This window comes from Podarcis muralis, chromosome 7 (assembly GCF_964188315.1).
Source record: "Podarcis muralis chromosome 7, rPodMur119.hap1.1, whole genome shotgun sequence".
NCBI lineage: Eukaryota > Metazoa > Chordata > Lepidosauria > Squamata > Lacertidae > Podarcis > Podarcis muralis.
Window position 1 is genome coordinate 87,932,241 of NC_135661.1, and position 133,298 is coordinate 88,065,538.

At 49.0% G+C, this 133,298-nt stretch overlaps 7 protein-coding genes across 14 annotated transcripts in view; 2 read left to right on the forward strand and 5 right to left on the reverse strand.

Annotated features, from left to right (window-relative positions):
- Positions 1-12,824, reverse strand: part of LOC114603161 (cytochrome P450 2B1-like) — a 21,684-nt gene extending 8,860 nt beyond the window's left edge. The window contains exons 1-5 of one of the 3 annotated variants that reach the window (XM_077932367.1): positions 12,391-12,817; positions 5,906-6,068; positions 3,727-3,876; positions 721-881; positions 337-513 (exon numbers count right to left, since the gene is read on the reverse strand). In XM_077932367.1, the coding sequence (XP_077788493.1) occupies positions 337-513; positions 721-881; positions 3,727-3,876; positions 5,906-6,068; positions 12,391-12,567 (828 nt within the window). In that variant the 5' untranslated portion in view covers positions 12,568-12,817. Of the gene's footprint in view, positions 1-336; positions 514-720; positions 882-3,726; positions 3,877-5,905; positions 6,069-10,680; positions 10,930-12,390 lie in introns of those variants that run through there. The other 2 variants (XM_077932369.1, XM_077932368.1) reach the window with 2 other exon arrangements.
- Positions 12,825-23,964: 11,140 nt separating this feature from the next.
- On the reverse strand, positions 23,965-48,205 carry LOC114603152 (CLOCK-interacting pacemaker). Of its 4 annotated transcripts, XM_077932374.1 has the most exons (5): positions 48,113-48,201; positions 45,131-45,308; positions 28,004-28,214; positions 25,825-26,006; positions 23,965-25,641 (listed from the first exon to the last, which is right to left on the reverse strand). In XM_077932374.1, exons 3-5 carry the CDS (start codon positions 28,191-28,193, stop codon positions 24,763-24,765), a joined length of 1,251 nt encoding a protein of 416 aa, XP_077788500.1. In that variant the 5' UTR covers positions 28,194-28,214; positions 45,131-45,308; positions 48,113-48,201; the 3' UTR covers positions 23,965-24,762. The 4 variants fall into 4 exon arrangements, with proteins under 4 accessions (XP_077788500.1, XP_077788502.1, XP_077788503.1 ...); XM_077932376.1 differs by lacking the exon at positions 45,131-45,308 and having other exon boundaries at positions 48,113-48,205; XM_077932377.1 differs by lacking the exons at positions 45,131-45,308; positions 48,113-48,201 and adding an exon at positions 36,242-36,636.
- A 1,336-nt stretch (positions 48,206-49,541) lies between these two features.
- Positions 49,542-66,457, forward strand: LOC114603629 (uncharacterized). 2 transcript variants are annotated; one of them, XM_077932378.1, is made up of 5 exons: positions 49,542-50,048; positions 56,825-57,096; positions 60,486-60,519; positions 62,268-62,388; positions 65,189-66,457. In XM_077932378.1, the coding sequence occupies exons 1-5, from the start codon at positions 50,046-50,048 to the stop codon at positions 65,494-65,496; spliced, it is 738 nt and encodes a 245-aa protein (XP_077788504.1). In that variant the 5' UTR covers positions 49,542-50,045; the 3' UTR covers positions 65,497-66,457. The 2 variants fall into 2 exon arrangements, with proteins under 2 accessions (XP_077788504.1, XP_028598642.2); XM_028742809.2 differs by having other exon boundaries at positions 56,838-57,096.
- Positions 66,458-70,183: 3,726 nt separating this feature from the next.
- LOC114601979 (uncharacterized) lies at positions 70,184-84,255 on the reverse strand. The gene is made up of 7 exons (XM_077932380.1): positions 84,083-84,255; positions 83,902-83,991; positions 81,204-81,293; positions 78,644-78,916; positions 75,530-75,699; positions 73,699-73,775; positions 70,184-70,586 (listed from the first exon to the last, which is right to left on the reverse strand). The coding sequence occupies exons 1-7, from the start codon at positions 84,150-84,152 to the stop codon at positions 70,460-70,462; spliced, it is 897 nt and encodes a 298-aa protein (XP_077788506.1). The 5' UTR covers positions 84,153-84,255; the 3' UTR covers positions 70,184-70,459.
- Positions 84,256-84,265: 10 nt separating this feature from the next.
- LOC114603151 (uncharacterized) lies at positions 84,266-90,334 on the reverse strand. The gene is made up of 2 exons (XM_077932379.1): positions 88,859-90,334; positions 84,266-84,531 (listed from the first exon to the last, which is right to left on the reverse strand). Exons 1-2 carry the CDS (start codon positions 90,251-90,253, stop codon positions 84,373-84,375), a joined length of 1,554 nt encoding a protein of 517 aa, XP_077788505.1. The 5' UTR covers positions 90,254-90,334; the 3' UTR covers positions 84,266-84,372.
- Positions 90,335-90,432: 98 nt separating this feature from the next.
- ERCC1 (ERCC excision repair 1, endonuclease non-catalytic subunit) lies at positions 90,433-104,780 on the forward strand. Of its 2 annotated transcripts, none has more exons than XM_028741943.2 (10): positions 90,433-90,797; positions 92,641-92,751; positions 94,037-94,339; positions 95,048-95,151; positions 95,410-95,509; positions 98,164-98,240; positions 100,339-100,438; positions 101,929-102,000; positions 102,647-102,715; positions 104,476-104,780. In XM_028741943.2, exons 2-10 carry the CDS (start codon positions 92,716-92,718, stop codon positions 104,527-104,529), a joined length of 915 nt encoding a protein of 304 aa, XP_028597776.2. In that variant the 5' UTR covers positions 90,433-90,797; positions 92,641-92,715; the 3' UTR covers positions 104,530-104,780. The 2 variants fall into 2 exon arrangements, with proteins under 2 accessions (XP_028597776.2, XP_028597775.2); XM_028741942.2 differs by having other exon boundaries at positions 92,641-92,732.
- Positions 104,684-109,951, reverse strand: POLR1G (RNA polymerase I subunit G). Its single transcript, XM_028741939.2, has 3 exons — positions 109,843-109,951; positions 107,568-107,706; positions 104,684-106,145 (listed from the first exon to the last, which is right to left on the reverse strand). Exons 1-3 carry the CDS (start codon positions 109,883-109,885, stop codon positions 105,077-105,079), a joined length of 1,251 nt encoding a protein of 416 aa, XP_028597772.2. The 5' UTR covers positions 109,886-109,951; the 3' UTR covers positions 104,684-105,076.
- Positions 109,952-133,298: the final 23,347 nt, after the last annotated feature.

Sequence of the window (133,298 nt, forward strand, 5' to 3'; positions counted from 1 at the left end):
AGCATTTTCTCACCCCCCCCCCCTCAGTGGTGACACCCAAGGCGGTCCACACCCACCGCACACCCCTGATGCTGGACCGGAACAAATGGCAGTTTGGGTTTTTCCATGGATTGCTGTTTGCTCCGATTCATTGGCAAAGAGTAGATTGTAATGGAAAATCATGGGACCAAAAAGAAAAAGGGGGGAGCATTTAGACATGGTGCTTTCAAGTGTGGACCTGTGCCTAGAAATGCAGCACAAAAGGAAGTCTGGATGAGGCCTTTATGTCAGAACAAAGACTGGTGAGAAGGTCAACGTCCAATAACTGGGAGACACGTGGTTCCCCCCAACAAGTACCTGCTCCATTTTGGCCAGGAAACAGTCAATGAAGTCCCGGGGGCAATTTGGATCGAAGGATTCCCGGTGGATCTGGACCCTCTGAGAGATGAAGTTTATTAACTCCTTCATGTACTTGGGACCTTCTTGATGAGGCCCAGGCAGGATCCGCATCAGGCCCGGGAAAAAATTCTTCATCTTTGAAGAAAAATAACAGACATAACTGTCTAAGCTTCCTCATTGTCTTGCACCCCATGCTCTGGACCCCTTAATACCCAGGCACTATACTATGCCCACCCAAAAAAAAACGAGCCATTTTTTTTAAAGTGGAGGGCATGAAATAACCAGGTTACGGGAGGCTATGGATGCATTCTCTTGTCCCAGGTGAGCAGGTGCCTCCATTACCTGCGATGGTGCGGAAGTCACGAGCCGGAAGGATTTGTTGATCACATCAAGTAAAAAGACAAACTGTTTGTCTTCATATTCGAACCGCTGGCCAAACACCACAAAGCAGATAACATTGGAGACGGCATGGCTGAGGTAGAAGGTCGGATCAAATGGGTGCCCTGCGGAGGCGGAAAATGGGGACAACATCACCTAAGATGCCAGGATGCATCTGTGGTCAAAGGAGTTATAATTAATTATTATTATTATTATTATTATTATTATTATTATTATTAATTGTTAAGTTGTGGGTGAACATATCAGATGACACAGTGATTCTTCAAACAGCTCTTGTTTATCCACAGGCCAGGACAGAACTGAACTGAAGGGTTCAGTCACCCTGCTTATATAGAGCTCCAGTACAACGTAACTGTAACAATTTTCTAAAACTATCCAATCCCTGAACGTCACTTTCAATCCCTTATTTGCATAACTATCAACAGTATCCCCCTGCTGGCCCAGGGTGAAAACTTCAGTACATAACAATAATAATTTATTTATACCCTGCCCATCTGGCTGGGTTTCTCCAGCCACTCTGGGCAGCTCCCAACAAAATATTAAAAACACAATAAAACATCCAACATTAAAAACTTCCCTAAACAGGGCTGCCTTCCTCAGGAGAAAGAATATGCCTAATGGACACTGGTGCATTTAGCTAAAAATGGCTCCTGAATGTTTTAACAGCATCCAGAAATATGCAAACAATGCCTCTCCAGCTAGATGAAGCCAAATAAACCTCTGCACATGGGCAGGATCTTGCCATGCCATGGAATACTAGAAAGCTTGGGGGCTGTCCTTCCTCTTAATTAGGCAAGATATAGAAAGTCCCCTCAATTCTATTAAAAACTTTCCAGAGGGACAGAGAAAGGAAAGAAGAAAAAATATTTTACATTTAAATAATAGACTCTTATTTAATATTAAACTGTCAAGACGTAGGCAGAAAACACAGAGGGTTATATCCACCCTCATGTGCAAACTGTGCAAAAAAATTAAACTCTATATAGTGAATTTCAAGAGTTCCTTAAGACAATGACTTGGAAAGCTGTGGTAAAAGAGAGGCAACTTTAACTTTTCAATAGCAGAGAGGAAACGAGGAAAAGGGACAAGGCCATCTTGCAGTTTCACCCAGCAATGCAATTCCAAGCCATCCTCTGGGGAACCTTCCAAATTCCTCAGGGACTCGTGAGGCGTGTTTGGTGATTAATATATTTCAGAACAAGGCATGTGTAGTCATTAATTTTTTCCGGACGGTAGCTGTTCAGAAGGGCCATTGAGAACGGCTTACTCCAGGGGGAAGAAAGAGGGCAGGAGGACCTTTTGAATCCTCCTTAAAAAACAAAATCCTGAGGCAACTCCTGTGGCCCTCTAAAGGCCCATGGCCTTGGAAAGGCTCCCCTCACCCTCCAGGCCTTCAGGAGAGAGACAAAGGGAGAAAGGAAGAGGCAGCTCCTGGCATAAAGGCGGCCATTTTGAGCCTGGCGTTCATCTAGCCTCTTCATGGCAAGGGAGCGGAAAAGGCGGGAAAAGGCCTCCACTAGAGGATGGCTCCCTGGTCTCTGCTCAGTTTGCTCACATCCCTTGTCTGGTCTGAGGAGAGAGAAAAATGGGTCTTATTTCTCCACAGAAACAATCCTGGTTCCTCACCTGATGTCTCACCCCTTGAGTCTCTGAGGGAAGAGGGAACAGAGGCAGACAACCCCAAGGTTTATACAGGGCTCAGGAAATTTTTTCAGCAGGGGGCCGGTCCACTGTCCCTCAGACCTTGTGGGGGGCCGGTCTACATTTTATGAGGGAGAAATGAACGAATTCCTATGCCCCTAGGCCCCTAGGCACATCCTACTCATGTAAAAACACGCTGATTCCTGGACCGTCCGTGGGCCAGATTGAGAAGGCGATTGGGCCGGATCCAGCCCCCAGGCCTTAGTTTGCCCACCCATGGTTTATAATAATGATGATAATGTATTATTTATACCCCACTCATCTGGCTGAGTTTCTGAGGGAAGGCGCCAGGTGCTCAGAAAACCACAGAATCTGGCACCACAATGGACCCCTCTGTGGTGATTAAACCCTTTTTTGCACATCTGGGCTGGAACACAAGGAGGAAGGAGATCCTTTACAGTGGTACCTCGGGTTAAATACTTAATTCGTTCCGGAGGTCCGTTCTTAACCTGAAACTGTTCTTAACCTGAAGCACCACTTTAGCTAATGGGGCCTCCTGCTGCTGCCGCACTGCCGGAGCACGATTTCTGTTCTTATCCTGAAGCAAAGTTCTTAACCTGAAGCACCACTTTAGCTAATGGGGCCTCCTGCTGCTACTGTGCCGCCAGAGCACGATTTCTGTTCTTATCCTGAAGCAAAGTTCTTAACCTGAAGCACCACTTTAGCTAATGGGGCCTCCTGCTGCTGCTGTGCCGCCAGAGCACAATTTCTGTTCTTATCCTGAAGCAAAGTTCTTAACCTGAAGCACCACTTTAGCTAATGGGGCCTCCTGCTGCTGCTGTGCCGCCAGAGCACGATTTCTGTTCTTATCCTGAAGCAAAGTTCTTAACCTGAAGCACCACTTTAGCTAATGGGGCCTCTCACTGCCACTGTGCGCTTTCTGTTCTCATCCTGAAGGAAAGTTCTTAACCCGAGGTACTATTTCTGGGTTAGCGGAGTCTGTAACCTGAAGCGTATGTAACCTGAAGCGTATGTAACCCGAGGTACCACTGTATATGCCACAATCTTCCTAAGGGACTAACGCCATCTCCTGAAACCAGATGACAAACTCTGTGGGCAAAGCGGCAGGTGCAAAGGAGGAAAGCCAGACCCACTTATTTGACAGGGGACTGAACGGTTGTGAGGAAAGCACGGCGGGTGTTTTGGCAGGATGCGCGGCCGTTCCTCAGTTACAACATCGTTTTCCTTGCCTCCCGCTGCGACAATGTCCAAAAGCGCACGGCGCCCCTTCCGAGGGGAAACGTTCACCTTCCGTTTTCCTCAGGGCTTCCACCAGGAACTGGGCCTCCTCCTGGATTCGCTCCTCGATGGATCTCTTCCCCATCCCAAAGTTCCTCAGGGTGGTGAGGGAGAAGCGACGCAGCTGCCTCCACCGTTCCCCGTTGGTGGAAACCACGCCTGGAAATGGAGAAAAACGCCACAGAAAAGGCAGAAGACTGGGGGAGAAAAGATGGAGGTGCTACATGGGAAACAATGGCACACAGAACCTCCCTCTAGTGGAACAATCCCGGTCTCACAGGGGCAGCCATATGTCAGGGGGGACATTTTCTTCACTACAAGACGGAAGGGCCACACACACAAAAATGGAAAGAGCAATGTTTTTTCTGGTTTCTCTGAGATGAAGAGGGATAGAATCATAGTATTGTAGAGGTGAAAGGGACCCCAGGGGTCCTCTAGTCCAACCCCCTGCATTGCAGTAGTTATAGAGGAAACCCTGGCATGGAAGTAACTGCACAGAAAGATGGAGGGACAGTTGGCATGAGCAGCGGGGAAGCAGACTTGTGGTATAATTTCATTGCCTTGAATCAGCTCAGGGGTGGCAGGCCTCTGGACTGCAGGAACCAACCACCAGGTCTATGGCTCTCCTTCTTGGGACCTCCTAACCATCCCAACAAGAGTTTGGCTTTCCAGTGGCAACAAGAAAGAAATGGAAGATAGAGAGAAGGTGAGAATGAGGGCAGGGAGGAAGAGGCAGCTGTGAAGGGAGAGAGAAGAAGCAGCTTACCTACATGAAATAGGACGGCATAAAATTAGATTTGGTTCACATTTAATTCACACTCATGTATACTTTGCAAAACAATAGGAGAACTAAAACACAGCCACACTTGTCCAAATTTTGCAGTGCGGTTCTCCAGTCAATATTTATAAGAACAGTGGAAAGGAGACATTAAAATATATTTGTGAAAAATATAAAATATATTTGCATTGTATTGGGGGAATTTGCTTGCAAAGATAAAATGTGTACATTAGTCAGAACGGCACACAAAAATGTGCTTACTAGGAGAAATCGGAACTAAAACACTAAAGAATTTTGGAAAAGTTTGTTGCTGTTTTTAAAGAAAAGTGGTGTGAAAATGTGGAGAAGTGGAAAAATGAGAAGTCTAGAAAAGCCAAATTGGTTGACCGTGCCATTCCTAGGAGTGAAACGGGGGAAAGTGAGAATATTTGAAAGTGAGAAAATTGAGTCAAATTTTTCCCACATCCCTAGTAAAGGAAGATAGGAAAGCTGCCTTAGATTGATAGAGTTGGAAGGGATCCCCATGAACTTCTAGTCCAACCCCCTGCCATGCAGAAATGCCTTCTACTGAGTCAGACCACTTAGTCCATCTAGCTCAGATAATACTGATAACAGATGGAAGGATGAAGTGTGTGTGGCAGAAAGAAGGCGAAAGGGGGGAAGGAAGGAAGGAAGGAAGGAAGGAAGGAAGGAAGGAAGGAAGGAAGGAAGGAAGGGGGAAAGGCCATGCAAACCTTTTCCTCTTCTTTCCCCCCACACCTTGGCTCCAGCACCACTTACCACAGTCATGCACATCACTGAAAAGTTTCCTACAGTGGAATGCAATTTTCAGGCTAAAAGTAGTCCTGAGCTATATTAAATTATAGAATCACAGTGCTCCTTCTCCCTCTGGTGGCTTCAGTTATAGGTTCATGTTTTGGTATATCTTGTAAATCAGGTGCACCACACCCTCTTGTTTTCTCATTTATTATGATGGTACTCTCCACTTGTATGTTATCTCATCGCAAATATCCAGATAAATTGCTTTATTATTGCTTCTTGTGAATGTAGCATCCCAGGCTGGGCTTGGTTTGATTTACTTTTTATATGTTTGACTCATGAAGTCCTATTTTATTATTGGGTTTATATGGATAATGTTCAAAAAAAAGAAAAAGACAGGGATCATAGAAATCTGCCTTCTATCAAGTCAGGCATGTGGTCCATCCAGCTCAGTATACTGACTGGCGCCTGCTCTCCATTGTTTCAAGTAAATGCCAGAGACTGTAGCTGGGACATTCTGCATTCAGGGCAGGTACTCTTGACATTGAGCTATGGCCCTTCCTCTAATATTGCAAGATAAATTTATCCCATCCCAGCTTTCGGTTGCATTCATTTCTGCTACAAACACTCTATTTTCAAGCTGCCACTTACCATAATCCCTGATGCTTTCATCCACACCCATCATCAGTCCTCTCCCTCCAAATGCTTCTGCATTATCTATGAGTGCTTCCTTTATGGTTCCATAACCGCACAGCACCACAATTGGCCGGGAGCCCATGTAGACAGTGAAGACTGAGCCATACTGCTCCTGGAACTGCCAAGAGACAAAGAACACACCTGATACTTGGATGGAAAGCAACAGCGTGAGGAGTCCCCACCTCCAGGGCCGGCTGAGCTGGGGCAGGGGCTTGAATCTGAAGGGCCCGCACCTGTGCCGGATCCTCAGGAGCAGACACCAGATGAATCCACTCTGGCTTTGGAGGTGATTGAGGACCCATTGCCTGCAGGTGCTCCTCTCCCAGCCCTGTCAGGGGAAGGTGAGGTTGCCTCTAGGTCCAGTAACCCTCCAGCCTCTCCTGAGCTGCAGAGGCTCAGGGCAGAGAGGTGGAGGGAACGAAGTTCTCACAGGGGGAGTGCTCGCCTCCAGGCCAGGAGAGGCGAGTCACCCGTGGGCCGGGACAGCCCTAGGCCCCAGAGGAGATAAAGGCCAGTCATCCCAGTCCCAGGTTGCGGGAAACCTGTTCCTGCCAGCACCCTGACCTGCTCTTACGGAGTTCCTGACCACGCCCGGCTCCTTGCCTTGGACCCCGCTTCGCCCTTGACAGACAGCCTCCAGACCCTCGACCCAGGACCGGACTCAGACCACGCCGCACGGTAACCCCCCTGGGACCAGCACAGTGTGATTCAGTGGAAGACCACATGCTCTGCATGCAGAAGGACCCAGGTCCAGTCCCTGCCATCTAAAGCCCTGGAGAGCTACTGCCGGACAGTGCAGAGCAGAAGAAAACATGACTAGATGGATCAATAGTCTGAATCTGTAGCTGCATGAGATTATGCTGGACTATCTGGACTATCCCAACATCATTATGATGGGAGATATGAATGGGGTGGTATCTACAAACATGGACAAGTCACAAAATCAAAACCTAACGACTGATGGAAGACTGCCTAAAACTTTTTTTGAATTAACTGACAATATGGACTTGATTGACATATGGAGGACAAAAAACCCCTTAGGTAAAGAAGGAACTTTCTTTTCTGAGGCTCATTTGTCATGGACACGAATCGACCAAATATGGACAACTAGAGGTCTGGCACCTAAAACCAGAAAAGTGGAAATCTGCCCAAAAACCTGCTCCGACCATAATGCCTTGAAAGTGGAATTGAGACTTACACCAACCGGCTCCTTTAGATGGAAAATGAATGACACCTTACTAAGAGATCAGGAGATTGTGAAGAAGGCCCAAAAAACTTTAAGAGACTATTTTGAAATAAACTTGAATACTACGGTAGAAAAAAGAACAATCTGGGACGCAAGCAAAGCAGTTATGAGAGGGTTTCTGATACAACAAAATACAATCAAGAAAAGACTCTGGAATGAAAAAAAGGAGAAGATCTTGGAGAAAATAAGGGAAGGAGAGAAAAAATTGAGAACCAAACCAAAGTCGAAGGAGGTGCTGAGAGAAATTAAATTCCATCAAGCACAATATTCGAAACTGATAAACCAAGAGGTGGAATGGAAAATTAAACAAATGAAGCAAAGATCGTTTGAATCAGCAAATAAATGTGGAAAACTGCTCGCTTGGCAGTTGAAAAAGAGACAAAAATTGAATACAGTTACAAATCTAGAGATTGAAGGGAGAGTTGTCCAGAAACCAGAAGAAATTAGAAAGTGTTTCCAGAGATATTTTAAAGAACTTTATACACAGGGGCCACAGAGAGAGTTTGAAATAGATCAATTCTTAAAAACCAACGGATTATCAAAAATAACCCAGGAAAAGAGAACATGCCTGAACTGTAAAATAACGCAACAGGAAATTGAAGGTGCCATTCAGAATATGCAATTAGGCAAATCTCCAGGCCCTGATGGGCTTACCTCCAAATACTATAAGACTTTGAAAGACTATCTGATACAACCTTTGATGGAGGTTTGCAACCAGATCATGGAGGGGAAGAAGGCCCCGGAGACGTGGAAAGAAGCTTTCATCACATTGATTCCTAAAGGGGAAACTGAAAAGACTCAACTTAAAAACTACCGTCCCATCTCACTCCTAAATGTGGATTACAAAATTTTTGCAGACATCCTGGCAAGTAGACTTAAAAAAGTTTTGAATGAAGTAATTCATAAGGACCAAGCTGGCTTTCTCCCTGGTAGGCATTTGTTTGATAACACTAGGAACATTATTGATATTTTGGAACTTTTACAAACAAATATCAATACGAGAGCAGTGTTAATCTTTATTGATGCGGAGAAGGCCTTTGACAACATTTCTTGGATGTTCATGAAGAAAAATTTGGAAGGGATGGGAGTGGGGCGGGGGTTTGAAAATGGAATAGAAGCAATCTATTCAGAGCAGAAAGCTAATGTGGTGACAGAGGAGTTTAAAATTGAAAAAGGGACACGACAGGGGTGCCCCTTATCCCCTCTTTTATTTATTTCAGTCCTGGAGGTGCTTTTGAATATGATTAGGGGGGACCGGACGGTACAAGGAATACAGGTCGGAGTGAAACAATATAAACTGAAAGCATTCGCAGATGACCTGGTCCTAACATTACAGGAGCCAGAATCTAGTACAAAAAGAGTGTTAGAACTGATTCAGGAATTTGGTCGGGTGGCGGGATTTAAGTTGAACAAGCAAAAAACTAAGGTTTTGGCTAAAAATTTGACATCTACAGAAACGGATGGGTTTCAGAGAGAGACAGGATTAAGTGTGGTTAAAAAAGTGAAATACCTGGGGGTTTATTTGTCCTCTAAAAATCTGAATTTATTCAAAGATAATTATGAAAAATGTTGGGTAGAAATCAAAAAAGATCTGGAAATTTGGTCAAGACTGAAACTTTCCTTGTTGGGTCGAATTGCAGCTATAAAAATGAATGTATTGCCGAAAATGTTATTTTTGTTCCAGGCCCTACAGATTGTGGACAGAGCGGAATGTTTTGGAAAGTGGCAGAAGGATATCTCCAAATTTGTCTGGCAGGGCAAAAAGCCCCGAATAAAGTTTAAAATACTAACTGACTCGAAAGAAAGAGGGGGGTTTGCCCTGCCAGATTTGAGGTTGTATTATGAATCTGCAGCCTTCTGCTGGTTGAAGGATTGGTTTTTGTTGGAGAATACTGATGTCCTAGATCTGGAAGGGTTTGACAATGTCTTTGGTTGGCATGCATATTTGTGGTACGACAAGGTTAAAGCTCACAAATTGTTTAAAAACCATATTGTCAGAAAAGCATTATTCATGGTCTGGTTGAAATACAAAGACTTGTTAGAGGGCAAGACCCCGAGGTGGCTATCACCGATGGAGGCCAAGGCTCGAAAAAGACCCAACATGGAGGCCTATTGGCCGAAATATTGGGAAATAATTGAAAAAATTGGAGACAATTGGAGGCTGCAGAGCCAGGAGAAACTTAAAAATAAGGTGCGAGACTGGTTACATTATGCTCAAATTCAAGAGGTGTTTAAAATAGATAAAAAAGTTGGTTTCCAGGTGGAAAAATCGAAATTAGAGACGGAACTGTTAGAACCAAAGACTAAGATACTCTCTAGAATGTACAACTTGCTGCTTAAATGGAATACACAGGATGAGACAGTTAAATCTGCCATGATAAAGTGGGCGCAGGACATTGGGCATAACATTATGTTTGAGGACTGGGAAAGGTTATGGAACACCGGAATGAAGTTCACGGCATGTAATGCCTTGAAGGAAAACATTATGAAAATGATATACCGGTGGTACATGACCCCAGTCAAGCTTGCTAAAATATACCATTTGTCTGACAATAAATGTTGGAAATGTAAGGAGGCTGAAGGGACATTCTTTCACCTCTGGTGGACCTGCCCAAAGGTGAAGGCCTTCTGGGAAATGATACACAATGAGCTAAAAAAGGTATTTAGGTATACCTTTCCGAAGAAACCAGAGGCCTTCCTTCTGGGCATGGTGGACCAGAAAGTGTTAAAGAAGGATAGAACTTTGTTTATGTATGCAACTACAGCAGCAAGAATCCTCATTGCAAAGCACTGGAAGACACCAGATTTACCCACGCTGGAAGAATGGCAGACGCAGTTGATGGACTACATGGAACTGGCTGAAATGACTGGCAGAATCCGTGATTTGGGAGAAGAAATACTGTAATGGAGGAGGACTGGAAAAAAATTAAGGACTATTTGCAAAAACATTATAAGTTGTATGAATGTTAAGAATGTGTACGATTAGGAAACGTTTGCTTCAGCAACTTGAATAGGTGAATTTGAAATTAAGTTATAAGAAAGATGAGGTAGACAATATGAAGTAACCATACTATGTTTATTTACAGGGTACAAATAACTGAGATACAGTATTTTAAATTTGGAAACATAGTATTTGAAAGATACAGTAAGACATGAAATAAGGTAACAAATTGCTGATGTTACAATTGCAAAGAACACAGAATTTGGAAGATGTGGGGAAGTCCGATTGGAATTGTTAAAGTACTTTGGAAAGTTGGAATTTATGTATACTTTCTTTTTTTTACTTTTACTTTCTACTTTTTATTATGTAAATTTCTGAATATTGGAAAGAAAACTTAATAAAATATCTTTAAAAAAAAAATAGTCTGAATCTGTATAAGACAGATTCCTCTTTTTTCTGCAGTAACAAATCCTGCCTAGGGGTAGCTCCTCCTCTTCCACTCTGAAAGGCACTGGGACACCTCCTTCACATAGCAGCCCCCACACTGACCTTCTGAAAAGACGCGATGATGTCCCAAATATTCAACTGGAGCAAGTTGCCCACCAAAGGCAATGGGGTGGGGCCCGGGGGCAGCTTGCCCTTTGTGGCATCTCTCCTCCGGATTAGGATAAGCAAGAAGGTGATGCAGGAGACCAGCAAGAAGGGCAACACTCCAAAGAGGCCCATTTGGGAGCTGACGGCCCTCTTGACTTTGCTGCTCCTGGTACTTTGGTTCTGCAAAGAAGTGGATGGGCATCCCAAGCACTGCCTATAAATCCAAGGAGCCTCCCCCTCACAGAGATGGACAATTTTTTTTTGGTAAAAGTGCAAGCAGAAAGAATAAAAACCTGTAATTCAGGGGAGTTTCAACTTGCACAAGCATTTCTCTGGGCAATGCTGCTAGAAAGTTACATGCCCCTATGGGACTCTCCCTACCTGTCCATGAATGAGGAAGGGAGATTAGAAAGATTAGAAACTCAAGATGCCTGCAGCATCTCAGTATTATGGAGGACGGAGTCAGAACTTTAGGTCGGTGCAAATGAAGTGGATTAAAGCAACAAATCCACTTTAAAAAGAGAGGGTGGTCCTTTTTGCAGTTTGGAAAGCAACAGGGGAATGCACTGCAAAGTGTGGAATGAACAAATCATTGTCAGGAAGGTGTGTGAAGGCCTTGCAATCAAATCAGGGTGCATGCTCATTGACATATAGCCACCCCCTAAGCAAAGCAGACGCGGGTGGCGCTATGGTCTAAGCCACTGAGCCTAGGGCTTGCCGACTGGAAGGTCGGCGGTTCAAAGCCCCGTGACGGGGTGAGCTACCGTTGCTCGGTCCCTGCTCCTACCAACCTAGCAGTTCGAAAGCACGTCAAAGTGCAAGTAGATAAATAGGTACTGCTCTGGCGGGAAGGTAAATGGCGTTTCTGTGCGCTGCTCTGGTTCTCCAGAAGCGGCTTAGTCATGCTGGCTACATGACCCGGAAGCTGTACGCCGGCTCCCTCGGCCAATAAAGCGAGATGAGTGCCGTAACCCCAGAGTCGGCCATGACTGGACCTAATGGTCAGGGGTCCCTTTACCTTTTGCATGCAGAAGGACCCAGGTCCAGTCCCTGCCATCTTAAACCCTGGAGAGCTACTGCCGGACAGTGCAGAGCAGAAAAAAACATGATTAGATGGATCAATAGTCTGAATCTGTATAAGGCAGTTTCCTCTTTTTCTGCAGTAATAAATCAAGAGACCAATCAATCAATCAATCACACCTCAGGACGGGGATCCCTGTATGGGGGCATCTGCTTCGCACCCCCTCAAAATTGTGAGCCTTGGGCCATGGCCCCCTTGTCTCCCCCCAACACTACGCAGCAGAGACCCACACTCACCTTCTGAAAAGACGCGATGATTCAGTGTGAAAAGACGCGATGATTCACTGAATCACAGTGTGATTCAGTGGAAGACCACATGCTTTGCATGCAGAAGGCCCCAGGTCCAGTCCCTGCCATCTAAAACCCTGGAGAGCTACTGCCGGACAGTGCAGAGCAGAAGAAAACATGACTAGATGGATCAATAGTCTGAATCTGTACAAGACAAATTCCTCTTTTTCTGCAGTAACAAATCCTGCCTAGGGGTAGCTCCTCCTCTTCCACTTCCACTCCGAAAGGCACTGCGACACCTCCTTCACATAGCAGCCCCCAGCCCTGCTGGCAGCAGAGACCCACACTGACCTTCTGAAAAGATGTTACGATGTTCCGAACATCCAACTGTAGCAAATTGCCCAGCAAAGGCAATGGGGTGGGGCCTGGGGGCAGCTTGCCCTTTGTGGCATCTCTCCTCCGGATTAGGATAAGCAAGAAGGTGATGCAGGAGACCAGCAAGAAGGGCAACACTCCAAAGAGGCCCATTTGGGAGCTGACGGCCGTCGTTGACTTTGCTGCTCCTGGTACTTTGGCTCTGCAAAGAAGTGGATGTTCATCCCGAGCGCTGCCTATAAATCCAAAGTGCCTGAACTCATTTAAAGATTAACTATTTTCCACGAATGAGCCTGTGTTAAGAATAACAGGGAGAAAGGTCAGTTTGCATAACTTATCTATTATGAGTTTTGCCAGCACACTTTGGTGTCCTCTCCACATTGGTATCAGCAAGGAAGGCAACAGAGGACACTCCTCATGACTAGAGAGGTTAATTCCCCCCCCCCCCCCGATTGCCCCAGGGCAATGATCTGAGTGAAGAAAAGTTCATTCAGTGACATTATTTTGGGGAGAAAGTCTACATAGTTTCATGTATTTGGGCTGCTCATTGGCCAGACCTTTGCTGCATAGGGGAGGCTGAGTCTGTTCCCAGCAATAGCAGCGCCTCTGGGTTCAGCCGGCAGAGGCGACTCTAGAGGAGTGCATCCAGTGGGGTCATACCAGGCACAGAGCTTCTGGGCCTTACTGAAATTCAAGGCCAGCCTTTTCTCCCCGAGGCCCAGGATCTCCAGGATGTTGTTATTTGCAAACCGCAATGTCCTTCGTGGGGCATACCAGGAGAGACGGTCCCGTAGGTACGAGGTTCCTAGGCTGTATTGGGCTTTAAAGGGTAGAGCATCATTCCCAGGAGTCTTCTAACTCAGGAAATGTGGCCAGGAAGGTACAGAGACACTTGCTGTTGGTTCAATCAGCCATGCGGCTTTATTTCTTTATTTTCTCTTTCTTTAAGTGTAAGAACCAAAACTAAACCGCTTTGCACAAGGATTTATCTTCAGGCGCTGCAAAACCCCTTTCAGCCCAGGCGCATCTCTACCTGCCCCACACCTGACATCATCCATGATGCCAAAGGTAGGGTGCGATGTGTGGCTTGGCCAAAAGGGCTTCAGGGGCCAAAAGGTACAGTCTGATAGGCCTAATTGGAGATGCCCCACTGCTGGTCTGGACATAGCTGAGCCAACCCTACACTCTGAAATTTTTGAGAAATTCAACTTCCCCCAGTATCCAGAGGATCTGTCTACCGCCTCTTACCTCCTTCCAAAAAATAAAAAAGTGAGCTCTGACATTTAAGACAACTCTTAAAACTAATGCTTTTTTCCTAGAAAAATAGGTGCTGGTACTCCCCATGAAATTGTTACACTAAGTACCACACTTTTTAAGCAAGAGAGAGAGGGGGGTACGGGTACTGCGTGCCCTTCAGTACCCCTAGGGAAAAAGCCCTCTTAAAACAATTCCACTCATTGATTTTTTCCCTGCTGTCATCCCACAGAGAAATGCTCCCTGCCCTGGAAAAGGTTAGTTTCATTTCAATTGCACTGACTTCCATTTTGGAAACCGACTGCTTTTAACAAATGAGCTGCTGCCGTTCTGCTTTTGCTGTGATTGTATGTGATGTGAGTGGGGTGGGTGTGGTTTTAATTTTATTAATGTTTAATTGTTTTATTTTATCCAAAAGCTGCCTTGAGTCCCTGTCAGGGGGGAAAGCTGAGGTATAAGTATAAGGTATAATTGTTGTTGTTGTTTGTTGTTAATAATAATGTTATGTACTGAGTTGAATAGGATCCAAACTGCAGCAGTCTGATTGGTCCTAGAACAATAGGATCCAAAAGGCAGCAGTCTGATTGGTTCTAGAACAATAGGATTCAGAATGCAGCAGTCTGATTGGTCCTAGAACAATGCAGCAGTATGATTGGTTGGCAGGAACTACCCAATCATGCTCCAGATAGAAGTGAATCCACAACCTGATTGGCTTACAGTAGAATTCCGGAATTAGCCAATCATGTGCAGCCCATTGTGTAAATAATGTATATAAAGCAAATACTTGGAGGGGACATTCATTCATTCCTCCTCACCACTATGAGCTGAATAAAGAACATGAAATCACTTTGCGACTCTGAGTATATTTCAAATAATAATAACTTTCTCCAGTCCTACAATTTCCTTTTGGAGGTCAGGCAAACAGAATTGCACATAGTATTCCAAGGGCAATTGTACCATTGATTCATATATTTATCGAATCATATTAATCAAGGGAGACGGGTCACGTTCACACTTCTTGTGTTCCTGCTTCGTATTCTTTTTCTCACAGCTAGCAATGATTGCTCCACTTTCATTTTCTCGTGTTCTTTAGTGGCAGGGAACAAAAAAAGATACTGAAATTTCTATCATCCATTTAAATCTTTATTTCCACCATCAATCAAGCTTTCTGCTTTGCTTTAAACAATTTAATAATTACTTTCTTTTGTTTTTCCAGCAACAGAAGGCGGTACTCCCAAATCTTTAGTCTTTGGATTACTTTTCTTTAACATGATGGCAATGAACCTTTGTTGTATGGAAGTCAAGATTGTTCTCGGAACTGGTTTTTGGTCATTGTCACTGATATGGTGTCTCCCTCTCCAGCTACTGATGAAGTGGGGCAGCACCTGCCATTTCTGAACTATGCTTTGTTGTCTGGAATTTAAGATTGCTCCCCAGATTGGTGCTTTTTTGTGGGTGTATTCTGCAAAATGCCATTTATGCAATAATAATGCATTCTCAAGGGATTTATACTGGACTACCAGCAGGTGGCGCTGTGGTCTAAACCACAGAGCCTAGGGCTTGCTGATCAGAAGGTCAACGGTTCAAATCCCCGCGATGGGGTGAGCTCCCGTTGCTCGGTCCCTGCTCCTGCCAACCTAGCAGTTCGAAAGCACGTCAAAGTGCAAGTAGATAAATAGGCAGGAAGGTAAACGACGTTTCCGTGCGCTGCTCTGGTTCACCAGAAGCGGCTTAGTCAGCCACATGACCCGGAAGCTGTACGCCGGCTCCCTCGGCCAGTAAAGTGAGATGAGCACCGCAAACCCAGAGTGGGCCATGATTGGACCTAAAGGTCAGGGGTCCCTTTTCCTTTTTACCCATGCAACATTCCACTTTATTAGTAATTCTCCAACGTTTTCCCAATGCAACTACATGATTGCTGCCAAGAGGGGCACACTTGTGCTATAGCACAACGAAAGCAAGATATAAAGCAATGCTCCACAACAAAGCTTACAAAGACTGTTCTTGCGATTGGTATATGCCAGGAAGCGCGGGCTCAAGAAAAGCGGGAGATAAGGGGGGAACGTTTCCATGGCAACCGCCAATGGAAATTGATGGAGCGCGCGCATGCGCAAAGTTTCAAATGCCAGTGAGGTCAGGAAAAAGGAGGGGAAGGAGTGGAAAACTACGAAGAAGTGTTTCCTCTGTCAGCGGCCAGGACATTTTGCGAAGGTCTGTCACCAACAAAAGGCCTGGCAAGGCATGATGAGGACAGCAGGCCACGACGAGGAGGGGGAGAAGGGGCCGGTGCAGGGAAACGAAAAAGCCTGGCTGCCGACCAGCAGGGGCAGCAGCCAGGCCAGCGACCAGTAGAAGTGCCCCAGCCTGACCCTCCCAAGGCAGCTATAGCCATTGAAGTGGTGCTAGAACTCCCAAATGGGCACCCAGTCAAGGTGAATGGTCTGCTGGATTCTGGGTCATCATGTAACTTCTTCAGTAGAGACTTCGTCCTGGAGAACTAGCTCCACCTGTTGCCACTAGATTTCTGGGGGGATCTTTCAGTGGATGGAGCATGTGATCTTTCTGAGGCTCTAGTTCTGTTTTGCTTAAAAGGCAAAGGAACCCCTGACAGTTAAGTCCAGTCGTGACCGACTCTGGGGTTGCGGCGCTCATCTCGCTTTATTGGCCGAGGGAGCCGGCGTACAGCTTCCGGGTCATGGGGCCAGCATGACTAAGCCGCTTCTGGTGAACCAGAGCAGCACATGGAAACGCCGTTTACCTTCCTGCCAGAGCGGTACCTATTTATCTACTTGCACTTTGACGTGCTTTCGAACTGCTAGGTTGGCAGGAGCTGCGACCGAGCAACGGGAGCTCACCCCGTCGCGGGGATTCAAACCTCTGACCTTCCAGTCGGCAAGCCCTAGGCTCAGTGGTTTGGACCATAGCGCCACCCGTGTCTGCTTTGCTTAGGGGGTGGCTATATGGCAATGAGCATGCACCCTGATTTGATTGCAAGGCTTTCACACACCTTCCTGACAATGATTTGTTCATTCCACACTTTGCAATGCACTTCCCTGTTGCTTTCCAAACAGCAAAATGGACCTCCCCCTCTATTTAAAGTGGATTTGTTGCTTCAATCCACTTAATTTGCACAGACTTAAAAGTTTTGAATCCCTCTATAAACTGAGATAATAATAATAAAATTATTATTAATAATAATATAAAATAATAATAGCTGGACCATAAAGAAGGCTGATCTCCGAAGAATTGATGCTTTTAAACTATGGTGCTGGAGGAGACTCTTGAGAGTCCCATGGACTGCAAGAAGATTAAACCTATCCATTCTTAAGGAAATCAGCCCTGAGTGCTCACTGGAAGGACAGATCCTGAAGCTGAGGCTCCAATACTTTGGCCACCTCATGAGAAGAGGAAAGATGGAGGGCACAAGGAGAAGGGGACGACAGAGGACGAGATGGTTGGACAGTGTTCTCGAAGCTACCAGCATGTTTGACCAAACTGCGGGAGGCAGTGGAAGACAGAAGTGCCTGGCGTGCTCTGGTCCAGGGGGTCACGAAGAGTTGGACATGACTAAACGACTAAACAACAACAACAACAACAACAATAATAATTTATTATTTGTACCCCGCCCATCTGGCTGGGCTTCCCCAGCCACTCTGCGTGGCTTCCACAAAGACCAAAAATACACTATGTCATATATTAAAAACTTCCCTGAACAGGGCTGCCTTAAGATGTCTTCTGAATGTCAGGTAGTTGTTTATCTCTTTGACATCTGATGGGAGGGTGTTCCACAGGGCGGGCGCCACTACCAAGAAGGCCCTCTGCCTGGTTCCCTGTAGCTTTGCTTCTCATAGTGAGGGAACCGCCAGAAGGCCCTTGGAGCTGGACCTCAGCGTCTGGGCTGAACAATGGGGATGGAGACGCTCCTTCAGGTATACTGGACCGAGGCCGTTTAGGGCTTTAAAGGTCAGCACCGACACTTTGAATTGTGCTCGGAAACATCCTGGGAGCCAATGTAGGTCTTTCAAGACCGGTGTTATGTGGTCTCGGCGGCCACCCCCAGTCACCAGAGAAATGTCCCTATTTTCTCCTGAAGAACATAGGAGGGTACCTGCACCTTCAGCTTCCAGAGGATGCTGAAGATTGCCCCCCCCCCCCTTTACCCTGTCCTTTTGTCACTTGATGTCTCTGTTTTTAGGACCCACCTTGCTTTTATAACTGCAGGTTGTTTTGGACAAGTTTCCAATGTTGTGACCTGCTCTGGGACCTCAAGGTGAAGGGATGGGAGCAAATAACAAAATCATTTATTGTTTTTATTTAGTTACCTTCTGCGTTGCTTTTGATGCTTCCTGGCCGTGGAAATTGCTTGTGGAATCTGTTGCATCAGTTTCAGTCGTCGCAGATAGCAAGGCCGACTAATGCTTTAGCTGAACTGCAGCAGGGTGGAAACAGCAGAGGCTGCAACCAACTCAGGATGGGACCGAAATCACTGCTTCCGTAACATCCCTACTGCCTAGTAGCTGACTCAGAAGCTGCCAGCAGGGGGCTTCCTGCCCCAGCCTGACCCTCCCAAGGCAGCTATAGCCATTGAAGTGGTGCTAGAACTCCCAAATGGGCACCCAGTCAAGGTGAATGGTCTGCTGGATTCTGGGTCATCATGTAACTTCTTCAGTAGAGACTTCGTCCTGGAGAACTAGCTCCACCTGTTGCCACTAGATTTCTGGGGGGATCTTTCAGTGGATAGAGCATGTGATCTTTCTGAGGCTCTAGTTCTCTTTTGCTTAAAAGGCAAAGGGACCCCTGACAGTTAAGTCCAGTCGTGACCGACTCTGGGGTTGCGGTGCTCATCTCGCTTTATTGGCCGAGGGAGCCGGTGTACAGCTTCCGGGTCATGGGGCCAGCATGACTAAGCCGCTTCTGGAGAACCAGAGCAGCGCATGGAAACGCCGTTTACCTTCCTGCCAGAGCGGTACCTATTTATCTACTTGCACTTTGATGTGCTTTTGAACTGCTAGGTTGGCAGGAGCTGTGACCGAGCAACGGGAGCTCACCCCGTCGCGGGGATTCAAACCGCTGACCTTCCAGTCGGCAAGCCCTAGGCTCAGTGGTTTGGACCATAGCGCCACCCGTGTCTGCTTTGCTTAGGGGGTGGCTATATGGCAATGAGCATGCACCCTGATTTGATTGCAAGGCTTTCACACACCTTCCTGACAATGATTTGTTCATTCCACACTTTGCAATGCACTTCCCTGTTGCTTTCCAAACAGCAAAATGGACCTCCCCCTCTAGTTAAAGTGGATTTGTTGCTTCAATCCACTTCATTTGCACAGACTTAAAAGTTTTGAATCCCTCTATAAACTGAGATAATAATAATAAAATTATTATTAATAATAATATAAAATAATAATAGCTGGACCATAAAGAAGGCTGATCTCCGAAGAATTGATGCTTTTGAACTATGGTGCTGGAGGAGACTCTTGAGAGTCCCATGGACTGCAAGAAGATTAAACCTATCCATTCTTAAGGAAATCAGCCCTGAGTGCTCACTGGAAGGACAGATCCTGAAGCTGAGGCTCCAATACTTTGGCCACCTCATGAGAAGAGAAGACTCCCTGGAAAAGACCCTGATGTTGGGAAAGATGGAGGGCACAAGGAGAAGGGGATGACAGAGGACGAGATGGTTGGACAGTGTTCTCGACGCTACCAGCATGTTTGACCAAACTGCGGGAGGCAGTGGAAGACAGAAGTGCCTGGCGTGCTCTGGTCCAGGGGGTCATGAAGAGTTGGACACGACTAAACGACTAAACAACAACAACAACAATAATAATAATTTATTATTTGTACCCCGCCCATCTGGCTGGGTTTCCCCAGCCACTCTGGGTGGCTTCCACAAAGACCAAAAATACACTATGTCATATATTAAAAACTTCCCTGAACAGGGCTGCCTTAAGATGTCTTCTGAATGTCAGGTAGTTGTTTATCTCTTTGACATCTGATGGGAGGGTGTTCCACAGGGTGGGCGCCACTACCAAGAAGGCCCTCTGCCTGGTTCCCTGTAGCTTTGCTTCTCATAGTGAGGGAACCGCCAGAAGGCCCTTGGAGCTGGACCTCAGCGTCTGGGCTGAACAATGGGGATGGAGACGCTCCTTCAGGTATACTGGACCGAGGCCGTTTAGGGCTTTAAAGGTCAGCACCGACACTTTGAATTGTGCTCGGAAACATCCTGGGAGCCAATGTAGGTCTTTCAAGACCGGTGTTATGTGGTCTCGGCGGCCACCCCCCGTCACCAGAGAAATGTCCCTATTTTCTCCTGAAGAACATAGGAGGGTACCTGCACCTTCAGCTTCCAGAGGATGCTGAAGATTGCCCCCCCCCCTTTACCCTGTCCTTTTGTCACTTGATGTCTCTGTTTTTAGGACCCACCTTGCTTTTATAACTGCAGGTTGTTTTGGACAAGTCTCCAATGTTGTGACCTGCTCTGGGACCTCAAGGTGAAGGGATGGGAGCAAATAACAAAATCATTTATTGTTTTTATTTAGTTACCTTCTGCGTTGCTTTTGATGCTTCCTGGCCGTGGAAATTGCTTGTGGAATCTGTTGCATCAGTTTCAGTCGTCGCAGATAGCAAGGCCGACTAATGCTTTAGCTGAACTGCAGCAGGGTGGAAACAGCAGAGGCTGCAACCAACTCAGGATGGGACCGAAATCACTGCCTCCGTAACATCCCTACTGCTTAGTAGCTGACTCAGAAGCTGCCAGCAGGGGGCTTCCTAAGCTTTTTGAAAGTCTAAGTGCACCATGCTGACTAGATTTGCCACTATGCTTATTTAACTTATATGCAGAATTCATCTTGCGAAAGGCTGGCCTGGATGAATCCCTAGCCGGAATTAAGATCACCGGAAGAAATATCAGCAACCTCAGATATGCAGATGACACAACCTTGATGGCAGAAAGTGAGGAGGAATTAAAGAACCTTTTATTGAGGGTGAAAGAGGAGAGCACAAAATATGGTCTGAAGCTCAACATCAAAAAAACGAAGATCATGGCCACTGGTCCCATCACCTCCTGGCAAATAGAAGGGGAAGAAATGGAGGCAGTGAGAGATTTGACTTTCTTGGGCTCCGTGATCACTGCAGATGGTGACAGTAGTCACGAAATTTAAAGACGCCTGCTTCTTGGGAGAAAAGCAATGACAAACCTAGACAGCATCTTAAAAAGCAGAGACATCACCTTGCCGACAAAGGTCCGTATAGTTAAAGCTATGGTTTTCCCAGTAGTGATGTATGGAAGTGAGAGCTGGACCATAAAGAAGGCTGATTGCCAAAGAATGGATGCTTTCAAATGATGGTGCTGGAGGAGACTCTTGAGAGTCCCATGGACTGCAAGATCATCAAACCTCTCCATTCTGAAGGAAATCAGCCCTGAGTGCACACTGGAAGGACAGATCCTGAAGCTGAAGCTCCAAGACTTTGGCCACCTCATGAGAAGAGAAGACTCCCTGGAAAAGACCCTGATGCTGGGAAAGATGGAGGGCACAAGGAGAAGGGGACGACAGAGGACGAGATGGTGGGACAGTGTTCTCGAAGCTACCAGCACGAGTTTGACCAAACTGCGGGAGGCACTGGAAGACAGAAATGCCTGGCATGCTCTGGTCCAGGGGGTCACGAAGAGGCGGACATGACTAAACGACTGGACAACAACAACAACAACCACCACCACCCACTTGTGGACACTTGGAAAACTCAAATAGGCGAGACAGCATTTCCCTGCGCCTGATGGTTCTGCTCCAGCAAAGTTGTTTTTCTCATGCGTGGTAGTTCTTGCCTTTATCCATGCTTTCCGCCAGTTTTCCTGTAATCCACTCCCTATCCGTTGCATCCTGCACTTCCTTTAATCTTGCTGTTGTGTCAGTCGTTAGGCTAGTGGGTTGTTTGCATTAGGTACAAGCCTAATGCCAGCAGCCATCCAGCCTCCATTCTGGTCCTTGTAGTGGAAACAATAGTATAGATGCTTTGATAGGTAAAGGACCCCTGGACGCAGCGGTGTAGCTAGCCACTCAGGTGCCTGGTGCAGGGGGGAGGTGTCCTGCAGCCTGGGGTGGGGTGACCCACGCCCATGGGGGTAGGGTGAGCTTCTCCAATGCTTGGAGCCTCTCCGCTGCCTCTCCCTCAGTTGTATTTTATTCCCCCCCCCAAAAAAAATTTATTCATTTTATAACACAAATAAAAAACACAGACAGAAAAGACAAACAATACGAACAAATTCTTGTCATATCCTTATTTTTCTAAACATCGTTAAGTGGGCTTCCCCAAGTCCCACCTATCTGATTTTCATTTTACATATATCATCATTTCTAACCGTCTTTTTTTAAAATCATACTTAAAATAACTTCACTTACACATAATACTATTTTAAAATACCCTATCTTCTACTTCGAACCCTACAGCCTATATCCACTTCCAAAGCTATTCTAAGGTTTAAATATTAACTTATTTTTTCAAATATTCCTTAAACTTCTTCCAGTCTTCTTCCACTGTCTCTTCTCTTTGGTCTTGGGAGTCTCCGTCAGTTCGGCAAGTTCCATATAGTCCATCATCGCCTCCCCCTCAGTTGTAGGGCAGCTGAGGGAGAGGCAGTAGACAGACACAAGCTCCACACTGCCATTTCAGGCAGCACAGAACCTGCAGGTGCCTAAACCGCCACGTCACCCCTAAAAACTTTCGCGAGCCCAATTTTTAAAAAATGTAACTCATTTTGTCACACACATCCCTCAGTGATGACACCCGGGACAGGCTGCACCCACCCACACCTCTTCCTCTACCACTGCATTGATGGTTAAGTCCATTCAAAGGAGAATCTGGGGTTGCGGCGCTCATTTCACTTTCTGGTCGAGGGAGCCGGGGTTTGTCCACAGACAGCTTTCCGGGTCATGTGGCCAGCAGGACTAAACCACTTCTGGCACAACGGGACTCTGACGGAAACCAAAGCGTACGGAAACGCCGTTTACCTTCCCACTGCAGTGGTACCTATTTATCTACTTGCACTGGCGTGCTTTCAAACTGCTAGGTTGGCAGGAGCTGGGACAGAGCTTTATATTTGACTTTCTTCAGAAATGTTTGAGTCTGGATTGTTTTATTGATTTAATATGCTGTAAACTGCTTTGAGATTTTTCTTCAAAATATAAAGCGGTACAGAAATGAAATGATTAATAATAATCCTTTTCTCCACCTGCGTTACATTTGGCGGCCTGGAGGCAAACTGGACTCAAAAGGCCTCGGGACTAGCAAAAGCCTATGAGTAAAAAGAGTGAGGTGAGCAAAATTAAAATCAAAGATACAGAAGCAAATTCTAACACTGAGCATAATTTTTGGTTTGCTTAGTGTAGGAGCTCTTGGTGTGACTGAAGATCTTTTCCCACTCCAACCCCTTCTAAGATGTTTCCCTATGAGTTCTTTGATGCTTAGTCAGGGAGCTACTGTGACGAAAGCTCTTGTCAGACTACAGTCATACCTCATGTTGCGTCCAATTCAGGTTACGTGTTTTCGTGTTGCGTCCCGTGGCAACCCAGAAGTACCGGAACGGGTTACTTCCAGGTTTCGCTGCTTGCGCTTGCGCAGAAGCACTGAATTGCACCATGCGCATGCACAGACGCAGCAGTTCGGCTTGCGTCAGTTCCATGTTACGGACGGGCCTCCAGAACAGATCCCGTCCATAACACGAGGTTCCACTGTACACCAAACATTTGTAAGGTTTGTTCTTTGTGTGAGTTAACTTTATGTCTAGAGAGGTGACTACTCCGAATGAAGCTCTTTCCACACTGCAAACATTTAAAAGGTTTTATGATGCCATAAAATCGTAGTTTCCACATGTTGTTTTGGAAATTGTGAATTGTGTAGGTTCGCCTTTAAATGCAAAGTGGATCCGGTATCTTCTTGCTAAATCAGGCATCCAGCACTGATAACGCAGGCATGCTTTTCCTCAGACCAAAATAAAGCTGACTGGTGCAGTGGCTGAAGAAATCCACAACACACTATTTGCATTCAATTTCAATCACATTAGGCATCAAACAAATGAAGGTGAAGACAGAAATGGAAATAGTCCCCATTTGCAACATCCACTGGCAAAGGGAGAGGGAAGAAATCCAGCGTCTTACCCTCCCGCCATCCCATTTCACTAGAGAGACTGCCAGGCTTCCAAGGGTCCTGACCTAGAGGAAAGCCCCCAAAGGGGCAAACTCTTTCTCACCACAAACAGCAATGGAAAGAGGCGGGGTGACCTTTTACAGTTAATAACACACCAGATTATCATCATCACCACCATCATTTCTTTATTATTATTGGACCATCTTCTGTCGGCAGAGGAGCAAAACAAGCTTTAGAGTGAGGCAGAACTCCTAACGGGGCAAAATGTCGCTCGCTAGACCCCTTCAGTCTGAGCATCATTGAATCGCTTCCCCCAAAACCAGAAAATGGGTGAGCGGAGGCTATTCTGTCAAGATGGAAACAGACTCCTTTTGTAGCAAAGGAGCAACTTAGTGGGCAGGAGAGAGCGCTCCTTACCAGGGAGACATGAGTTAAAATACAACACTTCCTTAGACGGGCCTTGGCCACATTGCTCTCTCCATCTTCCTCTCAGGGCTGGCTGTTTCAAATATTAAAACATTTGCTGCTCCGAAATCCCAGCTGAGAGCAAATGGGATGAATCGATACAAAAGCAGCTGCACCTTTCTGTGCCGGCTGCCCAAGGCCTCGCCCTGTCGGCCTCTAGGAACACAATCCCTCTGCTATTTCAATCCTAAACTGGGCCAGCAGAGCCCGGCCCAACCCAATTCCCCATGCTGAGATTATTTTATCGGAGCCCAAAGATTATCTCAGGAACCCTCCGCAAGCGCACAGCAGGCTTCAACAGCCAACAAACCCACTGAAAGGTCAGCAGTCCAGTCAGGAGGGGCCGAATCCGGCCTTCCACACTGGCCTCTTCAGCCTCACCAAAGGCAAGAGGCTGGGGATGCTGAGGGCTTGGTGGCCAAGACAAATTCTTGCGAAGAGGTTTTCTTCCGGAGCAACACCCTTCAAGCCCAGGGCACGGTGGCAGAGGAGCTAAGGCAGCGCCACGTGCTCTGAAGTGTCCGGCGTGGGCGACAGGCTCATGGGCGAGCTGGGCAGCGGCTCCCCGGCGGTCTCCGTGGTGGGGCCTGTGGGCTCGGCCGCCGGCCTCTGCTGCCACGCGCGTGCGTAAGAGGATCTGGCCCCCTTTTTGGCCCAGTAGCTGGCAGAGCGGTCCATGGCCTCCTGGAGGCGGGCCCAGGCGCGGAAGTCATTGCTCTGGACGGCCTCGCACAGGAGCTGGGCGTGCCCTCGCAGCTCGGCCAGCTCCCACTGGGTGCTGTTGTTCTGCCGGATCAGCTCCTTGGTCCGCAACGTGATGCCCAGCAGGCCTGACTTCCGCAGGACCTCCACCGTGTTGTGGAAGCGGCGCTGCTTGCCCGAGCTGCTGCAGCCCAGCTTTTTGGAGGCTCGGGAGATCATCCTGCCCTCAGCCGAGTCCAGTCCCGTGGAGGAGGACACCGTGTTCTGGGAAAGCACCTCTGGGCCGAGGAGCTGGCCGGAGGAAGCGGCGGGCGCTTCCTTGCGCTGCTTCTCCCTGCTGCCTTTCGGGGCGGCAGCTTCGGAAGACGACACCCAGGCCTCCTCCAGGCAGAAGCGTTTGTTCTTGCTGGCGCCTCCTGCCGGGGTGGACCCTCCCATGCCCTTGGCCTGTGTGTCACAGCCTGGGTGAGGAGCGATTTTGGGGTAGGTGCTGAGGATGGGGAGGTAGGCAGCGTCCTTGGTGGGAGATTTCTGGCCGGGAAGCAACGGCTTCAAGGGTCCCGACGGCGGCTGGATCAAGAGAACATGGGTGGGAGAGCCCTGGGTGCTGCTGAGAGGGTGCTGGCCGTTCCAGGCTAAGAGCTGGGTTGCGGGGGACGCTGCGTGGGGCTGCAAGGAGGAAGAGCAGAGAACGAAAAGTCAGAAAAGAAGGCCACCGGGTGGATGAAACTCCGTCCCTCCCCGTAATCCACTGGGGGCTCCCGTGACTTGCACACCCCTTGGGACAGGGACCTTCCCTCCTGTACTTTGCAAAGCGGACCAAGGCGATGAGTGGGAGTGAAAAGGGGCTACCTGTTTGAGGATAACGTTTTTGACAATGTAAACGGGGGTGAGGCCAGGGAAGGCGCCGCCCGCAAGCCCCCCGTGCCCTTTCTGCGCCGCCCGCTGCAACGCGCCCCCCTGGCGCAATGGGTAGGCAGGCTGGTCCTCTGCGTCCGTCTGCTCCACGCCACTCAGGTGCTCCGAGCTCTCGTCTGCCAAAGAGGGGTGGGGGAGAGGAGGGGTTAAGGCAGTCAGGAAGGGAAAAGCAGGACAACCAGTAAACCCTCAGCAGCAGCCCTTCCTCATTCCCTCACCCAGGAGCCCCTGACCCCTGACCCCTGCCTGATGAAGCACCTGCGTTAACCCCCAAGGAGGGAGGACGGAGGACGGCTTTTCCAGAGATTAGACGGGTGCCTTTCCGATCTAAACCAGGCAGAAACGTATCTGAGAACCAGTGTGGTGCAGTGGATAGAGTGCCAGACTATGACCTGAGAGACCAGGGTTCGAATCCCCACTCAGCCATGAAGCCTTGGGCCAATCACCGCCTCTTAGCCTAAACCACCTCGCAGGGTTGTTGTTGTGGGGACTGAATGGGGAACTATGTGCACCACTTTGGGCTCCTCGGTGGGGAAGATGTAAATTTAAGAAATAAATAAAATAAAATCCAGTGCTACATTATAAGGGGAGTCGAAAGAACTAAGACTTTGACAGTTCACATCCTCATCGCCATTTACCCAGGTGGGATTGCTCTGACTTAAGGAGACTGCCAATCTAGGAGCGTCTTAAGTATGAAACTCTCTTGTGAGCAGAGGTTATCCCTACGAATATTGTTACACCAACCTCTGAGACTGGAGAGAACCGCTCTTCTTAGCAATGCACCAAGCTGCAAAAGGAAACCTGTGATTTGCAGGGTGAACCTGCTCAACAACCTAGTTGACCCACAAAATGTGTATTTAAAAAAAACCCAAAAACTTCAACCAGTTGTAGCTGCACTTGTGTGGTTTATGCAAAACGTTGGTCAGACAACAAAAGCTTTGGAAAGGATGCAACACAGGAGACCCATGAATAGCACCCATAATTGCAGCAAATCAATCTCTGAAGTCGCTTGCTCTCTCTTTTTCTCGACAGCCGCACTTTCTCAGGTCGGTGTTGCAGGATGACAAGGAAATCCTTCGCCCCCTTCTCAAGTAAGTATCAGCTGATATTAACATGAACTAACAATCCCCTCTCAAATTATCCAGCTTCCTCTCCTTAGAAGCAGGCCATCGCGTAACCAAACCATCTTTCCAGGGTGACATTCATTCTGGGGCCGCACGAGCTCAGGCTGAGACGTGCTGGTGGGAGCCACATACAAATGCAGCTTTGGAACTCCCTGCCTCATGAAATCAGGCAGGTGCCTTCACGGTGCACTTTTCAGCACCTGCTAAAAACCTTCTCACTTGGGCAAGCCTACCCAGATTAGAGTTCCAATCTGTTTTTACTGTTATTTTAACTTTTTGAAAAGTTTTAAATTGTTGTTGCCGTTTCTTTTTCTTGGTGACAGGTATACTGCTTTATCTTTTCTTGTAAACCGCTTTAAGGTTTGTTTGTACAATATACGATATCTTTATTGTCATTGTCCCATACAGAACAATGAAACTGGAAATCTACATAAAACATTCAGAAACCCCTAAAAACTCTGAAACCCCATTTTAAAATACAATATACTACAGAGACTCCTTATGCTGCCTTTAGAACCAGAATTGCATTTGGGTAGAAACTGTTTCTCAGGCGGCTAGTCCTGGTCTTTATAACCCTGGACCTTCTTCCAGAAGGCAGAAGCTGAAAGAGATCATTTCCGGGGTGCGCACTATCCTGCGCTATCTCTGCAGCTTTCTTATGACACCTGACAGCATAGATTTGCTCTAAGGTGGGAAGAGCACGCCCAGTTATTCTCTCTGCAGTCTTTACAACCCTGTACTTTCACTCTCAAGAGGTGTAAAAAAATTATAAATAAATAATAAATGCCGGCCAAGGAAGATGCTGCCATGCTTGGGTAGCCAGTCTCTCTGCCTCCGAGCTGCAAGGAGCTAGACAAGGAGGCCTCTCGAATCCCAGAGCTAAGGCAGCAAGTGGGGAAAGGGACCTCCTTTACTGCTCAAACTGCAGCCCCACCGTCTGGCTCTCAGCCTGACAGCAAGGGGGCAGCCACTGGGGGGGGGGTCTGTACCTGAAAATCCAGAGTCCTTCTCCCCTTCGCTGGCAGGGGGGCGAGACCTCCTGCCAGAGCCTCTCGTCATCGTGGGTTTGGACTGCTCCGTGTGGCCCTCAGAGCCTGCCTTCAGGGACCCAGGCAGGGCGGTCTTCTCCTTCCCAGGCTTAGAAGGGTGCACAAGCGGCGAGGTCTTCTCCGAAGGCATGGCTGAGACTCTCCTGGGTTCCTGAGGGGCAGAGAGACAAAAGCAGGGTGTTAGTGGAACAGGAGAACTTAGCATCGTAGAACCGTCGAGTTGGAAGGGACCCCGAGGGTCATCCAGTCCAAGCCCTGCCATGAATCCCTGACAGATGGCCACCCAACTTCTGCTTAGAAACCTCCAAGGAAGTAGAGGCCACAACCTCTCGAGGGAGTCTTTAAGGCAGGGGCCAGCAAACCTTTTCAGCAGGGGGCCGGTCCACTGTCCCTCAGACCTTGCGGGGGGCTGGACTATATTTTTTTTGTGGCGGAATGAACGAATTCCTATGCCCCACCAATAACCCAGAAGTGTATTTAAAATAAAAGCACACATTCTACTCATGTAAAAACACCAGGCAGGCCCCACAAATAACCCAGAGGTGCGTTTTAAATAAAAGGACACATTCTGCTCATGTAAAAACACGCTGATTCCCAGACCGTCCGTGGGCCGGATTGAGAAGGCGACTGGGCCGGATCCAGGCCTGATGGGAAGTTTTGCTTCTGCACATGACTCTGGCAAACCGTTCTAAGCTAGAATGTTCAGTTCACATTGAGTTCATGAAACATCGTATCCTGACCTGTTCCCAATGCATGGTTGACCACATCTACGGAATACAATAGTTATGCTCTGTTAAGTTTTGCTATATCAATCACTAGTAGTAGTTTATATGCTCCTTTTAAGTTTTGCTATATCAATCACTAGTTATAGTTTAATAAGGAGGTTTTCATGCCTGTCCAATTCCGTATTCCCTTTCCCAACCTTTAATCTATTGATGATTAATGTCTATATGCAGCCCTTGCATTGTATTTGTGTTAACCAATCAGCAACAAGCACATACGTGGCACTGCTGTAATATTCAATAAAAGGGACTCCCCGAGACGTGCTCGGTAGATGCCTCCCATATGACACTTGCCATTCGTCTGTCGTTTATTTCAACCCAACACAGGCCCCAGGCCTTAGTTTGCCTACCCATGCTTTAGGGATCTGCAGATTCACTAACCTTGGTGAAACCACCAGCCTTATTCATTAAAGAAGAAGAAACTACAGTCATACCTCGGGATAAATGTGCTTCAGGTTGAGCATTTTCAGGTTACAATCTGCCGCTTGTGTATGCGCAGACGCTCAAAATGACGTTACGCGCATGCACAGTAGTGGCGGATCGCGACTCGCGCACACGCAGTCACGGGTTAAACTCTACTCAGGATGTGAACGGGGCTCCGGAATGGATCCCATTCGCATCCGTAGGTACCACTGTAGGTTGGGAAACTTAAGAAGAGCTCTGATGCTGGATCAGGCCAAAGGGGGCCCATCTAGTCCAGTATCCTGTTCTCACAGTGGCCAATCAGACGCCCATTATGGGAAGCCAGCAGGCAGGATCTGAGCACAAAAGTAACTCTCCCCTCCTGTGGTTTTCTGCAACTGGTTTTCAGAGCAGAGCCACCCTAGCTAGTAGCCATCGATAGCCCTCTCCTTCTCCATGAATTTGTCCAATCCTCTTTTAAAGTCATCTAGACTGGTGGCCACGGCTGCCTCCTGTGGCAGGGAGTTCCATAGTTTAACTTTGCGAGGAGGTGGAGGTCAATGCAGTGCTTGGCACTTAAAGCTGGGAGCATGCATGTGCTTCCAGGACCAAACACTCCTCGAATCACAGAACGGTGTCGTCAGGAGGGAACCCAGGGGTCATCCAGCCCAACCCCTTTGCACGCAGAAGATTTGCACGATGGGGGAAGTGACCGTGCTGGATGCCTTTGGCTCCCCGTGATTTCCCCCCTACTGACAGGTTTCATTTTGTACGGAGGAGCAAGCTGTCACGGAAAGGCCTTCCAGAAACAGGCTTCTTCACTTCCTTCTCTGCTGTTTTGGGAGAAAGAGGTCAGAGAGAGAAATCGATAGCAGCTTCTGCTGCTGCCAAGAAAGTGTGGCAGGAGGCGAAAGGGGGGGGGAGTTCATTGTTCCCCTTACAGGCCAGAACAGGCTGAAACTGGGAGGGGGGAGAATTCAGATAAGCATCAGGACTACACTGGACAAACAGGCTTAGCATTTACTCATTATTCTTTCCTCCAAGGAGCTCAATGCATTGAACTTTGTTCTCCATCCTGTAAACACCACAGTCTTTGTGCTCACAACAGTCCTGCGAGGTAGGCTGGCCTAAGAGGCAGGGAGGTGGTGCCCGGTGACCTGCAGAGCTAAATGGAAGCAGCGTGGCATAGTGGCTAGGATGGCGGGAGTAGAGACCAGGGTTCAGGGTTCAGATCCCCGACTCGGCCATACGCTCACCGGGATTGTCACTTGCTCTCGGCCTGACATACCTCGCAGGGTTGTCGCTTTTGTGCTGGTTTAAAGGGAAATGGGGAGGAGAACCATGAAAATGGCAAGTAAATATTCATGGCTCGTTTAATTGGTAGAGCATGAGACTCATCATAATAATAATAATAATAATAATAATAATAATAATAATAATAATAATTTTATTTATATCCCGCCCTCCCCAGCCGAAGCTGGGCTCAGGGCGGCTAACAACAATAAAACAGTACAAAAGTACAGCACAAACAACACTCTAAAATCATTCATTATAAAATTAATTTATAATTAAATTATTATAAATTATTATTATAATAATAATTTATTATTTATACCCCGCCCATCTGGCTGGGCTTCCCCAGCCACTCTGGGCAGCTTTCAACACAATATTAAAATACAGTAATGCATCAAACATTAAAAGCTTCCCTAAACAGGGCTGCCTTCAGATGTCTTCTAAAAGTCTGGTAGTTGTTGTTCTCTTTGACATCTGGTGGGAGGGCGTTCCACAGGGCGGGCGCCACTACCAAGAAGGCCCTCTGCCTGGTTCCCTGTAACTTGGCTTCTCGCAGGGAGGGAACCGCCAGAAGGCCCTCGGAGCTGGACCTCAGTGTCTGGGCTGAACAATGGGGGTGGAGACGCTCCTTCAGGTATACTGGACCAAGGCCGTTTAGGGCTTTCAAGGCCAGCACCAACACTTTGAATTGTGCTTGGAAACGTCCTGGGAGCCAGTGTAGGTATTTCAAGACTGGTGTTATGTGGTCTTGGCGGCCGCTCCCAGTCACCAGTCTAGCTGCCGCATTCTCAGGGCTGTGGGTTGGGCGAAATATTCCTGACTTGCAGGTTCGAGGAGATGAGGCTCGTGGTCCCTTCCAACTCCACAACACGGTGACTCTTGAGGAGGCCCACGAGGCATTTAGCTGCCGCCTCGACTCCCTTTGCCTGCTCCTCCAGAATGAGCACGGCAACCTGGTTTTGGCAGGAGCGCTCTATGCTTGAGAATGTGCGTCTGTGCAAAGTTCCACCTTGCCAGCGCCAGCGAGGGAGGGAGGGGGCGGCGGGGCACACGGCCCGCAATGTGTCTGCCTCCTCCTCCTCTTGCCTTGCCATGTGCTCGAGGACATGCGGAAGGAAGGGCCAAGCAGCAGAAAACCAAAAGCAGCGGGAGCAGGCTGCAGATTAGAAGCAGCTGCTCTGCCCTGCTCCTCCTGCACTGAAACAGGGAGGGCTAGCTATTACATAACAAGGAGGAGGCTGCTGCTGCTGCACCTCCAGAGCCTCACACCTACCTGGGCGGATGCTTTCTGGGGCTTGGCCACACAGCCTCGCCCGGAAGGAAAGAGGAAACAAGCGTCTTGCCTGCGTAGGGAGCACGCAGCTGAGAACGTGGGGAAGAGCCTGGCTGCTGGGTCAGGGCCCGAGGGGGCCCGTCCTGCCCAGCGTCCTGGTCTCGCAATGGCCAAACAACCTCAAGAAGTGACAGGTCCAGGTAGACTGCCTCTGGACCTGGAAGCTCCTTACGAAGAGCCCGGCTGATGATCAGGCCAGCAGCCCACCTAATCCAGCGTCCTGCTCTCACGGTGGCTGGCCAGATGCCTCTAATGGGAAACCTGCAAGCAGGATCCGGGCCCAAGAGGGAGTGCCACAGTTTCAATCTAAGCAGGAGAATGTTCCTGGCTAGCAATGTGAAATGAAGGGTTCCTCTGGGACTTGGGGGGGGGGGCGGGGGGTCACGGGCACATTTTAATTTCTTTTCTTTTTTTAAGCATTTTTATTAAACATAACATTTCAACAAAACATAACATTTCAACATAACAAATTAGTAGTCCAAATAATCAAATGCATTATTTTTTTCCCTTTCCCACCCCACCCTCTCTGGTTTCTATGCACATATTGCTCTGTGCATGTTATAAAATTGTACATATCCTTGCCTTATCTATCATGCGTTCAACTAATAAACTTGTGGGTGTTTATTCAAAACCTGCCAAGGAATCCAGATCATGACATGAGCCAACAGTGTTGACATGAGCCAACAGTGTGACGCGGCAGCTAAAAAAGCCAATGCAATTCTGGGCTGCATCAATAGGAGTATAACATCTAGATCAAGGGAAGTAATAGTGCCACTGTATTCTGCTCTGGTCAGACCTCACCTGGAGTACTGTGTCCAGTTCTGGCCATCGAGTCCAACCCCCTGCCAAGCAGGAAACACCATCAGAGCACTTCTGACATATGGTTGTCAAGCCTCTGCTTAAAGACCTCCAAAGAAGAAGACTCCACCACACTCCTTGGCAGCCAATTCCACTGTCGAACAGCTCTTACTGTCAGGAAGTTCTTCCTAATGTTTAGGTGGAATCTTCTTTCTTGTAGTTTGGATCCATTGCTCCGTGTCCGCTTCTCTGGAGCAGCAGAAAACAACCTTTCTCCCTCCTCTATATGACATCCTTTTATATATTTGAACATGGCTATCATATCACCCCTTAACCTCCTCTTCTCCAGGCTAAACATGCCCAGCTCCCTTAGCCGTTCCTCATAAGGCATCGTTTCCAGGCCTTTGACCATTTTGGTTGCCCTCCTCTGGACACGTTCCAGTTTGTCAGTGTCCTTCTTGAACTGTGGTGCCCAGAACTGGACACAGTACTCCAGGTGAGGTCTGGGCGACCGTGGGCCACTGTCCCTGCCTCCCAGTCTAACCTACCTCACAGGGTTGTTGTGGGGCGGAAACCCATGTTTTACCACCTTGAGCTCCCTGTGGGTAGAAACGCAATCAACAAATAAAGAGAATCTCAGAGAGGACTCAGAAGAAGGGGAAGAAGACACTTCCCCACCACAGATGGCCATTCATAGAATCACAGAACTGCGGGAGGGGGGGTGGAAGGGTACCCCAACGGTCATCTAGTCCAACCCCCTGCCACGCAGGAATCACAGGGTTCACGCTGGACTCAAGTTGCATGCAATCCTGGCACTGGTAGCCGGTAGGACAACTTTCCCCAGCGCATGTCAAAACTGCTTGTGACACCTGCATTAAATTTGCCTACATCCACCCAGCCCACCTGCCTGCAGTGTTGCACCAATACTTTATTACTAATTAATTAATTAATCCATGTGGCCAAAGATACAACAACAACAACCAAAAGAAAGCATTGCACAGTTAAGATAACTATGCATTCTCTCAAATAAAAAATTGCTCTCCTGAAGGATTTAACTTTTCGAGCTCCTTATGACCTACAAAGTCCTACACCGCTTAGGTCGAAGCTGCCTGAAAGACCCTATTCCCACATAGGAACCTTGCCCGGGTTTGGGGATCTTTGCTGGAGGCCCTTCTCTCAGCCCCCGCACCTTCTCAGGTCCCCTTGGTGGGGATGCAGGACACGGCCTTCTCGGTGGTGACGGCTCCAAGAGAAGTCAGACCGGCTCCCTCCTCCTTTTTCTTCCGCCGGCAGGTGAAAACTCTTTTATTCCAAGAGGCCTTTGGGGATGGACTGGTTTGAGTGAAAGGGCTGGCGCTGTGCTGTTTTTCAGGTGGCTTTTAGAAGACACCTGAAGGCAGCCCTGTTCAGGAAAGTTTTTAAAGAGTTTCAGCGCGTTTTTAATATTTTGTTGGGAGCTGCCCAGAGTGGCTGGGGCAACCCAGTCAGAGGGGCAGAATATAAATATTAAAATTAGCATTATTATTATTACTTCTTGCAATTATATTTTCATAGAATCAAAGAATTGTAGAAGTGGAAAGGGACCCGAAGGGCCATCTAGTCCAACCCCTTGCAATGCCACGTCCATATATATTATATGTGCATATTATTTATATATTAAACACAGTTTTAATTGAATTGATGTTAATTTTTTTTAAAATGGTTTTTATTCTATCTCTATGTTTTTAGCTCCTCTTATTTTATTTGTAAGCTGCCTTGAGTCCGTGTAGGTAGGTATAAATAAATAAATAAAATGGAGAAAAGTGAATAATCAAGTACCCTGTCAGCTGGGAGAATTAAATCTTTGAGCAAGGCTGCCCTTAAGTCCTTATAGATGGAGGCAGCCCTGTTCAGGGAAGTTTTGAATGACTGATGTGTTTAACGTATTTTTTAATCTTTTGTTGGAAGCCGCCCAGAGCAGCTGGGGAACCCAGCCAGATGGGCCGGGTATAAATAAAAAAATATTATTATTATTATTATTATTATTAAACAAACAACTACGTCCTCAGGCACTTATTCCACCCCCACCCCCTCTTTCCTGCAGAATTCAACCACGATATTGGACTTTTTATCGAGTGGGGAGGGTGCTCCTTCCTCCCTCCTCCTCCCTCCAGTCCACATGCTTCCTCATGCCACACACAGCAGTCAAGGGATCCTCCACCAGCCAGTCAGCTGGCCAACCATGTGCTTTTGTTTACACCCCGCCCAGAGGGGGGGGGGAGGTGGCAGGAGAGAGGCGGGCTCAATTACTACGTTTTCCCGAACAGAGCCAAAGATTACGCAATGGTGTACAGCGTGTTCCCAGCACACGGAGACCCACACGCACCTCGCGTATAGGCATGCGTCCCTGTCCCCACCCCCACCACCACTGCTGCCTTCCTTGGGGGAAGGGAGGGAGGCTGCACTCTGTGGGGCTCAGCCTCTGCCCCACCCCTGCCCCAGTGCCACGGTTATAATTTTATGGATCCGGCCAGGGTGGAGGCGTGTCGCAGAAAACTGCAGAGCTGGGAAGGGACCATAACTTTTCCCTTTTCTTGCGAGGAATCCTATTGGGAATAAGGGAATTTCCCTTAAAGAAAGGGGAAATTTGACACCTATGGAAGGGACCCCCAAGAGTCATCTAGTCCAACCCCTTTGCAATGCAGGAAAGCGGCGGCTGGTGTAAGCAGGTGTGCGCACTCAGGTGGTTCCTGGTCCAAAACCACCAGGGCAGACCTCCCAGACGGGTTCCGCCTCTTCTGCCTTGCACCCCCCCCCCACAACCACCTTAAAAAGCAAAATTCACCCGCTGCCCGCAAGCCAAGGGTGTGTGCCCATACCCTCGGCCCCTGTGGCGTTCTGGGAACTCTGCCACAATTCCGGGGCGCCAGGAACGAGGTCGCACCTAAATTGTGCGGATGATGTATTAGGCAGGTGCACAGGAACTCGGCACAGAACCACCCCATTGTCCGCCTGGCAAAAGAAATGGCCGTAAGAACGCCCTACCCGGAGCTTCCATACATCTCCAAGCTTCTAGGAGGGAAAAAATCGGGAAAGGTGGTGTAGCGTAATGGTTAGAGCGCCAGAATAAGACTTGGGGAAGCAGGGTTTGAATCCCACTACTCTGCCATAAAGCTCACTGGGTGTGACCTTGTGGGCCTAGCCTTCCTCACAGGGTTGTTGTGGGGTTTAAACGATGTGGGGGAGAGACATGGGTGCCCCCCCTTGGGCTCCTAGGAGGTAATAAAAGCTGGCATATAAATGCAAGGAATGAAATAAAAAATTAGCGGGCGACGCAGAGGAGATCTGGGGGTCAGCCGGGAAGATGCGCGGGTCTGGGTGCCCCCCCCCACAACCCACAAATTCCCAAAAGCCGCAGTGAGAATGAGATGTCGAAGACGGAACGAGGCATGCCCACGACGCCAGCCATACCCAAAGGTCCACCATAGATATATCGCAACCCCACAAGCCGCCAGCCTCCCCTCCTTCGCTCCACGGAGCCCCACGTACCTGCTCAGCACCGGGAGGAACTTTGCCGTCCAAAACCCCTACCTCAAAGGCTTCGTCTCTCCATCATCTGTGGCGAGGGCAGAGCTCCCCTCTCCAGCCAAGCCGGGGAGAAAATAACCTTTCCGCCATAACTGGACGTGCGGGGAGGTGTCTAGGGGCCGGGCCGTCCGATCGGCCATGGGAAAGTTGTGGGAGAGGGGAGAGGGGAGGGGAGAGAGGCGCCCCCCCCTCTCATGCGTGCTTGCACATGGGGGGGTGGGAGTCAGAGACTCCGCTGTCTAAATATGGACACGGCTTAGATGTGCGGCGTCACATGGAGCAGCACACACACACGAGGCGCAGCTGGAGGAAGGGAGAGAGAGAGCGCGCTCCATTCATCATCTTCTCCCCACGCACCCTTGCCACACCTCCCTCCCACCCAGGCAAGGGGAGCAGGAGGCAGGCAGAACTAAATCTGGATCAGGCATGAGACACGGGCAGACAAAGGAAGAGTCCCCCTTCCCTCCTGACGGGGAAGGCGGACGCATCTTCCGGCTTTCGCTTCCGGTCCCAACAGTCTTGTGTTGTTCCAGGAGCGCAAAAAATAAAATAGTTCTGAAGACCCAGCAGGGGTTTCTGAAAAACACAAGCAGTGCCAACAAGCTTGCTTCCCTCCTTCCTTCCTTCCTTCCTTCCTTCCTTCCTTCCTTCCTTCCTTCCTCTTTCTTTCTTTTTCTTTCTTCCTTCTTTTTTCTTCCTTCCTTCCTTCCTCCCTCCCTCTTTCTTTCTTTCTTTCCTTCCTTTTTCTTCCTTCCTTCTTTCCTCCTTCTTCCTTCTTTCTTTTCTTTCTTTCTTTCTTCCTTTCTTTCTTTCCTTCCTTTTTCTTCCTTCCTTCTTTCCTTTCTTCCTTCCTTTTTCTTCCTTCTTTCTTCCTTCCTTTCCTTTTTCTTCCTTCCTTCCTTCCTCTTCCTTCCTTCCTCTTCCTTCCTTCCTTTTTTCCTCTTTCTCTTTCCTTCCTTCCTTCCTTCCTTCCTTCCTTCCTCCCTTCCTTCCTTCCCCTTCCTTCCTTCCTTCCTTCCTTCCTCCCTCCCTCCCTCCCTCCCTCCCTCCCTCCCTCCCTCCTTTTCTTTCCTTTCCTTTCCTTTCCTTTCCTTCCTTTCCTTCCTTTCCTATCTTTCTTTCTGACGGAGTCGCAAGCTTGTTGGAACAGGGGAATGCTGTGGAGGAGCTGTTCCCAGGGCAGAACAGACTCTCATGACAGGTGTTGAGACTCTCCTGCCCTGGAGCTTTTTAAGCAGAGATCAGGTAGCCACCCGTCATGGGTGCCTCAGTTGAGATTCCTGCATTGCAAGGGGCAGGACTAGATGACCCATGGGGGGGGGGGCCTTGCAATTCTGCAATTTGACAATTCTGTGGGGAGGCACCAACGGGAAGTAAAACTCTCAATTCTCGCTCGGAAAAGCCACTGCCTGCCTCCAGCTGGAAACATCCTAACTTCTTCCATCAGGAAGCCAAGGAAGATTTGGCACACAAAAAACGAGAGTCCCGCGGCACCTACAAAATTAAGCCCCCCCATCACAACACGGTGCACTGCTCTGAGGGGCGAGGAGGACCCCACTTGTGCCCCTGCCCCTTAGTTGTGATTCCTGCATTGCAGGGGGTTGGGCTAGATCAGGGGTCAGCAAACTTTTTCAGCAGGGGGCCGGTCCTCTGTCCCTCAGACCTTGCAGGGGGGCCGGACTATATTTTGGAAGGAAAAAAATGAACGAATTCCTACGTCCCACAAATAACCCAGAGATGCATTTTAAATAAAAGCACACATTCTACTCATGTAAAAACACACTGATTCGGACAGTCCGCGGGTCAGATTTAGAAGGTGATTGGGCTGGATTCGGCCCCCAGGCCTTAGGTTGCCTACCCATGGACTAGATCAGCCTTTCTCAACCTGTGGGTCCCCAGATGTTGTTGAACTACAACTCCCATCACCCCTAGCTAGCAAGGCCAGAGCTCAGGGATGATGGGAGTTGTAGTCCAACAACATCTGGGGACCCACAGGTTGAGAACTGCTGGACTAGATGACTCACGGGGTCCTTTCCCAACTCTACGGTTCCAGGATTCTATTGTTCAAATCAGCCCTGGCCAGCGAAGCTTTTCAGAACGCCTAGTCTCAGCAGCAAACTTTCCGAGACCCTCTGGGATTTGAAACGCAGAGGGTGCCCAGATATAAACAGGCAGCCAAGCTGCTTGGACTGTCCCAGCCGTACTTTAACAGGATTGGGGGGTATGCAGCGAAGGAGGTGCCTTTGGTGGGGCCAGTCCCTGTTGCTGCTGGGAATTCCCAGAGAAAAGCCTGGGCCAGCTGTGCGTATCCACAGTTCCACCAGGATCCTAAGAAGAGCCTTCTGGATCAGGCCAAGGGGGGCCCATCTAGTCCAGCGTCCCGACCAAGACGCCTGCGGGTAACCTGCAACCAGGATCCGAGCGCAAGAGCCTACAGGTCAGGAGATATTCAGAATCACTGCTGCCTCCTCCATCTAGCTTGGTGTCCACTCCTGAAGAGGTCATTCCTTTTACCTGTCCTGTCCTGAAACCAGAAGTGCCAACTTGAATAAAATGTTGGGGGTGGGAGCAAATAAGCCCCACCTTGCAAAATCGCTAACAAGACACACACCATTTGAATGGCAATGTCCATCAACTTGGGGGAAGGGGGAGGGCTCAAATATTCTATTGAGGGGGGGTCGAAGGGACCTCAGCCCTTAGGAGTTGGCTCCTATGCCTCAAACCAGGAAGCAGCCCCTGGGTTCGCAAAATCAAAATGCAAAGCCATGTGTCAGATTTTGGGACAGAAAGGTGTGATCTGGAGGTACGGGATGCCAAGCCCGGGCCAAGCTTGCAGCCCCCAGACCGTACAGTGGTGATAATAATAATAATAATAATAATAATAATAATAATAATAATAATAATACAGTGGTACCTCAGGTTACATATGCTTCAGGTTACAGACTCCGCTAACCCAGAAATAGTGCTTCAAGTTAAGAACTTTGCTTCAGGATGAGAACAGAATTTGTGCTCTGGCGGCGCAGCGGCAGCAGGAGGCCCCATTAGCTAAAGTGGTGCTTCAGGTTAAGAACAGTTTCAGGTTAAGAACAGACCTCCGGAATGAATTAAGTACTTAACCTGAGGTACCATAATAATAATAATAATAATAATAATAATAATAATAATAATATGTTGTTTATACCCCACCCATCTGGCTGGGTTTCCCCAGCCACTCTGGGTGGCTTCCAACACAATATTAAAATACAAAACCTATTAAACATTAAGAGCTTCCCGAATCAGGGCTGCCTTCAGATGTCTTCTAAAAGTCTGGTAGTTGTTTGTCTCTTTGACATCTGGCGGGAGGGCGTTCCACAGGGCGGGTGCCACCACCGAGAAGGCCCTCTGCCTGGTTCCCTGTAACTTGGCTTCTCACAGCGAGGGAACCGCCAGAAGGCTGGACCTCAGTGTCCGGGCAGAACGATGGGGGTGAATGTCGTTGTGGCCAGAATTGCTGGAGCCGCATTTTTAACGCAGTGTTTTCCCAGCCCACAACAACGTGGACAACTTTTCTGGGCTGGCCTTTCAACTTGTAAGAAGAGGAAGCACGTACGGAACGGCCCTTTGCCGCCCCGGACTATTCCTGGAGCAAGAAAGAGGATTTTGTCCTGTGAGAGCTTCTGTTAAGCTCGGTCAGCTCTGGGCCACTACCACCCCAACCCCCCAACCCCCAGCCTAAGCAGGTGTGTGGCTACTCTGCACCGAAAGAGGCACAGTAAGCAACCAGTTGCTGCCAGCGATTCAGCAGGAACCCAAAATCCAGGGCGAGGAAAAATGCTGCGCAGAAAAAAACAAGCAAAGTCTAGCCCAGCCCATTATAATGAATCCCTCATGCAGCAATTTCCATTTGCAAAGCATTTTCCTTTAACCTGTATGGAATTTGCTCCTTCCTGAAACATCATGACGCATTTCTATAATTCGCAGAAAGGAAACCGAGGCTGACAGATGCAGCAATAACCGGGGTCACAAAACCCAAACCATGGTAGAGGGAGGATCTGAACCCACATCTCACAAGAACTGCAAAAAAGAAGAAGAGCAAATTCAAAATATCCAAGGAGACGGCAAAGAGCAACACTCCTGGGTCATCCACACAGATCAGTAAGCTAAAGGAAAAGATGGGGGTGATGCAAATTGCGGCCTAGGACCCACGTACCTACGGGACCGCCTCTCCTGGTATGTGGTGCGGAGGACCTTAAGGTCCACAAATGACAACATTTTGGAGGTCCCAGGTCGCAAGGTAGTTAGATTGGTCTCAACTAGGGCCAGGGCCTTTTCAGTACTGGCCCCGACTTGGTGGAACGCTCTGTCACAAGAGACTAGGGCCCTGCGGGACTTGACATCTTTCCGCAGGACCTGCAAGACAGAGCTGTTCTGCCTGGCCTTTGGTTTGGACTCAGTCTGACCCTTATGTTTCCCTCCACTTATGGTTTTGATCTATGGGCTAATATTAAAATGAGGCTGCATTTTAAATTGCATTTTAACCTGTATTTCAAATTGGGTTGTTTTTTTCCTATTATGTTTTTACTGTAATTTTACTGGTGTTAGCCGCTCTGAGCCCAGCTCTGGCTGGGGAGGGCAGGTTATAAATGAAATTTATTATTATTATTATTATTATTATTATTATTATTATTGGTGGTGGTAAAGGTAAAGGGACGCCTGACCATTAGGTCCAGTCGTGGCCGACTCTGGGGTTGTGGCGCTCATCTCGCTTTATTGGCTGAGGGAGCCGGCGTACAGCTTCCGGGTCATGTGGCCAGCATGACTAAGCCGCTTCTGGCGAACCAGAGCAGCGCACGGAAACGCCGTTTACCTTCCTGCCGGAATGGTACCTATTTATCTACTTGCACTTTGACGTGCTTTCGAACAGCTAGGTGGGCAGGAGCAGGGACCGAGCAACAGGAGATCACCCCGTTGCAGGGATTTGAACCGCCAACCTTCTGATCGGCAAGTCCTAGGCTCTGTGGTTTAACCCACAGCGCCACCCATTAAATATCAAATACCCCAGTTTGATAGCTTCTTTGAAGCAGAGGAATCGTGGCAACCCAAGCAGAGGAGCTTTCCACTCAACAGAGGCCTTTCACACATGCACTTGCCAAGTCAAGATGCCCCAATGGGAAACCCACAAGCAGGATCCGACCACAAGAGCAACTCTCCCCTCCTGTGGTTTCCAGCAACTGGGATTCAGAAGCACCGCTGCCTCTGACTGTGAAGCGTAGAGCAAAGCCATTGTGGCTAGAAGCCACCGATAGCCCTCGCCTCCTCCATGAATTTGTCCAATCGTCTTTTAAAGCCATCTAGGCTGGGAGCCACGGCTGCCTCCTATGGGAGGGAGTTCCACAGATTAACTATGCAATGTGCAAGGACTTCCTTTTCTTTTATCTGTCCTGAATGTGCCACGTCTTAGCTAAACATGGCAACTGGCGTTGGGGATGGAGGGCTGCCAAACCCGGTGATGAGCTGGTGACGGAGCAGGTGACAACAGCCTCTTGCGACGAACATCTTATTCCGCCCGACGACAAACACCTGTGGCCTTGCACCCAAAAGACCTCACCACAAGAAAGGAAGAAGAGCCACACAGCCATTCTGATCGCACAAAGCGGCAACTCAGAATCTAGCCAGGAGTTCATGGAATTCATGTACAGTTGGAAGGGACCCCAGCGGTCATCTAGTCCAACCCCCTGCATCGCCGAAAAGGATTGGAGCATTTGGGGTGGGGGGGCCTCATATCCATCGGGGGAAAGAGCCAACTTACAGCGGCATAAAGCTAGTTGTGGTGTTAATCGGGGCCTTGACCGATCTGGCATGGAAATCATTCTGACGGCCCATTGAGGACGCCAGAGATACTGCCTGTTTGCAGCAAGCTAAGCAGGGAAATTTAAAATAGTCCTGGAGTCGACGTGAGAGCTGCCTGTCTGGTTCCCAGAACTTTCTCCAACCTCCTTCTGCTTGCCCGGGGCTCGCCCCTGCCCAAAAGCTGTCTTCTGGTTCAACTGGTTCCACTAAACAGGACCCGCATGACGCAACCCTGGTTACGAGTGCGAGATCAGACACGGCAGAAGCGGCTGGAAGAGGCAGTCGTGGGCTACTGGCCCACATGCAGAGCTGGGGAAACAAGACACGGTCTGATGAATGGCTATGCATTTGGGAAGAAAAGCTCAGGGCTTCCACCAGCCCCACATGCTAAGGAAGGGTGTGGATCCTTCTATTTCGACGGGGGGGGGGGGGTGTGTGCTCGGGGATTGGCCATGATCCGTGCACACTCCAAAACTAGGGCGCCTGCAAAAAGAAGCGTCGACTTGTGCATGTGAACTGGGCAGCACGGGTGTGACCTCACATCACGCTGAATACACCCAGATTCCCAGATTCAAAGGTAAAGGAATCAAGGGGTACACATCACCCCTTGGCAGAAGCTACAATTCCCTTCCTGGCGCACTGGCTGGGGCTGATGGGAGTTGTAGTCCAAAAGGCTGGTGCAGGCCCAAACATACATAAACACATGGAAAACAGGCCTAGGACACAAAATACAACAGGTCTGATCCCATACTGTCTATGACACTAAGCTCAGCAATATTCACAGGGCTCCTGTTGATTTCTTGCAACCAAGCCTTAAAGGTGCATGTAGGACAATTGGGTTGTGGCATGCACAACTTGAGTGCCATGTTTGTCTTCCTGCCTGAGAACGTGCAAGACCGCACCTGCAGCAAGGGCAAGGTGGTTGCTTTCCTGGAAGAGAAGGCACAGCGACTTCAGTCCCACCTATTCACACTTCGAGGCACCGGGCAAGATGACGAAATTCTCACTAGACAGGAATGGACTGACCTGGAAAAGAGTCGCAGGTGGGGTGCCCCTAGGGAGAAAGAAGATCGCCCAACCCTGGAGGAATGTGACCCAAAAAGGCAAAACTGTCTGGAGCCTTGCTGTGTCTCTGGAACTACAAAACTGATTCCATGTCTTCACCTCGGACACCGGTTTTCGGCCAGAAGAGAGCAAGAACAGTGGTTTCAAACCCCAGAACAAACAAAGGTTGCAGTTCCTGCTGCTCCCCAGAAAAAGGAAGAGGAATGTGGTGCTGGCAGGTGACTCCCTACTGAGGGAGAGAGAGGCAGCAGCGTGCAGAGGAAGGACTTGTGATTTCAGCTGTGTCTATACTAATGCACAGTGTATGGGAAACAAGCAAGACAAATTTGATCACTTACTACAGGTTGGCAAATATGACCTAATATACATTACTGAAACCTGGTGGGATGAGACTAATGACTCGAATGCTCAAAAGAAATAGATCAACAGGAAGGGAGGAGGAGGAGCATTATATATAAAGAATGTGTACACTTGTGAAGAAATCCATGACCTGGAGCATGAAAAACAGATTGAGAGTATATGGGTAAAAATTGTAGGAGAGAGAATCATCACTGAACTTACTGTGGGTGTCTGCTATAGATGATGTCTTCCTAGAACAGGTTACCAAGCATTCAAAAATGAAAGATATTGCAGTCATAGGAGACTTTGACTACCCCAATATATATTGGAACACAAACTACCCCAATATATATTGGAACACAAAGAATGTAAGATCCAACGAATTCCTCCATTGTCTCGCTGACAATTTCATTTCCCAGAAGGTAAAAGCAGCAACAAGGGGGTGATCTATCTTGGACCTGGTCCTCATCAACATAGAGGAACCAATCGATGAGGTGGAAGCACTGGGAACCTTTGAAGGAAGTGATCGTGTTTTCTTGGGTTTCATTATACACAAGCAAGGGAAAGATGAGTGTAGACAGGCAAGCACTCTGCACTTTCAGAAGGATTATTTCCGAAAGCTTAAGTACAGGGGTACCAACATGAATAAAATGGGGAGGGGCAGTTAAGCAGCTGAGGGGATGCAGGTGACACCAAACTTGAGGGGGGGGGGTAGCTAATGCCACAGACGACAGAATCAGAATTCAAAATGACCTTCACAGATTGGAGAACTGGGCCCAAAACATACAAACTGAGTTTCAGTAGGGACAAGAGTGAGGTTCTGCACTTAGGCAAGAACAACCAGATACACAAATAGAGGATGGGGGACACCTGGCTTATTAGCAGCACATGTGGAAAGTATCTAGGGGTCTTGGTGGACCACAAGCTGAACATGAGTCAACCGTGTGATGCAGCAGCAAAAGAAGCAAATGCTATTCTAGGCTGCATCAACCGAAGTTTAGTGTCCAGATCAAGGGAAGTAATAAAGGTAAAGGGACCCCTGACCATTAGGTCCAGTCATGACCGACTCTGGGGTTGCGGCGCTCATCTCGCTTTACTGGCCGAGGGAGCCGGCGTACAGCTTCCGGGTCATGTGGCCAGCATGACTAAACCGCTCCTGGCGAACCAGAGCAGCGCACCGAAATGCCGTTTACCTTCCCACCAGAGCAGTACCTATTTATCTACTTGCACTCTGAGGTGCTTTCGAACTGCTAGGTTGGCAGGAGCAGGGACCGAGCAACGGGAGCTCACCCCATCGCGGGGATTCGAACCGCCGACCTTCTGACTGGCAAGTCCTAGGCTCTGTGGTTTAACCCACAGCGCCACCCGCGTAAGGGAAGTAATAGTCCCAGTCTATTCTGCCTTGGTCAGACCACACCTGGAATACTGTGTTCAATTCTGGGCACCACAATTTAAGAAGGATGTTGACAAGGTAGTATGTGGGCAGAGGAGGGCAACCAAGATGATCAAGGGTCTGGAAACCAAGCCTGATGAGGAACAGTTGAAAGAGCTGGGTATGTTTAGCCTGGAGAAGAAGAGACTGAGAGGAGAAAGGAGAGCCATCTTCAAATATCCCCTCACGTTGCAAGCAAGTCCATTCCACAGCTGAACAACTCTTACCCTCAAAAAGTTCTTCTTGATGTTTAGACAGAATCTCCTTTCTTGCAATCTGAATTCACTGGTCCAGGTCCTGCCCTCTGGAGCAGCAGGAAACAAGCTTCCCCCAGAGCTCCATCCTTTTCTACCGACCTGGAAGGGTCCTGGGTTTCAGGCAGGTTGGCAGGAGAGCACAGCCACCCTGAGACAAGGACAGACACTTAGCTGAGACACCTACATGGCAGCGGGTTGGGCTAGATGACCCCTTGGAGTCCCTTCCAACTCTACAATTTTATGGGGTATTTTTGAAATCCATGATTCCTGCTTCCGCCCACCAGCACCGAGGGGTCCTCGCAACGGGTGCCCTCACCTGCCCCCTCCCTTAAGAGGTTCCCCCAGTCCTGAGCCACAAAGCGGATACGTCTCCCAGGGTTATAACCAGGAACAACCACAGAGCCCACCCCCCCCAAAAAAAAAACCCAGAGCACAGGGCAGGGAAGGGGGGCATTTAGCTGAACGGCAGTGGGGGCATCTAGGGTAAAGGGGAATAGAGGCAGAAGGTAGAGGAAGGGGGTGGGTCGTGGTCCAAATGTCAGGCATCACCAGCAGCATCTCAATCCAGGAGGGACGGGCAGAAGATGAAATTGAAGGGGTTGTTTGGAAAACTGTTATTATTGGGGGAGGCAAGAGACATTAAGAGGGGATTTGACCCTGGCAACGGTCTGTCCATCAGCGGTGCAAAGCCAGCAGCCCCCTTTTCTGCCCCACCGTGGGAGCAGCAGGGGAGCAGGTGGGCAGCTCATGGCACTCAAAGGAGAGGGGCTCCCTAATTCTCATGGAGGAAGGCAAATCATAGAATCAAGAGGGTGGGAACTGGGGGTCATCTAGTCCAACCCCCGGCGTTGCAGGAATCGCGGCTGAAGAATCCCTGGCAGATGGCAGCCCAACCTCTGCTTAAAAGCAGGCAAGGAAGGAAGGCCCACCACCTTCGGAGGGAGTCCGTGGGGCTGGGGTGTCAAACCAGACCCTGTAGCTCTAGTCCCCACTGAGGATGGAGAGAGGCTGTCAAATGAGGGCCCATAACATGGGGTGCTTGAAGGGGGAGCCTGTCAAATCAGCCCCTGTAATATGGGGTGCTTCTAACACTCTTTGAGAGGGGGACTGTCTAATCAGACTCCGTGACACGGGGTGCTTCTAGCCCTCATTGAAGATGCTGGAGGTGAGCTGTCAAATCAGGCCCCGCAACATGGGGATGATTCTATCCCTCATTGAGGATGCTGAAGTGGGGAGCCTGTCAAATCATGGCCCATGACATGGGGGGGGGGCTTCTAGCCCCATTGAGGATGATGGGGGGAGCCTATCTAATCATGGCCCATGACACGGGGACAATTCTAGCTCTCATTGAGGATGCTGCGGGTGGGGGGGCTGCCAAATTATGGCCCATGACATGGGGGTGCTTCTAGCCCTCATTGAGGATCCTGAAGCGGGGAGCCTGTCAAATTATGGCCCATGATATTGCGGTGCTTCTAGCCCCCATTGAGGATGATGATTTGGGTTAGCCTATCTAATCATGGCCCATGACATGGGGGTGCTTCTAGCCCTCATTGAGGATCCTGAAGGGGGGAGCCTGTCAAATTATGGCCCATGACATGGGGGTGCTTCTAGCCCTCATTGAGGATGCTGGAGGTGAGCTAGGGGGGAGCCTGTCAAATTATGGCCCATGACATGGGGGTGCTTCTAGCCCTCATTGAGGATGCTGGAGGTGAGCTAGGGGGGAGCCTGTCAAATTATGGCCCATGACATGGGGGTGCTTCTAGCCCTCATTGAGGATGCTGGAGGTGAGCTAGGGGGGAGCCTGTCAAATTAAGGCCCATGACATGGGGGTGCTTCTAGCCCTCATTGAGGATGCTGGAGGTGAGCTAGGGGGGAGCCTGTCAAATTATGGCCCATGACATGGGGGTGCTTCTAGCCCCCATTGAGGATGCTGGAGGTGAGCTAGGGGGGAGCCTGTCAAATTAAGGCCCATGACATGGGGGTGCTTCTAGCCCTCATTGAGGATGCTGGAGGTGAGCTGTCAAATCAGGCCCTGCAACATGGGGATGCTTCTAGCCCTCACTGTGGATCCTAAAGGGGGGAGCCTGTCGAATTAAGGCCCATGACACGGGGACGCTTCTAGCCCTCATTGATGATGCTGGAGGTGAACTAGGGGGGAGCCTGTCAAATTATGGCCCATGACACGGGACGGTTCTAGCCCTCATTGAGGATCCTGAAGGGGGAAGCATGTCAAATTAGGGCCCATGACACGGGGACGCTTCAAGCCCTCATTGAGGATCCTGAAGCAGGGAGCCTCTCAAATCATGGCCCATGACACGGGACGGTTCTAGCCCTCATTGAGGATGCTGAAGTGGGGAGCATCTCAAATTATAGCCCATGACATGGGGGTGCTTCTAGCCCTCATTGAGGATCCTGAAGTGGGGAGCATCTCAAATTATAGCCCATGACATGGGGGTGCTTCTAGCCCTCATTGAGGATCCTGAAGGGGGGAGCCTGTCAAATTACGGCCCATGACATGGGGGTGCTTCTAGCCCTCATTGAGGATGCTGGAGGTGAGCTAGGGGGGAGCCTGTCAAATTATGGCCCGTGACATGGGGGTGCTTCTAGCCCTCATTGAGGATGCTGGAGGTGAGCTGTCAAATCAGGCCCTGCAACATGGGGATGCTTCTAGCCCTCACTGAGGATCCTAAAGGGGGGAGCCTGTCAAATTAAGGCCCATGACACGGGGACGTTTCTAGCCCTCATTGAGGATCCTGAAGCATGGAGCCTCTCAAATCATGGCCCATGACACGGGACGGTTCTAGCCCTCATTGAGGATGCTGCCGGGAGGGGTCTGTGCAATGGTGGCCCAGGCGCGGGGGCGGTCCTCCTCCCCCCCCTGCAAGGCGCCCCCTTCCCCGCGCCCTCCCCGGAGCCATGCACCCGAGGCGGAGATGGGGGGGTGGTCTTTACCTGCGCCCTCCTGCCCGCTCTTCCTTCCTTCCTTCCCCGACACAAAGGTCGCGGCAGCAGCGGCGGCCGTAGCCCCGCCCCCCGGTTCTGAGCGGCGGCCCCGCCAGCCAATGGGCTCGGCTCTTGCCAGGCGCCCGGGTCGCCCGTGCGGCTCCGCCAGCCACGTGCGAGGCGAGGAGCCCGGTGCGCGGGCACGTGACGGGGCGGGGACAGAACGCGGAGACATGTGCGGGGGCGGGGCCGGGCGGGGAGGCACGTGCAGGAGGGCGAGCGGCGGCGCGGGGAGGGGTCTCGGCGGCGCCCCCTTCACGTGTACCAAGACCGTTCCGACGTTACGCGAGCGCCGACGCGTGGATTTCCCAGGCGAGAGGCGGAAGGCGTCGCCCAGCGACCACCCGCCGTATCCTCAGGCTGCCCATGTCCTGCCCCGACCCCGCTCCGAGCCCCTCCTTATAAGCTTGCAAACTCATTCATAGAATCGTATACAGTACGTAGTTGGAAGGGACCCAGCTGGAGGGTCATCTAGTCCAACCCCGGGCAATGCAGGAATATTTTTGCCCGACGTGGGACTCGAACCCAAGACCCCGAGGTTGATAGTCTCACGCTCCCACGACTGAGCTATTCCAGCTGGAGGGTCATCTAGTCCAACCCCGTGCAATGTAGGACTCGAACCCACGACCCCGAGGTTGCTAGTCTCACGCTCCCACGACTGAGCTATTCCAGCTGTTCCTGGGTTGAAGAAAGAAGGAAGTAGAAAAAGAAAAGAAATTGCACGGGTGCAGCTCAGCCAGATGGGCAGGGTTCAAATAATAAAATTAATATCATCATTGTTATTATTTTGAATCGTAGACTTGGAAAGGGACACCCACGTGTCCCTGCAATATAAGCTAAAGTATCCCTGGCAGGGGGCCAGAATAATAATAATAATCATAATACAGTGGTACCTCGGGTTACATACACTTCAGGTTACAAACTCCGCTAACCCAGAAACAGTGCTTCAGGTTAAGAACTTTGCTTCAGGATAAGAACAGAAATCGTGCTCCGGCGGCACGGGGCAGCAGGAGGCCCCATTAGCTAAAGTGGTGCTTCAGGTTAAGAACAGTTTCAGGTTAAGTACGGACCTCCGGAACGAATTAAGTACGTAACCAGAGGTACCACTGTACAAACTAATAGCAAACCTAAAAACAGCAAACTAAAACGGCAACCCAGTTGGCAAAGCCAGTGTGTTGTAGTGGTTAAACTTAAAGCTTGGCACTAGGACCCGGGAAAGACCAGGGTTCAAACCCCGCCAGTGGGTGTGCCCTTGGGGGCCCATCACTGCCTCTTAGCCCGTCCTACCTCATAGGGTTGTTGTGAGGATACAACAGAGGCAGGGACACCATGCGTGCCACCTTGAGCTAGGAGGAAAGCAGGAGGGAAATAAATCAAATAAATAGTAAAAAAAAAAGAGGAAAAAGTCGCAGAACCAGTAGCAGGGAGTAGAAATGGCTCTGCCCGGTGCCTCAGTGAGGGTGAGGGTGCCTTGCGAAAGCGAGGAGCCACCACAGAAAAGTCTCCGTCTCCTCCCCCTTCAGCCCACACACGTATTGAGGCAGCAATATCCCTGGTCTCTCCCAGTCCAACACACGGAGGCAGAATCCAGCCAGTGGCCAGACTGGTTGAACTGGGAGGCAGCCCTCCATACCCACAGCCTGCCTTCCGTGGATAGGTGAAGAGGCTGCTCCCAGCTGGGCTCTGATTGGCTGAGAGGGATGCTGCTTCAGGGATGCTCCGGGGATTAGACGATCAGAGCAGCATCGGCTTGTTTTCAGAGCCTCCGCCTGCCTGTGCCAGCCCCCTCCTCGCCACGCTGCCCTCTGATGGGTGGCTCCCGGCGGGATGAGCAGCGCCACGGAGATCCCCACGGGGATCCATCGGGGCTACCTCCGCAAATATGGTGAGTTACCCCAACTCCCACCCACCCCCGACCCTGGCACTCTGCTCCATCAGAAATGCACCACCCTGCCCCTGGCATCTTGTTGGGGGGCGGGGTGGGAACAAGAATCCATGTTGTTGTTGCTGCTGTTGTCTAGGTCTCCTGCTCTTCCCGTCTTTTAAAAAATGCTTTTTAAAGAAAGAAACCACTTTTGCTTGCAGGGCTGCTAAGCATTCTGCAAAAGACCTCAGGGTGGCTTGTATCCCTCTCCCCATTTCATCTGCACGGCAGTCCTGTGAGGGAGGTTAGGCTGAGAGTGAGGGGCTGGCTCCAACCACTAGGCCATAGCTGTCAACGTTTCCCTTTTTTTATTCCTGTATTCCGAATAGGATTCCTCGCAAGAAAAGGGGAACGTTGACAGCTATGCACGAGGCACCCACAGCCACTTCCCAGCTTAATTGGCTCAAAAACCTGTGTTGTTGTTGTTGTTTAGTCGTTTAGTCGTGTCCGACTCTTCGTGACCCCATGGACCAGAGCACGCCAGGCACCTCTGTCCTCCACTACCTCCCACAGTTTGGTCAAATTCATGCTGGTAACCTCGAAAACACTATCCAACCATCTCGTCCTCTGTCGCCCCCTTCTCCTTGTGCCCTGTATTTATGTATAAATGTGTATGTGTGGGTATGCAAATTGGTGGGACTTCTGAGTTGCTAGCAAAGTCCCTGTCTAGATTAAGGGATGTTGCTGTTGTTTAGTCATGTCCGACTCTTCGTGACCCCCTGGACAAGAGCACACCAGGCACTCCTGTCTTCCACTGCCTTCCGCAGTTTGGTCAAACTCGTGCTGGTAGCTTCGAGAACACTGTCCCACCATCTTGTCCTCCGTCGTCCCCTTCTCCTTGTGCCCTCCATCTTTCCCAACATCAGGGTCTTTTCCAGGGAGTCTTCTCTTCTCAGGAGGTGGCCAAAGTCTTGGCGCTCAGCTTCAGGATCTGTTGTTCCGGTGAGAATTCAGGGCTGATTTCCTTCAGAATGGAGAGGTTTAATCTTCTTGCAGTCCATGGGACTCTCAAGAGTCTCCTCCAGCATCAGAATTCAAAAGCATCCATTCTTTGGCGATCAGCCTTCTTTATGGTCCAGCTCTCGCTTCCATACATCGCTACTGGGAAAACCATAGCTTTAACTATATGGACCTTTGTTGGCAAAGTGATGTCTCTGCTTTTTAAGATGCTGTCTAGATTAAGGAATATGGAAAGGCAAATGCAAGCCCGGAGAAATCGCTGGGACAAAGGTTATGGGGAGTGGGACTCAAAAGTATCTGGAAGTAGCAGCCTCTCTGCCCCAGAAGATGTCTGCTTCATTCCCTAATCCCGGCTGCCTAGGATCTCAGGGTTGCACAAAACAGCGCTCTTCACATGTTCAAAGGGCCCATTCATCTGCCCTAGCAGTTCATCGTGTCTTTCCCACGACAACGGGTTAATGACTTCTTAACCAGAAGCCAGGTGCTCAGGCTGCTTAAAAATCTCCAGCTTAAAATGTGTAAAGGTTGTTCTTTTTCTCAATTCTAATCAAAGCTGGGGGTGTTTTTTGGAGAGTGGGGACATCTAAATACAGCGTTTTGCAAGAAAGAAGAGGATAGATCATAGAATCATAGAATCATAGAATCATAGAGTTGGAAGAGACCACAAGGGCCATCGAGTCCAACCCCCTGCCAAGCAGGAAACACCATCAGAGCACTCCTGACATATGGTTGTCAAGCCTCTGCTTAAAGACCTCCAAAGAAGGAGACTCCACCACACTCCTTGGCAGCCAATTCCACTGTCGAACAGCTCTTGCTGTCAGGAAGTTCTTCCTAATGTTTAGCTGGAATCTTCTTTCTTGTAGTTTGGATCCATTGCTCCGTGTCCGCTTCTCTGGAGCAGCAGAAAACAACCTTTCTCCCTCCTCCATATGACATCCTTTTATATATTTGAACATGGCTATCATATCACCCCTTAACCTCCTCTTCTCCAGGCTAAACATGCCCAGCTCCCTTAGCCGTTCCTCATAAGGCATCATTTCCAGGCCTTTGACCGTTTTGGTTGCCCTCCTCTGGACACGTTCCAGTTTGTCAGTGTCCTTGAACTGTGGTGCCCAGAACTGGACACAGTACTCCAGGTGAGGTCTGACCAGAGCAGAATACAGTGGCACTATTACTTCCCTTGATCTAGATGCTATACTCCTATTGATGAGGCCCAGAATTGCATTGGCTTTTTTAGCTGCCGCGTCACACTGTTGGCTCATGTCAAGTTTGTGGTCAACCAAGACTCCTAGATCCTTTTCACATGTACTGCTCTCAAGCCAGGTGTCACCCATCTTGTATTTGTGCCTCTCATTTTTTTTGCCCAAGTGCAATACTTTACATTTCTCCCTGTTAAAATTCATCTTGTTTGTTTTGGCCCAGTTCTCTAATCTGTCAAGGTCGTTTTGAAGTGTGATCCTGTCCTCTGGGGTGTTAGCCACCCCTCCCAGTTTGGTGTCATCTGCAAATTTGATCAGGATGCCCTTGAGTCCATCATCCAAGTCGTTGATAAAGATGTTGAATAAGACCGGGCCCAAGACAGAACCCTGTGGCACCCCACTAGTCACTCTTCTCCAGGATGAAGAGGAACCATTGATGAGCACCCTTTGGGTTCGGTCAGTCAGCCAGTTACAAATCCACTGAGTGGTAGCATAGTCAAGACCGCATTTTACCAGCTTCTTTACAAGAATATGTGATTGTTCCCAAGTAGCCAGTCGTTCTGATGCTTGCTCTGTACTGCTGTTAATGAGTTTTGTTCCATATATTGTTGTGCCGGCCGTGATATTTCATGAGAGGGCGATATACAGATATTTCTTTAAATAGATAAATATACAAAAGCAAGCAAGCAAAGGAACAATGAGGCTATGGGATTCAGCCCGGAGGAGACGTGTGCTCAGGCTCAACCCTGGAAGTAGGTTTGTTGATTTAGCGTTTGGGGAATATTCAGAATTAGAACTGAGATTAAGAAGAAGAGATCCCTTCCCTTTGAATCTGCCGTTTGAGATTCCCAGACTCCAGGGATTCCTAAAGTCCTGGCTAAGTGTAAACAAGTCAGTGGATCAAGAAGCAGCCCCTTCCTCCTAGCAAGCTCCTGTGTTGGGCCAGCCAGCTATGCAGACAGAAATTCAACAGGTGGTGGTTGCCTTCAGCCTTGTCAGGGGGAGGGAAGCAGAATGGTTATAGTGATGAGCTGTGCCTGTTGAATTTCTGTCAGCCACACTTTGTGGGTTATTTCATCTTTATTTTAAAAAATCCACAGCTAGGCAGCTTCTACCCAACAGTGGGCTAATTTTGCATTGTGGCAGGTACTAAATTTCTAGAAAGCAGTGAACGCTCCCTCTCATCCTCAGTGAGAGCGACTTACACTCTGTACCTGCTCAGAGGCAGGGACGGCTCCTCTTTCATACATCCCAGGACTCATTCCTGCTACTGGAGTGGAAGCAGGTGCCAGGATTGAGCCCCAGCACAAATAAATAAACCCCTACCATGGGTCATGATTTGTTTATAATCCCACCAGTCTTGCATCTTCTTCCACCAGGCAAGGGATGCAACTGGCTGATTCTGCCTTTGTTGTGTGTCCCATTTCTCACAGGATTTGGGGGAGATGAATGCAAAGTTTTTTTCACCAGGCAGGGGGAAAAACCACAACTTTCTAGGTCAATCAGGATGCTTTTAAATTACATTTTTAAAAAATCTGCTCCTAGAGCTTTAATTAATTAATTGCATAATTTAGTTGATTAAACCCAAAGCACCAGATCTCCCAGCTGTGCAAAAGGATCAGCTCACCCCCAAACCCTGATGACGAGGGTACCCCAGGCCCAAATTTAGCACAGTAATAACAATAATAATTTTATTATTTGTACTCTGCCCATATGACTGAGTTGCCCCAGCTCCACTGGGCAGCTGGGTCATCTTCCTGGCCTGCAAAAGGAAATAACAAAGCTTTTTATCGTTCTATGATATCCCCCTGGACCAGAGCACGCCAGGCACTCCTGTCTTCCACTGCCTCCCGCAGTTTGGTCAGACTCATGTTTGTAGCTTTGAAAAGACTGTCCCACCATCTCGTCCTCCGTCGTCCCCTTCTCCTTGTGCCCTCCATCTTTCCCAACATCAGGGTCTTTTCCAGGGAGTCTTCTCTTCTCCTGAGGTGGCCAAAGTCTTGGAGCCTCAGCTTCAGGATCTGTCCTTCCAGTGAGCACTCAGGGCTGATTTCCTTCAGAATGGAGAGGTTTGATCTTCTTGCAGTCCATGGGACTCTCAAGAGTCTCCTCCAGCACCAGAATTCAAAAGCATCCATTCTTCAGCAATCAGCCTTCTTTATGGTCCAGCTCTCACTTCCATACATCACTACTGGAAGAAAATTATACAGACAGCAAAACAAAGAAGTCTGAGTTATCATGGCCTTCTACGAATCAGAAATAATAATAATACTATAATAATAATATAATAATAATAATTTATTATTTATACCCTGCCCATCTGGCTGAGTTTCCCCAGCCACTCTGGGCGGCTCCCAATCAAGTGTTAAAAAAAGTACAGCGTTAAATATTAAAAACTTCCCTGAACATTGTAATAACTATTACAATAGTGAAAATACTAAAAATACATTTACTTCCCCTTTTGAACTTCTATTCTGGTTACAATATATTGCTATTCTATTAGAATCTATTATATCCTTTGCTGTCCCATATATTATTTTATTTCCCAAATTCAACCTAACCCTCCCCTCCTCCCCACTGCTTCCCTTCACCTGTGTGAGATCTTCCCAACATAATATTTTATCTAGTTGCTTTAACAAAATAAAATAACATGAAAACTTATAAATTATAATCACTTCTTTCATCCTTACACAATTGCCTATTAAGAGTTCTGCTTTAACCCCATATTTCTTCATGTCTTCACCTATGCATTCCCAATCTGTATAGAATTTTTGATTGGAGCAGCCCCTGATTGCTGCAGTCATTTTTTGCCATCTCGGCAAACTCACAAATCTTAACTTGCCATTCTGTCAATTGTGGTACTTTTTCTGTTTTCCAATATTTTGCCCTAAGTATTCTTGCGGCTGCGGTTATATCCAAAAATATATTCCTTTTGTCCTTGTCTATGTCTATGCAACTTTTAAATGACATTTGAAGGCAGCTGTGTATAGGGAGGTCTTGTTTAATGCTTAATGTTTTATTATGTTTTTATATATGTTGCAAGCCATCCAGAGCGGCTGTGGCAACCTAGTCAGATGGGCGGGGTATATATAATAAAATTATTTGTAGTAGTAGTAGTAGTAGTAGTATGGAATAGGACATCCCTATTTTCATCGGATAAATGTTGCAGCGTATGAAACTGCATTCTCCCCCCGCCCCCCCGGCCTTTTGGGATTATTGCCGCTAGCATTTGATTGAATCCTAATCCCAAAGCGCCCACGAGAGAATTTAATCATTGTTTTAATCTGTTTGTTGCTGTGCATGATGTTAGTCCCGTCGTCAGCCTGCGACAGATTGATGGAAACGGAATCTCCTTAGTAGCAAATTACTCTCTGGGATAAACGAGCCATCCGTCCACTCAGTAATGAGAGAGCCTGATGAACAGGGGAGGAGAGGGCCAGAGAGACATAATCCCCACTTCCGTCCAAAAGGGAGCAGAGGAAGTTGCTAGTCCCCAAGAGGCAAGGGTGTTCTGGGGGGTTGGTCTGGATGACCCTTGGGGGTCCCTTCCAACTCTACCATTTAATAAGATTGAGGTTGAATCCTGACAAGACAGAAGTACTGTTTTTGAGGGACAGGAGGGGGGCGGGTGTGGAGGACTCCCTGGTCCTGAAAGGGGTAACTGTGCCCCGGAAGGACGAGGTGCGCAGCCCTGGGAGTCATTCTGGACTCACAGCTGTCCATGGAGGCGCAGGTCAATTCTGTGTCCAGGGCAGCTGTCTGCCAGCTGCATCTGGTATGCAGGATGAGACCCTCCCTGCCCACAGACTGTCTCGCCAGAGTGGTGCATGCTCTGGTTATCTCCCACTTGGACTACTACAATGCGCTCTAGTGGGGCTACCTTTGAAGGTGACCCGGAAACTGCAATTAATCCAGAACGCAGCAGCTAGACTGGTGACTGGAAGCGGCCACCGAGACCACATAACACTGGTCTTGAAAGACCTACACAGGCTCCCAGTACGTTTCCGAGGACAATTCAAAGTGTTGGTGCTGACCTTTAAAGCCCTAAACAGCCTCAAAGGCCCAGTATACCTGAAGGAGCATCTCCACCCCCATCGTTCTGCCCGGACACTGAGGTCCAGCGCCAAGGGCCTTCTGGCGGTTCCCTCATTGCGAGAAGCCAAGCTACAGGGAAGCAGGCAGAGGGCCTTCTCAGTGGTGGCACCCGCCCTGTGGAACGCCCTCACCAGATGTCAAAGAGAACAACAACTACCAGACTTTTAGAAGACATCTGAAGTCAGCCCTGTTTAGGGAAGCTTTTAATGTTTGATGCATTACTGTATTTTAATATTTTGTTGGAAGCTGCCCAGAATTGCTGGGGAAGCCCAGCCAGATGGGCAGGGTATAAATAATAATTATTATATTATATTATTATTATAACCAGATTGGGTTGCCAATGGAAAGGTCCCGGGGCTCATATCCGCCTGCAAGTCACACCTTCCGCCCTCGAAGCTAGTCGGCTGAGAATCCTTGGCCTTGAACCAAAGCACATGCTCTCACCCTTCTGACTCCTATCTCCTTGCCAACCTTGACCTCAAGTGGTCCTTTGCAGGAGGCTTCCTTTTCAAGCAGTGGAAGGAGAAGTTCCTCGTCGTCTCGCTGGACGGCAGTCTGCTCATCTGCCCGGATGCCGACTCCCCGGCCGAGCTGGGCATCTCCCTGGGCAGCAGCTGCGAGGCCATCCTGGAGGGCAGCGAGATCTGCGACCTGCCGCGCCTTCCTCTGGGGGCCCATATGGACAGCTGCCTGGGGCTGAGTCTCCGTGACGGCAAGTTCCTCCTCTTCCTCGCCCCTGACGACCAAGTGTGCAGGTGGGCCTGCCCTCCTTCTGTAATTCATGACGGGTGCTGGGAACTGTGGCTGCATGAGGGGCCTCTGCAAATTCATCCAGTCCCCTTTCAAAGCTATCCAAGTTGGTTGTCGTCACTACAACTTGTGGAGGCGATTTTCAACATTCCTAGCATTGTTGCACATCATGCAATTGCATAATATTGTTGCTTGTGACTTAGCTGTAGCGTTCCCAAAGCGAGGAAGGATTGGACTCTGATTAATAAAATATCACATTTTTTGCTCTATAAGACACACCCGACCATAGGACGCACCTTGCGCTCTGGAGGCTTCAGGTGGCTACCTTGGAAGCCTGGAGAGTGAGTGGGGTCGGTGCGCACTGACCCCTCTCACTCTCCAGGCTTCAGTGAAGGCAACCCGAAGCCTCAGGAGAGCGGGAACTCCCGCCGCGCTCCGGAGGCTTCGGGTTCCTTTCGACCTGCTTTTTGGGGCTGGCGGGGGGAAGCACTGCTTTCCCCCACCGCCAGCCTCAAAGATCCCTGAAGCCTTCGGAGCGCAGCGCAAGTTCCTGCTGCGCTCCGCAGGCTTTGGGTTCCTTTTACTCGCACTGCGCTCCGAAGGCTTTAGGCGGCTATCCCTGAGCCTGGAGAGAGAGAGGGGTCGGTGCGCACCGACCCCTCTCGCTCTCCAGGCTTCAGCAAAAGCAGCGCGAAGCCTCCGGAGCGCGGAGGGAGCGCTCCCTCTGCGCTTCGGAGGCTTTGCATTGCTGTCGCTGAAGCCAAGGAGCCTGCATTCGCTCCATAGGACGCACACACATTTCCCCTTAATTTTTGGAGGCGGGAAAGTGTGTCCTATCGAGCGAAAAATACGGTACACACGAGGCTTGACCAGCAAGACTCTGGGAGGAGTGCGTATAATAATAATTCCTGTCCACCCCTCGGCCCAGGTCGTTTTATTCACAAAAGAACTTTTTACACAGTGTTCGTAAGAACCAATCAGATTTCCTCTGAGCACTTCAAAAACCCCACGTGGGACAAAGTCAGATCAGAAGAAATTCTTTTAACTACAAAGAAACTATTTCCTACTTGAGCATGCATACATTCTGGGGTAAATATAAAAGGAGGAATGCATTCAGCAAACCCGGAGGTCATAAACAAGCGGTAAACAGGAGAGGAAGGATGGCAAGGAAAGATTAGGCATATTTATCACCTCCATGTGAAACTATTTCCTGGCCGTAAGATTAACAAAACCAAGGGAAGGTGCATCAAAGGTAACTATCACCTTTATGACCCAGGATGCCTGATGAACAACTGGCCTGTGTACTTAGAATGCTAATACGTGACTGTCAGGCATAGAGAAAGCAAATGGCAGAGGTGGAGAGGCTTGTGGGATTCGATCAGAAACTGTTGTCAATGAATCAATCCCAGTCAGCGTGATGCTTTCATCGCTGACACAAATGGCTTGCTCCATATTTCATAATTCCTCATAGCAATCCCACCTGACCACCACACTCTGGATATTTGCACCCCTACACTTAGCCATCATCAGGATTGACAGCAGAGCCATAGAGAACACTGGAGCCTTGTGTCTTCGGGTACATTTCAGGTGTAGAGTGTTTTGCACAGGAATAGATTTCACTCAGCGTGTCCTGGTAAATATTTTAATGGATGCAACTAAAAGTGGCCCAGGAGTTAAATATGTTTGTTATGTGTTGCTGTATTTTTGCACGACAAGCTGTACCCGAATGCATAAGTCATAAAAAGATGTACCAGAATGCATGAGACGTAAAAAGAACAAATTTCTTTTTTATATTGGCTGCATATGAAAATCAAGTTTTGATCTGAAAATGTGAGCAACGTTGGTATGAATAAAATGGTTCTAGGCTCTGTGCCAACTTTACACCATGTATTTCATTACTAAAACTGGCCTCCATATTTGTGATATAATAATAATAATAATAATAATAATAATAATAATAATAATAATTGCATAAAGGTGCAACAATAAGTAAAGGTAAAGGGACCCCTGACCATTAGGTCCAGTCGTGGCCGACTCTGGGGTTGTGGCGCTCATCTCGCTTTACTGGCCAAGGGAGCCGGCGAACAGCTTCCGGGTCATGTTGCCACATGACTAAGCCGCTTCTGGCAAACCAGAGCAGCGCACGGAAACGCCATTTACCTTTCTGCCAAAGTGGTACCTATTTATCTACTTGCGCTGGCGTGATTTTGAACTGCTAGGTTGGCAGGAGCAGGGACCGAGCAACGGGAGCTCACCCCGTTGCTGGGATTCGAACCGCCGACCTTCTGATCGGCAAGTCCTAGGCTCTGTGGTTTAGACCACAGCGCCACCCGCGTCCCCAGGTGCAACAATACTGGCAGTCTTATTTTTGTTCCTCTTCCTACAGCGCATTTATTTCTTACATTTATAGCCGACCTTTTTTCCCAAGGAGCTCAAAGCGTTGTGCTTGCTTCTCCACGTCCCCATTTTATTCTCAAAACAACCCTGCAAGGGAACTTAGGCTGAGAGGCAGCGACTGGCCTCATGGCTGAGGACTCACTACACTGACCTTTTGCCCCAGGCACATGTGTGCGCTTAAAAGCGACATAGGATCACAAAACGGTTGAGATGGAAAGGACCCCAAAGATCATCCATTCCAACCCCCCGCAAGGCAGGAATAAGGCGCTTTGAACCTGCAACCTTGGCGTTATCGGCACCACGCTCTAGCCAACTGAGCTATCCAGGCTCTAGCTTGGATATACAGTGGTACCTCGATTTAAGAACAGCCCTATTTATGAACGATTCAGTTTACGAACTCCGCAAAACCGGAAGTAGTGTCCTGGTTTGAGAACTTTACCTCGGTCTAAGAACGGAATCCGAACGGTGGAAGGGCACCGGCGGCAGGAGGCCTCATTAGGGAAAGCGTGGCTCGGTTTAAGAACGGTTTTGGTTTAAGAATGGACTTCCGGAACGGATTAAGTTCATAAACCGAGGTACCACTGTATGTCTGATTTGCTTGGCTTTGCCCCAGAACTTTCCCCATGAAAACCTGCACTTTCGCACTCAACTGGAGCAAATGTCAATTTGGGTTTTCCATGGCTGGTCATTGGCCTGCTTTAAAGAGCAGGTTACCCCAAGGAAAGTTCCAGAACAAAAAAAGGGGGGGCTGCTTGGACACTGAACTTCAAAGCACAGACTGCCTTGAAAGAGCAAGTGTGGATAAGCCCTGAGTGGGAGGATTTGAACCCTGGTCTCTCCCAGGTCCTGGTCCAACACTCTTAACCCTTAGGCCAAGGCAGTTACAGCACCGTAAGATGCCAGATGGGTCAAAGGAGTGATGCTTGCAGGGGCAGAGTACGTGATGAGACACAACGGCATCCATAACACAAAATCCTGTTTTCCTTTTTTCCTGCAGGCGGTGGCTCAACATCTTGAGAAAAGTCAAAGAGGTGAGGATTTGAAATGGAAACTGTTGTAAACAAAAATTGCCCTTTTCCCTTCGGTTCTTGAACAGCTCTGTTTTCGAACCTTTTGGCTCCCGAACACCAAAAAACTGGAATTAACGTCTCCGGTTTTTGAATGATCTCCGGAAAGCGAATGTTTTGAGTTTCCCTATTGTACTGAGGCTTTCCGATTTCAGTTTTCGGTAGTCGGATGTTTTGGAAGTCAAACGGTCTTCCGGAACGGATTACGTTTGACAACCGAGGTTTGGCTGTATGTCAATCTTTTCATGTGGTAAGGCGCCTTGAGGAAGGGTTTTAACTAGCCACAATGACTAGTCACAGTCAGAGACAGTAACACTTCTGAAAAGCAGAGGGTGAAAATGGAAGGGACATAGAATTTGGCCAAACATTCAGAGGGGGTGGGTGGGCTCTTCCTGACTGGATTCCTGCATCTAGATCAGGAGTCAGCAAACTTTTTCAGCAGGGGGCCAGTCCACTATTCCTCAGACCTTGTGGGGGGCCGGACTATCTATCTATCTATCTATCTATCTATCTATCTATCTATCTATCTATCTATCTATCTATCTAATTATTGATAAATGCAATACAGTGGTACCTCAGGCTAAGTACTTACAGTGGTGCCCCGCAAGACGAATGCCTCGCAAGACGAAAAACTCGCTAGACGAAGGGTTTTCCGTTTTTTGAGTCGTTCCGCAAGATGAATTTCCCTATGGGCTTGCTTCGCAAGACGAAACGTCTTGCGAGTTCTTGCGAGTTTGTTTCCTTTTTCTTAGAGCCGCTAAGCCGTTAATAGCCGCTAAGCCGCTAATAGCCGTGCTTTGCAAGACGAAAAATCCGCAAGACGAAGAGACTCGCGGAACGGATTAATTTCATCTTGCGAGGCACCACTGTAATTCGTTCCGGAGGTCCGTACTTAACCTGAAACTATTCTTAACCTGAAGCACCACTTTAGCTAATGGGGCCTCCTGTTGCTGCCGCGCCGCCGGAGTACGATTTCTGTTCTCATCCTGAAGCAAAGTTCTTAACCTGAAGCACTATTTCTGGGTTAGCGGAGTCTGTAACCTGAAGCGTATGTAACCTGAAGCGTATGTAACCCGAGGTACCACTGTACTTACAAACAAAAACCAGAACACTAAAGAAACTTATTATACATAGATACATACACCTCTCAAATTAGATTACAAAAAAAAGAAAACAAAGATACAAACTAAACATACAGACATAAATTTTGACTTCCCTCCACCTATATGTGGCTTCCTTTGTTTCTTTTCTTCGTTTTGCTAGGTATCAATATTACGGTATTTTTGACTATCTCATCTTATACCCATTTTTTTCTTAATTTTTTACTCAATAAGTTTCATTCGTTGCATATTGATATATTAATACCGGAACGATTTTTTAAAATGTTTTCCTTCACGCAAGTCCACTCCTCTATCAGTTTTTGGTCTGATTGGCCTCTTACCACTGCTGTAAGTCTTGCTGATTCTATGTATTCACAAAATATATAGCCGGACTATATTTTGAAAGGGGGGGAAATGAACGAATTCCTATGCCCCACAAATAACCCAGAGATGCATTTTAGATAAAAGGGCACATTCTACTCATGTAAAAACAAGGATTTAGAAGGCTATTGGGCCAGATCCGGCCCCCAGGCCTTAGTTTGCCTACCCATGATCTAGAATAGATGACCCTCTGGGGTTCTTCCGACTGTGATTCTCGGCTTCTCTCTGCAGAGCTTCTCCCAGGGATCGCCCTCCAACTGCAAGCTCCACATCAACTCACCAGTGAGAAAACGCTTCTGGAAAGGCGCTGGGGACAGCGGGTCTCCCAGCCCCAGCACGGAGAGACGAGAAGGTAGCGGTTCCAGGGGTTGTGTGGGGCACCAGTGGGCCACATATGGGCATCCCTGTCAGGAGATCAGCCTACTCTCGAGTAGGACCCTGGTAGAGACACATGCCCGACTGGCATGTTCTCTCCCTCCTAGTCAATCAAAATCTTTCTTCAGCCCGAACATCACAGCGACCGATGACAACTGACACCGGCACACTTAGGGATCCGCAGAGTCTTCGCAGCTTTTTGTGACAGACCTCAGCATTTTGGCTAATCTACTTTAAGGTAAAGGTACCCCTGCCCGTACGGGCCAGTCTTGCCAGACTCTAGGGTTGTGCGCCTATCTCACTCAAGAGGCCGGGGGCCAGCGCTGTCCGGAGACACTTCCGGGTCACATGGCCAGCGTGACAAGCTGCATCTGGTGAGCCAGAGCTGCACACGGAAACGCCGTTTACCTTCCCGCTAGTAAGCGGTCCCTATTTATCTACTTGCACCCGGGGGTGCTTTCGAACTGCTAGGTTGGCAGGCGCTGGGACCGAACAACGGGAGCGCACCCCGCCGCGGGGATTCGAACCACCGACCATGCGATCGGCAAGTCCTAGGCGCTGAGGCTTTTACCCACAGCGCCACCCGCGTCCCATTTATATGTAAATCTACTTTATTTACATATAAACACACACGGAACACTGCAACATGGCTCCCTCTCTCTCTACCATCAGACAGCAAAGAGGAAAAGAACAAACGACAATAGTCCCACCTCATGGAACACAGTAACACAAACATCCTGTCTCCGTCACTTCCCACTCTGTGGAGTCAAAACATACACCGTCATGTGATAGACAACAAACCCATGACTGCAATCACGGAGCAGGAATTCTAACATCCCCTCTTGGGTCAGGGCAAGAGAGATGCCAATCAGACGGGATTAGCTGGAGGGGTGGCAACCATAATGAACACAGAGGAAGCCACTACATTCCCCAGATTGGTGCCTTCCAGATGTTTGGGACAACATGTCCCAGCCAGCCCAGCCGTATCTCCATTTCCTTGTGGAACTCGCTGCCACAGGAAGCAGTGATGGCTACCAAACCAGATGGCTTTAAAAGAGGATTAAGACAAATTAATGGAGGAGAGGACTATCAGTGGCTACTAGCCAGGATGGCTGTGTTCTGCACTCCACAGCTGGAGGCAGCAGTGCTTCTGAATCCCAGTTGCTGGTGTTGTAAACAAAAATCTGCCCTTTTCCCCTTATGGGGTATCCAAGAGCCCATATAGAGTCCTTACATAGGTTCCCTATGGGTAGGAGAAAATAACAGAGGCCAACCAGAGAATATTGAGAAGCAAAACAGCTAGGAAGCCTGATCTTTATTGATCTGTTGCAACAGGGTGCTCCCCTCACACGCAGGAAAGGAGGAGAAACCCAGAACCAAAGTGTGCCTGCCCTGATATAGACATTTTAAATTCCCTGCCCTGGAGCTCAAGACCACCCCTCCATACATCATACATACATCACAGAAGGGGTGTAACCCAAGACCACCAACCCAGATGCATCATACCTACATCACAGAAAAGGCGGTCTACAGCAGAAATCTGAGTGCGTTGTTTATCTTGTCTGACAGGTTACCTGTTAATGCTCACTTGATTGGATACCCTGGGGAGCCTGGCCAGTCTTTTGAAATGATAAATGCTTAGTTCCTAAGCCAGGTCACAGGCTCACCCTATCCAAACATAGACAGACATGCCCTTAAGACAGGATTTGTGAAGGGAAAGACAATGGGGAGGCTTTTCCATTTTCCTTTGACCTTGCAGAGAAAACATTTGGTCAGTTTGGGTCAGGTCGGTCTTCCTGTGCTGATCTATGTATGTGCTTGGTTGGCACATTTATGAACATTTATTATATATCCAAGACTTTAAAATTCCTATCACACTGGAAACCACAGAAGGGGAGAGGGCTCTTGTGTTTGGATCCTGCCCGGGGGTTTCCCATTGGTAGGCAGGCTGTATAGCCTTCTGGGTGCTACCACAACAACCATCCACCACAACTGCCCAGCTAGGCTAACTCTCCTCCAATCCTCTTTCCTGGGTCTCACAGTCTCCTTGCAGATGCCAAGACCCAGGTCTGGGACAAGTAATCTTTGGTGAGAGAACCTCTCCAGAGATTTAGCAGTCACAAAATATTCAGCATAAGAAAGCATGGAAATTTGGCTGTAAAACCTTTAAAAATATGTGTTTTCTAGTGAACCCCGAAGTATTCCCTAGTACACGGATAGACCACATGTTTGGTCAGCTATGAAACGGTTTACTTACAAAACTCTTCAAAGGTCAGATTCATGTGCTTTTCCGTACAGCAGTCATAAAAAGTTGCACAGGCAATAAAACGTTTGTTGTTGTTGTTGTTGTTGTTTAGTCGTGTCCGACTCTTCGTGACCCCATGGACCAGAGCACGCCAGGCACTCCTGTCTTCCATAATAAAACGTTACTTGGTAACAAAACGGTAAAAGTTCCTAAACTATCAGGACAGGAGGAAAAGGCTGGAGTTTCAGACTCCATCCTTGTCTGGAACGAAAGAGGCTGGTTAAAGCCATGCAGCTGGAGGGAGCAGGTCAGAGCTCCTCACATGCCGAATCCACATGTAGGCTGAGTACAACAAAAGGCTTCGTTGCCCATTTCCTCCCAAGGTGAGAGGAAGTGACATAGGCAAAGCCTGGCAGGACAGGTTACTCTATGGCATTAACCCCTTCATGTGCTAACTAGACTCAAGCATGATGGCTATATGAGGCTGGTTATCCCCTCTCACCCCGCCCTTGCCCTTTGCTTCTCTCTCCAGTTCCCAGGTCCAGCCTGTGCCATGAAACCTGCTCCCCGCACTGCCTCCGCCACGGCCCCAAGCCCCCCAACACAGGGGTGAAGGCCGCCTGCCTCCTGGTGGGGGGCGCCGCCGCTGGTCCCAGCATGGGTCACATGGTCAGCTCATCCACAGCCGGACCCCCTGCGGACCCCCACCCGCCGGACTTCAAGGAGCTGGGCTACCACCCGTCGGCCTGTGATTCTGAACCGCAGTACGAGGCGCCCATGGATTACGACGGGATGGAGCAGGACTTAGACATGGTGGATTTTGGGGGGTTCGCCTTCTAGGCTCTGCCGTTGCCTGGGAGCCCCAAAGGGAGAGGTTTAAAGGGCTAAATCGCGGGCCTCCTAATCCGGAACTGGCAAAAGGGCATGCTCTGCTCCCTCCCTCTCCCCCAGGACTCGTTCGTCTGGAACCCCCTCACAGACATTTCCCACACATGCCCTTTGTTTGGAAAGGGTGGGGGTTCCTGCTTCAGAGATTTACCTCCTTTTCCTTCCCGCCCTCCCCATTTTTTAAAATAAATATTTTTTATTGAAGGATTTTTAAAACCAAGGCAACGAAATACAGAAGAGAGTCATGGGATCTTCCGCAAAGAGAGTGGGGAAAAATGAAGAGGGGTTCAACTGAGCACAAAGGACTTTTTCCATCAGGTGTGGGGGGGAGTCTAGAGCAAAAGGACTAAAACTAAGCATTGTGTAGCTACAAAACTACCACAAGGTTTGACCGTGAATTCTTACGGAATTAACCATGTCCATTTGCATTCGGCCGGGGTTTCTTGTCCATGCCTTTTGTCGTTAACGTGAGCAATAAATCCATACCAAACTAGAAGAAAATTATTTTCTTTTTCTTTTTCTTGCTCTGTCCTCTGGTGTGTTAACTTTTCTAGCAGGGGTGTCTCCCATCCTTTAGAGCACAAAGCAGCCACATCCACCTGCTTCAGATGTTTCCGGAAACGAGCGATAATGGCTCCGGTTGCGGTAAGAAGATGGAAAATCAACCCTTTAAGCTCCCCATTAAATAGATTTTAAAGGGTGGGTTGCGGTTATAGGAGAAAATTCCTTTCCAATGATCTTCCTGGTTTCTTTGAAAACTAGTAGCCAGACTTTCTTAACCTTGGTGCAGTGCCACCAGTGGTGGAGATAGGGTCCTGCTCTCCCCCTGTTTTAAAGTCTTTCTTATCAGGAGAGCTGTGGTCTGTAGCTGTAGGTTCCAGGTCGTAAAGGGGTGCTTGGGCCAAATCTCTGAATCTTCCCCACCACAGCTAAAGAGTCCCTGACAGATAGCCGTCCATCCTCTCTTTGAAAACCTCCAAGGAAGGAAAATCTGCCACCTCCTGAGGATTCCAAGGACCCTTCACCCAGTCTAAGATGCATAAATTCCACATTCCCTTTATTTTTTATAGCTCAGGGCTTTCTAGCGCAGGGCTTCTATTCTGTATTCTGCTTAGGGCCAGCAGGCCAGTCTTTGCACAACAGAATACAGTGGTGCCTCGCAAGACGAAATTAATTCGTTCCGCAGGTTTTTTCTTCTTGCGAGTTTTTCGTCTTGCGAAGCACGGTTTCCCATAGGAATGCATTGAAAATCAATTAATGCGTTCCTATGGAAACCACCTTCAGACCAGGTCCGGGGACAGTCTGTCCCCCGACCTCTTCTGAAGGCTGGGGGGGGGGGGAACAAGAGCTTTTCTTCCCACCCCCAGCATTTTAAAAAACCCCGGGACAGTGGAGGACTTCTCCGCTGTCCGGCCGATCTTAAAATGCTGGCGGGCGGCATTCTAAAATCGCCCCAGGACAGTGGAGGACTTCTCCGCTGTCCGGGGCGATTTAAAAGCCCCTGGGAAGGCAGGCAGGGGGGACAAAGACTTTTGCCCCCCGCTGGCCTTCAGAAGAGGTCCAGGACCTCTTCTGAAGGCCGGCGGGGGGCAAAAGTCTTTGCTCCCCCCGCCTGCCTTCAAAAGCCGTCCGGGATAGCGGGAAGCGCTTCCCTGCTATCCCGGACCTTCAGAAGAGGTCCAGGAAGGCTGGCGGGGGCCGAAAGGCTTTGCTCCCCACCGCCAGCATTTAAAAGAGGTCCCCGGAGATTTCCCTATGGGCTTTCGTCTTGCGAAGCAAGCCCATAGGGAAATTCGTTTTGCGAAGCGCCGCCAAAACGGAAAACCCTTTCGTCTAGCGGGTTTTCCGTCTTGCGAGGTGTTCGTCTTGCGGGGTACCACTGTAAAGGTAAAGGGAGCCCTGACCGTTAGGTCCAGTCGCAGACGACTCTGGGATTGCGGCACTCATCTCGCTTTATTGGCCGAGGGAGCCGGCCTACAGCTTCCGGGTCATGTGGCCAGCATGACTAAGCCGCTTCTGGCGAACCAGAGCAGCGCACGGAAACGCCCTTTACCTTCCTGCCGGAGTGGTACCTATTTATCTACTTGCACTTTGACGTGCTTTCGAACAGCTAGGTGGGCAGGAGCAGGGACCGAGCAACAGGAGCTCACCCCGTCGTGGGGATTCGAACTGCCGACCTTCCGATCAGCAAGTCCTAGGCTCTGTGGTTTAACCCACAGCGCCACCCGTGTCCCTATGATAGATCTTTGCTAATTTGTATGATAGATCTTTGCTAATTTCACCGGGGTTAAGTCCCATCTAGACATCATTTTCATAATATTTTCTTTTAACACAGTACATGCAGTAAACTTAATCCCTTTCTTCCACAGCCTTTCCCAATCTTCCAACATTATATGGTGTCCAACATCTTTTGCCCGAAGCAAGCTCTTCTTAGACTCCTACAGCACATCTCAAAAACTACACATCGGAAGAATCACTTGCCATTTACCTTCCCGCCGGAGCGGTACCTATTTATCTACTTGCACTTTGATGTGCTTTCGAACTGCTAGGTTGGCAGGAGCAGGGACTGAGCAATGGGAGCTCACCCCGTCACGGGGATTTGAACCGCCGACCTTCTGATCGGGAAGTCCTAGTGTGCTGGTCCCGGGGGGAAGGTTACCGTTGACGTAGTCAAAGTCTGGTCCTGGGTCACTGGCCTGAAAACAGTTCGCAAGGAGCGGGGTGTGGTCCGAAGCAGGAAGCCGAGCGGGGACAGGAACACTGGAGGGTCAGGTCTGGGTCCAGACAGGAGCAGGTACTCAACGACGACGTTGCTCCCGCAACCTGGGACCGGGCTCACTGGCCTTTATCTTCTCTGAGGCCAGGGGCGGTCCCGGCCCCCAGGAGCCCCGCCTCTCCTGGCCTTAAGGTGAGCACTCCTCCTGTGTGAAACCAGTTCCCTCCGCCTCTCTGCCCTGAGCCTCTGCAGTTCAGGAGAGGCTGAAGGGTTACTGGGCCCAGGGGGAGACTCACCTGTAGGCACTGAGTCCTCAACTACCTCGAGCCAGAATGGATTCACCTGGTGCCTGCTCCTGAGGATCCGGCACAGGTGCAGGCGCCTCAGAATCAAGGCCCTGCCCCAGTTCAGCTGGCCCTGGAGGCGGGGACTCCTGTTCAGGCTGGGATTCCTCCGGTTCAGCCTCTGAATCGGATTCCCAGGCCATCACACCTAGGCTCTGTGGTTTAACCCACAGCGCCACCCACGTCTCTCGCACAACAGAATAAATGCACACAAATCTGACATCGGAAATGGGAGTATCTGAAAAACCTTGCCTCCTCCCTGGACAACCCTCTGTTGCTGACCCCAGCGTGGCAGTTCTTGATTTCCAGGAAGAGACTCTAGCATCAAACTGCTGAATTGCAACTTTTATAGATGTTCGATTCTATCGCCTCCGGCTTACATTGAGATAATGGTTCCCTGTGCACTACTACAGCTATTGATTGACTTAGCAATGTTTGGGTGATTGTGTCATCGCTTATTAGCAATTACTGCTGTTGTGAAACATCACTAGACACATCGCGAACTTGACATAGAGTTGGCACACGTTCCATTGCCATTCTGCAGAAGCACATTGTGTGCAAAGCATACATAGACCGGCCAATTGCAAATAACACATAATGAACCTGTTTGCCTTTGAGACGCCATGGGAATTCGTAGTTGTAATACTTAATGCTCGTAAGATGTGCAGCGCTATGGGAGAACTGCTCAAAAGACGTCAGATCTCTCAATAATTTCTCAGAACTTTACCATTAATATAGCATCCCTGGTGTGGAGATTGTGATCTAGAAAGAGCCTTTCTTTCCTAGAAAGACTCGTGACTGGGAGCAGCTGCCGACACCACATAACACCGGTCTTGAAAGACCTACACTGGCTCCCAGTACGTTTCCGAGCACAATTCAAAGTGTTGGTGCTGACCTTGAAAGCCCTAAGCAGCCTCAGTCCAGAACAGTGGTACCTCTGGGTAAGAACTTAATTCGTTCTGGAGGTCTGTTCTTAACCTGAAACCTGATGGTAAAATGCCATCAACAGGTCCTTTGAGAGATTGTTTTTCCGGAGGAAGGGAGAGGATCCTTGCTAGCAGTTTCCCCACAGGCTTCCGTTCAGCCACTGTGAGAAGAGGATACTGGACTAGGTCAGGGGGACATGAGACACCTTTGCAATAATAATTTTCCCAGTAGCGATGTATGGAAGTGAGAGCTGGACCATAAAGAAGGCTGATTGCCAAAGAATGGATGCTTTTGAACTATGGTGCTGGAGGAGACTCTGGAGAGTCCCATGGACTGCAAGAAGATCAAACCTCCCCATTCTGAAGGAAATCAGCCCTGAGTGCTCACTGGAAGGACAGATCCTGAAGCTGAGGCTCCAAGACTTTGGCCACCTCATGGGAAGAGAAGACTCCCTGGAAAAGACCCTGATGTTGGGAAAGATGGAGGGCGCAAGGAGAAGGGGACGACAGAGGACAAGATGGTTGGACAGTGTTCTCGAAGCTACCAGCATGAGTTTGACCAAACTGTGGGAGGCAGTGGAAGACAGGAGTGCCTGGGGTGCTCTGGTCCAGGGGGTCACGAAGAGTCGGACACGACTAAACAACTAATCAACAACAACAAGTGCCAATTTATTCTGAAATAAGCAGTTTATTTTAAACTCTTTACAAAATAGGCAGTATCATAAAAACACGGATATCGATTGCTGTCTTTAGCCTTTGTTTGAATACTGGGAAAGGTGTGTGCGTGGGCTGGGGCCATGGGTATCTTGTAAAAGAAGAGCGGTCACACCACCAGACAGACCAGGGGTTAGGAGGAGATAGATCTGGACCTCCTGCAAGATCTCTGGGTGATTTGCAGTAGATCAAAAAAGCTTCTGACTCTCAGCTGTTCATGACCAGGGACTGGACCTGGCTATCTTTTGACAGATGTACAGAGACTTTCTGCCACAGGATTCTTGTTTCAGGCCTTCTTGGCTCACCTGCACACAGTCCTTATTAGGTTTACGTTTCAGAGGTCTGAAAGAAAATGAATCAACAAAGCAAAAAGGTCACAGCTTGCCTTGCCATTTGTAATGCTCACATTCTGAATTATCTGTAGTGGCTTTGGAAGCCAGATTTGACCATCTCCAAACGGCTCAAATGTGACCCAGGTCAGCTGCCCCGGGCTCATCTCCACTCCCTCTGGCCCCATATCTATAAGGCCTGGGTCCAAGCAGTTTGCGAGAAGCAAAGCTACAGGGAACCAGGCAGAGGGCCTTCTCGGTGGTGGCTCCCGCCCTGTGGAACGCCCTAACGTCAGATGTCAAAGAGATAAACAACCATCTGACATTCAGAAGACATCTTAAGGCAGCCCTGTTCAGGGAAGTTTTTAATGTGTGACATTTTAGTATATTTTTGGTCTTTGTGGAAGCCGCCCAGAGTGGCTGGGGAAACCCAGCCAGATGGGCGGGGTACAAATAATAAATTATTATTATTATATTATTATTATTTTCCACTTGCCCTGCGCTTTCTAGGCATGGGTACAAGTGCTTTTGCCCCTGCCCCACCACTTTCCATGGGGAAAAACCAGCTCATTAGTGAGAATTTGGAGCAAACATCAGTCCAGAGAAAACCAAAATGACATTTGCTCCGATTCAGCAGTAAATCCCTGGGGAAAAGTGGCCTTGCACGAGCAAGTTTGGATGAGCTCTTCCAGGGCCAATACTTATTTTCATACCCTCCAACATTTCTCCAATGAAAATAGGGACATCCTATTACAGTGGCGCTGTGGGTTAAACCACAGACCCTAGGGCTTGCCGATCGAAAGGTCAGCGGTTCGAATCCCCGTGACGGAGTGAGCTCCCGTCGTTTGGTCCCAGCGCCTGCCAACCTAGCAGTTCGAAAGCACGTCAAAGTGCAAGTAGATAAATAGGGACCGCTTACTAGCGGGAAGGTAAACGGCGTTCTGTGTGCGGCTCTGGCTCGCCAGAGCAGCGATTTCACGCTGGCCACGTGACCCGGAAGTGTCTGCGGAAGTGTTCCACAAAGCGCTGGCCCCCGGCCTCTTGAGTGAGATGGGCGCACAACCCTAGAGTCTGTCAAGACTGGCCCGTATGGGCAGGGGTACCTTTACCTTTATTACATCGTTGTTGTTGTTACCCCGTCGATCTGACTGGGTTGACCCAGACACTTTGGGTGGCTTCCAACATACAGCCGTACCTTGGTCCTCCAACAGAATGCGTTCTGGGAGTCCGTTCGACTCCCGGAACCGTTCGAAAACCAAGGTGCTGCTTTCAATTAGCTGTAGGAGTGTCCTGCAGCCAATCAGAAGCCGTGCCGGACGTTCAGCTTCCAAAAATTGTTCGAAAACCAGGTTTCGGTCATTCGGGAACCGATTTGTTCAGGAGCCAAGCTGTTTGAGAGCCAAGGTACGACTGTATATAAAAACATAATAAAACATTAAACATTTAAAAAAACCTTCCCTATACAGGGCTGCCTTCAGGTGTTTTCTAAAGGCTGCATAGTTACTCATCTCCTTGACTCTGGGGTTGCATAACACCAGACCCTCCAACATTTCTCCATCAGTATGCAGATGACACCCAGCTCTACCTCTCTTTTAAATCAGAACCTGTGAAGGCGGTGAAGGTCCTGTGTGAGTGTCTGGAGGCAGTTGGAGGATGGATAGCAGCTAACAGATTGAGGTTGAATCCTGACAAGACAGAATTACTGTTTTGGGGGGACAGGGGGCGGGTGGGTGTGGAGGACTCCCTGGTCCTGAATGGGGTAACTGTGCCCCTGAAGGACCAGGTGCGCAGCCTGGGAGTCATTCTGGGCTCACAGCTGTCTATGGAGGCGCAGGTCAGTTCTGTGTCCAGGGCAGCTGTCTCCCAGCTCCATCTGGTATGCAGGATGAGACCCTCCCTGCCCGCAGACTGACTCACTAGAGTGGTGCATGCTCTGGTTATCTCCCGCTTGGACTACTGCAATGTGCTCTACGTGGGGCTACCTTTGAAGGTGACCCGGAAACTGCAATTAATCCAGAATGCGGCAGCTAGACTGGTGACTGGGAGTGGCCGCCAAGACCATATAACACCGGTCCTGAAAGACCTACATTGGCTCCCAGTACGTTTCTGAGCACAATTCAAAGTGTTGGTGCTGACCTTTAAAGCCCTAAACGGCCTCAAAGGCCCAGTATACCTGAAGGAGCGTCTCCACCCCCATCGTTCAGCCCGGATACTGAGGTCCAGCTCCGAGGGCCTTCGGGCGGTTCCCTCATTGCGAGAAGTAAGGTTACAGGGAACCAGACAGAGGGCCTTCTCGGTAGTGGCGCCCACCTTGTGGAATGCCCTCCCTTCAGATGTGAAGGAAATAAGTAGCTATCCTATCTTCAAAAGACATCTGAAGGCAGCTCTGTTCAGGGAAGCTTTTAACATTTAACGCTGTATTGTTTCTAATACTTTATTGGGAGCCGCCCAGAGTGACTGGGGAAACTCAGCCAGATGGGCGCGGTATAAATAGTAAATTATTATTATTATTATTATTATTATTATTATTATTATTATTATTATTAGAAAATAGGAACGCCCTAAGGAAAAGCGGGACATTCCAGGATCAAGTCAGAAACTGGGACAGCTTCTGAGAACCTGGGACTGTCCCTGGAAAAAGGGAGCACTGGGAGGGTATGTGATTTTGCACTGTGAGTTGTCGCTCCTTGGAGGCTCCCTGCAAATGGCCAGTGCGAGTCTGGTTGGGCATTAAAAGGAGGCAGAACCACGTCGTCATCATCATCATTTATTATTTATACCCCGCCCATCTGGCTGGGTTTTCCCAGCCACTCTGGGCAGCTTCCAACAGAATATTAAAATACAATAACCTATTAAACATTAAAAGCTTCCCTAAACAGGGCTGCCTTCAGATGTCTTCTAACAGTCTGGTAGTTGTTTATCTCTTTGACATCTGGTGGGAGGGCGTTCCACAGGGCGGGAGCCACTACCGAGAAGGCCCTCTGCCTGGTTCCCTGCAACTTGGCTTCTTGCAGCAAGGGAACCGCCAGAAGGCCCTCGGAGCTGGACTTCAGTGTCTGGGCAGAATGATGTGCTACGTTCTGCTCCTTAGTGAGTGGCAAACAGCTCAGTGCCTCTCTACTTACCCTGAATAGAGTGAATTATCCTCCCATTTCCATATTCCTTTCAGCCCAATCCAAAATGGCATTGAACGCAGAGAGTTCTAGAGTTAGGAGAAGAAGCAAAGCGTTGGAGTCCTGAATGACCAGCCTCACGCCATGTCTACTGAGAGAGGGGGCTGCTAGTTTGATGGCTGGGTGGTAGCGCCTTCTTCCAACTCAATTTCCCTCTCAGCGGGGCCAGATCAGGAAGACAGCTGAGGGAAACCGTCCCTCCCCACAGCCGCCCCAAAGACAAGAGGGCCATCGTTGAGGTCCCACAGAGCTCTTTTCTGCTGTCTGTTCGGCTACTTAACGCGGTCTCTATAGGAGTATATTTCCTGCCAACCTAGCAGTTCGAAAGCACCTCAAAGTGCAAGTAGATAAATAGGTACGGCTCTGGCGGGAAGGTAAACGGCCTTTCCGTGCGCTGCTCTGGTTCGCCAGAAGCGGCTTAGTCCTGCTGGCCACGTGACCCGGAAGCTGTATGCTGGCTCCCTCGGCCAATAAAGCGAGATGAGCACCACAACCCCAGAATCGGCCACGACTAGACCTTATGGTCAGGGGTCCCTTTACCTTTTTATAGGAGTATATTGTAGTATAAAATGGGGTTTCGGAGTTTTTTAAGGGTTTTTGAATGTCTTATGTAGATTTTTCAATTTCATTGTTCTGTATGGGACAATGACAATAAAGATATCATATCATATAAGAACATATCATACTTTCCTGGGGTTCGAACTGTAGGGAGAGGGAACGCGTTTCCTGCTCTGGGACAAGAAAAGCCACAGTACAGAAGTCTCGAAAATAGCGCATCCTTATCACAGCCCTTATGATATACGACATACGATATATCTTTATTGTCATTATCCCATACAGAACAATGAAATTGAAAAACTACATAAAACATTCAAAAACCCCTAAAAACTCTGAAACCCCATTTTAAAATACACTATACTATACTATAAGCTACAAACATGAGTCTGACCCAACTGCAGGAGGCAGTGGAAGACAGGAGTGCCTGGCGTGCTCTGGTCCAGGGGGTCACGAAGAGTCGGTCATGACTAAACGACTAAACAACAACAAATACTATAAAACCCCCTAAAAACTCTGAAACCCCATTTTAAAATACACGTTGTTGTTGTTTAGTCACTTAGTCGTTTCCACCTCTTCGTGACCCCCTGGAGCAGAGCATGCCAGGCACTCCTGTCTCCCACTGCCTCCCGCAGTTGGGTCAAAAAATCCCCTTCATGAATCACTGCCCCTTCATGGATCCCTGCCTTGCCGTGGTGAAGGGGCTTGAATAACTCAGAGAAGCTATGAGCTCTGCCGTGCAGGGCCACCCAAGATGGACAGGTCATAGTGGAGAGTTTTGACCAAACGTGATCCACCTGGAGGAGGAACCGGCAAGCCACTCCAGTATCCCTGCCAAGAAAACTCCGTGGACAAAGACAACAGGCATATAAAAAATACACTATACTATACTATAAAATACACCATACTTGCCTCATTTCGGAGCTCTTGCAGGCGGCAAGGAGGAGTGACATAAAGGGAAAAAGCAGGAAGGCAGGGGCCCAATCCTGCTCTGATCTGCAGCCAGTCTGCATCCCTCAACAGACAGCCTTTGAGGAGAGGCAGCAAAGTTGCAACAGGGTCCTTTCCGCTTTTTAAGATTGGCAGTGAACGCCATATTTCCCTCGCCTTTCCCCTTTTCTGTGCTGTGAGCATGGAGTGGCCTTCCAGTTCCCCCTTCAGGATTGACGGTGGAGCCCCTCCCTCCCTCACCCCACCCATTAGGCCATGCTACCCGTTTCCACCAGACCATTAAGACTTGGGAACGCTGCAGCTCCTCAGCACTCCAGGGGTCTCTCAAAACAAGCAGCAGGGATTCATTCATCGCACAGTCAAAGTTGCTTTCTGCCCAAGTCCTCTTTTCCGCTGAAATCCACAGGCATTTCCATCGGAAGAGCTTCCACTGAGGGGGGCAGCAGCCTGGGAAGGAGACACAAAGGGCCAGGAGAGGGTAAGCTCCCGTTGCTCGGTCCCTGCTCCTGCCAGCCTAGCAGTTTGAAAGCACGTCAAAGTGCAAGTAGATAAATACGTACGGCTCTGGCGGGAAGGTAAATGGCATTTCCGTGCGCTGCTCCGGTTTGCCAGAAGCGGCTTAGTCCTGCTGGCCACATGACCCGGAAGCTGTACGCCGGCTCCCTCGGCCAGTAAAGCGAGATGAGAACCGCAACCCCAGAGTCGGCCACGACTGGACCTAATGGTCAGGGGTCCCTTTACCTTTTAAGGACTCATCCGCACTACCCTTTTGCCCCTCACTTCCTAGGCAGAATTTTTCCAGTCCATGTCCATGTCACTCCCCCCCCCCCCAGGAAAATCCATTCTTTAATGCTGAATTGGAACAAATGGCAATTCAGGTTTTCCAAAGATTGCTGTTTGCACCGATTCAGCACTAAAGAGCAGGTTTTTGAAGGGGAAAGGGAAAAAACCATACACTCTTATGCACTCTTTGCTTGACTGTAAAGCCATGCATTTAGACAGATGGAGGCATCAGTGAGACGTTTAGTTTACCCCAGAGCCCAAACTTGGGTAATATTAGCAGAAACCCAAAAGCCACAAAAGTTGGTCCTCTCCAGGGTCGTCTCAGGCCAGAAATAAGTCCCCCCCCCCAAAAAAAAAATGTACTACCCTTATTTGCATGCTACACAACAAAAGATCTTGCAATAAATAAAACAATTTGGGTAAAAAAATAAGATATAAAACTGTAAAATCAAGGCAGGTGTTAACCCGGACGGCAATTCTCCTATGACTGCCAGTCATTATGGCCAACTGATGTTTGTTCTGGCTTAACATTTCTTGCTACTTTATCATACCTTCCAACATTTCTCTGATGAAAATGGAGATGTCCTATTCAATAATAATAATAATAATAATAATAATTTTATTATATATATCCTGCCCATCTGACTCAGTTGCTGCAGCCACTCTGGGTGGCTTCCAACATACATAAAAACATAATAAAACATTAAACATTTTTAAAAACCTTGCCTATGCAGGGCTGCCTTCAGGTGTCTTCTAAAGGTTGTATAGTTACTTATCTCCTTGGCTCGGGGGTTGCATAACTCCAGACCCTCCAACATTTACCTGACGAATATAGGGACATCCCAAGGAAAAGTGGGACATTCCGGGATCAAATCAGAAACCGGGATGGCTTCTGTAAATCCGGGACTGTCCCTGGAAAATAGGGGCATCTGGGAAGGTCTGCTTTATTCATTCTGCTTCCATAATTTTTTGCCCCTGGGTACCAGCAATATGGGACGTGGGTGGTGCTGTGGGTTAAACCACAGAGCCTAGGGCTTGCCGATCAGAAGGTTGGCAGTTCAAATCCCCGCGACGGAGTGAGCTCCCGTTGCTCGGTCCCTGCTCCTGCCCACCTAGCAGTTCGAAAGCACGTCAAAGTGCAAGTAGATAAATAGGTACCGCTACGGCGGGAAGGTAAATGGCGTTTCTGTGTGCTGCTCTGGTTTGCCAGAAGCGGCTTAGTCATGCTGGCCACATGACCCGGAAGCTGTACGCCGGCTCCCTCAGCCAGTAAAGCGAGATGAGCGACACCACCCCAGAGTCGGTCACGACTGGACCTAACGGTCAGGGGTCCCTTTACCCTTTACCAGCAATATGAAAAGATTCTTTAGTTTGGCAAGCACTAGTAAAAGGAGGGGAATCTCCCATTGCCGTGGGGGGCAGAACAGGGGAAACTCATTCTGGTGATTCACGAACCCCAGCCCAGCGCAAGTGGGGATTCCGCCCCCCGCAGAAAGAATGTGGTTGGTCAAGGCAGCTGTGGGCTCAAAATGTTGAAAACCAGTGTTCCAGGGGATTCTGGTACCAGTAAAACAAAGGAGTGGTGGCCATTAGGGAGAAATCAGCAGCTAAGAAGAAATGAACAAATGGCAGTTTTGACAACAGAAATGAAGGCAGAGACGCAGCTCATCGCCCACATTTGCTGGAGCATCAGAGCATGAAGAGCGCTCAGCCGCCGTCGCACAGACAGCGCAGGAAGTGTGAACACATGTCTTTTGCGTGCAGGTTCTGCTGGGCAAGAATCACCCCAGTTACGGGAAAATTAATGAAAGTGTCCTAAATATAGTGCGCCTAATGAGTGCATCATCCGCATGTCTGAAATAGTACGTGGTGCAATGCAGCAGCCATGTTTATGTTAGGATTTTTATCTATCTGAGCTGTTTCAGCGAGTGGTACTGTTGTAATGTGTTTTGTATACATCATGTGAGTGTCTGAGTGAGAGTGAGACAGAAAGTCTGAGTACGGTTGGAAGTTAGTTCCACTTCTGTTTGTGATGCTGTTCTGTACTGGTGCTCAAAGAGCACAGACGTGCTAACGGAGTCTTTGTATTACAGAATGTAAATTAAGTAGTTTTAGAGCTACTTATTGAGTCTTTCTTCTGCAATGATATGCCAGAAGACGAGTGTGCTCCTCTCAGGAGAGAGGGGTCGCTTAGCACCCGGAAGCTGTTCGCCGGCTCCCTTGGCCAGTAAAACAAGATGAGCGCCGCAACCCCAGAGTCAGCCACGCCGACCTAATGGTCAGGGGTCCCTTTACCTTTTACTATATAAGGGTGGGCACACATAGGTTCTGGGTCCTCCTCCTTTCCTGCATGAGAGGGGAGCACCCTGTTTCAACAGATCAATAAAGACCAGGCTTACGAGCTGCTTTGCTTCTCAATATTCTCTGTTTGGCCTCTGTTATTTTCTCCGACCGATGGAGAACCTACAAAGGACTCTATAAGGGCTCTTGTGTCCCTCATAAGGGAATAAGGGCAGATTTTTGTTTATTACACCATGACCCTTGGCAGCAGTGATCAGCAATGGGAGCCCTCCCAGCCCGGCTGGAAAAAGTGGCAAACTGGACGTACCGATCTGCTGGCAAGATCTGGCGTGTGTCAGATTGGTCTCCATCTCCCGGTTCTTCTCTTCCAGTCTGCCCTGGTCCTGACGCAGGAAGGTCAGGTTGCTCTCTGCTCGCCTCAGCTGCTCCCCGGCGCGTTTGAGTCCCGCCTCGGCTTCTCGTAGCATCTCCCGGGCCTCAGCAAGGCTCTCCTCCTGGGTTCTGATCCTCTGGGCCAGGGCGCTACTGTTTGCAGCGTGGGCTTGGGAAGCCTCGCCGAACTGCCGGGAGACCTGCCAGTCTGCAAAGCACAGGGGAGGGAGATGACCGGGGGCCAACAATGCTGTTCGCTTGGGGGCTCTGGGCTGGGCTGCAGGCAGCAGGGCAGAGAGGCTGGATTACAGCAATGCGCTCTCTGTGGGGCTTCCCTTGTGTTCGGAAGCTGCGGTCATTGCAAAACGCCGCACCACAACTGCTAACAGGTGTGAGGCCCCGTCGTCTTAGGAAGTTTTAATCTGATTCTTTGGTTGATTCTAAAGAATCGTGGCAAGAAAAATTGACGGACTATGCAGAACTGGCAAAACTGACATATAAGCTACGGGACAAGCATAACTGTGACTTTAAGGATGAATGGGAACCCTTTACAAAGTATTTGAAGACGCAACAAAGCGAACTGGACTCCTTGGCTGGCTTTGAATAAACATTCACAAACTTTTTATGGATAATAACCAGCTAAATAGTTTGAGGATCTATACAACTGTGTAACATGCAGGAAACAGCAGTCTCAGAGAAACCAAAGAGAGGAACTGAGAGAAGTCGGGGGTTGTTGTGAGGGGGGAGGGAGGAAAAATGGGGGGGGGAATGGGGGAAAAACAAGGATGATATGTTTTTGGATAATGTCTTGTTTTAATTTTGAATAAAAAAACTTTTTAAAAAAGGAAGTTTTAATCTGTTTCAAGTATTTTAACTGTTTGTATGTTTCAAAGTATGGCTTTGAATTTTTTCTTGATTTTCTTGTTTTTGGGTTTTGTTTTGTTTTTTTAAAAAAAACCAATCCAGCGGTATATAAATTTTATGAAATAAAATCCCCACTTGAAGGCCATGAAGTCTACTAGGGTTGACGTTGGGCCAGTCACTGCCTCTCAGGTTAAAAGTTTTAAATCACTGCTGTTAATTTTTCCTAAGTGGTAACTGGATTGTGTCAATTTTTCTAAACCCCTTTGAGGTTGGGGGGCAGAGGGGGAGTGTTTTACAGTTGAGCGATGCATACGTTTTATAAAATAAAAATAAATAAAGACACACCCAGAGCTGTTCTGGCTCTGTTTTGAAGAAATCCTCAGTTAGGCTATGTGAATTTGCCATTTCCCACCTCTCCCATTACCCTGGAGGGGAAACTGCTGGAGGCTGCCTGCCTCTGAATTTCACTTAGCTGGTGTATTTAGTTCCCACCTACGGTCTTCTTCCCGGCATGTCTATCTGATTGACCACTGTGCAAACAAGATGCTGGACTTAGATGGACCACTGGCTTGACCCAGCAGCCAGGCTCTTCCTATGGAGGCCTATTGAGATAGCAGAACCTCCATGCCCAGGCACAGTCTACCTCTGAATACCAGATAATGGGGAACAATAGTTGGAGAATACATTTGCACTCAGGACCTGCTCTGGGGCCTCCCTTTCAGGCACCTGTTTGAATGTTTGGCCTGATCCAGCCTGAGAGCTCTTTTTAGATATTTGTGCTCTCATGGGAACATGGCTGCTACTGAGCACCAATGCTAGCAGAGCTCCAGTGGCAGGTAAATATTTGAGCAGGCATTTGGCCTCTCTCAGCTCGTGCAGTTACATTCTCTGTATATTGCTTGCTTCAACACTGGTGATCTTTGCTTCTTCCAGTACACTGATATTAGTTCGCCTGTCTTCCCAAGTGATGTGTAAAATCTAAAAAAAAGTAGTATAAACACTGACAACTAGGAAACACTGGGCTGCGAGCGCTCCAGTTGGAGAACAGCCTTGACCAAAGGTGTCATGGGCTTTGAAGACACTCAAACTCAGGACGCAAGGGAGAAACGTGTTAAGAGGAAGGCACGCTTGGCAAATCCACACCGGGATCAACTCCCGTCCGGAAACCTATGTCCCCACTGTGGAAGGATGTGTGGGTCCAGAATTGGCCTCCACAGTCACTTACGGACTCATTGTTAAAACAGTGTTTATGGAAGACAATCTTACTCGGCTACAAGAGATCGCCAAAGAAGAAGAAGAGGAAGAAGATGAAGATGATGATGATGAAGAAGAAGAAGAAGAGGAGGAGGAGGAGGAGGAGGAGGAGGAAGAGGAGGAGGAAAAGGAAGAAGAAGACGAAAAAGAAGAAGAAAGAAGAAAAAGAAGAAGAAGAAGAAAGAAGAAGAAAAGGAAAAGGAAGAAGAAGAAGAAGAAGAAGAAGAAGACGACGAAGAAGAAGAAGAAGATATTGCTTGATTCCACATCAGGCTGTGTTTCGGTTAAATACTGTGTTGCTGCAAGTTGCTCCTCAGTCTGGGACCACGTGAATCCTGAAGAGCGGCAGGTAACAAACAGCTTAAATAAATACTCACAACCGACTGCGAATCCAACAGTGGTGGCAAAGAAGAAGAGGGAGACGGCCAGGAGGGCCACAGCTGCGTAGTAGGTTTGACGCCTCGGCCCTAGAAGAGAAACCCGGGGAGGGGATGAACTGTGGAACTCCCTCCCACAGGAGGCAGGAATGTCCAACTTGGACGGCTTCAAAATCGAGCTGGGAAAATTCGTGGAGGAGGAGGAGGAGAGGGCTACCAAAGGCTCCTAGCCACTGTGGCTCTGCTCAGTCTCCACAGTCAAGAGGCAGGGAACGATTCTGAATCCCAGTTGATGGAAACTGCAGGAGTGGGAGAGATCCTGCTTCCTGATTTGCCATTTGGGCATCTGGTTCTTAAAAGAGGTCTTATGGCTACCTGCCGGGGATTCTCAAGTTGTGATTTCTGCAATGCAGGGGGTTGGACTAGAGGACCTTTGGGGGGGGCCACCTTCCAAATCTACAATTCTATGATCCCTCCCCTAATAATAATAATAATATAATTTATTATTTATACCCCACCCATCTGGCTGGGTTTCTCCAGCCACTCTGGGTGGCTCCCAACAGTATATTAAAAACACGACAAAACATCAAACATTAAAAACTTCCCTAGAAGAAGAAGAAGAAGAGTTTGGATTTGATATCCCGCCTTTCACTCCCTTTAAGGAGTCTCAAAGCGGCTAACATTCTCCTTTCCCTTCCTCCCCCACAACAAACACCCTGTGAGGTGAGTGAGGCTGAGAGACTTCAGAGAAGTGTGACTAGCCCAAGGTCACCCAGCAGCTGCATGTGGAGGAGCGGAGACGCGAACCCGGTTCACCAGATTACGAGTCCACCGCTCTTAACCACTGCACCACACTGGCTCAACCCTAAACAGGGTTGCCTTCAGATGTCTTCTAAAAAGCTGTGGGGGGGGGGGAGGGAAGAGGATCTGCATCTCCAGAACAAATCAGCTCACGGCAATATTCATGAAACACCATGCTGTTTCCAAATTAGAACTATGAAAGAAATGCATTTGTGAGGGGCAAGGAGAGGAGGACAATGAATATAATAATAATAATAATAATAATAATAATAATAATAATAATAATAATAATAATAATTTATTCTTTATACCCCGCCCATCTGGCTGGGTTTTCCCAGCCACTCTAGGCGGCTTCCAATAAAACACTAAAATACAATAACCTATTAAATATTAAAAGCTTTCCTAAACAGGGCTGCCTTCAGATGTCTTCTAAAAGTTTGGTAGCTATTTTTCTCTTTGACATCTGGTGGGAGGGCATTCCACAGGGCTGGTGCCACCACCGAGAAGGCCCTCTGCCTGGTTCCCTGTAACTTGGCTTCTCGCAGCGAAGGAACCACCAGAAGGCCCTCTGTGCTGGACCTCAGTGTCTGGGTAGAACGATGGAGGTGGAGACGCTCCTTCAGGTATAGTGGGCCTTTGAGGCCGTTTAGGGCTTTAAAGGTCAGAACCAACACTTTTAATTGTGCTTGGAAACGTAGTGGGAGCCAGTGAACTCAGCAGCAAAACAGAGAAGTGTACAAGAAACCTCCTATGTATGCAGAACATTTAGTCCCTAAGAGTTCAGAAGCAGGCGCTGTCGTTATGCTTTGTTTGAAAGATAACCTACCACCCTCCCTTTCCTAAATGATAGCCCAAAGCAGCAAACAGCATCACTACTGGAATAACTAAAACATTAAACACAAGAATTGCCTCCTGGGTCAAGCCCATCTAGTCCTGTAGACACTTCTTTCATTACCCAAACGTCCCAGGGAGGGTAACAGCAATTAGAGCACCATATTTAAAACAAACTACAGTCACACAAAAATAAGTTGGGTCCTTAAGAACACACACTTTGTTGTTTAGTCGTTTAGTCGTGTCCGACTCTTCGTGACCCCCTGGACCAGAGCATGCCAGGCACCTCTGTCCTCCACTACCTCCCGCAGTTTGGTCAAACTCATGCTGGTAACCTCGAAAACACTATCCAACCATCTCGTCCTCTATTGTCCCCTTCTCCTTGTGCCATCCATCTTTCCCAGCATCAGTGTCTTCTCCAGGGAGTCTTCTCTTCTCATGAGGTGGCCAAAGTACTGGAGCCTCAGCTTCACGATCTGTCCTTCCAGTGAGCACTCAGGGCTGATTTTCTTCAGAATGGAGAGGTTTAATCTTCTTGCAGTCCATGGGACTCTCAAGAGTCTTCTCCAGCACCATAATTCAAAAGCATAAATTCTTCGGTGATCAGCCTTCTTGATGGTCCAGCTTTCACTTCCATACATCACTACTGGGAAAACTATAGCTTTAACTATACGGACCTTTGCTGGCAAGGTGACGTCTCTACTTCTCAAGATGCTGTCTAGGCCTGTCATTGCCCTTCTCCCAAGAAGCAGGCGTCAAGAACACACACAGCCAGGGTCAAAAGCCAGGGGGAAGAAGTGTGTCTTCAGCATCCTCTGGAAGCTGTGCAATGAGGGTGCCACAGCTTAGGGGCCGCCACAAAGGAGGCCCTGTCCTGCTGGACCACCCCAGAAGCCTCTGAGGGGAGAGGAACCACCAAGAAGGCTCCCTCTGCCAATCTCAACACCTGAGAGGTTTTGCAGGTAAGGAGGTGGTTTTTCAAGCATCTTCCCTCCAGTCCTTACTGGCAGGAGGTCTCCCTGGCAGGGGCAAGACCTACCTCACCAGGGCAATACTCAGCACTCACCTTTTGCAGGCTCTAAGCTGCTGGGGGCCTTTTCTTCCTCAGGCTTGGCCCCCTGGACGTTCTCGTAGGCGAGCTCCTCCTCAGTTGTCTCTGGAAAAGGAGACGGGAATGAGCAGTAAACTTTGCCGTAGTATTGAAAAAGCTGCAAAGCCGTTGGGAGGTTTGGACAGACAGAAAGTACCTTGCCGCTGGATCTTCTCCAGAGGAACCTTCCCGAATCTCAGGTCCGCGTAAGTCACATCCTGAGACATCCTGGGGATGGGAGAACCCGGGTCACTGCTCTCGTGGCACCCGAGAGTGACTTATGGTACTTTGGAGGGAAGTCACTTGGTCTCTGCTGAAAAGGGGTTTCGTCGCTGCAGAAGCTTGTGGAGACCAGGTGGAGTCAGCCATGTATGATTAAAAACCCTCCCTTGACTGGGCTGATGTCATTTGAGAAGTGAAAGTCTTCTCTCATCTCTAACTTTCTCTTCACTTCTGTTTGTTTCCCTGGGGGCAGCAAAAGGCTGCTGAGATTGGCAAGTGATTCTCCCGACGTGTAATTTTTGAGATGTGCTGTAGGAGTCTAAGAAGAGCTTGCTTTGGGCAAGAGATGTTGGACACCATATAATGCTGGAAGATTGGGAAAAGCTGTGGAAGAAAGGGATTAAGTTTACTGCATGTACTGTGTTAAAAGGAAATATTATGAAAATGATGTCTAGATGGTACTTAACCCCGGTGAAATTAGCAAAGATCTATCATACAAATTAGCAAAGATCTATCATAGGGACACGGGTGGCGCTGTGGGTTAAACCACAGAGCCTAGGACTTGCCGATCGGAAGGTCGGCAGTTTGAATCCCCACGACGGGGTGAGCTCCCGTTGTTTGGTCCCTGCTCCTGCCAACCTAGCAGTTCAAAAGCACGTCCAAGTGCAAGTAGATAAATAGGTACCACTCTGGCGGGAAGGTAAACGGCGTTTCCGTGCGCTGCTCTGGTTCGCCAGAAGCGGCTTAGTCATGCTGGCCACATGACCCGGAAGCTGTACGCCGGCTCCCTCAGCCAATAAAGTGAGATGAGCGCCACAACCCCAGAGTCAGTCAAGACTGGACCTAATGGTCAGGGGTCCCTTTACCCTTTACCTATCATACAAATGATAATCAATGTTGGAAATGTAAAGAAAAAGAAGGTACTTTTTATCATATGTGGTGGACATGTCCCAAGGTGAAAGACTTCTGGGAAAAGATTTATAATGAGTTGGAAAAAAAATGTTGAAAAATACATTTATTAAGAAACCAGAAGCCTTTCTACTTGGAATACTAGGACTGGAAATGCCCCAAAAAAGATGTTAGACAGTTTTTGTATGCCACTACAGCGGCAAGACTTTTATTAGCCAAAAACTGGAAATCACAAGAAATACCAACAATAGAAGAATGGCAGATGAAGATGTTGGACTTTTTGGAGCTGGCCGACCCGACTGGAAGAATCCGCAACCAGAAAGAGGAGGAGATACATGAGGATTGGAGGAAATTCAAAGAATATTTAGCTAAATATTGTGATATAAGATAAATAGAAAATTCTTGGAAATAATAAATAGGCTTAGGGGTAGAATGAGAATATGTGATAGTAAATATTAAGGATTAAAATATTAATAAAGGAGAGGTTAGTAAATAAAAGGAGTTAATATTATTAGAAATATGAATTTGGAGAAGTGTTATATAGGTGATATACAGTGGTACCTCGCAAGACGAATGCCTCGGAAGACGAAAAACTCGCAAGACGAAAGAGTTTTTCGTTTTTTGAGTTGCTTCGCAAGACGAATTTCCCTATGGGCTTGCTTCGCAAGACAAAAACGTCTTGCAAGTTTGTTTCCTTTTTCTTAAAACCGCTTGAAGAGGTGCAGTTGCTACTTGACCGTGCTTCACAAGACGAAAAATTCGCAAGACGAAAAAAACTCGCAGAATGAATTAATTTCGTCTTGCGAGGCACTACTGTAATGAAATTCAGTTACAGGGGTTTTGAGGAAGTCAGTTATCAATGAAATGAGAATTAGGTATTTGAAGAAACAATTTTTCTTTGTGTTTAATGTATTGTAGTGTAATGTGTTTTTCTTGTGTGTTTTGTTATGTGATTTTTGTGATAAATGTGGAAAATCAATAAAAAATTGGGGGGGGGGGGAGAAGAGCCTGCTGGGCCAGGCCAGTTGCCCATCTGCCATGGCATCCTGTTCTCACAGCAGGACCCAAACACAGGAGCCCTTTCCCCTCCAACGGTGGAGAGCAGAGCACAGCCGTCGTGGCCAGTAGCCATCAATACCTTTCAACAAGCAGGATTCGAACACAAGAGCGCTTTCTCCCCTCTTGTGGCTTCCAGCAACTGGAATTCGGAAACATTACTACTGCCTCAAACTATGGCAGCAGGGCAGAGCCATCCTGGTTGGTAGCCGTCAGTAGCCCTCTCCTTCTCCATGAAATTCCCTTGTCCTCTTTTAAAGGATGCGGGTAGCGCTGTGGGTTAAACCACAGAGCCTAGGACTTGCCAATCAGAAGGTCGGCAGTTCAAATCCCCACGACGGGGTGAGCTCCCGTTGCTCGGTCCCTGCTCCTGCCAACCTAGCAGTTTGAAAGCACGTCAAAGTGCAAGTAGATAAATAGGTACAACTCCAGCGGGAAGGTAAACGGCATTTCCGTGCGCTGCTCTGGTTCGCCAGAAGCGTCTTAGTCATGCTGGCCACATGACCCAGAAGCTGTACGCCAGCGCCCTCCGCCAATAAAGCGAGATGAGCGCCGCAACCCCAGAGTCGGCCACAACTCAACCTAATGGTCAGGGGTCCCTTTACCTTACTAGGTTGCCTCCCGTGCGAGGGGTTGGAATTTGGAAGGGAACGAATCTGTAGATTAAAATTTAAACCTCCTGACCCACGTGTGGGAGAGACAAAGAACAAGCGACTGGGAAGCCTTTCAGCAGAGTAAAATATCAAGTGTGTTTTTCAGCTTATTAAGAAGCTTAGGAATATTATTGATTTGATTTGTATATCTCCCTTCATCCAAAGATCACAGGGCGGTTCACAATAGGCTATTATTATCTGTTGATATTTCCCACAGGAGGTTCTACAGTTTAACTATGCACTGCATGAAGTCCTCTTTCTTTAATCTGTCCTGAATCTTCCAGCATTCCTTTTCATTTTCCACGATTTTTACTACTGTAAAGGTATAGGTAAAGGTAAAAGGACCCCTGCCCATTGGGTCCAGTCGTGGTATTCCAAACGCAGTTAGGTCCAGTTGTGGTATTCCAAACGCAGTTAGGTCCAGTTGTGGCCAACTCTGGGGTTGCGGCGCTCATCTTGCTTTATTGGCCAAGGGAGCCGGTGTACAGCTTCCAGGTCATGTGGCCAGTATGACTAAGCTGCTTCTGGCGAACCAGAGCAGCGCACGAAAACGCCATTTACCTTCCCACCGGAGAAGTACCTATTTATCTACTTGCACTTGATGTGCTTTCGAACTGCTAGGTTGGCAGGAGCAGGGACCAAGATACAGGAGCTCACCCTGTTGCGGGGGTTCGAACCACGACCTTCTGATCAGCAAGCCCTAGGCTCTGTGGTTTAGACCACAGCGCCACCCGCGTCCCTCTACTACTGTAAGAAAGGGACAAAAACCTTTCTCTACCATCTTTCTCTGTGCTATGCATCAGTTTATTAACTTCTATCATGCTGCCACCTACTCGCCTTTTCTCTAAGCTAAAAAGTCCCAAACATGGCAACCTTTCCTCATAGGGGAAGCCTCCCCATCCACCTTGACCATTTTGGCTGCCCTTTTCTAAAACCTTTTCCACCTCTACAATACCCTTTTGGAGGGGAGGCGACCAGAACTGTATGTGGTATTCCAAACACAGTCACACCATAGATTGCATAATGGCATTTGGGAAAGTCATAGAAGAGTCCTTAAAATTAGGGATTAGATTACAATTGTGTACACGTTACTGGCAAAAAATGCAGACTAGGTCATTTTCTGAGTTTGGATTGAAGCTGGTTGAATGCAGTATTTTATAAGAAACATGATAAAGATTGTGATTAATGTGTGCAGTGTGTTTCCCAAACCACCGATGAGAGCACACTGAATGCAGAGTAAATAGACTTGGTCCCAGATGGAGTTTCGGAACTGAAGCAAGTGCTTTTTGAGGTAAGTGCCTAGACTTTCGAATTCCCTTCCTAGAGAAACCAGGCTGGCTCCCTCCTTGCTGCCAAGATCTTATTCCAACAGGCTTTTGGGGAATGACTGCTTGTAATGAGGCGACTGGTACCATGTTGTTTTTACCGTACTTTTTGTTTTTCGAAATCTTATCTCTATAAATGGCTTTAATTCTATTAATGTTTGTTTTCTGTATGAGTGGCTCTCCCCTTGATGCTTTTAGCTGTTCTTATTTTTATCTGTAAGGCACCTTGAGTATAAAAAAATATATACTAACAAGAATAAATGCGGGGTGGAAGGAAAAAGCATTTGGGTTGCAGCATTTTGCTCTTTCTTGCCTGTCTAATCACAGGAGAAGTAAAAAAAAAGCAGACCTTCAGTTATTTCAAAAGCTTTTTTTAAAAAAATAAATGTCTTGGCAACTTGCTGCTCCTCCCAGACACAGGGGGGGGGGGTCCCTATGGAGGGAAAGAGGCAGGCAAGAGAGGGCCTCCTTCAAACCTATGAGTTACATTTATTTTATTCATTTATTATACTGCACTTCATCTGAAGATCAGAGGGCGGTTCACAACAATAAAGTACAAAACAAGAGAATGAAATACATAAAATAAAAGCAGAAGCAGACCAAGAACACCCCCCCTTCCAAAACACATTTAGAAGGACATTGAATGTTAGCCAGCCCAAGGCCTGGCTTCGCATTTTGAGCATTTATAAGGTGCATTCTTTTACATTTAAAAAGATTGAAAGGAGAAGCAGAGCCCTTGTCGCAGTCCAAGCATTCTTACGTCCTCACCACTTCATGGGTTCTCTGGTGTGCGATAAGCTGTGCGCTGAACTGGAAGCCCTGCTCACATTCCGAGCATTTAAAAGTCCTTTTGTTCGTGTGGACAAGTTGATGTCTAACAAGGTTTGATTGAGAACTGTACCCTCTACCACACTTGTGCAGCTTCTCTCCTACGTGGCTTCTCTGGTGTGCAGTAAGCTGCGTGCTAAGCTGGAAGCTCTGTTCACAATCCATGCATTTGTAAGGCCTCCCTCCAGCGTGGATTTTCCGATGTTTAACAAGGCCCGACAGAGAAGTATACCTCCGGTCACAGTCGGAGCACTTGTGAGGCCTCTCCCTTGTGTGGCTTTTCCAATGCACTTTAAGGCTGTTCCTGTAATAGAAGCTCTGCCCGCATTCTGAACACTTAAAAGGCTTCTCTTTCGTGTGGATTCTCCGGTGCACGCTAAGGTTGGAGTGAGAAGTATACCTCTTGCCACAGTCTGCGCACTTATACGGCCTCTCCCCTGTGTGGGTTCTCTGATGCGCCTGAAGGCTGGTGCTGTAATTGAAGCTCTGCCCACATTCGGAGCATTTATACGGCCTTTCTCCGGTGTGGGTCCTTTCATGCTCAATCAACTTTGCCTTGTAACAGAAGCCTTTCCCACACACTCGGCACACGTACGGCCTCTCGGCGGTGTGGGTCACCTGGTGCACTGTAAGGCTCGACTTGCGCATGAAGCTCTTGTCACACCGCTCGCACTTATACGGGGTCTCCCCCGTGTGAATCCTCCGGTGGTCCGTCAGGGCGGAGTTGCGCTTGAAGCTTTTCCCACACAGCTCGCACTTGTAGGGGGCCTCTCCCGTGTGCACCCTCTGGTGCTCCGTAAGGTTGGACTTGGATTTGAAGCTCTTCTCACACAGGCTGCACCGGAAGGGTCTCTCGCCCGTCTTCTGGGTTCTGCGCGCGCTGTTCCCTTGCGCCTCCCTGTGCTCAGATCCTGCTGGCAGCATCGCACAAGGTCCTCCTCCTTCGTGCATAGGGTCACCTGCCAAACCTCTGGCCTCCCGGTTTTCCTTCTGCCTCTCTTCGAGGGAACACAGAGCCTGGCCTGCCTCTTCCTCCTCCTCTTCCTCCTTTACTACCACCTGGAGGGAGCGCAGGACCTCTTCGAAGCGCCCCGGTTCTCCCCTCCAGGCGGGATCCGAGGGGTCCGGGGCGCTGCTCCCCCCCAGGGAGAGAACATTGGCGTAGTTCTCCAGCGTGACCTCCTTGTACAGAGCCCTCTGCCACGGGCCCAGCAGGTCCCACTCGCCCGGGCTGAAGCGCACGGCCACCTCCGCGAAGGACACCCGCAGCCCGGAGCGGGACAAGGCAGGCGCTCCGGGAAGCGAAGGCCCCGCCTGGGCCTCCTCGGGCGCCATGGCTCTCGACGGGGAGCCCCGAAAGGCCTCTTTCCCCTCAGTTTCACCCTCAGCGACGCTTCCGGCGGAAGCCCAACGCGGGCTGCCATAGAGGACGGGGGCTAGAGTGACTTCCGGCTCCGACTTGTGCCCATGGCGGCGCCCAGGTTGAAACCGGAAGTGGGTACAAATTCTCTCTTTCCTGAGGCGGTTGACTGTGAGGGAAATACATGTTTGAGTGTGTTTTTTTACTACATTTATTCTGGAGGCGGATTCGCCCCAGAGACAGGGAAAGCCTGGCTTCTCCTTAACCATAGACTTGGGGCGAAGGCAGAGGCTAGAGCGCCCGGAAGAAGAAACATCCGGGTTCCTCTCGGGAACCGACGGCCGCCGGAAGGAGCGGCCCCGGCGTCGCCTAACGCGTTGCCCGCCCCGCGCCTCTTTCCGCTATTCGGATTAAATGCACCGGCGGCTAAAGAAGACTCGGTGGCCGCTCTGCGTCGGTGTCTATCGTCCGGGAATCAGAGAGAACGAGCCAGCCGCGAGAACTGATGCGCCTGAGCAGGTGAGCCCTCGCCGTCCAATCAAGAGGCAGAATTTATGATGGACGGGGGGGAAGGGGCGGGCGTTCCCCGTTACCATGGTGATTCTGACACGACCCAAGTTTGGAGGTCGTGACCCCTCCCCATATCCCAATAATAAGCAACACACAAAATGTAATTGGCAAAAGAGCAGGATGGAAGGTCCCTGCCTGCAAAGAGCTCACAGTTGTGGGCATTTGGAAGAGAGAGGGAGGCTGGGGGGGGGGGAAGGCTCCCCTCCCAAAATATTCTGATTTTAATGCTTTTCTTTTTTATACTATTCCTGTCAAGGGTTTCCCATAATGGGCATCTGGTCGGCCACTTTGAGAGCAGGAGGCTGGACTCAGATGGGTCGATTCCTTGGCCTGATCCAGCAGCCAGGCTTTTCCTACACTCTAATGATCACTGTTATCCCTTTGTTGTTGTTGTTTAGTCGTTTAGTCGTGTCCGCCTCTTCGTGACCCCCTGGACCAGAGCACGCCAGGCCCTCCTGTCTTCCACTGCCTCCCGCAGTTTGGTCAAACTCCTGCTGGTAGCTTCGAGAACACTGTCCCACCATCTCGTCCTCTGTTGTCCCCTTCTCCTTGTGCCCTCCATCTTTCCCAACATCAGGGTCTTTTGCAGGTAGTCTTCTCTTCTCATGAGGTGGCCAAAGTACTGGAGCCTCAGCTTCAGGATCTGTCCTTCCAGTGAGCACTCAGGGCTGATTTCCTTCAGAATGGATCGGTTTGATCTTCTTGCAGTCCATGGGACTCTCAAGAGTCTCCTCCAGCACCAGAATTCAAAAGCATCCATTCTCCGGCGATCAGCCTTCTTTATGGTCCAGCTCTCACTTCCATACATCACTACTGGGAAAACCAGAGCTTGAACGATACGGACCTTTGTTGGCAAGGTGATGTCTCTGCTTTTTAAGATTAGTCCATCTCTATCCTGCCTTTCTTGCAGCACAGAACTCAAGAGTCTTGATGGGGTTTTTCCCAGGCAGTGTCTCCTCCAACCACTCCAAATCACACCCAGACCACACCCAGCTGGAGCAAAAGGGCAGGTGTCCTCATGCCATTCCCTTAGGGGCCCGTTGCTCCCATTTAATGGGTGAGAAAGCCGAGAGAACGTCCTGAATAAACAGGCAGTGCCCACTCAAACAGGTCGGGTGGAGCCAAAAGCATTTCAGCAGTTTTAACCCACTCAGGACAAAAACACATTTGCCTGGAATGCAGAAAGCATTTAGTTGTCATAAACTTGTTTTTGTTGACCTTCTGTGATGCATATATAAACTATTGATTTATAATAATAAATAATAAATTTTATTTATACCCCACCCTCCCCGGCCAGAGGTTCAAGACAGCTAACACCAGTAAAATTACAGTAAAATCATAATTGGGGGGGGCAATTTAAAATACAGGTTAAAATGCAATTTAAAATGCAGCCTCATTTTAAAAGTAGCCCATAGATAAAACCATAAGGGGAGGGAAACATAATTCCTAGCCTGCCCCCCATGCCTAGGTCTGCTTCTCACATAAAATGACCCCCGTGAGTCCTTCCTTGCAGGGGTTGGGCTAGATGACCCTGTTGCTCCCTTCCAACTTTTTGATTCTGTGCTTGAGAAATGGATGTGTGACTGGCGGGTAAGGTATTCCTCCTGGATTCTGGCAGCTGGTGAACATAATGAAATAAGAGGAGAATCTTTCAGAGCTGTGCCGTGCCAGCTTTTAGCCTGCTGCTCTTGTAAAACACATGTGCTGCCATAGGGCTACAAGCTGGCATCCCACAGCAGCAGGTGGAAAGACTGAGCGAGGCTTTCAGATGTACCTTCTTGACTCTTGCCAGGAACTGGAGACATGGAGCCCCCAGCATCTGAGAAGGCAATGGAAGGGAGGAAGAAGTTCACTGTGAAGATGGACGATGAAGACGTCGCTCCGGTACGACAGGAAGTTTTGGGTGAGGTTGTGAAGATTTCTCTTGGAGGACTATTCCCCCCACCCCTGAAATCTTACTGGCCTGTTGTGGTTCTGGACAGTTAAGAGTTAACACTCCAGGAGCGTTCTTGATTCACTGGGTTCATTGCCCACATGACCTGGGCATTTCCTTTTGATCTGTGCTCTGTGGGGGCTGAGCTCTCTCTGGATCTCAGTCTGTGTGAGAATGTGAGCAAGGTCGTGTTGTTTTTGTTAGAGACAGAAAGCTGCGAACATGCAGCTAGATTCTGTAGGTTTTTTCTTTTCTGTTTTTTTGAACGCTACTAAATAAAGAGTGATAGATTAGAAGCACTGGTGTCGAGCTGAGTTATTGAAGACACCATGCAGACACAGACAAAGCCATTTTACGCTGCATGTGAACTCTGCTAACGTCCAACAACTGAGAAGAGAGGCAGTGCACGAGTGGAAGCGTGTGGCCGCCACTGATGTTTATCGGAGTGGCAATAAATCAAATTTATTGCAGTGCCGTTGCAGCAGACTCCGTGGGACAAAGGATTTACGACCTACAAATTTTAACATGGACATCAGTTGGTTTCATAACCGGGAAGGTCTGACCTCTGTAGTTCATGCACTGGATTGCAGACTGGATTGCTGCAAGGTGCTCTGGGTGAGGATTCCTTCACACTCGTCCCAGAAGTTGCAGTTAGTGCAGAATGCTGCAGCACGGACCAGTTCACCCGTGAGATCCCCTTACCCTACAATTGCCCACTCGACAGCTTCGATCAGTGGAACTGGCCCTGTTACAGGTGCAACATAATACCCATTCCACATTTGTAAGAATGAAATATTTTAGTGTGGTGGCGTCTACACTTAGGAACTCCCTGCCTATGGATATCAGGGATATCAGGATATCCCTGCCTATGGATAGCAGGTGCCTTTGCTGGACTCTTTCCTGCACCTGCTAAAAGCATTTTTGTTCAGAAAAGCCTAGCCAGAGATGCAAAATGAGCATGCAGAATGTTTGGTGCATGTTTTAATCTGTTTTTGGTTTATTGCTGATTTTATAACGATATAAAGAGTTATTTTTACTGATAATTTTGTGCTATTATTCCCATTGTAAACCATTTTGAGCTTTGTTTGTTTTTATGAAATAATCAGTAAATGATCGTCACCCGTATGCTCACACTGAAACCCAACGCATGCACAGAGCTCCCTCCCTCACAGAAGCCACCATCTCTCCTCTCCAACAGAGCCAAAACAAATTTCTCAGTCACCCAACACTCTCTCCCCACCCTCTCCATTTCCAGGTGAAGCTTCTTTTCAAACCCTCTTCAGCAGCCAAAGCCTCGCCAGCCTCCGAGGCCCCAGTTGCGCCAGGGGGCGCATCGTACGCAGACTATGTCGTTGGACAAGTGGCGGCCTCCTCAGCTCCTCAGGTGAAGCAAGGGGCACCTGTTGCCACATCTGCTCTCCCAAGAGTGCCTCCTCCACATTGCGAAAACAAGAGCCTTCCTGTTGTGCAAAGCGCAACGGAAGACAGAGCACCCCCCTTGAACCCAGCGCCAAAGCCAGGAACCAAACACAACAGCATCATCGTCAGCCCCCGTCAGGTGAGAGAGGGGAGTGGGCAAGCGGGCAAGGGACTCCTCCTCCTCCTCTCTCAGCCCCTGCGCCTTTGGACAATTCTGCTGGCGTTGTGTGTTACCCAGAGGCTGCTCTAGAAAGGTCAAGCTGTGGTGGATTTCGAACAGAGCCCAGGGCAGTTCCGAAATCCCAAATGAACCATCGAATTCCCCGGAATCACAGCTAATGTGTGGAACCGACTGCGCTTACTGTATAAACCTCCATGGCTTTGCAGGAATTCCAGTCCAGACCTCCTGAACTCAAATCCAGAAACTCTGTCCATTGGACGGCCCTGCTTAGTTTCACAAAGGGAAAAGCCTCAGACCCCACCTTGCTTGTAAACCGTTCTTCCATCTTGGCAGCCTTCGAGGGGGCAAGGAGAAAGCACTTTGCACATGTTCAGAGACTACCTTATCTGTATGAGCAGGCCAGGCATTCACAACTGAGCCCCAGTTTAAATCTGAAAGAGTCACGTGCTCACAGCTGTCAAGAAAACCGCTCCAGGTGTCCATGTAAAAGGGTTTTGGCAGAATTTGGCAGATCTCTTGCCTCTCCTTTCTGGCCCCTTCCTCCTGTGTTTGCCTTCCCACTTTCCTCTCTCACTTACCCCACATCCTAGTTGCTTCCGCGACCTCAGGCTGCGTCTGAAACCCTGACGCCCATTGATTCCTCACTCTACCCCCTTCTTTCCTCAGAGGGGGAACCCTATCCTGAAATTCATCCGCAATGTGCCCTGGGAGTTTGGCGAGATTGTCCCGGATTACGTGCTGGGCCAAAGCACCTGCGCCCTTTTCCTGAGGTGAGAATTGGCAGACACGAGCATCTGAGCACACCCCAAGCGGCTCAGGCAGCCTGCAAATCAAGCATTGAACCATATAGCATCTTTGCTGGGAAAGGGGTCTCTCCAGCAATGTAACATTTCACCTGTGCCATGAGATTTGGCAAGGGCCATTTAAAGGGCCCGGCAGCCTCTCCCACACAGCCGGTGCACCCCTTTTCACAAAATAAAACTTGCTCCGAATGTTTTCTTTTCTCTCTATCTCTCTGCCACCCGCAGTCTCCGGTACCACAACCTGAACCCCGGCTACATCCACGAACGCTTGCGCCAGCTCGGAAAGACGTACATGCTGCAGGTGCTGCTGCTTCAGGTTGATGTGGTGAGACACCTTGAACCACTTCACCTCCTCTGACTCCAGCCCTCTCCTTCCCTCCGGCTCGGGCTGCCAGCTCCACAAAATCCACCAACCCCTATTCTCAGTCCCTGGACCACAGAAGCCACTTCTTTTCAATCTTCTCTTTCAGTTTAGCGAAAAGGCAAGCAAGGTGTGTCAGGGTAGCTTATCAAATTATGCATGGCAAGGAGAAAGCAGGTAAGAGAGACGTTTTCCTCTCCTAATGCTAGAACTCATGGCCATGCAGCGAAGCTGAATGTTGGAAGATTCGGGACAGACCAAAGGAAGTCCTCCTTCATGCAGCAGAGTTAAACTGTGGAACTCACGCCTGCAGGAAGAAGTGAAGGCCACCAGCCTGGATCGTTTTTAGAGGATTGGACAAATTCATGGAAGATAAGGTTATCAGTCATGGCTCAGCTCTGGCTCCACAGCTGGAGGCAGCAATGTGACTACCAGTTACTGGAAACCTAAATGAAGGGAGAGGGGATCCTGCTTGTTTTATTTATTTATTTATTTATTTATTTATTTAATTTATTTATATTTATACCCCACCCTCCCCAGCCAAGACCGGGCTCAGGGTGGCTAACAACCAGTAATAAAAACAGGTTGATTAAAATACAATTTAAAAAATAAGATTAAAATACAACATTAAAACATTAGGATGCAGCCTCTTCACAGGAGGAGAAAGGAAAAAGAAAGAGGTGGAGGGAATCAAACTGATTCTAAGCCAAAGGCCAGGTGGAACAACTCTGTCTTACAGGCCCTGTGGAAAGAAATCAGATCCTGCAGGGCCCTGGTCTCATGAGGCAGAGCGTTCCACCAGGCCGGAGCCAGTGTTGAGAAGGCCCTGGCTCTGGTTGAGGGTAATCTGACTTCCCTAGGGCCCGGGAACCTCTAGGATGTTGCTATTTATGGACCTTAAGGTCCTCCGTGGGGCATACCGGGAGAGGCGGTCCTGTAGGTACAAGGGTCCTAGGCCGTGAAGGGCTTTAAAGGTCAAAACCAGCACCTTGAACCTGACCCGATACTCCACTAGGAGCCAGTGCAGCTGGAAAAGCACTGGGTGAATATGCTCCCATGGCAGAGACCCTGTGAGGAGCCTCACTGCAGCATTCTGCACCCGCTGGAGTTTCTGGGTCAGCTTCAAGGGCAGCCCCACGTAGAGCGAATTACAGTAGTCAAGCCTGGAGGTGACCGTTGCATGGATCACTGTGGCCAGGGTGAGGCGGGAAAGGTAAGGGAGTAAGTTTCCCTTTGGAGTATATGTTTGGCAACTGTGAGAACAGGCTGCTGAACTAAGCCCTTTGTGGCTTAGGGCCCTCGTATCTACAGGACCGCCTCTCCTGTTCTGCCCCGCAGAGGACCTTAAAGTTCATGAATAACCACAGTTTAGAGGTCCCGGGCCCTAAGGAAGTCAGACTATCCTTGCCCAGGGCCAGGGCCTTTTCAGTGGTGGCTCCTACCTGGTGGAATGCTCTGTCCCATGAGACCAGGGCCCTGCAGGATTTAACCTCCTTCCGCCGGGCCTGTAAGACAGAGCTATTCCGCCTGGCCTTTAATTTGAATTCAGCCTGATCTTTTATTCCCCTTCTCTTCCCTCCCCCTCCCATTTTATGAAGATCACCCGCTCTGAGACCCCACAGCTAATTCTCCCCTGGCCTCCTCGCTGGCCCAAGTAGGACCAATTCAGCCAGCTAGCCCTGGGGATTATCTAATGCTGCTTTCCCCTAAATTGATTTCTGAATTTTATTGTTATTCATGTTTTTTACTGTATTTTATGCTGGTTTTATAATTGTTTTAAATTTCTTGTTAGCCGAGCTGAGCCCGGTTTTTGAACCGGGAAGGGCAGGGTATAAACAAATTATTATTATTATTATTATTATTATTATTATTATTAGCCATAGGCCTGAGCCAGGTTCTTATGTCCTTATGGATCCTCCAGGCCCAGAGGCAGTCTTATCTAGATTCCTAGGTTCGTTGGGGTATTTAGCCAGTGGGAGAAGAGGATGCTAGACTAGATGGGCTCCCTTTGGCCTGATCCACCAGGCACTTCTTGTGTTCATTCCCTCTCCGTGACGTCGGAGGAATCCCCAGACGCCAATTGTGAACTGTCCCCTTCACGTTCTGCTTGAGAGAGGGGATGCTGGGCTGGGCGGGTCTTTTCTTTGATGCAGCAGCCAGATTCCCTTCCTTCCACAGGTAAAGGTAAAGGGACCCCTGATCATTAGGTCCAGTCATGGCCGACTCTGGGGTTGCAGCGCTCATCTCGCTTTACTGGCTGAGGGAGCCGGCGTACAGCTTCCGGGTCATGTGGCCAGCATGACTAAGCCACTTCTGGCGAACCAGAGCAGCGCACGGAAATGCCGTTTGCCTTCCTGCCGGAGTGGTACCTATTTATCTACTTGCACTTTGGTGTGCTTTCAAACTGCTAGGTGGGCAGGAGCAGGGACCGAGCAACGGGAGCTCACCCCGTCGTGGGGAATTTGAACCGCCGACCTTCTGATCGGGAAGTCCTAGGCTCTGTGGTTTAACTCACAGCGCCACCCGCGTTCCACTCCTTCCACAGAGACACCCCACATTCTCTACCCACTCCAGACCTGTGTGGCTCATTTTCCCAACTCCTTCCTTGTTCCCTTTAGAAAGACCCACACCAGGCACTGAAGGAGCTGGCCAAGATCTGCATCCTCGCTGACTGCACCCTCATCCTGGCCTGGAGGTGAGGACCAAAGACTGGGGGGGGGGGGGCGGGGAGGCGTCTGCAGAAACTCAAAACAACAACATAGAGGAAGTTCCCAGCTTCTGAATCACTGGCCTGAATGCGGTCTAGCTCTGGCCCAGGGTAGTTTGTAGGGAGTGGGGATTCAGCAGCACTTGGTCTGCAGAAGATCCTGGGTTCAAATCCAGGTAAAAAAGCCAGATTTCTAGCAGCAGGACCTGGAATTGTCTCTGCCCCAGAAAATGGTGGATGGCTGCATTCTTTCATGGACTGGTCTGTGTGCTCAGCGAGGTCCCTCGATCCAGCCCTCAGTCTGCCTCTTCCCATCACACAGCCTTTTCTGCTGCTAGAGTCCATGGCAGAGGGTGGATTCCCCTGCGTCAGGAGGCAGGCTGCCCCAGGCCACCCCTGGGGGTAATATATAATAATTAATAATAATAATTTATTGTTTATACCCCGCCCATCTGGCTGGGCTTCCTCAGCCACTCTGGGCGCTTCCAACAAGATATTAAAATACCATAATACATCAAACATTAAAAGCTTCCCTAAACAGGGCTGCCTTCAGATGTTTTCTAAAAATCTGGTATTTGTTCTTCTCATTGACATCTGATGGGAGGACGTTCCACAGGGCGGGTGCCACTACCGAGAAGGCCCTCTGCCTGGTTTCCTGTAGCTTTGCTTCTCGCAGTGAGGGAAGCGCCAGAAGGCCCTTGGCACTGGACCTCAGTGTCTGGGTAGAACGATAGGGGTGGAGATGCTCCTTCAGATAAACTGGAGGGAGGCTTTTTAGGGCTTGAAAGGTCAGCACCAACACTTGTGCCCGGAAATGTATAGGGAGCCAATGTAGATCTTTCAAGACCGGTGTTATGTGGTCCCGGCAGCCACTCCCAGTCACCAGTCTAGCTGCCGCATTCTGGATTAGTTGTAATTTCCGGGTCACCTTCAAAGGTAGCCCCACGTAGAGCGCATTGCAGTAGTCCAAGCGGGAGATAACTAGAGCATGCACCACTCTGGCGAGACAGTCTGTGGGCAGGGAGGGTCTCATCCTGTGTACCAGATGGAGCTGGTAGACAGCTGCCCTGGACATAGAATTGACCTGCGCCTCCATGGACAGCTGTGAGTCCAAAATGACTCCCAGGCTGCGCACCTGGTCCTTCAGGGGCACAGTTGCCCCATTCAGGACCAGGGAGTCCTCCACACCCGCCCGCCCCCTGTCCCCCAAGAACAGCACTTCTGTCTTGTCAGGATTCAACCTCAATCTGTTAGCCGCCATCCATCCTCCAACCGCAGTTGCATTGCTCCAAAGATCTAGGGAATGAGACACTCCCTTTTGGGAAGCATTTCCCAGCCCCCAAGATCTTGTGAGATGACACCTGCCTCCCCTCCCCTGTCGAGGTGGCGACACACATTGCACCACGTGCAGAACCCCCGGCTTGCCAGCTACTCGATGAACCTAAGTTTCCAGTCCTCATTGTCAATAGATTATTTTCCCCAGGGGGAAAAAACATCAAGCATGAAACGGGCTGGCAAGCTTTGCTCACGAAATAATAATAATTATAATAATTTATTATTTGTACCCTGCCCATCTGGCTGGGTTTCCCCAGCCACTCTGGGTGGCTTCCATAGAGCCCAAAAATACACTAAAATACCACACATTAAAAACTTCCCTGAACAGGGCTGCCTTACGATGTCTTCTGAATGTCAGGTAAAGTGGTGCCCCGCAAGACGAATGCCTCGCAAGACGAAAAACTCGCTAGACGAAAGGGTTTTCCGTTTTTTGAGTCGTTCCTCAAGACGAATTTCCCTATGGGCTTGCTTCGCAAGACGAAACGTCTTGCGAGTTCTTGCGAGTTTGTTTCCTTTTTCTTAAAGCCGCTAAGCTGCTAATAGCCGTGCTTCACAAGACGAAAAAACCGCAAGACGAAGAGACTCGCGGAACGGATTAATTTCGTCTTGCGAGGCACCACTGTAGTTATTTATCGCTTTGACATCTGATGGGAGGGCGTTCCACAGGGCGGGCGCCACTACCGAGAAACAGGGGGTGTTGTGTTCCGACGTGGGTCTGCTGAGCCCTTCGGCTTCTCTTTCCCCTCTCCAGCCCGGAGGAAGCAGGACGCTACTTGGAAACCTACAAAGCCTACGAGCAGAAGCCGGCCGACTTGCTGAAGGAGAAAGTGGATCGGGACTACCTGTCAAGAGTAAGAAACTCCTTCCCACCAGCCTCAGCCGTGTTAGCTAGGGAGCTGCAGGCCTAGATCAGGCTCATTTTCCCCTGTGGCTGATTGTCCCCTTTTTATTCCCATTCTCACCCACAGAGAGCCCTTTCCAACTCTGCCACTTGGGTAACAGGTTGTCAGCATCTATTTCCTGTCACAAACTTGACATGAGCCAACAGTGTGACGCGGCAGCTAAAAAAGCCAATGCAATTCTGGGCTGCATCAATAGGAGTATAGCATCTAGATCAAGGGAAGTAATAGTGCCACTGTATTCTGCTCTGGTCAGACCTCACCTGGAGTACTGTGTCCAATTCTGGGCACCACAGTTCAAGAAGGACACTGACAAACTGGAACGTGTCCAGAGGAGGGCAACCAAAATGGTCAAAGGCCTGGAAACGATGCCTTATGAGGAACGGCTAAGGGAGCTGGGCATGTTTAGCCTGGAGAAGAGGAGGTTAAGGGGTGATATGATAGCCATGTTCAAATATATAGAAGGATGTCATATAGAGGAGGGAGAAAGGTTGTTTTCTGCTGCTCCAGAGAAGCGGACACGGAGCAATGGATCCAAACTACAAGAAAGAAGATTCCACCTAAACATTAGGAAGAACTTCCTGACAGCAAGAGCTGTTCGACAGTGGAATTTGCTGCCAAGGAGTGTGGTGGAGTCTCCTTCTTTGGAGGTCTTTAAGCAGAGGCTTGACAGCCATATGTCAGGAGTGCTCTGATGGTGTTTCCTGCTTGGCAGGGGGTTGGACTCGATGGCCCTTGTGGTCTCTTCCAACTCTATGATTCTAGATTCCTCCCCTGCCTGTCATCCAAATAATCCCAGATAGAAAAGGGATGGTGACGGCACTGTTTTTAAGGAGACAGTGGCCGTAAGTCCTTGACCGCCACATGTATGACAGATCACCCTTTGCCCTGCTGTTCTTTGCCATCTCTAAAACCAAGCATCTCCCTCGCGTGCTTTTCCTGAAATGCTACTTGCATTCGTTCCTCTCTGAAGTTTGCAAAATGAATAGAAACACCAACCATGAGCTTTGCAGGTCAGGTGCTGCAGAGCTTTCCACAGAATCCTAAGAGTTGGCAGGGACCACAAGTGTCATCTACCGCAACCCCTTGCAGCGCAGGAATCTCTTGCCCGACATGGGGCTTGAACCCACAACCCTGAAATTAAGAGCCTTCTGCTCTACTGACTGAGCTATCCCAGGCTTGGCCAGTGTGGTGTAGTGGTTAAGAGCGGTGGACTCGTAATCTGGTGAACCGGGTTCGCGTCTCCGCTCCTCCACACGCAGCTGCTGGGTGACCTTGGGCCAGTCACACTTCTCTGAAGTCTCTCAGCCCCACTCACCTCACAGAGTGTTTGTTGGGGGGGAGGAAGGGAAAGGAGAATGTTAGCCGCTTTGAGACTCCTTCGGGTAGTGATAAAGCGGGATATCAAATCCAAACTCTTCTTCTTCCTTCTCTCATTGCAGGTGACAGACTGCCTGACCAGCGTGAAATCGGTGAACAAGACAGACACCCTGAGTCTGCTCTCCACCTTCGGAGTGAGTGCCTTTCCTTGGCAGGGGAGGGGCAAGCTTTCAAGAGAAGCACCCATTTCAAGTCTGGTAGCTTTTGCCCTTTGACCCAAAAGCCCTTTAATCCCAGAAATGAGATATTCTGGGGGGACAGGACTGGGGGGACAGGTAAACGGCGTTTCCGTGCGCTGCTCTGGTTCGCCAGAAGCGGCTTCGTCATGCTGGCCACATGACCCGGAAGCTGTACGTCGGCTCCCTCGGCCAGTAAAGCGAGATGGGCACCACAACCTCAGAGTCGGCCACGACTGGACCTAATGGTCAGGGGTCCCTTTACCTTTACTCTTCTTCTGCCTGGCCTTCAGATCTCTCCCCAGCCCCCACCACCCATCAGCCCTGCCTCAAACCCTCCTTGAGCATTTCTGCCAGGCTGGAATGCTGCAATCATGCTTCTTTGGACGGGCAGAGAAGGGTGTGTGCATCTGTGTAGCAGCTAGCTCAGTGTACAAAGGTAGTATTTGCATCCACCTGCCTTGGCCTCTGGTCCCGCCTGGGGAACACGGCCCCTAGACTCGAAAAGGGTTCCCCAGCCCTGCTGCAGAAGACTTTGTGAACTCTTAAGCCCTGTTCTTCCTTCTTAGACTTGCTTTTTAACTTTTTAACTCTTGCCTTGTAGTCGCTGCAAAGCATCATCCAAGCTTCCAAGGAGGATCTGTCCCTGTGCCCAGGGATCGGGCCCCAAAAGGTACAGCTGTCCAATGCACAAATAGTTTTTCGTCGGCTTGTGGGAGGTCGAGGCCTGCCACATCGTAGTACTGTAGTCAGGTACTTTGCAAGGTAAAAGGTAAAGGACCCCTGGACGGTTAAGTCCAGTCAAAGGCAACTATGGGGTTGTGGTGCTCATCTCACTTTCAGGCCAAGGGAGCCAGTGTTTGTCCGCAGACAGGTCATGTGGCCTGCATGACTAAACCGCTTCTGGCGCAACGAAACACAGTGATGGAAACCAGAGCACACGGAAACACAGGTGGCGCTGTGGTCTGAACCACCAAACCTCTTGGGCTTGCCGATTGCAAGGTTGGCAGTTCAAATCTGTGTAATGGTTGTGAGCTCCCGTTACTCTGTCCCAGCTTCTGCCAACCTAGCAGTTCAAAAGCACACCAGTGCAAGTAGATAAATAGGTACCGCTGCAGCAGGAAGGTAAACAGCATTTCTGTGCGCTGCTCTGGTTTCCGTCACGGTGTTCCGTTGCACCGGAAGCGGTTTAGTCTTGCTGGCCACATGACCCAGAAAGCTGTCTGCGGACAAACGCTGGCTCCCTCGGCCTGAAAGTGAGATGAGCGCCGCAACCCCATAGTCGCCTTTGACTGGACTTAACCATCCAGGGGTCCTTTACCTTTTTTACCTTTACTTTGCAAGGTCCCTCAGGAACTACTTTTGAGGCCTCAATCTTCTCGCTCTCAGGACTGAAGGGGGAGAAAGTGCGAAATGGCTGGATTTGCATCCTGGGCTGCATTTCCCATGGGTGATGCAGCTGCAGCAGCGTAGCCTCGTGGGCCCTATCAAAAGTGACTTTAAGTTCGGAAGGGAGTCAGGGATGCCATTGTGGGAAACTAAGTGCAATGACTGGGAGGCTGCTGCTGCTGGTGAACAGGGAGCACGGCAGAAGCACCAAATCGCAGCGGGTAATAGGAATCTCAGGGCACAAGCAGCTAAGCTGTGGGCCTTATTCTGAAAAGTAAACACCCCAGTCTTCAATGATTCTCAACTCAGAGCTGATTTACCGTATTTTTCGCTCTATAGGACGCACTTTTCCCCCTCCAAAAATGAAGGGGAAATGTGTGTGCGTCCTATGGAGCGAATGCAGGTTCCTTGGCTTCAGCGAAAGCAACGCGAAGCCTCCGAAGTGCCGAGGGAGCGCTCCCTCCACGCTCCTGAGGCTTCGCGTTGCTTTCGCTGAAACCTGGAGAGTGAGAGGGGTCGGTGGGCACCGATCCCTCTTGCTCTCCAGGCTTCGCTTCGCTGGAGAGGCGCTGCACAGTTTTCCCTCTCTGCGCAGCGCCCCTTCAGCGAAGGGGGAGGAGAAATGGAAGAGACTCCGTTTCTTCTGCCACTTTGCTGAAGGGGTGCTGAGCAGAGAGGGGGAGAAATTTTTTCCCCCTGTTCTCCCCCTTCTATGGTCGGGTGCGTCCTATAGAGCGAGAAATACAGTAAATAGCAGCAGAAGCTGCTGCCTGATATCACAATAGACCATCTAACTGGCAGCAAGCTCTCTAGGGTTTCAGGTATCTGTCCTGTTGGGGACTGAGCGTAGGACTCTGATCTGCAGTGGCCCTTCCCCAAAGGCTTTGGGGTCTCCTGGGGCTGGGACTGCTTTGGGGAAGAGGGTGACAGACAGAGCCTCCTTTTCCACTCACAGGTCCCCACAGAGCAGCACCCACGGGAATCCCCCCCCACACATACGGAACATTTGTCTCCCCAATTTTCAATGGCACCCTTTTCTTCCAGGCCAGGCGGCTCTTTGACGTCCTGCACCAGCCGTTCCTCAAAGCACACAAGTGAGCAGGGGCCTCCTCCGTGGCGAGAAGACCAGGAGCACGTTCTCTGCAAGACTGTTGTCTGGCGCCCCGTCCCCCCACCCCTCAAACTTCCCGGCTCAAAAACTCAGCCGCCTGCAGAGACTTGAGGAAGCCCGGCAGAGCAGCACAACCTCCTGGAAGGGGACAAAACCTTTTATTTTTCCAGCGGCCAACAATATTTCTCTTCTTCCCCACCCACTTTGCAATAAAACAACCACTGTGTGGCAAAACCCACCCCAAGATTCTCCCTTATTCTTCTTGGGTGGAGGGAGCAAGCTTTGCTGAAAAAGGAAGTTTGGTTCCTGCTTCACAGCTCCTTATCTAATCCAGAGGCAGAAAACAAGGATCTGAGCAGCTGCAGGCAAACCAGGGGCCCCTTCAAATCTCCGTCTCCTGCAGCAACCGGACAAGCTGCGTAAAGAGTTCATGGAGGTGGCAGTGGGGGACATTGTTCTCAGAAAAGGCAGGAGTTTTTGTCCCCCACCCTCACACCCACAAGATGTCCCAGACCTGAGCTGGAGGGCAGCTTTTCATTCCTGCTCGCTCGCCGGCTCCTCCTTCCATGACGCTTCCTCCTTCCTCTTGTGCTTCTTCTTTTTCTTCTTGTGATGCTTCTGGCTGAGCTCCTCCGCTCTGGGCTCAGAGGACTCCCCTTGCCACTGCCCCTCTCCTTCTCCGGGTGGCCCAGAGGGGGCTTCCAGCTCCCCCCAAACCCCCAGCTCCTGCTTCACAGAGCTGGGCTCCAGCGACGCCGTCCCCCGTTCCTCCTCCGCTTTCTCCCTCTTCTTCTTTTTCTTCTTCTTGGGAGGGCTAAGCTCAGGCTCCTCTTTGACTTGTGCCAGGCAGGCCTGGGGGCTGCCCCCCAGGCTGCTCAGCTCCCTCCCTGGCTCGGTCTCGAGGCAGGCAGGGCCCACCAAGGCCGCCGGCACCGTCGCTGCCTCCTCTTCATGCTTCCGTTTCTTCTTATGCTTGTGTGCAGCCTTCCCCCCTGCCTGGGACCTGGGCTCAGCCTCACCAGGTGCCACCACCCTCTCTTCCTCCTCTTCTTTCCTCTTCTCCTTCTTCCTCTTCTTGCTCCTGCGCCCCTCCTCCCCAGCCCCTTCCTCGGGGGCAATCTCCCCTTGCGCCACCAGCCCTTCGGAAATTGCCTCCGGACCTAGACTCGCCTGGGACTCCTCTTGCTTCACCAGGGGGTGCTCCTGGGGGTCCGCCACCCTCTCGAGGGTCCGCTTCTTTTTCTTCTTCTTCCGGGGGTGCTCCTCGGCAGCTTCCTGCATGGGAGGGGGCCGCTTCGGACAGCCCCCAAAAGGCAGGAAGCGCTGCTTGAGGCCTTCGGGGATCTGGGGGGCTGGTCTGGCTGCCACAGGGAAGAGAGGCTGGTTGGCACTGGGGTCTCCATACCTCTCGCAAAAAGTCAGGGAGCTGCTGAAAGGGGGTGCGCAGGTGAGGAGGTCCAAGTGGCCCGACGGGACGAGCAGGCGGGCACTGCTGCCCCGGTCCCCTGGAGTCGCTTGGACGTGGTAGACTTTCTGGGTCCCGTCCGACTGCGGCGTCTTCAGAATCTGGAAGCCCACGAGGGGTACGGCGTGGCCTTCGAGGCTGCGGGGCAGGAACCAAGGGACATGTGAGAGAGTTAGAAATGGAAGAGGACACAGATGCATTTCCACACAGATGCAACAAAGCTTTTAAAAGGTATTATTTTACAGGAGGGACGCGGGCGGCGCTGTGGGTAAAAGCCTCAGCGCCTAGGGCTTGCCGATCGAAAGGTCGACGGTTCAAATCCCCGCGGCGGGGTGCGCTCCCGTCATTCGGTCCCTGCTCCTGCCAACCTAGCAGTTCGAAAGCACATCAAAGTGCAAGCAGATAAATAGGTACCACTCAGGCGGGAAGGTAAACGGCGTTTCCGTGTGCGGCTCTGGCTCGCCAGAGCAGCGATGTCACGCCGGCCACGTGACCCGGAAGTGTCTCCGGACAGCGCTGGCCCCCGGCCTCTTGAGTGAGATGGGTGCACAACCCTAGAGTCTGTCAAGACTGGCCCGTACAGGCAGGGGTACCTTTACCTTTACCTTTATTTTACAGGATGTTGGTTGCACAAGCGAACACTGTATTTGCAGAACCTGGGAATAACCAGACCTGGCCCTGCACACTCGTTCGCAGACTGTCCCCACTCCTCCCCAAGGAAAAGAGCGATGGGGGGGGGGGGGTACTGCTGGTTTTGACCTACAAAGGCGTACCCAGCTCAGGACCCCAATGCCTCAAGGGCCGCCTCTCCCCATGTGAACCAGCCTGGAGCCCGCAACCATCATTCAAGGCCTTTCTTTGTGTTCCCCCTCAATGAAAGGTCCACAGGGTGGTGACACGAGAACGGGGCCCTTTCAGTGGTGGCTCCTCACAAGATGCTCTCCTGGCATCATTACTCCATATCTTCTGGCAGGCACCAGAAAAAACATTCCTTTTTAACCAGGCCTTTGACTTTTAAGTCTCTATGGCCTTTTTGCATGGATGGGACGCTTTAGTGTAAAATAAATACGGTCAAACCTTGGTTCCCGAACGGCTTAGTTGCTGAACAAATCAGCTCCCAAACGCCATAAGTGTTCCGGTTTGCAAACATTTTTTGGAAGGTTTTCAAACGGTTTTGGGAGTCGAACGGACTTCTTGAACGGATTAAGTTCGAGAACCAAGGTACCACTCTAAATAAATTACATCATTGTCTTTTAGATTTTTTCAAAAGTTGGTTTTAAGGTATATATGTGATTGCTTAAAGTACGGCAAGTTGCTTTTGAGCAGTAAAAAAAGGTGAATAATAAATGCAATTAACAATAATAATACCCCCATGTTAAGGCAGCTTTCTCCAACCTGGTTCCAGGACTACAACTCCCCTCAGCTGAAACCAGTGTGGCCCTGTGACGCTGAGGCTGATGGGAGTTGTAGTCCAACACGCCTGCAGGGCACCAGGTTGCGGGAAGGTGACCTGAGGCTTCCTGAGCTTGCTCATGCTCACATGCACACAAACATGCTTACCTCTCAGGGCTGAAGTTAGCAGGGGCTCTGATCAGCACCAGCTGCTTCGAGGGGCTCTGGAGCGACTCAGGGCTGAGGGGCGGCCCAGGGGCAAACGGGCTGGCAGCAAACTCCTCCGGGCACTCAAAACGCAATGGTCCTGTGGGGTTGGCGGAGAGAGAGATTGGAGAGGTCAGTAAATAGCCCCCAGTATTATGGCAAGTAAGGGACGTGGGTGGCGCTGTGAGTTAAACCACAGAGCCTAGGACTTGCCGATCAGAAGGTCGGCAGTTCGAATCCCCGCAACGGGGTGAGCTCCCGTTGCTCGGTCCCTGCTCCTGCCAACCTAGCAGTTTGAAAGCACGTCAAAGTGCAAGTAGAGTGGTACCTCGGGTTACATACGCTTCAGGTTACAGACTCCGCTAACCCAGAAATAGTGTTTCAGGTTAAGAAATTTGCTTCAGGATGAGAACAGAAATTGTGCTCTGGCGGCGCGGCGGCAGCAGGAGGCCCCATTAGCTAAAATGGTGCTTCAGGTTAAGAATAGTTTCAGGTTAAGAACGGACCTCCAGAACAAATTAAGTACTTAACCTGAGGTACCACTGTAGATAAATAGGTACCACTCTGGCGGTGTTTCCATGCGCTGCTCTGGTTCGCCAGAAGCAGCTTAGTCCTGCTGGCCACATGACCCGGAAGCTGTACGCCGGCTCCCTTGGCCAATAAAGCAAGATGAGCACCGCAACCACATATTCGGCTGCGGCTGGACCTAATGGTGAGGGGTCCCTTTACCTTTACTATTATGGCAAGTTCTTAAAAAATGGGAGTGCCTGATCACCTCATCCGTCTCCTGCAAAATCTCTATGTGGGACAAGAAGCTACAGTTAGAACTGGATATGGAACAACTGATTGGTTGAAAATTGGGAAAGGAGTACAACAAGGCTGTATATTGTCTCCCTGCTTATTTAACTTATATGCAGAACTCATCATGCGAAAGGCTCGGCTGGATGAATCCCAAGCCAGAATTAAACTTGCTGGAAGAAATATCAACAACCTCAGATATGCAGATGACACAACCTTGATGGCAGAAAGTGAGGAGGAATTAAAAAACCTTTTAATGAGGGTGAAAGAGGAGAGCGCAAAATATGGTCTGAAGCTCAACATCAAAAAAACGAAGATCATGGTCACTGGTCCCATCACCTCCTGGCAAACAGAAGGGGAAGAAATGGAGGCAGTGAGAGATTTTACTTTCTTGGGCTCCATGGTCACTGCAGATGGTGACAGCAGCCACGAAATTAAAAGATGCCTGCTTCTTGGGAGAAAAGCAATGACAAACCTAGACAGCATCTTAAAAAGCAGAGACATGACCTTGCCAACCAAGGTCTGTATTGTTAAAGCTATGGTTTTCCCAGTAGTGATGTATGGAAGTGAGAGCTGGACCATCAAGAAGGCTGATCGCCGAAGAATGGATGCTTTTGAATTCTGGTGCTGGAGGAGACTCTGGAGAGTCCCATGGACTGCAAGAAGATCAAATGTATCCATTCTGAAGGAAATCAGCCCTGAGTGCTCACTGGAAGGACAGATCCTGAAGCTGAGGCTTCAAGACTTTGGCCACCTCATGAGAAGAGAAGACTCCCTGGAAAAGACCCTGATGCTGGGAAAGATGCACAAGGAGAAGGGGACGACAGAGGACGAGATGGTGGGACAGTGTTCTCGAAGCTACCAGCATGAGTTTGACCAAACTGGGGGAGGCTGTGGAAGACAGGAGTGCCTGGCGTGCTCTGGTCCAGGGGGTCACTAAGAGTCGGACACGACTAAACGACTAAACAACAACATGGTTTCCCCAGTAGTGATGTATGGAAGTGAGAGCTGGACCATAAAGAAGGCTGATCGCTGGAGAATGGATGCTTTTGAATTTTGGTTATGGAGGAGACTCTTGAGAGTCCCATGGACTGCAAGAAGATCAAACCTCTCCATTCTGAAGGAAATCTCGAAGCTACCAGCATGAGTTTGACCAAATTGCAGGAGGCAGTGGAAAACAGGACAGAAGTGCCTGGCGTGCTCTGGTCCAGGGGGTCACAAAGAGTCGGACACGACTAAACATCAGGGAGACCTTGCAGGCCCTTTGGCATCAGGACCACAGGGCCCCCTCTGCTCCACGCTCTCCGCAGGTACACTGCCCTTGCACATGGAGGCTCCACTCCGCTTCCACCCTCCCCGCAGCTGCCTCGCCCCCTTCTTAGGCTCCTCCTGAGAAACGGGGGCCGAAAAACCTGCTCGCCTCCCCTCCTCCGCTCACCCTCCGGGGCTCCGCTCCGGCCGCCGCCGCCCCGCACCTCCATGGCTGCAGCGCCCACGTGGAGCTCCTGGCAACCGCTGCCGCTTCCGGGTTCTCACCGGAGGCGGGGAGGCACTTGGTACGCTCCACGCTCTCAGGCACTCTCGGCCGGGTGACGTCAGCGGCGTCCCCCGGGCAGAGCACAATGGTACCTTCCCGGCCCTTAAAGGGGAAACGAGCTCGCCTTTTCCCCTTTGTTTTTTGTCCGCCGACATCAATGGGGTTTTTCTATAGAGTGCTGCCGTTGTTCCAAACGGGGGTTGGCAGCAGGGGGATTTAGCAGGGGGGCAGCACAAAGGATGGGGAGGGACGGTCAGTGCATCAGGCTGCTAACCAGAAGGTTGCTGGTTCGAGCCCACCTAGGGATGGCTGTGCTGGTCAGGATTCCTGCCTTGCAGCGGGTTGAGCTAGATGACCCCGGGGGAACCCTTCCAACTCTGGGATTCCATTCTCCTGAGTCGATGTGCTTAGGATTGGGTCTTCTCCATGCGTGCCCCCCCCCCCCCGGTTTGTCTAGGCTCTTAAGTTATACAGTGGTACCTCAGGTTACATACTCTTCAGGTTACAGACTCCGCTAGTTGAGGCTCCAAGACTTTGGCCACCTCATGAGAAGAGAAGACTCCCTGGAAAAGGCCCTGATGTTGGGAAAGATGGAGGGCACAAGGAGAAGGGGATGACAGAGGACGAGATGGTGGGACAGTGTTCTCGAAGCTACCAGCATGAGTCTGACCAAACTGTGGGGGCAGTGGAAGACAGGAGGGCCTGGCGTGCTCTGGTCCATGGGGTCACGAAGAGTCGGACACGAATAAACGACTAAACAACAACAACTTCATTTTATCTTCTGACATTCAGCTTCACGGGATGCCCATGGGTTCTCGTATTCTGAGAGAGGGAGAGAAACGTTTCTCTCTGCTCTTTCTCCATGCCGTGCATAACGCTGCAAACTTCTATCACGTTGCTTCTTCCTCCCCTTTTCCCTTGCCTTTAAAGGTAAAGGGACCCCTGACCATTAGGTCCAGTTGTGGCCGACTCTGGGGTGGTGGCGTTCATCTTGCTTTACTGGCCGAGGGAGCCGGCGTACAGCTTCCGGGTCATGTGGCCAGCAGGACTAAGCCGCTTCTGGCGAAACCAGAGCAGCGCACAGAAACGCTGTTTACCTTCCCGCCGAAGCGGTACCTATTTATCTACTTGCACTTTGACGTGCTTTCGAACTGCTAGGTTGGCAGGAGCAGGGACTGAGCAACGGGAGCTCACCCCGTCGCGGGGATTCAAACCACCGACCTTCTGATCAGCAAGTCCTGGGCTCTGTGGTTTAGACAGTCCCAAAAGCTGCAGCCTTAACTCTGTTGATATGGATGCCCCAGCCAGCAGCAATATATCCAGGGGCTCAAAGGGAAATGAAACATCTCTGAGTTTCCCCAACTCGCTTATACAGTGGTACCTCGGGTTAAGAACTTAATTCGTCCTGGAGGTCCGTTCTTAACCTGAATCTGTTCTTAACCTGGAGCACCACTTTAGCGCCTCCCGCTGCCGTCGTGCTATTTCTGTTCTCATCCTGAAGCAAGGTTATTAACCCCAGGTACTATTTCTGGGTTAGCGGAGTCTGTAACCTGAAGCATATGTAACCTGAAGCGTATGTAACCTGAAGCGTATGTAACCCGAGGTACCACTGTGGTGATGTATGGAAGTGAGAGCTGGGCCATAAAGAAGGCTGATCGCCGAAGAATTGATGCTTTTGAATTATGGTGCTGGAGGAGACTCTTGAGAGTCCCATGGACTGCAAAAACGAAGAGCATATGGTTAAACTGCGGAACTCCCTGCCACAGGAGGCTGTGATGCTTCTGAATCCCAGTTGCTGGAAACTGCAGGAGGGGAGAGTTGCTCTCGCACTCGGATCCTTCTTGTGGCATCTGGTTGCCACTGTGAGAACAGGATGCTGGTCTACATGGGCCCTTGGCCTGACCCAGCAGGCTCTTCTCATGTGCTTATGTTTTTAAATGTAATAATAAGGTCAAAATCAATTCAAGTGGGGTAAAGGTAAAGGTACCCCTGCCCGTACGGGCCAGTCTTGCCAGACTCTAGGGTTGTGCGCTCATCTCACTCAAGAGGCCGGGAGCCAGCGCTGTCCGGAGACACTTCCGGGTCACGTGGCCAGCGTGACAAAGCTGCATCTGGCGAGCCAGCACAGCACACGGAAACGCTGTTTACCTTCCCGCTAGTAAGCGGTCCCTATTTATCTACTTGCACCCAGGGGTGCTTTCGAACTGCTAGGTTGGCAGGCGCTGGGACCGAACGACGGGAGCGCACCCCACCGCAGGGATTCAAACCGCCGACCTTTCGATCGGCAAGACCTAGGCACTGAGGTTTTACCCACAACGCAACCCGTGTCCCCATAAAGTGGGGTTAGTTATTTACTATTTAAAGTTCGTGTTCAGTCAGGCTTCGTGGCCAAAGCGAAGCAGAGAGGCTGATGCTTTTGCAGTGTGTGCTTGTGGGCAATGCATGAAGATCCCGATCAACTCTAGTGAACAGGGTCGTGACCCTTGGTTAATGCAAAGGAAAAGGAGAGTGATCTTGCATATTAATTACGGTATATAATTTGTGATCCATATGCACCCTGCAATTCTACTTTACGCCACTGGGTGTCACTGTTACATTGCCAGTTAGTGCTTCCATATGTAAAAAATAATAACGTGAATTTTAATCCGGTTTAGTATTTTAACTTGTATGTTTTAAAGCATTGTTGTTTCCCTCGATTTTATTGTTTTGTCTTTTTGTAAGCAGCTTTGAGGGTTGTTTTTTTTACTTCCAAGCAGAGTATAATTTTTATGGAGTAAATGAATTTTTAAAAATGAATTTTGCAGCAGGAAAAAAAAGATTAATGCACAGCTGGGGGTGCAACAGTATGATTCTCACCAGACAATTATTTTAACTAAATTAAGCAATGTGAGCAGGGGAGGCAGGAGAGCAGGAACCAACCAGAACTAAATCGGTAACGGCCTTAGAGACATAGCTGTCAACTTTTCCCTTTTCTTGAGAGTAATCCTATTTGGAATAAAGGGAGACGTTGACAGCTATGCTTAGAGGATCAGACCTAAGTGCTCCCACCTCCCTCGGAGCCCAGTACCCTCTTTCTCTCATTGCCCAGCCAGACACCCCAGTGGGGTCCCCATAAAGCAAAAGGTCTCTCCAGGGTTTATTCATCTTTTACGCCCAGCAACTGTCGGGCAGACGTGTGCAACCATTGATATCTATCAAGCTCAGTTGGCAGCAATGGCTGTCCAGTGCTCCAGGGTAGGAATCTTTCTCAGCTCTTATTTATTTCACAAAATCTATATACCACTTGATTGTTTAAAATAAAAAAATCAGCAACAACCTCCAAGTGGTTTACAAAAGGGGGAAAAACAATAAAATCAAGTGAAATTTACAATGGTTTAAAACATACAAAAACTTAAAATACTAAACTGTAAAGTTCGCACCAACTTTCTTTTTTTTTAATTTTAAATTTTTATTGAGTTTCCTTTTGCATATATTTGTTACAACCATATTTACATATTTACAGTTTTTGGACCTCCACCAACACATCCCTCATTCATCCATTTAGTATATTTTCACGCATTTTCTATATACTATTGCTGATTTACTCTTAACCTTCACCTCTCTAGTTCTGTCTTACAATATACCTTAAGATATTACAAAGTCTCTTTAAACCCCACTAGCGTTATTTGTTGATCACATATGGTTCCCAGATATTCCGCAAACTTTCCCCAGTCCTCAATGAATTTTTGATCTTTCTGGTATCTTATTCTTCCGGTCAACTTGTCCAATTCCGCATAATCTGTAAGTTTCATCCTCCATTCATTTAGGGTTGGCAATTCCTCCTGTTTCCACCTTTGGGCCATTAGTGTTCTTGCCGCTGTGACAGCATACTGAAACAGTTTGTGGTCTTGTCTTTTTATCTCTCTTCCTGTTATTCCCAGCAAGAAGGATTCTGGTTTCTTAACAAACGAATATTTGAGCATCTTTTTCAGTTCACCATAAATCAGATCCCAGAATCCCCTTACTTTCCTACAGTCCCACCACATGTGAAAGAAAGATCCCTCTTTCTCTTTACATTTCCAGCACCTGTTACACGTCTTGTACATTTTTGATAGCATTACCGGTGTGATATACCACCTGTATACCATCTTCATTACGTTCTCTTTTAGTGCTGTACATGCAGTGAATTTCATATTTACATTCCAGACCTTCTCCCAATCATCTAGTTGTATATTGTAACCAAAGTCCTTGGCCCACTTAATCATGACAGACTTAACCTCCTCGTCTTTGGTTTGCCATTCCAGGAGTATTTTATACATTTTCGAAATTGTCTTAGCATCACTATCAATGATTTCCGACTGGAATTTAGACATTTTTTCAGTATATCCCTTTTCTTTAAGATCTTTGTTGAACATTGCATTTGCCTGAAAGTAGTGCAGCCAATCATAAACCTGGTCTTTAACTTGTTCATATGGCTTCAATTTCCATTCCCCCCCCCCTCTTTCCTTACCAAACCTCCATAAGTTATCCAATTTGGTCTCATGTTGATCTTTTTTACCGCCATTGCCTCTAATGGTGAGAACCAGTGCGGAACTTTAAATTCCAGAATGTTTTTATACCTATCCCATACCTCTATTAGGGAACCTCTGATGACGTGATTTGTGAAACCTTTGTGTACTTTCTTCTTCTCCAGCCATAAGTAGGCGTGCCACCCAAACCTATTATCGAAGCCCTCTAAATCTAATAGATTGTTGTTGTTTAATTTTATCCACTCCTTTAACCAGCACAGAGAGGACGCCTCATAATATAGTTTAAGATCCGGCATGGCAAAGCCACCTCTTTCCCTGGCGTCTGTTAGTAATTTAAATTGTATCCTTGGCTTGCGGCCCTGCCAGATATATCTTGAAAGCGTTCTTTGCCACTCTTTGAACACATTTGTTCCCCTGATTATCGGGATCATTTGAAACAAAAATATCATCTTTGGGAGCACGCACATTTTAATCGTCGATATTCTACCCCAAAAGGATAGTTTCATTCTGGCCCAGGTTTCTAAATCTTTCTTTATTTCGTTCCACATCTGGACATAGTTATTCTGGTATAGATCAATATTTTTAGGGGTCAGCCATATTCCCAAGTATTTAACCTTTTTTGCCACCTCAATCCCTGATTCTCGTTGTAGTTCCTCTGTTGTTTCCTGGTCTATATTCTTAACCATTATTTTTGTTTTCTTCTTATTTAATTTAAGACCAGCCACTTTACCAAATTGATCTATTTCCTCCAAAACCTCATTTAAGCTATTCTTAGGTTCTTCAATCGTTATTACAATATCATCGGCAAAGGCTTTAACCTTATATTCATTTTTACCGACTGTCACTCCTTTAATTTTATCATTGTTTCTTATTGAACCTAGGAGGACTTCTAGGACCATTATAAATAACAACGGCGAAAGGGGACACCCCTGCCTAGTACCTTTCAATATCTTAAATTCCTCGGTATGTATATTATTTACAATCAATTTGGCTCTTTGTTCAGAGTAGATTGCCCTTATTCCGTTGTAGAAATCATTCCCAACCTCCATCCTTTCTAAATTTTTTAACATAAATTCCCACGACACATTATCAAACGCCTTCTCTGCGTCCACAAACATTAGTAAGGCTTGCTTCTCGTTCCTTGCAGACAGGTATTCCAGAATATTTACTATATTCCTGACATTATCTTTCATCTGCCTGCCCGGGAGAAAGCCTGCCTGATCAGCATGTATTACTTCCTGCAGAACCTTCTTTAATCTTTTTGCTAGTATTCCAGCGAAGATCTTGTAATCTGTGTTCAACAGAGATATTGGCCTATAATTCTTTACTTGTGTTAGATCGGAATCTTGCTTGGGAATGAGTGTAATAAAGGCCTCTTTCCATGTTCCCGGAATGTCTTGATGTTTCAATATGTTGTTCATAACTTCCCTTATAGGTACTATTAAGGCGTGCCTCAGTTCTTTATAATAGCTGGGTGTTAAGCCATCTGGTCCTGGAGCCTTCCCTTTCTTCAGTTCTTTTATTATATCCATAATTTCCTCATTTACAATCGGGGCGTTCAGTCGGTCTTTCTTCTCTGACGGGATCCTTTGCACACTTTTCCTTTCTAAAAATCTTTCTGTCTTCTTTGTGTTATTCTTTTCTCTGTTGTTGTATAGATGTTTATAAAAGTCCAGGAATCCTTTCCTAATAGCTTTGGGATTTTCTACTTCTTCTCCATCTAAGATAATTTTGTTGATGGTACTTTGCTCCTTCCTCTTCCTGATTTGCCACGCCAGCCATCTACCCGATTTATTAGCAAATTCAAAATTTTTCTGTCGTAGCCTTTTAATATTTCCTTCAACCTCCCTGTCTATAATCATTGCAAACTGTGTCTGTAGGACTTTGATGTTCTCTTTTATTTTTAGGCTGTTTGGATTCTTAATTAATTTTGTTTCATTGTCCATTATTTGTTTTAGAATTTCTTTCCTCCCCCTTTCTCTGTTTTTGTTCTTGATTACATTTTGTTGGATAAAGAATCCTCTTATTACTGCCTTGCTTGCGTCCCAGACTGTACTCATTTTCGTACCCTTGTCCATGTTGTCCAGGAAGTATTCTGTCAGTTTCTTCTTTGCCTCTTGGATAAGTTTTTGATCGTCCAGGAGATAGTCGTTCAATCGCCATCTAAATGATCTTTCTTCGTACCCTTTAATCTCCATTCTTATTGGATTGTGGTCTGATATTGTTTTTGGTTGGATCTCGATCTGTCGGATTCTTGGAGTTAGCTCATTAGAGACCCAGATTTGATCAATCCTTGATAGAGACTGATTTGGCTCCGAATAGAAGGTGAACTGCTTCTCAAGCGGGTGTCTAAGTCTCCATATGTCAATTAAGTTGAGATTTTTTATCATAGTAAAGAAAGTCCTAGGCAGTTTTCCTTCTCTACTTACACCTCCTTCTCTTAGTCTGTCAGATTTCAGTGAAACTACACCGTTCATGTCTCCCACGAGTATCATTTTTTGATCTACAAATTCCAGCAGTTTATCTTCCAAATTTTTATAGAAATCAGACTTATTTCCATTGGGTGCGTAGATCCCGACAATTATTATTTTCTCGCCTTGCCATTTGATCTGTATTGCAATTATTCTTCCCTCTTCGTCTTTGAAAATTTGTTGAGCCTCAATATTTTTTTTTACATATAGCACGACCCCTCTTTTTTTCCTTTCGTCAGAGGATGTAAATTCACTTCCCAATCTACTATTGATCAATATTTTCTTATGCTTTTTTGCCACGTGTGTTTCCTGAAGACAGATAATATCGAGGTTTTTCTTTTTTAGATATTGTTCAATTTTATTCCGTTTTTTCCTATCGTTCATTCCATTGATGTTCCAAGTCCATAAATTTAACGCCATCTTCCCTTCCCAATTAAAGATTATCTAATTGGTTAGTCTGTCTTCTTCCTGTTCTTCCTCCTCCTCTTCTCCTTCTTCTTCCTCTCCTTCTTCGGATTCTCCCCCTTCCTTTCCTTTTTCTTCCTGGTACCTCCTTCCCAGTAGACCGACACCTCCTGCTGCTCCTCTTTCCTCTTCCTCTTCCACCGTCAGTTCCTTATATCTCCTTTGGAATTTGCTTGTTTCCTCCGGACTGGTAAGTTTATGTTTCTTGTTTTTATAAGTAAATGAGATCCCTTGCGGGAATTCCCATTTAAATTCTATCTTATTCTTCTTGAGAATTTGGACCAATGGCTTGTATGAGTCCCTATGTTTCAACAATCTTACTGGGATGTCTTTAAAGATGATTATATAGTTCCCTTCGATATTTAGTCTTCTTTCTCTGTTTTTTTGAAGAATTAAGTTTCTCATATCTTTATCTTTAAATGTGACCAAACAGTCACCGGGCATTTTCTTTGTTCTGGTTGTTCTTGTTTTGATTCTGAACGCATTCTGGACCGATCTTTCCACCTCTTCTTTTTGTATCGCTAACCATTGAGCTATTTCCGTTGTTAATTTTTCTCTGATATTTTCTCCTTGTGTTTCAGGGACTGCTCTCAGCCTGAGGTTCACCTCCCGTTGCCTCAATTCGTTCATCGCGATTGCGTCCCAGACCTCCTCTTGTGTTTTATTGACTTCTGATAAGCCTGCTTTCAATTTTTCTTCTTCCCGTTTCACTTCCTTCATTTCCACTCTCGTTTTTTTCATTCCTTCTTCCAGAGATTGTGTTCTTTTAGAGACATCTTTAATTAGAGACTTCCGGTTGTGAGCGTCGCCATTGCAAGCGGGGATTTCTTCCCAGTGGAGAATCCCAGGTTTCACGGAGAACTTAGAGGGGTCCTCGGGCGCAGCGACCCTCTCAAACAGTGTCTGGAGGAGGTTCGGACACTCAGGCACCCGCGGAGAGCCATAACGCAGACCACCCGGCCGCCAGGTAACTCCTACGGGGGCGAAGAGAGCGGCGGGGAGGAGAAGCGGGCTGAGGGGAAGCCATAGCTAACTCCGGGAAACGAAGCCCCGAGCTTGCGGGGGGAGCTCACAGCTCTCGAGACTAAGAACTTCGGTCTCAGAACATCTTAAAAGTTAACTTAGACTTTATAAGGAAGAGCCGGACGGAAAATAAGTAAATACGAGACCGGCACTTTCCCCATTCAATTTTGGCGCATTAGGGAAGCAAAGTCGGCAAAGCGAGAATCAGCTGCCGCTGGCGGATATTGAATTTCTCCCTTCTCAAGCCGCTAAAAAGTAACCTCTTGAGAGAGGTGGAAGAACAAAAGAAGAAAAAAGGGGGAACAGAGGACTAATATCTGCTAATATCTGCTATCTAAGGTCCTCAGTGGAATTTTGAAAGAAGAAGTTAAAGCGTAATCGCAATTCTCTCTATCCCTTTAAAAGAAAAAAGAGACTGAGTAACGGAGGGAGCGCTCCACGGCTGTATTGTTCGGCAAGCTTTTCGGATTCCTTTCTTTTTCCTCTTTTTTTTTTGTCTACCCCTCCCTTTGCAATAGAAGACTCTTTTTGATGCTTATTGGATAATTTATAAGGTTCTACCCTACAACGTGGCTTATCAGCTGGCATTGGAGGACTGAGAGACAATTTTAAACACCCCTCGCCTTGATTGTATCATCCTCTGTTTCCTTCCGTTGCCTGCTGGCTAACTATTGGTTATTTACTTTGGCTAACTACCCTGGTTACTAACTCCCAGGGACTTTGGACACCTAGCGGTCAGGAAGATAATTACAATCTTCCTTTTCCTTTTTTTTCCAATTGAAATCCTGCTTGTTTCCTTTTTGCCATTCGGACATTATATGACTACTTCGTTTGAAGGTGGGATCCAAATTAGGCTTACAACTACTCTGAAAGAATATAAAGGACTCGCCTAAATAGGCAGAAAGTTTTGCTTTCCCTCCCTTTTTGTCTCTGGTGATTAAATCTGCAATCTAGAATTTTTGAATTTTTGAATTCTGAATTTTGAATTTTTTTTTTTGTTTTTGGTTTTTTCTCTTTCCTCTCTGCCTGTTTGTTCTGGACGGCATCTGCCTTCCCCACACTTGTTAACAGCGGATAATATTGGAGAGCAAGTAGAGTCTGGACTTCAAAAGGGAGCGACCTATTAGCCGACAAGAAGAATATATACAAATATCTCATTTTTTTTTATTTTATTTTTTAATATATCTTTATATATTTTTCTTATTTTTTTCCCCTATTTTTTCTTATATTTTTAATATTCCGCTTTTTTTCTACCCCCCCTTTTTTTTCTTTTTTTTTTTGTGTGTGTGTGTGTGTGTGTGTTATTCTCCTTATTGGAACATCTTTGGAGTTTGTCAGACTGACCCAACTATTACTTTCGAATCCTAGCTGGAGGTGAAGTTGGAAGCTTTAGGTTAAAGTTTATTATTAACGCTGCTAGGCTAAATTAAACTCGATAAACTAGAGATCCGAATAAGATTCTGGGTGGGGACAAGTGCTGTAAGTGAATAAGGCGGGAATAAAAGGGCAAGGACAATAAGACTGGATAAATTCTAAATTAAAGATAATATTTGGAAGATGTCTCATGTACCTAAGAAAAGTGGGGAAGGTGGAACACCAGGGGACAGGAGAGGGTCGAAATCAGAAGCAGATTTCAAAACAGAAATCTTGAAAATGTTTGGTGAAATTAGACAGAGTGTGAAGAGTATGGAGGATAAATTGGAGCATGTAAATACGAGACTGGAACAGGTGGATCTGAGAATTGAGAAAATGGACCAAAAAATTGATGAAACTGTAAAAGTTCGCACCAACTTTCTAAGCACCTGGACAGGCCTGTCTAAACAAGGACATTTTTTGCAGTCAGCAAAAAGAGCACAGGGAAGTTGCCTGCTTGATGTAAATAGGCAGGGAGTTCCAAAGTGTGGGAATGTTCAGGGCGGCAGGAGAGGATATATTGTTTATTAGTATCCTAATATTAGGTCCGTATAGTTAAAGCCATGGTTTTCCCAGTAGTGATGTATGGAAGTGAGAGGTGGACCATAAAGAAAGCTAATCTCCGAAGAATGGATGCTTTTGAATTCTGGTGCTGGAGGAGACTCTTGAGAGTCCCATGGACTGCAAGAAGATCAAACCTCTCCATTGTGAAGGAAATAAGCCCTGAATGCTCACTGGAAGGACAGATCCTGAAGCTGAGGCTCCAAGACTTCGGCCACCTCATGAGAAGAGAAGACTCCCTGGAAAAGACCCTGATGTTGGGAAAGATGGAGGGCACAAGGAGAAGGGGACAACAGAGGACGAGATGGTGGGACAGTGTTCTTGAAGCTACCAGCATGAGTTTGACCAAACTGCGGGAGACAGTGGAAGACAGGAGGGCCTGGCGTGCTCTGGTCCATGGGGTCACGAAGAGTCGGGCACCACTAAACGACAACAACAAGGTTCTTAGGGATATTTGGCCACTGCCGCCTTTGGCCTGATCCAGCAGGGCTCTCCATATGAAGGTCTACTGAAACAGCAGAACCTCCATGGCCAGGGCAGTCTACCTCTGGGAATGGCAGGAACTGAGTACCAGCATGAGTTTGACCAAACTGTGGGAGGCAGTGGAAGACAGGAGTGCCTGGCGTGCTCTGGTCCAGGGGGTCATGAAGAGTTGGACACCACTAAACGACTAAACAAAGTATCCTTCCTAATTTGCATTAGCCAGTTCCTTTACTTAGCAGAGTTTACACCCCCCTTTTTACATGCACAGCAGATAGCTGGTCGCAGGCTCGTGTGAGCCTCTCACTATTATACAGTTCAGTCTGTCTCAGATTGAATTGTACGTTCCTGGTATGTTCCCTTGAATCCCTCTTAAAAGAATAAAGACGCCACAATCTTATTCAAAGTCAGTAAAATAAGTTTACTTACATCAGTCCACAGTTGGATCCCTGAAGGCAGACTTATTAAAACCTAGCAAAAGTTATTTTGCGTTTCTTGAATCTGTGGTCTCCCCAGCACACCTTCTGCAGCACAACTAATCTGCAAAATAGCTAACTCACTGGTCCCAGGTTGTTAAGGGTTTTATATGCTAGTAGTAACACCTGAAAAAGGACGCGGGTGGTGCTTTGGGTTAAACCACAGAGCCTAGGACTTGCCGATCAGAAGGTCAGCAGTTCAAATCCCCGCGACGGGGTGAGCTCCCATTGCTCGGTCCCTGCTCCTGCCAACCTAGCAGTTCGAAAGCACGTCAAAGTGCAAGTAGATAAATAGGTACCACTCTGGCGGGAAGGTAAATGGCGTTTCCGTGCGCTGTTCTGGTTCGCCAGAAGCGGCTTAGTCATGCTGGCCACATGACCCGGAAGCTGTACGCCGGCTCCCTCGGCCAGTAAAGCGAGATGAGCGCCGCAACCCCAGAGTCGGTCACGACTGGACCTAATGGTCAGGAGTCCCTTTACCTTTAGTAAAGTAATCTGTTTAGTTAGTAATCTGAGGGTCTTGGGTTTGGGCCCCACATTGGGCAAAAAGGTTCCTGCATTGCAGGGGACTGGGCTGGATGACCCTTGCGGTCCCTTTCCAACGCTACAATTCTGGGTTCCATGGCGCAGAGCAACTTTGGCTAGGCCAGTCATGAGGCTTAACCAGTCAGCCAGAACCGTTCACCTAGTCCAGGGGTCTGCAACCTTTAAGACAAAATGAGCCACTTGGACCCGTTTCCAAAGGGGGGAAAAACTGGGAGCCGCAAAACCATTGTGACATTTAAAACAAATATATCTCTGGAGCCGCGATCTGACAGCGGGCGGGAAGGTGACGTCGGGACGGTGCGTGACTAACGCACGCACCGCCCCCATGTGACGTCACAGCCAGTACAGCGCCCGCCACAGTGAGGAGTGTCGGGGCGCACAATGCGCCTCCTCCCCTCGCTAGTATCCGCCCCGGAGCCGCGGCAAAGGTGTAAAAGAGCCACATGCGGCTCCGGAGCCACGGGTTGCAGACCCCTGACCTAGACGAAGGAACTGGTTTGGCAAGCTCACTCTCCTACGTTCCACCTCCACAGATTCAGAATTCGTGGAGAAGAGGGCTGCTGGCCATGAGGCAGCAATGAAAGCCCCTTGCTGGGAACCGCTCTGCACTCGTCCTGTTTACTGGTTTCCCTTTAAGGCAGTGATGGCCAAACTCGGACCTCCCGCTCTTTTGGGACTACAACTCCCATCATCCCTAGCTAACAGGACCAGGGGTCAGGAGGGATGATGGGAATTGTAGTCCCAAAACAGCTGGAGGGCCATCACTGCTTTAGGGCATCAATGTGAGAACAGGATGCTGGAACTAGATGGGCCGTTGGCCTGATCCTGCAGCCTCTTCTGATGTTCTTGTTATCTTCCAATCCCGAGAACGGGAAGGGACTCAAGGCATCATCCAGACTGACCCCTCCCACCAAACCCACAGCAATATGCAGACTTCGGTTCTGCAGTACAGTGGTACCTCAGCTTACATACGCTTCAGGTTACATACTCCGCTAACCCAGAAATATTACCTTGGGTTAAGAACTTTGCTTTAGGATGAGAACAGAAATCGTGCTCCGGCGGCACAGCAGCAGCAGGAGGCCCCATTAGCTAAAGTGGTGCTTCAGGTTAAGAACAGTTTCAGGTTAAGAACTGACCTCCGGAACGAATTAAGTACTTAACCCAAGGTACCACTGTAGTCATAAGTGTGCACAGTTAAAACTACGGGGTTTGCTCTCAAGGGATGCGATGATGGCCACGGCATCAGGATCCAGCAAATCTGTGGAGGAGGCACAAAGTTAAACGGACAAGGCCCATCGCCCAGAGCTCTCATCCATCTCAGTTTGGCTGGTTTCTCCCTGAAAAAAAACACACCAGTATTTGTCCTGGCACTGCCAGCTGGCTTGTGGGGAGGGCAATTCTTCTTGCCCTGCAAGTGAACCCTCTCCTCTCTGGGTCAGAGTCGCCATTGTTGCATGTGGTTTGACACTGAGCCAGGAGGAGGGAGGATCCGGCCCATTTCATTGGCTCTCTGCTCTCTCCTCCCTGGAATCGTGCCCTGACTCTTGCAGGAGGGGCTGGAGGGGCTGAGTGTCTGCAAAGGGGGTATCACCCAGCTAGATTTTTGCAGGGGTGTCTGATCTGAGCACCTGGAGCCTGGTGCCCTCCTGTACCCCATTCCCTCGCCTTTGCCCCCCCCCCCGTCTGCTTATTTGATTAAATCCACTTATTGCACCACTGAGATCTTTCTTCCTTTGTTTTCCCTTCTCGCCACGAAGACTCAGGCACTGCAGTTTAGGAAAGACGTTGATGAACAGGACCAAAATGTTGATGGCATTTTACCATTGTGCTGTGGAGAGAGTATTAACTTATGGTCTGTGTGTGTGGTTTGGGAGCTGCACGGTCAAGGAAAAAACAATGCTGTCCAGGGTTGTAAAGACTGTGGAGAGAATAATTGGGTGCACTCTTCCCACCTTGGATCAAATCTATGCTTCCAGGTGCCATAAGAAAGCTGCAGAGATAGCGCAGGATAGTGCGGACCCCAGAAATGATTTCTTTCCGCTTCTGGAAGAAGGTAAAAGGTAAAGGGACCCCTGACCATTAGGTCCAGTCGTGGCCGACTCTGGGGTTGCAGCGCTCATCTCGCTTATTTGCCGCGGGAGCCTGCGTACAGCTTCCGGGTCATGTGGCCAGCAGACTAAGCCACTTCTGGCAAACCAGAGCAGCACACGGAAATGCCGTTTACCTTCCCGCCAGAGCGGTACCTATTTATCTACTTGCACTTTGACGTGTTTTCAAACTGCTAGGTTGGCAGGAGCAGGGACCGAGCAACGGGAGCTCACCCCGTCGCGGGGATTTGAACCGCTGACCTTTTGATTGGCAAGTCCTAGGCTCTGTGGTTTAGCCCAAAGTGCCACCTGTGTCCCTTAACATGGGGATTAGCAGCTAATAAAAGTTTGGGGGCTCTTTTGTTCGGGGCTTCCACCTTGTTCCACCTTGTGGCAGGTGGGAGTCCTGTCGCGACAGTCTTCAATAAAGACCAAGCCTACTGGCTGCTGTTTTGCTCTGGTATTCCTGGCTGGTGTCCTTGTTTTTTTGTACAAAGGAGCCCTCAGAGTTCTCTGTTAACAAGCCGAAGTCACAAAGCACATTCAAAATGCCATGGTTCCCCTTCAGACAGTCTGCAATGCTTCTGAATGCCTGTTGCCCCAAACCGCAGGAATGGGAGAGTTTCCTTTTGTGCTCATCTCCTCCTTGTGGATTTCCCAGTGTGGCAACTGGCTGGTCACTGTGATTGCAGGATGCGGGACTCGATGGGCCTTTGGCCTGATCCTGCAGCCTCTTCCTCTGTCCTCACCCCACCTGCTTCGAACTGCATTTAAGCCAAGCAGCCAGGGGTGCCGTGCAGCAAGACCACAAACGCGGCTGTCATTGAACTCTTGTTTTGCTTTGGTTTTATGTCCTTAAGCCTAGATTGCATTTTCTTTTCTTTTTGTTGGTAATATTGAATTTCTTGCCAAACTGTAGAATTTTTGTCATTTTATAACTCAACGGCACACTCCCCATTTTGCATAGCCATATTTTCAATGCTCTGCATTTCGGAAGTTTTTGAATATTCACCATAACTTTGGGCAACCGCTTGAAGGGAGCTGGGATGATTGATTTGTGGTTGTTCTTATTTTTACTATTATTATTTTGTGGGGGATTTTTGTATTGTAAATTTTTTGGTGGAGATCTGCCCTGGGATCTGAAGATGAAGGTGGCGTACAAATTGAATTAATTAATCCTAATAGCAGTTCATGGTGGGAAAGAGCAAAATGACTCAATCGATCGGTTTTCAACCCAACATCTTCACGTTCTCTGTGCCCATTCAGGAAATGACTTTAAGCTGTCAAAAGCCCAGGAAAGGCCACCTCTTCCCTCATCCGGACATTACAGCATTTGTTGTTGTTTTTTCAATATAGCGACCAAGTGGCACATTTTTGCCAAGCCCCTCCCATTTTACGCACTTTGCCCCCCCTTTCCCCTCCGCAACAGATACGGTCAGTACCCCCTAATAGCTTATTCCCCAGGCTTTCGTCTGTCTGGCCTAGAGGAAGCGGGTTTTCTTTTGTCGACTGGGATCCAGAACGGGGAGGGAAGGGAATTTGAAGAAAAAACAACCCCATCCATGTCCTTGGCTCACCTCGCAGCCAAAGGGATGCTAGGGCTTCCTCCAGAGGACCCTACCTCTTACGCCGGGGATGTGTCTCAAAATAGTGCAGGGCTGTTCCTGCTTCCTTGATGCTCTTAAGCAAAGTTTGTGGCACCAGACAGAAAGGTTGTTGCTTTTTTATTCCCCTGGGGTGGGGGGTGGGAGGGAGATGACCGGTTGCTCTCAGGGGTGAAGGAAGGCCAAGAAATGCAACAGCTCTTTGGCCGCTGACAGAAATCCAACCCCCTTCATGGCCTAGGAGCCTCGTACCTACGGGACCGCCTCTCCCGGTATGCCCCACGGAGGACCTTAAGGTCCATAAATAGCAACACCCTGGCGGGCCCTAAGGAAGTCAGATTAGCCTCAACCAGAGCCAGGGCCTTTTCAACACTGGCCCCGGCCTGGAGGAATGCTGGAGTTTCTGGGTCAGCTTCAAGGGCAGCCTCGCATAGAGCGAGTTACAATAATCAAGCCTGGCTTGAGTAGAAGCAGGATTCGAACCCAAGAACAACTTTCCCCTCCTGCGTTTTCCAGCAATTCAGAAGCATTGCTGCCTCCATCCTGGCTCATAGCCCTCGATAGTCCTCTCCTCTTACATGGGTTTGTCCCATCCTCTTTGAAAGCCATCCATGTTCGTGGCCCTCAAATGCCTCCTGTGGCAGGGAGTTCCGTTGTTTAACTCTGCACTGGGTGAAGAAGAACCTCATCTTATCCCGAATCTTCCAAGGCATTTATCTTCCTTGGATGTCCAAGAGTTCCTGCGTTATGAAATTGGTTGTCTGAAGGAGTCCTAAGTCTTAGCTCTGGGCATCTGCCCTCATCCTCAGCTTGCCCCATTTTGTTAATTTGTGTTTCATTTTTATTATGTATTTTGTGTTTTCATCTTGCTGTGAAGTTCCCTGAGATCTATGTGTGAGGAGTAAAAAGGTTGCTTTTTCAAAAGGCCATAAGGTTGCAATGGCCAGGTAACCACAGACTTGTTTGATACTTATATCTGGAACGGCTTGTGATTAGAACACCCATTATCAGGGTGGCATTGCAGCTGAAATATGGATTATCTGTATGTTTTCAGCAGATATAGAACTCATTCCCACCCTGATAGTGGTCAGGTTGTGGTATTATTGCTTGAGTCAATGTGCAAAAGCATAAAAACAAGGTGTCTGTCTCTCAGCCATCCACACCCCTGGCGTGCGGGCCTGCCGCTCTCCCTGCTCCAGCGCCTGCCCCACCCGGCTGCCCCGTCGGCTCCTGACGTGAGTGATGCATGCGTATGAAGCATTTCCTCCCGTCCGTCCGTCTGTCCATCCTTCCCTTTGCTGCCTTCCAGGCCAAGAAGGTGTTATTTCTGTCCTCCAGGCCATGCCCTCCTCCGGCTTGCTCACCGCCATGGCAATGTGTCATCCTCACAAAATAAGGGCCTCCCCCCGAGACGGGCAGCTTAAAATAGCCTCCCTCCTGTTCGTTGAAAGAAAATCATAGGAAAATGATGCGCCGTTTGGTATTCTGACACCTGGTAAAATTGCCAAAATGTATAGAACCAGTTCAAACACGTGCTGGAAAAAGGAAAGAGGCTACGTTTTATCATATGTGGTGGTCGTGTGGGGTGGTAAAAGCTTTCTGGGAAATGATATATAATGAGGTGGGGAAAATGTTTAAGTTAAGTTTTGTTTAAAAAAAACCAGAGGCTTTTTTGTTAGGCATGGCCACTGGTCCCATCACCTCCTGGCAAATAGAAGGGGAAGAAATGGAGGCAGTGAGAGATTTTACTTTCTTGGGCTCCATGATCACTGCAGATGGTGACAGCAGCCGCAATATTAAACGACGCCTGCTTCTTGGAAGAAAAGCAATGACAAACCTAGACAGCATCTTAAAAAGTAGAGACATCACCTTGCCAACAAAGGTCCGTCTAGTTAAAGCTCTGGTTTTCCCAGTAGTGATGTATGGAAGTGAGAGCTGGACCATCAAGAAGGCTGATCGCCAAAGAATGGATGCTTTTGAATTCTGGCACAGGAGGAGACTCTTGAGAGTCCCATGGACTGCAAGAAGATCAAACGCATCCATTCTGAAGGAAACCAGCCCTGAGTGCTCACTGGAAGGACAGATCCTGAAGCTGAGGCTCCAAGACTTTGGCCACCTCATGAGAAGAGAAGACTCCCTGGAAAAGACCCTGATGTTGGGAAAGATGGAGGGCACAAGGAGAAGGGGATGACAGAGGACGAGATGGTGGGACAGTGTTCTCGAAGCTACAAACATGAGTCTGTCCAAACTGCGGGAGGCAGTGGAAGACAGGAGTGCCTGGCGTGCTCTGGTCCATGGGGTCACGAAGAGTCGGGCACGACTAAACGACAACAACAAGGTTCTTAGGGATATTTGGCCACTGCCACCTTTGGCCTGATCCAGCAGGGCTCTCTATATGAAGGCTGCCGAAACAGCAGAGCCTCCATGGGCAGGGCAGTCTACCTCTGGGAATGGCAGGAACTGCTCATGCTCTCGAATCCTAGGATGGGCATCTGGTTGGCCGCTGTGATGCTGGACCAGACGGGCCCCCTTTGGCCTGATTCATCCGGCTGTTGTGTTCTTGGAGAACCTCCAGGTCCAGAGGCAGTCTATCTAGATTTCTTTGTTCCTTTTGGCCACCGGATGCTGGACTAGAGAAGGCCCTTGCCTGGTACAAAAACCAGGCTCTCCTGACGTTCTCACGCACCGCCACCCCCTTCTCTCTCCGGCCCCCGCTGGGCTGCTCCCTTCCCTGCACAAAAACGTATTTTATCCCTTTTTTGGAGAGGCAGGGCTGTTTTGAAGGAAATGCACTTCTGAGCTGGAGCGTTTTCCTGCGTTTCCCAGATAATAAACATCCCTCTGACCCCCCTCACCCCCTCGCCTCTGGTGCTCCGTCCAGGGGGAATACGTGCAAGGAGGGCAGTTGGAAAAGGGGGGGGCAGCAGAAGGCGGGGCCCTTCCTTCCCCCAGGCCGCTGCCCTGTGACCCACAGCGCCCTGATCCCTTGCGCCAAGCGTCTTCCCACTGAGGAGGGCTGCCAGGCGCCCCCCTCCAAGGCCTAACTGACCTCCAGGTCTGACGCTATCGCTAGATTTATTTCTTCCCTTGCCACCTCATTCTAGTCCGGCCGGTTTCTCTGGCAGCCTCCTGACCGGCGGTGGGGTGGGGTGGGGGAAGCTGGCCAGGCCATCTGTGGGGCAGCTAATAATAGAGGCCACGTTCTTCCTCGCTGGGGCTGGACACTGTTTCAAAGCAGACCGCCCCCCCCCTTCCCCAAGTTGGAAATGATTCGTTTGTGGGGCTGGTTCTCTCCCCTCCCCCCCCCCATCGTGCCCTTCCTTTAGACCTGGTCGTCTACTCAATAGCTAAGAGACAAGCAGCTCAGGACAGAAGTGCTCGTTCTATTCCAATGGGTAGGGCCTGCGGAACTCCCTTCCACTGGATATTTGCTGTTCTCCGGCGGGATTATCGGGCCACGTAAAAACCCAGGTTGCTTTAATGGGAGTTGGCTGAGCACCCCCTTCCTTTGCGTAAAAAGCTCCCCCACTTCTCAAAATAATCAGACTTTTTTGCAAATAAGAAAGAGACGAGGAGATGCTACAGGAAGGGTGGAGGAGATGCTACAGGAAGGGTGGAGGAGATGCTACAGGAAGGGTGGAGGAGTATTTGCAGCACCACAAACCTGATTTTATCTTTCGAATGATTCAAAGGGTTGTTTTTACCGTGGAGCTTATTGCTTTATCTTTTTCGTCAACGGCTTCGGGGTGGGTTGGTTTGACGAGCAAGCGCTGTATAGTTTTTCCGAAATAAATTAGTAAGCAAACCTCCGCCTGCTCCTCCCATAGTTTCTACAAGAATGCAATGAGAGCCCATCTCGTCCGGCGCCCTGTTCTCGCAGTGGCCAACCAGCTGCCCATCATGGGAAGCCCAGTAATATCCAAAGGCAACACGATGACCGAGTACAACAATGCGATGCCAATATACTCTGTATAATCTGTACAGAACATTGAACAATATGAAATATGCACTCTCTGCAAAACCAAATAAACAGAAATCTTCTAAATCTCTGAAAGTCACAAAATATGCACTCTTGATGGATTCCTTTTGAAAACAGAACCAAATAAACATAAGTCTTATAGGTCTCTGGAAGTCTTCGTGGGCTGATGCAAATCTCTGAAAGAAGCAATGAGTCTTATCTGGTGAAAACAAGCTGTAAAGCTTTGTTTTATGACGCTGAACTGGTCCGCAAACAGACCTAGTGAAGAGTGATTCTGGATATACCCACTGTTTCATGGAATTCTTCTTCAGAGCAGCAGAAGAGTACAGAAATGCTTCATAAACCCATCTATATGGTGAATGGAATTGTATAACAACAATTGCTATGGACTAGACAGCATCTTGGGACGCGGGTGGCACTGTGGGTAAAAGCCTCAGCGCCTAGGGCTTGCCGATCGAAAGGTCGGCGGTTCGAATCCCCGCGGCGGGGTGCGCTCCCGTTGCTCGGTCCCAGCACCTGCCAACCTAGCAGGTCGAAAGCACCCTTAAGTGCAAGTAGATAAATAGGGACCGCTTACTGGCGGGAAGGTAAACAGCGTTTCCGTGTGCTGCGCTGGCTCGCCAGATGCAGCTTGTCACGCTGGCCATGTGACCCGGAAGTGTCTCCGGACAGCGCTGGCCCCCGGCCTCTTGAGTGATATGGGCGCACAACCCTAGAGTCTGTCAAGACTGGCCTGTACGGGCAGGGGTACCTTTACCTTTACCTTTAGACAGCATCTTAAAAAGCAGAGACATCACCTTGCCAAAAAAGGTCCCTATAGTTAAAGCTCTGGTTTTCCCAGTAGTGATGTATGGAAGTGAGAGCTGGGCCATCAAGAAGGCTGATCGCCGAAGAATGGATGCTTTTGAATTATGGTGCTGGAGGAGACTCTTGAGAGTCCCATGGACTGCAAGAAGATCATACCTCTCCATTCTTCAGGAAATCAGCCCTGAGTGCTCACTGGAAGGACAGATCCTGAAGCTGAGGCTCCAAGACTTTGGCCACCTCATGAGAAGAGAAGACTCCCTGGAAAAGACCCTGGTGTTGGGAAAGATGGAGGGCACAAGGAGAAGGGGACGACAGAGGACGAGATGGTGGGACAGTGTTCTCGAAGCTACCAGCATGAGTTTGACCAAACTGCGGGAGGCAGTGGAAGACAGGAGCGCCTGGCATGTTCTGGTCCATGAAGAGTCGGACACAACAACGACGACAACAACGGCGACAACAACAACAACAACAATTGCTATGGAGCAGTGGTCATAAAGTTATGTAGATGTGCTGAAGAAGAATTCCATGAAACAGTGGGTCATCATGTTGCCTTTGGATATTACTGATATTTGTTTGAAACACAGGGGTTCATCATTATAGGAAGTCCGACAGCAGGATCTGACCAAAAGAGCAACACTTTCCCCTCTTGCGGTTTCCAGCAAATGGCATTCAGAAGCATTGCGGCCTCTGACTGTGGCTAGTAGCCGCTGCTAGCCATCTCCACAAATTTGCCCAACCCTCTTTCAAACCCATCTCTGTCGGTCATTGTAATAGAATTTTAAGGTCATATATATATAATAAATGTTCATAAATGTACCAATGTCTGGAGCAGCACAGGAAGACCTCCTGAAACCATTTTGACTCCCAAACTAAACCAAATGTTTCTCTGCAAGGAGGGAGGGTGCATGTGAGGGAACCTACCCATTGTTGCAGGAATTAAGTAATCACCATTTCAAAAGGAATGGGCAGGCTATCAGGAAAGGCAATCAGATAAGGCATTATCAGAAAACCTGCCAGACAGGAAAAACAACAGCACTCAAATTTCTGTTGTAGATCGCCTTTTCTGTGATGTAGGTATGATGTTTGAGGGGGGTGGTCTTGAGCTCCAGGGCAGGGAATTTAAAATGTCTATATAAGGGCAGGCACACCTGGATTCTGGGTCCTCTTTTCTCCTGCGTGTGAGGGGAGCACCCTGTTGCAACGGATCAATAAAGATCAGGCTTACGAGCTGCTTTGCTTCTCAATATTCTCTGGTTGGCTTCTGTTATTTTCTCCTACCAATAGGGAACCCACGTAAGGACTCCATATGGGCTCTTGGATACCGCATAAGGTGACCCAGAAACTACAACTAATCCAGAATGTGGCAGCTAGACTGGTGACTGGGGGCGGCCGCCGAGACCATATAACAGCAGTCTTGAAAGACCTACATTGACTCCCAGTACGTTTCCGAGCACAATTCAAAGTGTTGGGGCTGACCTTGAAAGCCCTAAACGGCCTCGGTCCAGTATACCTGAAGGAGCATCTCCACTCCCATTGTTCAGCCCAGGCACTGAGGCCCAGCGCCGAGGGCCTTCTGGCGGTTCCCTCACTGCAAGAAGCAAAGCTACAGGGAACCAGGCAGAGGGCCTTCTCAGTGGTGGCGCCCTCCCTGTGAAACGCCCTCCCAGCAGATGTCAAAGAGATAAACAACTACCTGACATTCAGAAGACATCGGAAGGCAGCCCTGTGTAGGGAAGCTTTTAATGTGCGACATCTTCGTGTATTTTTGGTCTTTGTTGGAAGCTGCCCAGAGTGGCTGGGGAAACCCAGCCAGATGGGCAGGGTACAAATAAATTATTATTATTATTATTACTATTATTATTATTATTATTATTATTATTATTATTATTATTATTATTATTATTATTATTATTGGAAAAGGGCAGATTTTGTTTACAACATCATCACAGCCTCCTGTGGCAGGGAGTTCCATAGTTCAACCGCATGTTACATGAACGGCTTTCTTTTACGGTGGTACCTCGGGTTAAGTACTTAATTCGTTCCAGAGGTCAGTTCTTAACCTGAAACTGTTCTTAACCTGAAGCACCACTTTAGCTAATGGGGCCTCTCGCTGCTGCCATGCCGCTGGAGCACAATTTCTGTTCTCATCCTGAAGCAAAGTTCTTAACCCAAGGTAATATTTCTGGGTTAGCGGAGTCTGTAACCTGAAGCGTATGTAACCTGAAGCGTATGTAACCCGAGGTACCACTGTATTCGTCTGGCATTCAGCACACGAATTCTAGTGTCACGGGAGAGGGAGGCAAGCCTTTCCTGGTCGCTCAGAATTGTGGGTTTGAGAGCGCAGAAGATATCCCGGCGCAGACATTTTTCTCAGGGTGTTTGTTTTGTTTTTGACGGAGGGGATGGCGGCCGGGTGTTGGGGGGGGGGAGAGGAGGAGGACTGTTCTAGGAAATGTCACCGAGGACAAGTGTCAACTTTCCTAACACAAGCAGACCGCCAAGTGGTCCCTGGAGGCGTCTCCGTTGGCAGGAGGGCCCTGGCCACGGCCGCAGCTATTCTTCATCCATCAAGAGAGTTTACATCTCGCAGGATAAATGGTCCGGCCTTTTCCCGCCTGTGTTTACTTCTGGACAGGTCAGGACACGAAGGGGATTGATAGGGGATGCTGTGCTGGCGGTGGAATATCCCCTGACGGGGCCGGCGGGGAGGAGGCTGGGGGGGTTGTCTTTCTGAGCTGGATCCGAAAAACGTCCCTTAGAAACTGAGACATAGCCTGTGCGCCGGGACAGGCCGTGCCGCCCCAGTGCGCTGCTTCCGCCAATGGGTGTCGTGTCCGGACTGCGGCAGCCCCTGTAGGAACAGAGGATGCTGATTTATACTGAGTCAGACCACTGGTCCATGCAGCTAAGTAATGTCTGCACTGGCTGGCAGCAGTG

Bases quoted from the DNA above. Each gene is read 5' to 3' on its own strand.
- LOC114603152 (XM_077932376.1), bottom strand. From the start codon at position 28,193: ATGCCTTCGGAGAAGACCTCGCCGCTTGTGCACCCTTCTAAGCCTGGG. The intron at 26,007-28,003 runs GTACAGACCCCC...CCTCTTTGGCAG, and splicing joins GAAGGACTCTGGATTTTCAG to ACGAGAGCTCGGAGCACCTG. The intron at 25,642-25,824 runs GTAGCCCCTTTT...TCCTCCTTGCAG, and splicing joins AAAACGTTATCCTCAAACAG to CCCCACGCAGCGTCCCCCGC.
- LOC114603629 (XM_028742809.2), top strand. From the start codon at position 49,991: ATGAGCAGCGCCACGGAGATCCCCACGGGGATCCATCGGGGCTACCTC. The intron at 50,049-56,837 runs GTGAGTTACCCC...GGTCCTTTGCAG, and splicing joins GGGCTACCTCCGCAAATATG to GAGGCTTCCTTTTCAAGCAG. The intron at 62,389-65,188 runs GTAGCGGTTCCA...TTCTCTCTCCAG, and splicing joins CAGCACGGAGAGACGAGAAG to TTCCCAGGTCCAGCCTGTGC.
- LOC114601979 (XM_077932380.1), bottom strand. From the start codon at position 84,152: ATGTCTCAGGATGTGACTTACGCGGACCTGAGATTCGGGAAGGTTCCT. The intron at 83,992-84,082 runs GTACTTTCTGTC...CTCCTTTTCCAG, and splicing joins GGAGAAGATCCAGCGGCAAG to AGACAACTGAGGAGGAGCTC. The intron at 75,700-78,643 runs GTACGTCCAGTT...TCTCCTTCCCAG, and splicing joins CAGATCTTGCCAGCAGATCG to GCTGCTGCCCCCCTCAGTGG.
- LOC114603151 (XM_077932379.1), bottom strand. From the start codon at position 90,253: ATGGCGCCCGAGGAGGCCCAGGCGGGGCCTTCGCTTCCCGGAGCGCCT. The intron at 84,532-88,858 runs GTGAGGACGTAA...TTTCTTCCACAG, and splicing joins ACCAGAGAACCCATGAAGTG to CTTTTCCCAATCTTCCAGCA.
- ERCC1 (XM_028741942.2), top strand. From the start codon at position 92,652: ATGGAGCCCCCAGCATCTGAGAAGGCAATGGAAGGGAGGAAGAAGTTC. The intron at 102,001-102,646 runs GTGAGTGCCTTT...CTTGCCTTGTAG, and splicing joins GTCTGCTCTCCACCTTCGGA to TCGCTGCAAAGCATCATCCA. The intron at 102,716-104,475 runs GTACAGCTGTCC...CTTTTCTTCCAG, and splicing joins CAGGGATCGGGCCCCAAAAG to GCCAGGCGGCTCTTTGACGT.
- POLR1G (XM_028741939.2), bottom strand. From the start codon at position 109,885: ATGGAGGTGCGGGGCGGCGGCGGCCGGAGCGGAGCCCCGGAGG. The intron at 107,707-109,842 runs GTGAGCGGAGGA...CCAACCCCACAG, and splicing joins CCGGAGCGGAGCCCCGGAGG to GACCATTGCGTTTTGAGTGC. The intron at 106,146-107,567 runs GTAAGCATGTTT...CCTGCCCCGCAG, and splicing joins GCTAACTTCAGCCCTGAGAG to CCTCGAAGGCCACGCCGTAC.